The sequence below is a fragment of the Vipera berus genome, assembly GCF_964194415.1.
Source record: "Vipera berus genome assembly, chromosome: 16".
NCBI classification, from domain to species: domain Eukaryota; kingdom Metazoa; phylum Chordata; class Lepidosauria; order Squamata; family Viperidae; genus Vipera; species Vipera berus.
The window spans coordinates 3,894,781-4,036,014 of NC_138219.1; the positions used below are offsets into that span (position 1 = coordinate 3,894,781).

The 141,234-nt window shown below is 47.1% G+C and overlaps 6 protein-coding genes across 7 annotated transcripts; 4 read left to right on the plus strand and 2 right to left on the minus strand.

The window, feature by feature from the left end:
* The first annotated feature begins 11,639 nt into the window (after positions 1-11,639).
* Positions 11,640-19,899, plus strand: LOC308675589 (ras-related and estrogen-regulated growth inhibitor-like protein). Its single transcript, XM_081341029.1, has 4 exons — positions 11,640-12,353; positions 16,092-16,145; positions 16,261-16,337; positions 19,062-19,899. The coding sequence occupies exons 1-4, from the start codon at positions 12,239-12,241 to the stop codon at positions 19,479-19,481; spliced, it is 666 nt and encodes a 221-aa protein (XP_081197155.1). The 5' UTR covers positions 11,640-12,238; the 3' UTR covers positions 19,482-19,899.
* Positions 19,900-24,572: 4,673 nt separating this feature from the next.
* GLMP (glycosylated lysosomal membrane protein) lies at positions 24,573-39,287 on the minus strand (the record flags this gene model as incomplete). 2 transcript variants are annotated; one of them, XM_081340490.1, is made up of 6 exons in its annotated part: positions 24,573-27,264; positions 30,395-30,672; positions 32,058-32,276; positions 33,204-33,380; positions 35,493-35,750; positions 39,195-39,287. In XM_081340490.1, the coding sequence occupies 6 exons, from the start codon at positions 39,285-39,287 to the stop codon at positions 27,096-27,098; spliced, it is 1,194 nt and encodes a 397-aa protein (XP_081196616.1). In that variant the 3' UTR covers positions 24,573-27,095. The 2 variants fall into 2 exon arrangements, with proteins under 2 accessions (XP_081196616.1, XP_081196617.1); XM_081340491.1 differs by lacking the exon at positions 39,195-39,287 and adding an exon at positions 35,871-37,965.
* A 2,706-nt stretch (positions 39,288-41,993) lies between these two features.
* On the minus strand, positions 41,994-54,032 carry CCT3 (chaperonin containing TCP1 subunit 3). The gene is made up of 14 exons (XM_081340223.1): positions 53,795-54,032; positions 52,332-52,393; positions 51,931-51,981; positions 51,335-51,397; positions 50,354-50,450; positions 49,392-49,509; positions 48,036-48,222; positions 45,979-46,128; positions 45,233-45,365; positions 45,040-45,121; positions 44,616-44,796; positions 43,701-43,946; positions 43,042-43,173; positions 41,994-42,331 (listed from the first exon to the last, which is right to left on the minus strand). Exons 1-14 carry the CDS (start codon positions 53,823-53,825, stop codon positions 42,227-42,229), a joined length of 1,638 nt encoding a protein of 545 aa, XP_081196349.1. The 5' UTR covers positions 53,826-54,032; the 3' UTR covers positions 41,994-42,226.
* Positions 54,033-56,719: 2,687 nt separating this feature from the next.
* TSACC (TSSK6 activating cochaperone) lies at positions 56,720-62,836 on the plus strand. Its single transcript, XM_081340110.1, has 5 exons — positions 56,720-56,942; positions 57,154-57,222; positions 58,767-58,796; positions 60,217-60,375; positions 62,439-62,836. Exons 2-5 carry the CDS (start codon positions 57,156-57,158, stop codon positions 62,663-62,665), a joined length of 483 nt encoding a protein of 160 aa, XP_081196236.1. The 5' UTR covers positions 56,720-56,942; positions 57,154-57,155; the 3' UTR covers positions 62,666-62,836.
* A 1,007-nt stretch (positions 62,837-63,843) lies between these two features.
* On the plus strand, positions 63,844-72,457 carry SSR2 (signal sequence receptor subunit 2). The gene is made up of 6 exons (XM_081340242.1): positions 63,844-63,956; positions 65,796-65,953; positions 66,720-66,818; positions 68,047-68,155; positions 69,478-69,555; positions 71,981-72,457. Exons 2-6 carry the CDS (start codon positions 65,796-65,798, stop codon positions 72,089-72,091), a joined length of 555 nt encoding a protein of 184 aa, XP_081196368.1. The 5' UTR covers positions 63,844-63,956; the 3' UTR covers positions 72,092-72,457.
* A 3,414-nt stretch (positions 72,458-75,871) lies between these two features.
* LOC308675188 (cystatin-like) lies at positions 75,872-83,759 on the plus strand. The gene is made up of 3 exons (XM_081340243.1): positions 75,872-76,186; positions 77,943-78,071; positions 83,449-83,759. The coding sequence occupies exons 1-3, from the start codon at positions 75,971-75,973 to the stop codon at positions 83,524-83,526; spliced, it is 423 nt and encodes a 140-aa protein (XP_081196369.1). The 5' UTR covers positions 75,872-75,970; the 3' UTR covers positions 83,527-83,759.
* Positions 83,760-141,234: the final 57,475 nt, after the last annotated feature.

Genomic DNA, 141,234 nt, shown 5'->3' on the forward strand with positions numbered 1-141,234 from the left:
ATACTTCTCCAGATGTCAGCTCGGAGGAGAACCAGTTCTGGGGCACCTCAGGAGGGGAATTGGTCCGTGGCTCCGAGCAGCCATCTGGGAAGGCCTGAAGTGCAGCTGCAGCAGGACAGCCCTGAAGCTTCGTAGCTGCAGCCGCTCAGCGTTGAGGAACTGCCTTCTGCACCTGATCCAAGAGAAAAGGCAGGAGCAGAGGTGGTCAGCCAGGCCACTCATGAGAAGACAGCCTCACCACTCTTGATGGGCTGCACCAGAAAATGGCTTTTTAGCACAGCAGACTGATGGAGATGATGCTGGGAATAATGTGTTCACTTCCTAGCTGTGTGTGTTTCCTGCTCGTTGTGATTCCAGCCTTGTCTTGGATTGACACCGTTGCCTTGACTTTGGCTTGTGCCTTCTGAACGCTGGACTTTCCTTGCCTCATTCACCCTCTTGTGTTGTGGATTTAATTTCGCCTGGAGGGTTTATCTCGTTTGGGAAACTTTCAAGTGCCTTATGGACTCACTGGCCGTCGCTCTGTGGACTAGCATTAGTCTACTTTTGGCTGGACTTCATTGGGGCAGCTCTGGGTTTTTGCTAAAGGGCATTGCCGGGGAATATTAAGAAACCCACTAAACCACCGTTACGTGAGTGAGTGGGACAGCACGCTGTCAGCCATGGAGGGGGAAAGCATCTTTCTCCTAGGGGAATTTCACCCAGGCTTTCCTCTGCAAGCCTTCTAGGATGATTCAGAAGACCTGTCTGCCTTCATCAAATGGTGGTGGCTGTGCCTGGCTAACAGCTGTTTGCCAGAAGAACAGTTGATGGGACTGCTCTCCATCACACCCTTGTGCCCCTAGGATGCTCTAGCTTGGCTGGCTGAGGAATTCTGGGAGTTGAAGTCCACAAGTCTTAAAGTGGCCAAGGTTGGGGACCTCTGCTCTAGGTGAGCCCCACACTCATACCAAAGAATGACTGAGTCACTTTCTGAAAATGAATGAGAATTGTATTGCGGGCACGGCTTCCAGGGACTTTCCTTGCTTGCTAAAACCTTTTCAATCTTTGCTACCTGTTCTTCTGCTAGGAGCTATTAAAAAGAGATCGTCTCTGGATGGAGACACGGCTTTGCCCGTGTCTGTCACAGCCCCTCTCCTTCCTGCCTGGAAGGGACGAAATCAGTGCGTCTCTTAAAAAAAAAAAGGAGATCTTGTTTCTGAAAAATCACAGCAGGGACCCAAAAGCTACAAAGGCCTATTCAGAGATTAAAGGGCGAGTTGTGAAATAAACAAGATGGGAAAACCCGAGGCTGCTGTCCAATTTCAAAAAACGAGTTCCCCCTTTTTCCTGATAAAGGACCAGCTCAGTATAGAATTAGCTGTCAGTTAGGAACTAAAAGGCAAATCTAGACAGCACACTAAAAAGCAGAGATGTCACCCTGCCAACAAAAGTGCATATAGTCGAGGCTATGGTCTCCCCAGTTGCAATGTATGGCTGTGAAAGTTGGACCATAAGAAAGGCTGAGCGTCAAAGAATTGAGGCCTTTGAACTACGGTGCTGGAGAAGACTCCTGCGAATCCCTCGGACTGCAAGGCGATCAAACCAGTCAGTCCTAGAGGAGATCCACCCTGACTGCTCTTTAGAAGGCCAGATCCTGAAGTGGAAACTCAAATTCTTTGGCCACCTCAGGAGAAGGAAGGACTCACTGGAGAAGAGCCTCATGCTGGGAAAGATTGAGGGCGAGAAGAAGGGGACGACAGAGAAGGAGGTGGCTGGATGGAGTCCCTGAAGCGGGAGGCATGAGCCTAAATGGACTCCAGAAGATGGCAGAGGACAGGAAGGCCTGGAGGAACATCGTCCGTGGGGTCGCGATGGGTCGGACACGACTTCGCAACTAACAACAACAAGGAACAAAAAATGCTAACTTAGTAGGATCAGCTTGGCCCAGATGGCTGCGGATGGGTTATATATCTTGAATCACAGACTAACCAGATGGACACCAAGCTGGGGGAAATGGCCAAAGTTTGGAAGGCAGATTCAAGATCCAGAAGGAACTTAACCGATCTTCAGCACTGGACCTTATCCAACCAGCTGCAGTTCATTGGTGAGAAAAGTAAAGTCCTGCACTTGGGCAGGAAAAATCAAATGCATCACTAAAAACAGACGATGCCTGGCTCAAGGGTGAAAGGGATCCAGCTGTCCCAGTGGACAAACATTTAAATATGAGCCAGCCAACAGGAAGCTGTGGAGGCCAAAAAAGCCAATGCAATCCTAGACTATATCAACAGAGCATCAAGATCATGTAAAGTGATAGTACTGCTCTAAATTGCACTAGTTAGACCACACTTGGAATACTGTGTCCAAATCTGCTCACTAAGATCCAAAATAGATGCCTAGAGCAACAAAGATGATCAGGGGACTGGAGGCTAAAACATATGAGGAACAGTTGCTGGAACTGGGAGTGTCTAGTTTAATGAAGAGAAGGACGGGGAGGGGGGACATGATACCAGTGTTCCAATATCTCAAGGGCTGCCCCAAAGAAGAGGGACTCAAGCTATTCTCCAAAGCACCTGAAAGCAGGACAGGAAGCAACGGATGGAAACTCATCAAGGAGAGAAGCAACCTAGAACTAAGGAGAAACTTCCTGACAGTTAGAACAATTAACCAGTGGAACAACCTGCCTCCAGAAGCGGTGAATGCTCCAACACTGGAAGTTTTTAAGAAGAGACTGGACAGCCATTTATCTGAAATGGTATAGGGCTTCCTGGCTGAGCAAGGGGTTGGACTAGATGACCTCCAAGGTGGACTTCAACTCCCAGAATTCCTGAGCCAGGAGGCTCAGCTTGGAAACCTCTCCCTTTCCCCTCAGCGTGGCTGGCTCAGGAATTCTGGGAGTTGAAGTCCAGGAGTCATAAAAGAGCCAAGGTTGCCTAGCCCTGGTCCAGACAGTCATCAGGAGTCCACACCGACTGGAAGGCACGCAAACAATGTCCTCATGAAGGAAAGGAAGAATGTCGTTTAACTAAAAGAGCCGGGTCTTGAGAAGGTCAAGAAGTCCAGGCCAGGGCCACAAGACTCAACCAAGCAACCAGCCAGGTTCACGAGAGGGGAAACCTTTACTGTGGTTGCGTGGGCAGAGACGAGGAGGGCTGAGTTGGGCAGATTTGAGGCAACGCTCATATGTGACAGGAAACGGCTCAGTTTCCCGCTCAAAGTTCAACATGCAATCCAAACAACCCATCAGCCTCTTATTTATAGCTTGCTGATGTTAAGAGTTGATGAAGTGAGTCAGCCAGGCTCGTGAAGTGGATGATGATCTATGTTTTGCTTTCACTAAACCAAGCCGTCTGCAGAGACCGGGTTGAGGAGGACTTTGGTTTCTTTCAAGTAAAGCCTCCACAAAAGTGAGAGCGGCAGGGAGTTCCTGACTCAGCCCCTCCTGAGGGGTCCGCCAGGAGTTGGGCAATGCAGGTCAGAATAATGGAGTAACACAGTTGGAAAGGACCTTGGAGGTCTTCTAGTCCAACCCCCTGCTCAGGCAGGAGATCCTATACCATTTTAGATAAATGTTTGTCCAGCCTCTTCTTGAAAACTTCTAGTGTTGGAGCACCCACAACTATGGGAGGAAGGCAGATAGACATCTATCTATCTGTCTATCTATCTGCCTATCTATCTATCCATCCATCATCTATCTGTTTGTCTATCTACCTACTGTATCCATCCATCCATCATCTATCTGTCTATCTGCCTATCTATCCATCCATCCATCCATCATCTCTGTTTGTCTATCTATCTGCCTATCTGCCTATCTGCCTATCTATCTATCTATCTATCTATCTATCTATCTATCTATCTATCTATCTATCTATCTATCTATCTATCTATCTATCATCTATCATCTATCTATCTATCTATCTATCTATCTATCTATCTATCTATCTATCTATCTATCTATCTATCTATCTAATCTATCTATGTATCTATGTATCTATCTTATCTATCATCCATCTGTCTGTCTGCCTATTGATCTATTGATATATCTATCTACCTATCTCTCTCTCTATCTTATCTATGTATCTATCTTATCATCCGTCTGTCTGCCTATCGATCTATCGACTTATCTACCTCTCTCTCTCTCTCTCTTATCTATCTATGTATCTATCTTATCCATCTATCTGTCTGTCTGTCTATCTATCTAATCATCCATCCATCCATCCATCCATCCATCCTATCTATCTATCTATCTATCTATCTATCTATCTATCTATCTATCTATCATCTATCCATCCATCCATCTACCTACCTATCTCTCTATATATCTATCTATCTAATCTATGTATCTTATCTATCTATCATCCATCTATCTGTGTCTGTCTGTCTGTCTGTCTGTCTGTCTGTCTGTCTGCCTATCTATCTATCTATCTATCTATCTATCTATCTATCTATCTATCTATCTATCTATCTATCTATCTATCTAATCTTTATGTATTTCATCTATTTGATAGAAACATAGGTCTGGAAGGGACTTTGGAGGTCTTCTAGTCCAACCCCTTGCTCCATGAGTCATAAAAGGGCCAGGTTTGAAGATCCCTGCCCTATAACATTTCAGACAGGTGACTGGCAAGACTCTTCTTAAAAACCTCCAGTGATGGAGCAACCACAACTTCTGGTGGCAAGCTGTTCCACTGATTTAATTGTTCTAACTCTCAGGAAATTTCTCCTCAGTTCTAGGTTGCTTCTCTCTTTGATTAGTTTCCATCCGTTGTTTTTTGTCCCGCCTTCAGGTGCTTTGAGAAATAAGCTGACCCCTTCTTCTCTTTAGTTCTAGGTGAAGAGACTGGACAGCCTTTTGTCTGAAATGGTATAGGGTTTGCTGCCTGAGCAGGGGGTTGGACTAGATGACCTCCAAGGTCCCTTCCAACTTTACTATTATGACTATGATTAGGTGGCTTTTCTCCTTGATTAGTTAACTAATCAAGCTAATTAATTAATTAGCTCAAGTTGGGCCTCTCAACCTTTGTGATTCTGTGATCCTCAGAATCCTGTTCGTCAAGAGCCTACTACGGTCTCTTCATTCCAGGCTGGGGAGGTGTGTGTATATCACAACCCTACAGAGGAATCTGTTGAAGCCTCACTTCTAAAACTGCCCAGCCTCCTGAACGTGCCAAAGCAAACCAGTTTCCAAACCAGTTTGACTGCTAAGACTTTTCCCAAGGAATCCAGAGCATTCTGGCCTGGCGCCTACCCCTCTAATAATGCAGCCTAGGATCGCGTTGGCCTTTTGGGCTGCTGCCGCACAATGCTGGCTCATGTTTAAATGATTGTCCACTAGGGCTCCAAGGCCCCTCTCACAATTACTGGTGATTGGGAAGGCCACACGCCCAGGCCGCCTGTTTGATAGTATTCTGTTTGCAGCCACGATCTTCTAAGCTCCTTCTGTGCTAACTATAGACAGCAGAGTTACAGCAAGGATTCTCTGCCAATTTTCAGCTGGCGTGAGAGAGCTTTTTGGAAACAGCCATCTCCTGTGGACGCTTGAATCTAGATTCTTGCATGGAGCAAAAAGCTGGACTTGGTGATCAGAGGTCCCTCCGAGTTCTAGAATTGCAGAGCCCATCCCAAGGTCCTGAAGGTCTTGGAAGCTGATCAAAGAGAGAAGGAGCCTGGAATTGAGGAGAAACTTCCTGACAGGGAGGACAATCAACCAGTGGAACAGCTTGCCACCAGAAATCGTGGGCGCTCCATCACTGGAGTTTTTTAAGAGACTGGACATTGACCTGCCTGAGACGGTATATGTTCTCCTTCTTGAGCAGAGGGCTGGACTAGAAGACCTCCAAGGTCCCTTCCAGCTCTATTCTATTCTATTCTATTCTATTCTATTCTATTCTATTCTATTCTATTCTGTTCTGTTCTGTTCTGTTCTGTTCTGTTATATTCCTATTCTATTGTATATTTTACATTCTATTCTATTCTATTCTATTCTATTCTATTCTATTCTATTCTGTTCTGTTCTGTTCTGTTCTGTTCTGTTCTGTTCTGTTATATTCCTATTCTATTGAATATTTTACACATTCTATTCTATTCTATTCTATTCTATTCTATTCTATTCTATTCTATTCTACTCTGTTCTGTTATATTCCTATTCTATTGTATATTTCACATTCTATTCTATTCTATTCTATTCTATTCTATTCTATTCTATTCTATTCTATTCTATTCTATTCTATTCTATTCTATTCTATTCTATTATTATTCTATTCCTTTAGCCTGTTGGTTTTGCCCACCATAGAAGTGTCCACAGAGTTTCACAGAAATCCATTTTTAAAATCTATTATGCACAACTTTTAGGCTCAGCTTTACTTCCCCTTTAAATCAACAATTCCACCATTGCACAATCACTTTCTCCAATACTTTCCCGAGCCAAGATCATGTTGACCCCTTGTACTGTCTTCTACTTTTGGAAAGAGAAAGTTTCAGCAAGACGAATTGGGAATTTTCTAGAAGAACTGCAATTTTTTCTCCTCAAAGTCATAAGGTGGTCCTCTGTCTCTGTGACCTCTTGCCCCTTTGAACCGATCTGCACTTTGCTTTTGGAAACCATCGTCCACAGCTTCTCCCCCCACAACGTTTCTTCCTCCATTTATCTTTTTCAAAATGTAATACAGGCGGCCCTCGACTTACGATCACAACTGCGGCCCAAAATTCCTTTCTTAAGTGGGTTTTGCCCCATTTTACGACCTTTCTTGACTCTGTTGTTAAGTGGATCACTGCGGCTGATATGTTTAGCAACCCGGCTGTTAAATGAATCTGGCTTGCCCTCTGATTTTGCTTGTCCGAAGGTCACAAAAGGGGAACCACGTGACCCCGGGACGCTGCGACAGTCATAAATATGATTCAGTTGCCAAGCGTCTGAATTTTGATCATGTGACCCTGGGATGCTGCAAAGGTTGCAACTGTGAAAAACGGCCATAAGCCTTTTTTTCAGTGCCCTTGTAACTTTGAACAGTCACTAAATGAGCTGCTGTAAGTGGAGGACTATCTGTACCTTTCCAAGATGCAATCAGTGGCAAATTGGCCACAAGTGAGTTGGCCGTGGCTGATTGTCTGTGGTGAGTTGGCCGTGGCGAGTTGTCCTAGACCAGAGGTAGGCAACCTTGGCTCTTTTTATGACTCGTGGACTTCAACTCCCAGAATTCCTGAGCCAGCACGGCTCAGCTTGGAAACCTCTCCCTTTCCCCTCAGCATGGCTGGCTCAGGAATACTGGGAGTTGAAGTCCACGAGTCATAAAAGAGCCAAGGTTGCCTACCCCTGGCCCAGGGTGATGTTTCCTCCTAGAACAGGGGTAGGCAACCTCGGCTCTTTTATGACTGGTGGACTTCAACTCCCAGAATTCCTGAGCCAGCATGGGGGAACTATGGCTCCTTCATGACTTGGGGACTTCAACTCCCAGAATTCCTGAGCCACCATGGCTCAGCTTGGAAACCTCTCCCTTTCCCCTCAGCATGGCTGGGTCAGGAATTCTGGGAGTTGAAGTCCACGAGTCATAAAGGAGCCAAGGTTGCCTACCCCTGTGGACCTAGATCCCTTGCAGGGATCTCCAAGCGATGCCCTTTCCTCGGCCATGAACGGCCTTTCACGCAGACCGCCACTGTGCAGGCAGGGCCTCACTCCCCTCCCCCCCAGCTGACTTACCTGCCGCCAACCTGCCGATCGGTGGATGCAAAGGCCTGCCAGTAGAGTGGAAGAACTGGTCCTCTCGGAGAAGAGCCAGGCCTGCAAAAGCCAGAATCAGCTTTGCTCCGGAATCCTTGGAATTCCACAAGCCCAACAGCTCCAAGCCCGTCTGTCTTTAAAGCCAAGCTGAAGTCACGCCAAGCTGTGAGGATCTGAATAAATGTTTTCAAAGAGTCTTTGTTTAAAAGATCATCGGGAAGATGCTCTGCAAAACAAGGCACCCCAGCTGAACCCTAACCCTTTACGGGTAGTTCCTGACTTGTAAAAGTTCATTTAGTGACTATTCGAGGTTACAAAGTGACCGTTTCTCACGACCGTTGCGGCCTCCCCGGGGTCACGCGATCAAAATTCAGACACTTGGCAACCGACTCGCATTTATGACAGTCGCAGTGTCCTGGGATCACGTGATCCCCTTTTGTGACCTTTGGACAAGCAAAGTCAATGGGGAAGTTTCACTAAACAACCATGTTATTAATTTTAACCACGGCAACGATTCACTGAACAACGGTGACGAGAAAGGTCATAAAATGGGGCAAAACTCACTTAACTCTCACTTAGCAACATCAGTTTTGGGCTCAGCTGGGCTGCTAAGTTGAGGACTACCTGTATTCATACACATCATTCTTTGCTGTTTTTAAGAAAAGGAGCTCAGCGTTCTCTAATGCATTTAAAAAATAGACTGCCTTTAATTATGGTCTCGTACATAATGTTTTGGCTATATTATTACCAGCCCGAGTTACTGGCTGAGGATGATGGTAATTGAATCCAGAGAGTAGCAGGTTAGGGAAGAATGGGGCATTGTGTCAGTTTAAACCAGCGTGCCTGGCTTAGGAATTCTGGGGGTTGAAGTCCACAAGTCATCAAAGGGCCAAGTTTGAAGATCCCTGGTTTAAAACCATGAAAGTTTGCTCAGGAATGACAGCCAACGCACTGGGGGTTTAAACAATGCACTAAGCTATTATGTCCTTGTTTGATTTTGGATTAATGTGCTGGTTGAAGCAGTCACGCTAGCTCAGACATGTCAAACACAAGGCCCAGGGGCCAGATTCGGCCCGCGAAGTGGTTTCATGTGGCCTATGAAGCCATCCTGGAAACCGTGAGGGAACGGCCCCCACTGCCTTGGCCCTGGCCCAGAGACCCTCCTCCTGCCAGAGACCCCCAGATCTGTCCCACTCCTCCCCAGGCCTCCATAGGCACCCTTGATGCGAACCATGTAGAGCTGACCATGCCCACCCAGTAGGCCATACGCACTCTAGCCACGCCCACCCAGTAGGCCACGCCCACCCAGGCCACACCCACCCAGGCCATATCCACCAGGCCCCCTGAGGGCAACTGCAATGGGGGCCCTCAAATGAAATATTTGACACCCCTGTGCTAGCTTGTAAATTGTGGCGTGGTTTAAATACGAAACAGCAATAATATGCAAACCTAGTCAATTATAACATCTTCAGGAAGCCATGGTTAAATAAACCATGGCTACACAATCCATGCTTCTACTGTCAGACTTAACTGCAGTCTTGATTAATTAAATTTATTTGCCATCCATCTCACTGATAAAGCAACTCTGGGGCGGCTTACAAAATGGGTTTCAAACATGGTATTTGGGAAGTCTTACCTGAAGATGTTGAGAGCTGAACCTAAAGCCTCCTATGCATGTAGTCCTCAACTTACGACAGTTCATTTAGGGACCGTTCAGTTACAACGGCACTGGAAAAAAACAGCTTAGGACCATTTTTTAGAATTACAACCTTTTAGGCTCTGCAAAGGAAGGCAAATGAAGGCAAATGTCTGCAAGGAGTATAAATCTTTGCATTCCCTCCCACCATCCAGTCAGAGCTGAAGAAGCTTCTTGGAGGAGAAGGGAAAAGTCTTCAAAGGAAAAACAAAGGAAGTCCAGTTGCCTGGTGGAAAAAGCACCTTTGGGTCATTTCTCCATTTTGTCCACCAGAGGGCGCTCTTGCCCCTTCTTCCTTCTGGGACCGCTGTTAAAAAGCTGCTGAGCTTCAGCAGGGAACAAAGAGTCCTCAATTTACAGCACTTCGTTTAGTGACTGTCCGAAGTTACAACGGCCCTGAAAAAAAGTGACTGACGACCCTTTTTTCATTACAACTTTTGCAGCATCCCCAGGGCCACCTGGTCAAAATTCAGAAGCTTGGCAACTGGTTCCTATTTATGACGGCTGCGGCGTCTCCCGGGGTCCCGCGATCCCCCTTTTGCAACTTCTTCTCTGCGGCAGCCCTTCAAAGACTGGAATGCTGCTCTCGTGTCCACCCTGGTCCTTCTTTTCCCTAAACTGGCCATCCCCAATTCCTGCAAGCGTAGAACAACAGGCTTCTCTCCTTGATTAGTTTCCATCCGTTGTTTCTTGTCCTGCCTTCAGGTGCTTTGAGGAATAAGCTGACCCCTTCTTCTTCGTGGCAACCCCTCAAATATTGGAACTCAGCTATCATGTCAGGCCACCCCCCAAACCTAAGCATGCATCCATCCTTCAGTAGGGTTACAACACCCGTTCTTTCCTTACTCCAATATCTCCGTTGTCCCTCTCTGTAGATTTATTTTATTTTATTTTTATTTTAATTCCATTTATATCCCGCCCTTCTCTGAAGACTCAGGGCGGCTTACAAACTTAGCAAAGACAAGTTTCCCAACTGGCTCTTTCCTTGCAAGCCCCCAGGCTGACCCCGCCATTTTGCCCCCTGTCCAAGGTTTCTCTCGGTGAGCACAAAATGATAACGGCCTCCTCAAGTCTCTCACAGAACATTGCCGTTTGCTACGGTACAGAATAGCAGAGTTGGACGGGACCTCGGAGGTCTTCTAGTCCAACCCCCGACTCAAGCAAGAGACCATTTCAGACAAGTGGCTGTCCAGTCTCTTCTTCAAAGCCTCCAGTGATGGAGCACCCACAACTTCTGGAGGCAGATTGTTCCGCTGGTTAATTGTCCTCACTCTTAGGAAGTTTTTCCTTAATTCCAGGATGCTTCTCTCCTTGATTAGTTTCCATATATTGATTCTTGTCCTGCCTTCTGGTGCTTTGGAGAATAGGTTGACACCCCCCCCTCTTCTTTGTGGCAGCCCCCCAAATACTGGAATACTGTGATCATGTCACCCTTAGTCCTTCTTTTCTCTAAACTGGACTCTTCCCTTGCTTGGACTGAAGCTCCAGGGCTTCCGGTGTCAGCTACTGAGCAAACACTTCCCCCAAAGCCCCAGCTGCTCTTCCAGGGGTCTTCAAACTTGGCCCTTCATGACTCGTGGACTTCAACTCCCAGAATTCCTGAGCCGGCGTGGCTCAGCTTGGAAACCTCTCCCTTTCCCCTCAGCATGGTTAGCTCAGGAATTCTGGGAGTTGAAGTCCACAAGTCATAAAAGGGCCAAGTTTGAAGACCCCTGGTTTAGAGTATAGGCCAGGGGTAGGCAACCTTGGCTCTTTTATGACTCATGGACTTCAACTCCCAGAATTCCTCAGCCAGCGTGGGGGAAATATGGCCCCTTCATGACTTGTGAACTTCAACTCCTAGAATTCCTCAGCCAGCATGAGGGAAAATTGGCCCCTTCATGACTCGTGGACTTCAACTCCCAGAATTCCTGAGCCAGCATGAGGGAAATATGGCCCCTTCATGACTCATGGACTTCAACTCCCCCAATTCCTGAGCCAGCATGAGGGAAATATGGCCCCTTCATGACTCATGGACTTCAACTCCCAGAATTCCTGAGCCAGCGGGAGGGAAAATTGGCCCCTTCATGACTCGTGGACTTCAACTCCCAGAATTCCTGAGCCAGCATGAGGGAAATTTGTCCCCTTCATGACTCGTGGACTTCAACTCCCAGAATTCCTGAGCCAGCATGAGGGAAATATGGCCCCTTCATGACTCATGGACTTCAACTCCCAGAGTTCCTGAGCCAGCCTGGCTCAGCTCTCTCTTTCCCCTCAGCGTGGCTGGCCCAGGAATTCTGGGAGTTGAAGCCCACGAGTCCTAAAAGAGCCAAGGTGGCCCACCCCTGGGTCACTAGCCAAAGCCAAATCCTGCAGCCCTTCTTCCTATGTTTTAGTCTCCAGGCTTTGGATCATCTGAATTGCTCTTCTCTGCATATGCCTAATAAGCATATGCCTAATAAGCAGGCATATACATAGAATGAAGGCTACTGCTAAGCTTGTAAGCCGCCCTGAGTCTTCGGAGAAGGGCGGGATATAAATGGAATAAAAATAAAAATAAATAAATAAAAGGTCCCCCATCTTCTCCCCCCTCCCCCCCCCGGCGATGCCCATCTCAGCTTTCCCCCCCCTCCCGCCCTGCTGGGCTCACGTGCCCCGAGGCGGCTCCACCTGGGCTCTCGAGCCACGCGGGGCGGGGCCGGCTCCGCCCTCGCTGGCCGGAGGCTCCTCCCCCCGGCATAAAAAGGCCGGCCGGCTGCGCGCGGGCAGCCAGATGCGCCGGGCAGCAGGTGGCGCTTCCAGGTGAGTTTCTCCTCCGCTCCGCTCCGCTCCGCTCCGCTCGCCGGCCGCTCCATCTGATTTAGGCGATGCTGGTGCACCTCAAGACGGCTTTCCGACAAGCCGGGAAGATGCGCGAGGGGATCTTGCCCAAACTGAAAGCCAACGTCCTGGTCACCGGGGCGGAGAAAGTGGGGAAATCGGGTAAGTGTCGGCCGCCAAGGGCGCCGGAGCTGCCCCCGGGGGACGTTCAGGGGCAGCTGCTTTCCGCCGGGCGCTTCGAGACCTACAACCCCTATCATCCCCAGCCGGCGTGGAAATGCGACTGGACCGCATTTCTTGCATTGGCCGGGGATGGCCGTCCCGACCCTTCAGTCAGAGTAGAGCTGGCAAGGGACCTTGGAGGTCTTCTAGTCCACCCCACCCCACCCCCGCTCAAGCAGGAGAGAGAGCGTCCTAGAGACCATTTCGGACAAGTCCTTTCTTAAAATGGGACAGGGGACTTGCAACTCCTGGTGGCCAGCTGTTCCACTGGTTAATTGTCCTCACTGTTAGGAAGTTTCTCCTTCATTTCCAGGTTGCTTCTCTCCTGGATGAGTTTCCATCCGTTGCTTCTTCTTCTCCTGCCTTCTGGTGCTTTGGAGAAGAGCTTGACCCCCCCTTTCTTCTTTGGGGCAGCCCCTCAAATACTGGAAGAGTTGCTATCATGTCACCTACTGGTCCTTTTTTTTCTTCTTCTTCCTAGACTGGCCATACCTAATTCTTGCAACCGTTCTTCATATATAAAGGTAAAGGTTCTTTACCTTTATATATGAAGGTTCTTCATATATAAAGGTAAAGGTTCCCCCGCACATGCGTGCTAGTCGTTTTCGTCTCTAGGGGCCGGTGCTCATCTCCGTTTCAAAGCCAAAGAGCCAGCGCTTGTCCGAGGACGTCTCCGTGGTCATGTGGCTGGCATGACTAGATGCCAAAGGCGCACAGAACGCTGTTACCTTCCCACCGGAGTGGTCCCTATTTTTCTACTTGCATTTTTATGTGCTTTCGAACTGCTAGGTTGGCAGAAGCTGGGACGAGTAACAGGCGCTCACTCTGTTACGCGGCACTCGGGATTCGACCCGCCAAACTGCTGACCTTCTGATCGACAAGCTCAGTGTCCTAACCCACTGAGCCACCGCGTCCCTTTCTTCATATATAGTTTGCAATAAAGGCGACTATTTGTAGCTCGGGTGTAGGATGAGGATGTAAACAGAATAGCAGATCAGACACCCTCTAAACTGCTGAAGATGTTACCCAGCCTGGGAACGAAATGTTCAGAAAGCAGCCCACAAGCTCGGAGAACAAGCCTTCACCCTCATATATGTCTTTGTCTCTGGGCCATTAATCATCCTAGTTGCTCTTCTCTGCACTTTTTTTTTCAAAGCCTCAACATCTTTTTTTGTAATGTGACCAAACTGGGTGCAGGATTCCAGGTGTGGCCTTACTAAGGCTTTATAAAGCGGTACTTAACACTTCGGGCAATAGAAGAAGGGGACGACAGAGAATGAGGTGGCTGGATGGAGTCACTGAAGCAGTAGGCGTGAGCCTAAATGGACTCCAGAAGATGGTAGAGGACAGGAAGGCCTGGAGGAACGTCCATGGGGTCACGTGGGGTCGGACACGACTTCGCAACTAACAACAACAGGGTGGAATCGAGGCCTTTGAACTGTGGTGCTGGAGAAGACTCCTGCGAGTCCCTTGGACTGCAAGGCCATCAAACCGGTCAATACTAGAGGAGATCCACCCTGACTGCTCTTTAGAAGGCCAGATCCTGAAGTGGAAACTCAAAGACTTTGGCCATCTAACGAGAAGGAAGGACTCACTGGAGAAGAGCCTCATGCTGGGAAAGGTTGAGGGCAAGAGAAGAAGGGGACGACAGAGAAGGAGGTGGCTGGATGGAGTCACTGAAGCAGGAGGCGTGAGCCTAAATGGACTCCAGAAGATGGTAGAGGACAGGAAGGCCTAGAGAAAGGTTGTTCATGGAGTCGTGATGGGTCGGACATGACTTCGCAGCTAACAACAACAACAACTTAACACTTCACCTGATTTTGATTCTATCCCTCTGTTTATACAACCAAGGATTGGTTCTATAAACCCTGACTTGGGGGCCAGCGCTTGACCAGCCAGCCCCCCACCCAGATGGCTAACTCTGAGTCAGCTTTTGTCTCGCTTTCCTGCCTACCTTGCAAGGTTGTGGTATGTGGGGGCAAAACCAGAATAAAGGCTGTCCCAGATGCCTCATTCGAGTCCCTTGGAATAAAGCTGAGAGGGGAGAAACGAGCAAGAATTTTGCCCATTAGAATAAGTCCTCGACTTACAACAGTTCATTTAGTGACCGTTCAAAGTTACAACAGCGCTGCAAAAAAAGTGAGTTACGACCATTTTCACTTACAATGGTCACCCGATCAAAATTCCGACGCTTGGCAACCAACTCATATTTACGACGGGGGCCATATGATCACCTTTTGGGACCTTCTGACGAGCAAAGTCAGTGGGGAAGCCGGATTGATTTAACAATCATATTAACAACCGCAGTGATTCGCTTAACAACTGTGGCAAGCAAGGTCATAGAATGGGGCAAAATTCACTTAACAAATGTCTCACTGAACCACAGGAATTTGGGGCTCAGTTATAGCCGTAAGTCAAAAACTTAACTGTATTCCATGAATGGTCAGTTTTTTTAAAAAAAGCTGCTTTTTTCCACTACTGTGGTCATTTGTGCAAGTGCCTGGAGACAGGGAGGTTTTTGGTTTTTCAGGAAAGCACCAGTTCCCTGGAAAATTGGTTCCATGTCAAAATCGGCCGCCAGGCGAGAGACTTGAGCTACATATTAGATTTCTCAGTTCTGGTCTCTCACCTATTCAAGGGTTACCTGGGTGATTTGTTTTAGGCAAAGTTCCCTAAGGGTAAGAGGTACAGTTTGCCTTGTAAGAGACCTACGGGGAATCGAACTAAATTAGGCTATGAAAGCCTTTTGAACCCCATGGTGATTAAAATGCTGGTTATGAGTCATTCTGCTGGGGCGTCCATGAATGGATGCCTCACTGCACTAAGAAAAAAAAAGATAAGCCCTATTTTTTTCATAAGGGACGCGGTGGCTCAGTGGGTTAGGACGCTGAGCTTGTCAGTCAGAAGATCGGCAGTTTGGCAGGTCGAATCCCGGGTGCCGCGTAGCAGAGTGAGCGCCTGTTGCTCGTCCCAGCTTCTGCCAACCTAGCAGTTTGAAAGCACGACAAAATGCAAGTAGAAAAATAGGGACCACTATGGTGGGAAGGTAATAGTGTTCTGTGCGCCTTTGGCGTCTAGCCATGCCGGCCACGTGACCACGGAGACATGATAGCAGCGTTCCAGTATCTGAGGGGCTGCCCTAAAGAAGAGGGAGTCAAGCTATTCTCCAAAGCACCTGAAAGGCAGGACAAGAAGCAACGGATGGAAACTGATCAAGGAGAGAAGCAACCTGGAATTAAGGAGAACACAGGAGGTGTTTAAGAAGAGACTAGATAGCCATGGTGGCTCAGGAATTCTGGGAGTTGAAGTCCACGAGTCCACAAATCATAAATAGAGCCAAGGTTGCCTACCTAGCTGCTTTAAGACTTGTGGACTTCAACTCCCAGAATTCCTCCGTCAGCACGGCTCAGCATGGAAACTTCTCCCTTTCCCCTCAGCGTGGCTGGCTCAGGAATTCTGGGAGCTGAAGTCCACGAGTCCTAAAAAAGCCGAGGTTGCCTACCACTGGGCTAGGTGAAGCTTCTCACAAGGCTCAGCTGGGCTTCCATCCCCCCCCTTCTTCCTTACAGTCTAATTATTCCCTCCCCCCTGCCTCCCCGTTGCTAATGTCAGGCTGTCACTCATGAAGCTTGGCTAGGAGAAATGCAGCCATGACACCAGCTTTCTCTTTCGTTCCAGCTTTAACCGTCCGGTTTCTGACCCGGAGGTTCATTGGTGAATATGGGAATATCGGTAAGTGTGTCTCTTCTTTCCTGTGGCACCTCTCCATTCTTTCTCATTTTCTTCTCTTCTTCCTCTGCTGCCCTTCCTCCCTTCGTCACACGCTATTTTTGTTTCTTACCTCCAGAATCCATTTATAATCATAACACGAAGGTGGCCGGGCAGAGAGCTTCATTTAGTATCTGGGACTCGGCCTGCCCACAGGTAAGCGTCATTTCCCCATTTGCAGATGATGTGCACACACATGCGTGCAGACATACAAAACACAAACACGTCTGGCAATCCTGCGCACAATCCACAGGGCAGCCCCATTCTCGGTTATGTTAGATCCTGAACGCTCATAGTTGGGATGGGGCAATTGTGAGTCCCACCCCTTCACTCTTTAGAGGAATCCCGATCGAAGCATGGCAGATAGCTGGAGAACCTCTGTCAGCCAGACAAGCCAGGAAGTTTGTGGAGAGACCGTTTGGCAGAGTTTATTTCTCAGCAGATACATGAATAGCTAATATCACGTAGTTGAAATGGTCTCTGTGCCGCAGCCAAGTCCATTCACGGGCAATATTTTACCCTCTGGTGCAATTTATCTCCTTGCTTTGCTTCTGTTCACTCTGAACAAATTGTACCTTCAGTTCCTATACAGGTAGTCCTCGACATAGGTCAGTTCATTTAGTGCAGGGGTCTTCAAACTCGGCCCTTTTATGACTCATGGACTTCAACTCCCAGAATTTCTCAGCCAGGCATGACCGTTCAAAGTTGCGACATCACTGGAAAAAAGATGACACTGACCACCATCATCCCGGTCACATGACTGAAATTCGGATGCTCGGAAACTGACTCATATTTATGGGGTGGGGGTGGGGGTGTCACGTAATCACATTTGTGACCTCCTAACAAGCAAAGTCAGTGGGGAACCGAGGCTCACCTAAGATCTGTGTTACTAACTCAACAATTGCAACGATTCACTTAACAACTGTGGCAAAAAAGGTCGTAAAATGGGAGCAAAACTCACTCAACAAATGTCTCACTTAGCAACATGCATTTTGGGCTCAATTGTGGTTGTATGTTGAGGACTACCTGTATTCTCAAAAGCCCCTACAGTTAGTCCTTGACTTATCACCACAACGGGGCCCAACATTTATATTAAGCTCTCTCTAAGCAGTTTACAGAGTCAGCATATTGCCCCCACCCCCACCCCAAACAATCCGGCTCCTCATTTTATTGACCTTGGAAGGATGGAAGGCTGAGTCAACCTTGAGCTGGTCAGGATCGAACTCCTGGCAGAGGACAGAGTTTAGCCTGCAATGTTGTATTTCACCACCATGGCGATAGAATATGGAATATGGAATATAGAATATAGAACAGAATAGAGAATGGGAATACAATAGAACAGAATAGAATAGAAAAAAGGAATAGAATAGAAATAGAATAGAACAGAATAGAATAGAATAGAATAGAATAGAATAGAATAGAATAGAATAGAATAGAATAGAATAGAATAGAATAGAATAGAAGAAATATGGAACGGAACAGAACAGAACAGAACAGAATAGAATAGAACAGAACAGAATAGAATAGAATAGAATAGAATAGAATAGAATAGAATAGAATAGAATAGAATAGAATAGAAGAAATATGGAACGGAACAGAACAGAACAGAATAGAATAGAACAGAACAGAATAGAATAGAATAGAATAGAATAGAATAGAATAGAATAGAATAGAATAGATGGTTATGGGAATGGAATGGAATGGAACGGAATAAAATAGAATAGAAAAAAGGAATAGAATAGAACAGAACAGAATTGAACAGAACAATAGAATAGAATAGAATAGAATAGAATAGAATAGAATAGAATAGAATAGAATAGAATAGAATAGAATAGAATAGAATAGAATAGAATAGAATAGAATAGAAGAAATATGGAATGGAACAGAACAGAATAGAATAGATGGTGATGGGAATGGAATGGAATGGAATGGAATAGAATAGAATAAGAGAGAATGGAATAGAATAGAATAGAATAGAATAGAATAGAATAGAATAGAATAGAATAGAATAGAATGGAATGGAATAGAATAGAATAGAATAGAATAGAATAGAATAGAATAGAAGAAATATGGAACGGAACAGAACAGAATAGAATAGATGGTGATGGGAATGGAATGGAATGGAATGGAATAGAATAGAATAAGAGAGAATGGAATAGAATAGAATAGAATAGAATAGAATAGAATAGAATAGAATAGAATAGAATAGAATAGAATAGAATAGAAGAAATATGGAATGGAACAGAACAGAATAGAATAGATGGTGATGGGAATGGAATGGAATGGAATGGAATAGAATAGAATAAGAGAGAATGGAATAGAATAGAATAGAATAGAATAGAATAGAATAGAATAGAATAGAATAGAATGGAATGGAATAGAATAGAATAGAATAGAATAGAATAGAATAGAAGAAATATGGAACGGAACAGAACAGAATAGAATAGATGGTGATGGGAATGGGAATGGAATGGAATGGAATGGAATAGAATAGAATAAGAGAGAATGGAATGGAATGGAATGGAATAGAATAGAATAGAATAGAATAGAATAGAATAGAATAGAATAGAATAGAATAGAATGGAATGGAATGGAATGGAATATATGGGATGGGATGGGATGGAACAGAACAGAATGGAATATAGCAATAATAGCAGCAACAACAGCACTTAGACTTATACACCACTTCACAGTGCTTTACCGCCCTTCCTAAGCAGTTTACAGAGTCAGCTTCTCCCCCCCCACCCCCAACAATCCGGGTCCTCATTTTACTGACCTGCTGTGCTGCCTTCTAACCACTGTGCCGTCACAGCTGACGAAGGGCTGCTGCTTTGCTTATCTCTCCTCTCTTCTCATCAGTTCCTCTTTGACTCTCTGTAGGTGGCCAACCTCCAGAGCTGCCTGAACGAGAAGCAGCTGCACTGGGCCGATGGCTTCATTATAGTCTACAGCATTTGCGACCGGGCCAGTTTCGCTTTTGCCCGTCATCAGCTCCACTGGCTCCGACGTTCCAAGAGGAGGAACGGGACGCGGAGGGCACCCATCGTTCTGGTGGGCAACAAACGAGATTTGCAGCACCAGCGGGCCGTCTCCAGCGAGGAAGGTCGGCTTTTGGCCCTGTCCACCAACTCCGGCTTTTTCGAAATTTCGACGGCCGAGACCTACCATGGGTCCCTGGTGGTCTTCAATGAACTTCTTAACATGGTTCAGGACTCAAAGAGCTCCACTAAGAAGACGGTGGGCATCCGGGAGATTGTCCGCAGCGTGTCGGCCATCTTTGGGCGAAGAAGGGCCGACTGAAGCTTGGCTGGGGAAAGCTAAGAGCGGGTGTTGAAACAGATGCCATGATGGGGGCTCTTGACCCGAACAGAGATTCCTTCTGGCGGAACATCAGATTTAAAAAAAAATTTACAGAAGGAATCAAGGAAACATGTACGTGATGTACTGGTTCTCGGCACAGCTTGAAATGTTCTTCCTGATTACCATGGGAGACAGTGAGAAATAGTAAATCTTTCTATCCTAGCAGCAATTCACAGGCTTCCATTTCTAAGACAGAGTTATCAGCACATATTGGTCAGACTTTGAATATGGAACAGGAAGAAACCTAGATGTGCTGGAGGATCAAGCAAAGATCCTTGCGCTTTAATAACCTGGCATCTGTACAGAATACCAGAATTTGAAGGGATCTTAAAGGTCTTCTAGCCCAACCACCTGCTCAGGCAGGAAAAACTACTATACTATTGCAGACAATCTCTTCTTAAAAACTTCCAGTCTTGGAGCACCCACAACTTCTGGAGGCAAGTCGTCCCACTGATTAATTGTTCTAAACTGTCAGGAAATTTCTCCTTAGTTCTAGGTTGCTTCTCTCCTTGATGAGTTTCTGTCCGTTGCTTCTTGTCCTGCCTTCAGGGGCTTTGGAGAATAGCTTGACTGCCTCTTCTTTGGGGCAGCCCCTGAGATATTTTAAGACTGCTATCATGTCCCCCCTCGTCCTTCTCTTCATTAAACTAGACATACCCTATTCCTGCAACCGTTCTGCATATTTTAGCCTCCACTCCCCTGATCATCTTTGTTGCTCTTCTCCGCACTTTCCAGAGTCTCAACATCTTTTTTTATAACATGCTGACCAAAACAGGATCCGGTATCCCAAGTGTGACCTTACGAAGGCATTGTAAAGTGGTATTAACACTTCACGTGATCTTGATTCTGTCCCTCTGTTAATGCAGCCTAGAACTGTGTTGGCTTTTTTGGCAGCTGCAGCACACGGCTGGCTCGTATCTAAGTGATTGTCTACTAGGACTCCGAGATCCCTCTCACAGTCACTACTATTGAGCAAGGTACCACCTATACTATACCTGTGCATTTGGGTTTTCTTGCCTAAGTGTAGAACCTTACTTTTTTCACCGCTGAATTTCATTTTGTTAGATAGCACCCAATGTTCAAGTCTGTCAAGATCCTCCTGTATCTTAAGCCTGTAGCTTCTGGAGTGTTGTGTATTCTTGCCAGCTTGGTGTCGTCTGCAAATTTGATGCGTTTCCCCTCCATCGCCTCAACACAAGCCTAGATCTTGCAGATCCAAGAATGTGGAAGGAGAGGCCCAATATTTCTCATCATTTTTATACACACAGAAATACAGATATTTATACATAGCACTTCCACTTTGCAGGCAAATGATTTTTTTTTCTTTTGGTAAATGGAGCAATTCCGTCTTTTTTCCCCTCCCCTCTCCTAAGCATGAAATAAATTTCTGAAGTCTTTTGGAGACTCTGTGGGGACCGGAGAAATTATTAGGTTTGTTGGGAAGGAAATAAAAGAGGTCAGACTTCAGGGCAAAAAATGTACCGTACTTGCCGGCACGTGACTCAGTCTTCGCCCAGCATGCCTTCTTCAATTAAGTTCTCAGATGAGAAGGCAAGGGCCTTTTTCGTTCTTTGGGAAGCTATGCAACACACAAAGCTCATTTCTCCATCTCAGTGGTGCGCTGCATAATTCCCTTTTTAAAAGAGGCACAGTGTAGGAGGCAAGGCAGAACGGAGGGCGTGTTTTCTTCTGCCTTTACCATATGTTTGTTTAAAACTTTGGAATTTAGAGCGGAGCTGTAAATTATTTATTTATTTATTTTAATTCCATTTATATCCCGCCCTTCTCCGAAGACTCAGGGCGGCTTACAAGCTTAGCAGTAGCCTTCATTCTATGTATATGCCTGCTTATTAGGGCTTTCACACACACACACCCCAAGCGGCATTTTTACAAAGTCAGCTTAATTGCCCCCAACAATCTGGGTCCTCATTTTACCCACCTCAGAAGGATGGAAGGCTGAGTCAACCTTGAGCCTGGTGGGACGCGAACCTGCACTAATGGCAGGCAGCTGGTGTTACTTAAGGAGGCATTAGCCCACTGCTCCACCAAGGCTCATAATTTATATTTGCTGGATCCACTCAACAGATTTTGGTGACAGCTGAGAATCTAAGTATGACAAGTTTAAGTAAAGGTTAACCTTACAAATTTGCAGAAAGAGTAACTAGTTGTGGCCATCATTTTTATCCTGAGAAAAAGGCATTTTTTTTTCAAAAGTTGCAATATGATGATTTTTGTGAAGCATGGGAATGCTTCAACAATCGTAAGTGAAAAATGGTCACATGTCACTATTTTTCCTCTTTGTTTTCTAAACCTTCACTTTATCATGCAAATTAGGTCTGCTCACTAGATTTGGCGACCTAAGTATTTATTTATTTTTATTTTTTTAAATACATTTTTGTGGAGAGGATGCAAACGGCCGTGTACACGTGGGGATCGTTACTGGACTTTATTCCTTAAATTGCAGCCATCCCAATCGCTGTAACAAGCTGCTTTTTTTAAACATATAAAATGTGCCTGTATCATTGCCTTGATGTCTTTAGAAGCCGCTTCACATATTGTTCTATTACAGGTAGTCGCCAACTTACGGCCACAAAGGAGCCCGACCTTTCAGTCGTTAAGTGAGACATTTGTTAAAAGTGAGTTTTGCCCCGCTTTACAACCTTTCTTGTCACAGTTGTTAAGTGAATCACTGCAGCTCGTTAAGGGAATGTGGCTTCCCCATTGACTTTATTTCTCAGAAGCTCACAAAAGGGGACCACATGATCCCGGGACACACCGACCGTCATAAATGTGAGTCAGTTGCCAAGCATCCAAATTTTGATCACATGACCCTGGGGATGCTGCAAAGGTCGCAACTGTGAAAAAAGGTCGTCACTTCTTTCAGTGCCGCTGTAACCTTGAACAGTCACTAAATGAACCGTTTTAAGTCGAGGACTACCAGTACAGTATTTCCCTTTGCTGCTGGCCCAGGGTTGTGCAATTCCCAAACACTGTAGTGTGAAAATCATTGTTTGTTAACCAGTCTGAATGAGGCAAACTGGTTTCTTCAACAACGGCGATTAAAACAAATTATGGTTTTGTGTTGCCAGCTGATTTGAATGCCAGCTTTAATTATTTCTTGTTCAAGGGAATACAGCCAACCACACACCATCTGCAAGAAACATTCGAGATGGGCAAAGCTGGAATTTGCAAGATGAGATGACAGGTGATGCTGCCTACGCAGTTTCCTAATAACTTACATGTTAGAAGTCAGCCCAGAATTTGAAATATAGCATCCTAAGTAGCTCGTTTTTTTCCTGATTTGTCCTCTTTAGAATAGAATAGAATAGAATAGAACAGAGAATAGAATGGGAATAGAATTAGAATTAGAATAGAATAGAAATAGAGTAGAGTAGAATAGAATAGAAAAGAAATAGAATAGAATAGGGAATGGGAATAGAATAGAATAGAGAATAGAATGGGAATAGAATAGAATAGAATAGAATAGAATAGAATAGAATAGAATAGAATAGAATAGAATAGAATAGAATAAAACAGAGAATAGAATGGGAATAGAATTAGAATTAGAATAGAATAGAAATAGAGTAGAGTAGAATAGAAAAGAAATAGAATAGAATAGAATAGAATAGAATAGAATAGAATAGAATAGAATAGAATAGAATAGAATAGAATAGAATAGAATAGAATAATAGAATAACAGAGTTGGAAGGGACCTTGGAGGTCTTCTAGTCCAACCCCCTGCCCTTGCAAGATCTTAACACAAAACGCAGGGTGGGGTGCTCCGTCTTGAAGTGGCTGGCCCAGGATCCTAATTTAACGGAATAGGAATAGGAGTAAGGATGGAATGGAATAGAATAGAATAGAATTTGTTGTTAGTTGCGAAGTCGTGTCCGACACATTGCGACCCCATAGAATAGAATAGAATTAGAATAGAAATATAGAATAGAAATATAGAACAGAATAATTAGAATTAGGAATTAAAGTAGAATTAGAATAGACCTCAGAGGTCTTCTAGTCCAACCCCCTGCTCAAGCAGGAGAGTCTGTACTATTACAGACAGGTGGCTGTCCGGTCTCTTCTTTAAAAACCTCCAGTGACGGAGCACCCACAACCTCTGGTGGCAAGCCATTCCACTGGTTAATTGTCCTCAAGTGCTAGGAAGTTTCTCCTTAATTCCAGGTTGCTTCTCTCTTTGATTAGTTTCCATCCATCCGTTGTTTCTTTTTTTTTTTCTTTCAAATCCCATTTATATCCCGCCCTTCTCCGAAGACTCAGGGCGGCTTACAATTTAAGCACAAACCAATGTGCTTAGCAATTGTCCTGCCTTCTGGTGATTTAGAAAATAAATTAACTCCCCTCTTCTTTGTGGCAGCCCCTCAAATACTGGAACAGTTGCCATCATGTCCCCCCCCCTTGTTCTTCTTTTCTCTAGGCTAGCCGTACCCAAAAACGTTCTTCGTACGTTTTTGTCTCCAGGTCCTTAATCATCTTTGTTGCTCTTCTCTGCACTTTTTCCAAAGCCTCAACATCTTTTTTGTAAGGTGGTGACCAAAACCGGGTGCTGTATTCCAGGTGTGGCCTGGACAACCATTGGTCCGGAACGGTGTAAGAGGTTTCACACTTGAGCAAGGGGTTGGACTAGAAGACCTCCAAGGTCCCTTCCAACCCAATTCTTCTATATTCTCTATATTTATATGGTAAATATGCAAGTAGGTTAGAGGGCCTCAGTTGTCTCCCAGGGTAACTAGATAGGCATGGTTGCAAATTTTGCTGGCGCCAAACTGAACAAGGAAATTGGTGTGAAAAGCACACAGCGAAGGCTGGCCGAGGGGATTAGAAGGAACGGTGTGGGCTCCCACAGGGCTGCCGCACGCAAGGGGTGGGCATCTGAGACTGGTAAATTTCCATCTAGGAAAAGTACCCACAAGCTTCGTGCAGCTGCTGGAAACATTTGAAGAGCCTCAGGAATTCATTCAGGGCCAAAAAAAAACCCTGGGGGGGGGCACTGGGGTGGCTCCTGTCCCTGGAGGATTAAACACCAGCTGCCTGCAATTAGTGCAGGTTCGAGTCCCACCAGGCTCAAGGTTGACTCAGCCTTCCATCCTTCCGAGGTAGGTAAAATGAGGACCCAGATTGTTGGGGGAAATAAGCTGACTTTGTAATAATGCCGCTTGGGGTGTGTGTGAAAGCCCTAATAAGCAGGCATAGACATAGAATGAAGGCTACTGCTAAGCTTGTAAGGCGCCCTGAGTCTTCGGAGAAGGGCGGGATATAAATGGAATTAAAATAAAAAAAATAAAAAATAAATGGCTCCTGCAGTTTCGCAAGCCTAACAATCTCAGATTAAAGTCAGCGGAAGTGAGAGGCTGATCCTGTGGTGTCACCTCTTGTTATCCTAAGAAGAGGCCTCTCGGTGCATGGAAAAGTCAATTTGACATGTCTCACTGCACTGTACAGCACGTAGCACATCGTTCAGTTGGTGTCTGGGTGTTTTCTCCTTGGGGTGCACGAGCTTCTGCCTTTGGGGGGCTTAAAACAAGGGGGTAAAGCACCCTTGGGACAGCCGTGACCTGGATAACCAAGAATCTCCGTAGACATTTCTCTTTGATCCTGAAAAGCCAATCCAGAGCACTGCACAGCCTGTTAAGGAGACCGAAACTGGATTCGGACAGATGACCACCACAAACAAGCTACATTGCAAAAAGTCCCTTTTTAATTGGTCCCTGAAAGACAAAAGCAGCAGTGAATGGCCCGTAGGGCTCCCAGTCTGGAAGAAATCCCCCCCACAATGCAATGTTTCTCAACCTTGGCCACTTTTAAGAGATGTGGACTTCAACGCCCAGAATTCCCCAGGCAGTTTGATGGAAGACCACACCTCTTAAAGGGGTCAACGCTGAGAAACACTGGCCCTTTGTGGCACATGTTAGAACAGCTGCACCCTCACAGCTGCACGATGAAGCCAAAAGCTCTTCACTCCCAGCAAGGATGTTGGTCCCCCACCCCAAAGCAGAGAAGACCCCAGAGGAAAGGAAGGGGGCAGGCAGGTCCTAGAAGTGCTTCGCCAGCTCTGCAACCTTCCTGGCCTCCATTTTGATTTAGACTTGATCTCACCTAGGCTTTCCCCAACATGGAGAGCCCTTTGAGGCTGAAGACTTCAACTCCCAGCATTCCTAAGCCAACACGCTAAGAAGGCTGGGAGTTCCCATCCCAACATCTGGAATCCCAAAGCAGAGGCAGGCTTGCTCCAGAAACTTGCCAAGACTTGGCTTTGATAACTTTTCAAAGAGGTTTCTTTTTTCCCCAAAATAATACTAATTTTTCAGTCTCGGCCCAATCTCTGCAACGTACCAGGTAGACAGATTAATTCTGCAAGCCCAGGGCTCCAATTAGTATTCATGTTTCCAGATCCATTTTTCCAGAGTGCGTTTCACTCGAGAGTGCAATTTTGCCTGCTGCCGTTTTCTGAACAGCAGCGTGTAAACACAATTAGTGGCTGATCCAGACCCACACCTTTTTTTAAAACAGCTGCCAGCTGGGCTTCTGTGCCTTTAATAGGCATAATACTGAGAACCATCTAAAGGACATGGCTTTTACAGAAAATTAAAGGGAGGAACTACTATACGTCCCCTGCAGAGAGAAGGAAGGTAGGGAGGAAGGGAGGGAGGGAGGAAGGAGGGAGGGAGGGAGGGAGGAAGGAAGGGAATAAAGGCAGAGAAGAAGAAAGGAAAGAAATGGAGGGATAAAAATGGGGAAGGAAGGAGAAGGAAGGAAATGAAACAAGAAGAAAAGAAATGGAGGGAGAAAAAATAGGGAGGGAAGGAAGGAAGGAATAGGGGAAGGGAGGGAGGGAGGGAGGAAGGAAGGAATTTTCTTTGTAAGTGGAAAGGTCCGTGTGATGATTGAAAACAAGAGTTGAACTTTCTGGGTCTTTGGGGTTGGGAAGGAAAAACAGAATTAGCAAGGGAGGAAGGTAAAGCTGCCCAAACACACTAATTTCTCTCCAAAGGGGGTAAGATGGCCAACAAAGGCACACTTATCATTTTGGCAAAAACTTAGGACTTTGTGCAGAATCCGTAGCAGGAAGGCTGAAGAAAAGGATAGATAGATCATCCCCACCCTTCAATCAGTTCGTTTTAGGAAAATACAGCATCCTGGCGAACGTAGGTCCGTAAACCAAAATGTCCCCACGTTTGAGAATTGCGTTCCGGGTATTTGTGAGGGGCCTTGTGGGAAGAGACCCTTTGAGAGAGACCCTCACCATTAAAAGTCATCTCCTATTCCTGCTTAAAATTGCCGGGCCCGATGAGGTCGCCCTCCTAGCAACCCACAAAACCTTTTCAAAGCGGCAGAACCGTTTTAAAGAAGAACATGTCCTTTTTCAGCACCCTGATTTTCGAGATGAATTTTGCCCCCTTTAGGGCAAAGCCATAAATAAATGCTACCCCACAGGGGCAGCCGAGACAGGCATCTTTGCAATAGTCCCCAAGGAAGCTGGTCGGTCTGTCCGTAAATGGAGGCCTCAGAGAAGCGGCCATTTTGGGCTTCTCCTGCCCGTCAGTTGATCGGTTCGTACTCCGAACATGGTTTCCGCTTCCTTGTCAGCACCGTCAGGCTCCCCACGATCAGGAGCACCGCCGGCGTTCCCAGCGCCACGGCCAGGATCCCAATGACCAGCGGAGAGAATTCCTCTCTCGGGGGTTCCCCGAAACCAACCAGCGCAGACCTGAAAGGAAGAGCCAAAGCAATGGAAGCAAGTCATTATGGGCAGTCCTTGACTTATCACGGCCTGTTTAGTGACCGCTCAAAGTTACAACGGCACTGAAAAATGGGACTTATGACCCCTTTTTCAGAATTGCAACCTTTGCAGCATCCCGAAGGATCACGTGATCAAAATTCAAATGCTTGGCAACTGACTCATACTTATGACGGTTGCAGTGTCCCGCGGTCACGGGATCCCCTTTTGCGACCTATTTTTTTTAAATATGTTGTATTGATTTTTAACATACACCTTCATATTTGGTAAACAGCGTGTTGTCTGGGTTAGTGTTTAAAAAACAGTAACAATTAATTTCTATAATTCTACAGTCCATATAATTGCTTTACTTGCTTTCCTGTTCTTCCAATAATATTCTTTTGCCAACTTTAAATTAATACAGTTCTTATTTAAATAAATGACAATTAACTATAGACATTTTTCTCATGTTTCTGCAAATCATAACCACCTCGATATAAAGCTTCTTTTCATTGATCATCTTGATCCTGTTTACAAAATTCTTAAATTTGTTTTCCCCACAATATTCAAAGCATTCTTACTAGTTAAGATTTTCTCAAAATTTGGACGCTTGGCAACTGTCTCGTATTTATGACGGTTGCCGTGTCTCGGGAGGGTCACGTGACCCCCTTTTGCGACCTTCTGACAAGCAAAGTCAATGGGGGAAGCCAGATTCATTGAACAACCGGGTTATTAACTTACCAACTGCAGTGATTCGCTTAACAACTGTAGCAAGAAAGGTCATAAAACAGGGCAAACCTCACTTCATTAATAAGTGTCTCACTTAGCAAAAGAAATTTTGGCCTCAATTGTGGTGTTAAGTCAAGAACTACCTGTATTTCGTCTATTTACACACAGTTCTGACTGGACTGGATGCTTCGGAGTACAGTTACTCCTTGTTTTATGACAATTAGCACTATCGCTTCCGTTGCCAAGCAAGATGATTAATCGCGTCTAATTCGATGAACTTTTGTGTGGCACATTGTGAAGAGAATCGCTAAGTGATTGCTAAGTGAACTGTGTGGTCGTTAAGCGAATCTGGCTTCCCCCATTGACTTTGCTTGTTCAAGCCATCTGGGAAGGCCGTAAATGGGGATGTGGCAGCCATCTTAAATGCTGGCTGATAAGAGCCACCATTTTGACGGTGGGGATGCGGTGCCGGTTAGAAGTATGAGGAGCAGTTGCAAGTCCCTTTTTTGAGCACTGTTGTAACTTCAATCCCTAAATCCCTAACCTCGGCTCTTTTATTAAGCAGAAATCTGTAAAGCTTTTTGATCAGCTTTTCATCTATTTTTAACAACATAAGATCAAATTCTGTCTGTTCTTTATAGAGTCCCGTTGTTTTCACATCTTTTTCATATCTTGTAGGGCCACCATGCTAGATCAATACCTTGTTGTAAGTCTTGTCTAGATTTCAATCTTCCTTCATTGTCTAGTATATCTTCATAAGTTACAAGTTTGTCATAGTTAATTAAGTTTGGGGAAGCAAAGCCTTCCATTGTTGAAAACCATTCAGGTATTTTAATATAATTTTTTTCTTTTATTTTTTTCCCATTCTAAATGAAGCGCATTTCTTATATTTTTATTTTTTTTATTTTAATTCCATTTATATCCCGCCCTTCTCTGAAGACTCAGGGCGGCTTACAAGCTTAGCAGTAGCAGTAGCCTTCATTCTATGTCTATGCCTGCTTATTAGGGCTTTCACACACACCCCAAGCGGCATTATTACAAAGTCAGCTTAATTGCCCCCAACAATCTGGGTCCTCATTTTACCTACCTCGGAAGGATGGAAGGCTGAGTCAACCTTGAGCCTGGTGGGACTCGAACCTGCACTAATGGCAGGCAGCTGGTGTTACTTAAGAAGGCATTAGCCCACTGCTCCACCAAGGCACCAAGAGTGGTTCTGAAATTATCTGTGAATTTTATTCTTCCCATACCACAGAAAGGCATGCCAGCCAATCTGCAGATTATGCCCCTCTAGATATAATAGTCTTTTATCTCTGAGCATTAGCCATTCTTTAATCCATGTTAAAATAGCTGCTTGGTAGTATAACCTCTTGCCAGATAAATTTCAATATTGTTGTATTCAGTTCATCAAAGAAAGCTTTCCCGGAATTGTTTGGAATAGGAAAAGTATTTTCCGTAAGATTTTCATTTTGACTGTAGCTATTCTCCCCAGCATTGACTATTGAAGATTTTTCCACTTTTCTAAGTCCAATTTTATTTGTTTTAACAATTTTATATAATTATCCTCTGTTGTACATCTTGCTGTTAAGTAACCTTGGCTCTTTTATGACTCATGGACTTCAACTCCCAGAATTCCTGAGTCAGCTATGCTGACTCAGGAATTCTGGGAGTTGAAGTCCATGAGTCATAAAAGAGCCAAGGTTACCTTCCCCCTGCAATGAATACACCTAACCCTCGACTTATGACCACCACTGATCCCGATATTCATATTGCTAAGTGAGACATTTGTTAAGTGAGCTTTGCCCCATTTTACGACCTCTCCTGCCATAGTTATTAAGTGAATCACTGCAGTTGTTAAACTAGTAATAGGGCGAATCCGGCTCCCCCATTGACTTTGCTTGCTCAGAAGGTCGCAAAAGGGGATCACGTGACCTCGGGACACAGCAATGGTCATAAGTACGAGTCAGTTGCCGAGCGTCTGGATTCTGATCACGTGACTTCAGGGATGCCACAATGATTGTTGAGTGTGAAAAACGGTCATAAGTCGCATTTTTCAGTGCCATTGTTAACTTTGAACTGTTGTAAGTCGAGGATTACCTGTACTTGATGCCAGATCAGTAATTGGAAGCTTTATAACTTTGCAACTTCAAATGGTCACTAAATGAACTGCTGTAAATCGAGGACCACCTTTATTTATCATGAGCAGCAAAGAAGTGACTGGGAGAATGGGGCTGTCTGAAACACAGCGCTGACCCCCATTGCAGGAAGAGAACCCCAATTTGCGCAATGACGCCGCTCAACCCACAGGCAGGAGTTCTCTGTGGCCGGGGGGGGTGGAGACATCCCTCTCCTTGGCTTCTGGCCAAGCCCACCCCCCCCCAAAATGGATCCTCACCAGCTCAAGTATCTCTTTTCTTTGTAGGCTTCATTGTCCTCGCTACCAAAGGAGATATTGATGGCAGACAGGCTGCAGCATTGCTCGAGGTCCCCCCCAAAGTAGGCGCGGAGAATCCTGAACTCAGGACCGAGGTTGTGGACCATCTGGAGGGGGTAGTACTGACAATGGACGGTGTTTTCTCGATGGGGGGGCTCAGAGTTGTAGGCGGCCATCTTCCACTGCAGGAAGCTGGAGCCCAGGCTGTGGTTGTGGGGTTCAGAGATCAGCTGCACCATCTGGGAGGAAAGGAAAAAAGGAACATGGCGCCATTGTTAAGCCTCCATTCTGAATAGAATAGAATAACAGAACAGAACAGAACAGAATAGAATAATAGAAAATATGGAATGGAATGGAATAGAATAGAAAATATGGAATGGAATGGAATAGAATAGAATAGAAGAATAGAATAGAAAATATGGAATGGAATGGAATGGAATGGAATGGAATAGAATGGAATGGAATGGAATAGAATAGAATAGAATAGAATAGAATAGAATAGAATAGAATAGAATAGAATAGAATAGAATAGAATAGAATAGAATAGAATAGAATAGAATAGAAAATATGGAATGGAATGGAATAGAATAGAATAGAAAATATGGAATGGAATGAAATGGAATGGAATAGAATAGGAATAGAATAGAATAGAATAGAATAGAATAGAATAGAATAGAATAGAATAGAATAGAATAGAATAGAATAGAACAGAGAGAGGAAATTAGAATAGAATAGAATAGATGTCAGAATCCATTTATATCCCATTCATAAATGTATGTCTAAAATATTATACCCCTCCCTGGATTCTGCCATTTTCCCGAGGGGAGAAGAGAAGATGTTTATTCAGCCTGCCTGTAGGCTGTCTTCAAAGACCAGGAAAAACCTTTTGAACAGAGGACAACAAAGGGAGGGAAGGGAGAAGGAGATCTGGTTTGTATCTCCATTTGAATCTGAAATGAAGGAGGCAATAGTCATAAAGGCACGGGAAGATCCCTCTTTCCCAACAAAGGGTTTGACACCTAAGTTTAATTGATGTGGGTCTGACCAAATGGGGTTGAGGGGAGGGGGTTGAACCGGGAACTCTTTATAAAGTATCAAAGTGTAACACAATGCCAGATCCTGTCTTATATTTCCACAATCGATCATGTCCTAGTAAAAACTCCTTTTGGACAAGACCTGGCTCCAAGAGTTCTTTATTTTCCTAAGATGTGGATTGGGGTGGGTCCTGACAAATAAGAGAAGAGAAGAGAAGAGAAGAAAAGAAAGAGAAGAGAAGAGGAGAGGAGAGGAGAGGAGAGGAGAAGAGAAGAGAAGAGAAGAGAAGAGAAGAGAAGAGAAGAGAAGAGAAGAGAAGAGAAGAGAAGAGAAGAGAAGAGAAGAGAAGAGAAGAGAAGAGTTGGAGCTCTTCTAGGCAGGAAACCCGCTAACATTTCAGACAAATGGTTCTCCAGTCTCTTCTTTAAAACTTCTAGTCCAGTTGCCTTTTGGAAAAGCACCTCTGGGAGGCCCTCTGAGCCTGGAGCCCCGTGCAAATCCAGCCGGTGATGCCTCCGTTGCCCAAACGATAGCCGAGAACCCAAGAGGGGGCAGTCGACTGAACCCAAAGCTGCCTCCCTGGACGTACCTCGAAAATGGTCGGGGTGTATTCATCATCGATCGAGCGGACCGACTGCAGCTGCTTCCGCCGCCTCCCCTCCTCCACTGCCAGGATCTCCAGGGCAAAGCGGGAGTGGTTCCCCCTGGGGGCCACACCCTGGATGGCAAATTCCACCTTGGAGCTGTTGGCGCTGTGCAGAAGGCGCGGGAGGGGCCCGTCGCGGCTGCCCTCCTCATATGCCGTCACCTGGGGGGGGAGAGAGACTGACTATAGTCTCACCAGTCTTCCTTCCCTCCCTGCTAACCCGGTTAGAGTTAACCTTGGCTTATCAGGGTTTGGCTTAAGGATGTGCAAAACTGTCAGAGCGTGCACGGTCTTATTGCGCGAGATAACTCAGGAGTAAACACAGTAAACAGTGGTCTATATTAAATGGTGGTTTATCTTACACTATCTACAATATCATAGACCAGGAACGATATACACACACATGCTAATACAGCAGGATCCAACAAACCACAGTTACAGCAGGAAACGGAAGAGAGAGAACACATCAGCAGAGCCTTCCCTTTATACAAAGGCTCTTAAAGGGACACAGACCCTGCTGAGCCATTCCCATCATTACATCTTACATTACATAAGCTGGTTAGCTGTTAAATCAATACTTTGACACAAAAACCTGTGTCCCATGAAAGGTTCAATACGACCATTTCTGTTGTTAAGCGAGACCTTTGTAAAGGGAGTTTTGCCCCATTTTGCGACCTTTCTTGCCTCAGTTGTTAAGCGAACCACTGCACTTGATACTTATCAGTAACCCAGTTATTAGGTGAATCTGGCATCCCCACGGGCTTTGCTCGTCCGAAGGTTCGCAAAAGGGGATCCCGTGACCGTGGGACACTGCGACCGTCGTTAAGTATGAACCAGTTGCCAGGCATCTGAATTTTTGATCACGTGACCTCGGAGATGCTGCAACGGCCATAAGTGGGAAAAACGGTCATAAGTCCGTTTTTTTCAGTGCCGTTGTGACTTTGAACTGAATGAACTCCAGGATTATATGTAATTTTACCCACTGCCATTTTCAAAGGGAGACAACCACTCTCCCATACACAATCTCTCTCTCTCTCTCTCTCTCTCACACACACACACACACACACACACGCAACCAGCCCTATTTACCTTGAAAGAGATGCTTCCGTTCCCGAAGGTCCCGTCGCGGCCCTGGAAGTCGGCGCTAAGGGCCGTTTCATTCAGCCGCCCTTCCCAGCTGAAGTTGGCCATGTTGTAACTGGCATAGATCTGCTCGGTCTGGATTTTGGAGAAGTTGGACGTGTTGGTGCTGTCATATTCCCACAGCTGCAACATTCACAATCAAAGTTAGCAACTGCCTGTGGTTTATGAAGCAAGAAGCCAGAACTATCCGAACTGACAACGTCTACGGAGATTCTTAGTCCTCCAGGTCCTGGTTGTCCCCAAGATGCTTTTTTTTCAGGAGGCAACTGGACTTGTTCTTCCTTTGAAGGCGTTTCGCTCCTCATCCAAGAAGCTTCTTCAGCTCTGACTGGAGGGTGGGGAATGGGAGGATTTATACGCCTTGCAGACCGCTGCTCATTTGCCTTCTTTTTAGAGAGTCGTTGAGGCCACTTGGGGGTTTACGTGGGTCTTCAGGGTCGCCTGAGTGGTGCAAATGGGTTCCAAGAAGGCTTCACACTCATTTGCACCACTCAGGGGACCTTGAGAAGAACAGATAAACCTCCAAGTGGGTTCAACGACTCTCTAAAAGGATGCAACCCATCCAGTCAGAGCTGAAGTCTTATTACTATTCACCTTAGAAACCTTACCATACTGAGTTATAATTTCCATCAAATCGATAACCGACTGTAAACTGACACCTCTTAAGCCAGAAGCAAGCCACCATCCTCTTCCTTTGGCCATTTGGTGGAGCAGTGGGCTAATGCCTCCTTAAGTAACACCAGCTGCCTGCAAACCCGGGCTGTTTGCAAGTTTCTCGAGTGACGGAGAAGCTCAGAATTGCAAAACGGGGTTTATCTACCCCCAGCTCAGGGCTTGCGGTTGATTGGGAGTTTTGTTTTACGTTGTGATCAAAAGAGAAAAACGATAAATTTGTAGTAACCCCGTTGAGGCCAAACCGTTTTAGATATTCAGGGGGAGGCAACCCTGTCAAGTTCCCGTTTTTGGCCCATGTCGAGGCCTCAAAATAATTACAGGCCGACTTATGATCACCATGGGAACCAGAATATCCGTTGCTAAGCAAGGTGGGCGTTAAAGTGAGTGACAGCTTGTTTTGCCACAGCTGTTTAGCGAACCACTTGTGTTCCCTGACGAAGCAGTCGTTAAGCAAATCCAGCTTCCGCCATTGACCGTGCTCGGTTTCAACCCGGCTGGAAAGGATGTAAATGGGTGATCCCTGGACCCCAGGATGCTGCCGCCGTCATAAAGACAGGCAGTCCTCGTCTTGCAACAGTTCGTTTAGGGACCAAAGTTAAAACAGCATCAAAAAAGGCGATTTAGGACCGTTTTTCACACCTAGGACCGTTGTAGCATCCCCCATGGTCACGTGATCAAAATCGGGATGGCAACTGGTTTATATTTGATGATGATCACAGCGTCCCGGGGTCATGTGATCCCCTTTTACGACCTTCTGACAAGAAAGTCACTGGAGGGGGGGAGGGGAGAGAAGAAAAGCCAGAATCACTTAACAGCCGTGTTCCTAACTTATCAACTGCAGTGATTCCCTTAAAAACGGTGGAAAGGTCGTAAAGTGGGGCAAAACTCACTCAACAACCATCTTGCTTAGCAACATAAAATGTCGTGCTCAATTTTGGTCGTAAATCGAGGACTGCCTGTACAGGTTTAGATATCTGGGAGGACCAGTGGGGCCAGCCTACTGCAGGCATCCCCCCAGGAGACCTTCTGTGGCTTCCGATGTGATTCCCTTAGCAACTGAGGCAAGACAGGTCGTAAAGTAGGGGCAAATCTCACTTAACAAGCGTCTCACTTAACAACAGAAACTGTGGTGGTAGGCCAGGGAGTGGCTGTCCGTGCCAGCCGCCGAGTATCTGAATTCTCATCACGGGATGCTGCAACGGTCATAACTGCGAGGACAGGTGGTAAGTCGCTCTTTGGAGTGCCAGTGTGACTAAACGAAGAGTCGTAATTTATTTATTTAATTTAATTTGTATACCGCCCTTCTCCCGAAGGACTCAGGGCGGTGAACAGGGCCATAAATACCAAAATAACCAAAATACAAAATTAAAAACAAATTAAACCCTAGTGCCCAAATGTAAAAATAAATTATATTAAAACAATAATTAAAACCCAAACCCATCAGACCAGGCCGGCTTGTTCAAACAAATAGGTTTTTAGATCACGTCGGAAGGAGTGAAGGTCGGGGACTGCCTGGCTCCCCCCCATCCTTCAGCCCCACCCCCCTCGCCAAGGACCCACCCTGGGAAAGACCACGGCTGTGGAATACAGGACGCTCTCGGCCGGTTCGACCCGGATGGCTCCCGCCGGGGAAGAGGACAGCAGCTGGGTCCAGTTGACCCGAAGGGAACTCTTGTCGCTTGCGGTGTACACCAACAACACTGTGGGGGCCCCGATGGTGCTCCAGACATAGTGCAGTGTGTCGTTGAGGCCCACAGCCCGGCTGTGCAAGAGGTTCACAGCTGAGCTGGCCCATCCCGGGTTGTACTCCAAGGAGACCTGCAAAAAAGTGTCACACCGACAGCTCAGGCTGCTTCACAGACCGCTAAAAACTAAGCCACGAATCGTGGTTAGTAAAACCAGGAGGCTAAGCCAAATCCAAACATCTTCGTATCTTACCTTGGTGCAGCTCGTCCCCGAATTGCCATCGCAATTGAGGCAAACGTTTCGGTTTGTTAAGGGAGACATCTGTTGTAAAATCGGGCACAATTTACTTAACGACTGCCTGGCTTAACAGTGGAAAGTTTGGTCCTGGTTACGGCCTTAAGTCGAGAAATAAACCTGCCCTCACACATTTTGGCAATCTGCACATTTCTTGGACAATTCCAGTATTTGCCACAAAGAAGGGGAGGGGGGGGGGGTTCAACCTATCTTCCAAAGCCCCTGAAGGCAGGACAAGAAGCAAGGGATGGAGACTAATCAAGGAGAGAAGCGACCTGGAACTAAGGAGAAACTTCCTGACAGTGAGGACAGTTAACCCGTGGAACAGCTCGCCACCAGAAGTTCTGGTTGCTCCAATACTGGAGGTTTTTAAGAGGAGACTGGACAGCCATTTGTCAGAAATGGTATAAGGGTCTCCTGCTTGAGCAGGGGGTTGGACTAGATGACCTCCAAGGTGCCTCCCAATCCTGCTATTCTATGTTTAGAATAACCCTGTTATTCCACGGCTGCAGAACTGGGTTTGGCCAGTCTAGAGAAAAGAAGAAATAGGGGAGACATGATAGCAGTATTTCAGTATTTGAGGGGCTGCCACAAAGAAGAGGGGGGGGGGGTGTCAACTTATTTTCCAAAGCCCCAGAAGGCAGGACAAGAAACAATGGATGGAGGCTAATCAAGGAGAGGAGCAGCCTGGAATTAAGGAGAAACTTCCTGACTGTGAGAAATATTAATTAGTGGAACAGCTTGCCTCCAGATGTTGTGGATGCTTTATCACTGGACAGCCACCCATCTGGAATGGTAAGCAAGGGTCTCCTGCTTCAGCAGAGGGTTGGACTAGAAGACCTCTAAGGTCCCTTCCAGCTCTCGCCTTCTACTGTTCTAAAAAGAGTTGGAAATCAACTCTTAGACCCCGTATTTTCTCCCCCCCCCTTCCCCTAATTTCCTATTTTCTTTTATATTTTATACTTGGATGAAACGATAAAGGTCATCAAAAAAGAAAACATTAAAAAAAGAAGTAAGGGGAAGAAAAATGATTAGAAAATGGCCACAGAAGAAACGGCCAAGGGCAATATTTAATTCACGGGTGAATTTTTCTGCCGAAAGAGAAAATGTATGATTCATCAAAGGCGCGGTTTTTCCCTTCTGCTCTGAGTGAAAATGGAAAAGAGGAAACTGAACACAGCCAACTCTCGCCAACACTTTCCTTATCCTTCAAGGGCTGAAGACAGAAACGATTTCGGGGTTTGCTCTGCCGGTTCCAAATCAAATTGCATTTTACAGAGGAAACCTCTGCATTCCATCCCTCCAGAGCAGCCAAGGAAGATAGAAGGAAAGGAGGAAAAATGCCAAATTAAAATCTGGAGCTGAACTGCAAGCTAAGAAGTTCTATTCTAGAGGATAAAAAGGTCAAGGTAAAGGTTCCCCCGCACAGGCGTGCTAGTCGTTTCCGACTCTAGGGGCCGGTGCTCATCTCCGTTTCAAAGCCGAAGAGCCAGCGCTTGTCCGAGGACATCTCCGTGGTCACGTGGCCGGCATGACTAGACGCCAAAGGCGCATGGAACGCTGTTACCTTCCCACCGTAGTGGTTCCTATTTTTCCACTTGCGTTTTGACGTGCTTTCGAACTGCTAGGTTGGCAGAAGCTGGGACGAGTAACAGGCGCTCACTCTGTTACACGGCACTCGGGATTCGACCCGCCAAACTGCCGACCATCTGATCGACAGGCTCAGCATCCTAACCCACTGAGCCACCACGTCCCTTATTCTAGAGGATACCTATTATTTATTTTTATTTTTATTATTTACAAATGGAATGGAATGGAATAGAATTAGAATTAGAACAGAACAGAATAATGGAATGGAATAGAAATAAGAATGGAATGGAATGGAATGGAATGGAATGGAATGGAATGGAATAGAATAGAATAGAATAGAATAGAATAGAATAGAATAGAATAGAATAGAATAGAATAGAATAGAATAGAATAGAATAGAAAAACAGAGCAGAGCAGAATAGAATAGAATACTTTATTGTCAGTTTGAATGTATACATTCAAAGTGAATGTATACATTCAAAGCATACATTAAAATGAAATTTCATTGCATTTGCCTCTCAAAGGGTCACCACCAATCCAGCCTGGGGGAGTCAATTGTGGGGCTGGACATAGCTCAACACATGATTTGCCAAAGAAAGTGATCACAACACCACTATTCACAAGTTCCAAGAAACATAACAGGTGGTCAACATGTTGATTTTAGCCGGCTGTCGCATTGCCAAGAAATTCTGATCCAACACAATTTTGCAAAGCACATCACAAGTTGCAGATACTTTAAGGCCCGATCCCAACCTGGTTACATTATTGGGGGAAAAAAACCCACATATATTTTCTGGAGATCAGAGGTAGTCCTCGGCTTACAACCATTTATTTCACCACCGTTCAAGGTTACAACGGCGCTGTTGTCAAAAGGGGGGGAAAAAATCACCCGATCTTAGGAGAACAGCAACCCGTCGTAAGCGCGAACCAGTCGCCGAGCGCCCGAATTGGGGGGGGGAGAGAGCACGGGGGGAGGCTCAGCTAATCTCAATGTACACATTTAATTTAATTTAATTTTAATTTAATTTTATTGAATTTATATACCGCCCTTTCCCGAAGGACTCAGGGCGGTTTACAGGGTCTAATATTTAAAACATTAATACAAAAATGAAGACCAATTTAAAAAAAGATTAAACTAAGTCCCTGCAACATGGAAAACCCCAGTTTAAACCCCAATTAAAATGTTGTCCTTTTGACAATAAAGGTTTATTATTTTATTATGATTCTGGTCACGTGACCGCGGGCGAGGCCGCGACGGTCGCTTAAGCCAGCGTTTCCCAACCTTAGGAACTTGAAGATGCGTGGACTTCAACTCCCAGAATTCCCCAGCCAGCATAGCTGGCTGGGGAATTCTGGGAGTTGAAGTCCACCGCATCTTCAAGTTCCTAAGGTTGGGAAACGCTGGCTTAAGCGTGAGAAATCGTCCTGGGTCCCTTTTTTTTGTTTTTTGTTTACAGCGCCGCGTGACCGGTCGCTAAGCGAACTCTTTTGTAAGCCGAGGACCGCCTGTCTTTCCAATTTCCGTGGGGGGAGAGACCGAGCGCCGCGGCGATGTCCTCCTGCCGGCTTCCTCGGGCCAGCCTGGGCGCCAGGGCAGAGCGCCTCGGGGCATGGGCAGAGCGCCTTCCACCCGCTCCGCCTGCAGGCTCCACCCGGGCGAGCCTTCCGCGGGTCCCCCTTCCCCGCACCTACCCTCCTCCGGTAGCCCGCCGCGTCCCCCGCGCAGCCGCCCGCCGCCCAGAGCAGCGCCAAGCCGGCCCAAGCCGCCGCCGCCGCCGCCCGCATGTTTTTCCGACTGCCGGCTCGGCCAAAGCGCCCTCACGTGACCCGGCCGGCGCTCCTTCCGGGTTCCCTCCAGCTGGGCGGGGCCTCTCTTAAAGGGGCCGCCGAGCCAGCCTCGCCCTTGAGCTCCGGGGTGCGGGAAGGGGGTTCCCCCCCAGCCCGCCCAGCCCCCAAGCTCGGTTTGTGGCAGAGGAGCAGCGGCCTAGCCGGTGCTCTGGAGACCTTTCCCAGCCAAGCAGGAGGGCTCTTCCTTGCTTAGAATGTGGAACAAGGTCGGAAGGGACCTTGGGGGGTCATCTAGTCCAACCCCCTGCTCGGGCAGGAAACCTTTCTCTGCTCCTCCTCCTCCTCCTCCGAGAGATGGAAGGGACCTTGGAGGCCATCTAGTCCAACCGCCCGCTCAGGCAGGAAACCTTTCTCTGCTCCTCCTCCTCCGAGAGATGGAACTTGGAGGTCATCTAGTCCAACCCCCTGCTCAGGCAGGAAACCTTTCTCTGCTTCTCCTCCTCCTCCGAGAGATGGAAGGGACCTTGGAGGCCATCTAGTCCAACCCCCTGCTCAGGCAGGAAACCTTTCTCTGCTTCTCCTCCTCCAAGAGATGGAAGGGACCTTGGAGGTCATCTAGTCCAACCCCCTGCTCAGGCAGGAAACCTTTCTCTGCTCCTCCTCCTCCTCCTCCTCCTCCTCCTCCGAGAGATGGAAGGGACCTTGGAGGTCATCTAGTCCAACCCCCTGCTCAGGCAGGAAACCTTTCTCTGCTCCTCCTCCTCCTCCTCCGAGAGATGGAAGGGACCTTGGAGGTCATCTAGTCCAACCCCCTGCTCAGGCAGGAAACCTTTCTCTGCTCCTCCTCCTCCTCCTCCTCCTCCTCCTCCTCCTCCTCCTCCGAGAGATGGAAGGGACCTTGGAGGTCATCTAGTCCAACCCCCTGCTCAGGCAGGAAACCTTTCTCTGCTCCTCCTCCTCCTCCTCCGAGATGGAAGGGACCTTGGAGGTCATCTAGTCCAACCCCCTGCTCAGGCAGGAAACCTTTCTCTGCTCCTCCTCCTCCTCCGAGAGATGGAAGGGACCTTGGAGGTCATCTAGTCCAACCCCCTGCTCAGGCAGGAAACCTTTCTCTGCTTCTCCTCCTCCTAGAGATGGAAGGGACCTTGGAGGCCATCTAGTCCAACCCCCTGCTCAGGCAGGAAACCTTTCTCTGCTTCTCCTCCTCCTCCTCCCCAAAATAATAAGAGATGGAAGGGACCTTGGAGGTCATCTAGTGCAATAAAGTTTGGCCCTGGGTTCCAGATTCCTGATATGCGTGCTTGGGGGAACCCCGGGAAAGAGGCACTCCAGCTTCTTCCAACCTGTTCATCTTCCAGAACTGGACTACAAAGCCCATCTCTCCCAGTCAAAGCAGGGACATTCTCCTCCTGCCAAGAAAAGGGGGGATTTGAACGTGGTCTTTTTTAACAGCCGAGAGGAAGTTGTCATGTTGAGAATTTCGATCTGCAGGAGGGTAACCAAACCCTTTTGTGTTGCTAAATGGGGTCTTGGGCACCCCCCCACTTACAGGCAGACAAATGTGGGCTTCCAAAGCCCCAAATTGGCTTCCTAGGTCGGTAAATTTATTTATTTAATTCCATTTATATCCCGCCCTTCTCCGAAGACTCAGGGTGGCTTACAAGCTTAGCAGTAGCCTTCATTCTATGTATATGCCTGCTTATTAGGGCTTTCACACACACACCCCCAAGCGGCATTATTACAAAGTCAGCTTAATTGCCCCCAACAATCTGGGTCCTCATTTTACCTACCTGGGAAGGATGGAAGGCTGAGTCAACCTTGAGCCCGGTGGGACTCGAACCTGCACTAATTGCAGGCAGCTGGTGTTACCTAAGGAGGCATTAGCCCACTGCTCCACCAAGGCTCTGTTAACCTCAATTCCTTTTGCTGGATTAAAGACCGTAAGCTAATTTTCCCCAACATGGCAACTAGAATTCCAAAGAGAGCCGCAGTTCCGCAATAAACCGGGAGGGACGGGTTGGGGAAAACAATTACGAGCGCTTGCACAACTCCCCTCCACTACTCCTTAACACACACCCCCCACACCAAGGTGGACTCAGCAGGCCTTCAGCCAAGGGGCACGCAAGACCCCTGCATCTTCATATGTAAACATCTCCCCCTGGCAGAACAATAAGCCAACCCCTTCTCTTCCGTAACAATCCAGCATTTCTTTCTCTCTTTAACATTTAAACATTTCTGTTAAGTGAGAAATACGTTAAGTGAATTTGGCCCACTTTACGGGCCTCCATGCCAAAGTTCCTAAGTGAATCCCTGCAGCTGGTTAGTTAAGCAATCTGGTTGTTAAGTAAATCTAGTTCCCCCCATTGACTTTCACAAAAGGGATCGCATGAACTCCGGGACATAGCAACGGTCGTTAAGTATGAACCGGCTGCCAAGCACCTGAAATTTGATCAATTGATCGTGGGGAATGCTGCAAAGGTCGTAACGGTGAAAAACGGCCGTGATAAAAGTCACATTTTTCAGTGCCGCTGTAAACTTTGAACGGCCACTAACCAAACTTTTTGTTAAGTCGAGGACTGCCTGTACTTGAAGCCAGGTTGGTAACTGGGCTTTACTGGGGGCTGCTGGCGCTGCCCTCGCGACAACCCGCCTGCCCAGCCTGCCAAGTGGGAGAAAGGAGGAGAAAGGAAGCAGGAATTTATCCATGAAGGGGTCTTTTTATTAATCAAGCCACAACGCAGCTACAGAGTACGTTTAAATAGAGCGTGTCTCCGCGAGAGAAACAGGCTTAACGTGGTGCTGCCGGCCCTTCCTTGACCAACTAGAAACCAATTGGGGTTTGGGCTCCAACCGTCTTGAGGCGAAGAACCAGGTCTGTGGAAATGTTCGCTCGGGCGCCTTCCGCCTCCCACCAACCCGGGTTTGCCAAGGAGCTGTTATTCCTGGACCGCGTCTGGTGCTCCTGACGGCTTGCTCTGATCTTCGCCTTTCTTCTTGTGGCCTGAAACAATGCCGTCGATACGCAAGAGGAGGACGGCCGTCTGGGGGAGGGAGGGAGGGAGGAAGTGGGGTTAGGTCAGGAACCAGGAAATAACGCCCCCCCCAAGTTGCATCCTCACATTCAGAACTAGCTTGATTAAAGCAGACTGGTGGCGGAAAAGAAGCTGGGAGTTTATTCCCTTTCACCCTGGGGAAGTCTCGGACCGCCCCAGAGGGACTCCTTTGGGGCCACGGTGTTCTGTACCAGCCTGCTACCGGCCCTGCAGAAAAGGCAGGGACAACCCCTTTACAAACGGCAAGAGGCTGGAATTAAGCCTGCCAAATTTATTAACATAAAGCAGAGCAAAACAAGACACCAACCATGAAACAGGAGCTATTCAAACGGTTGCCTTCAGCAAACCAGCCCTCCCACGCATTCCCCTTTTATACAGTTCAGGGTGTGGCTTCTCTCTGCCTCCTTCCGAGGTGCCCCATTGCCTTCCTCTGTTTACTCCTGATTGACTGCCTCCTGCGTCGGGCGTCCTTGAACAGGGCCAGCTGTGGGTCATCTTCATCCACGCTGTCAGGCTCACACAGCTGGGTCTGCGTCGTGACCAGGTGGGAGGGGCATGGCTGAGGGCTCTCATCAGCAAGCTCTCCAATTCCCTCAGCAAGCTTTTCAAAAAACCCCCTCCTCCTCTGAGTCGTCCGACCCAACTGCCGAACCCACAGGCTGACCCTGAATCACAACACACGGATGCTTTCGCCTCACCTCAACAGCTGTCTTGTAGGTCTGCAACTTGACGGAGAGCGGCTCCCAGATGCCAAGGTCCTTCATGTCAGCCAAGGCTCCAGTCTCTCCATTGACACCCCAGGTCTGGCTGCCTTCTTGAGTGTGTTTTGCCTGCGAGCGACAGACCAAGTTAAGCAGCTCCAAAAGTCAAGAAGCTCACACCCCCCCTCCCGTGTTTCACCTCCGCGGCTTCAAAGGGATCGCAGGCCCTGTGCACCTCTTGCTCACTGGCAGAAATTTAAAATTTATTTTATGTTCGGGGGGGGGGGGGGGGGGGAACTGAGTACTTTCCACAACTGTTTGGAAAGATGTCAAGCACCGGGAAAATCAGATTATTCAGTTCGGTTCAAAGGAGTAGAAAGGTTTAAGCTCGCTACAAGAATCTGACCAAGAGATGGAGAGGGGCGTTCAAGGCAGGCCGGACTTAGATCTCTTGAGCGCAGAGACTCGTGACTTATGAAGTGTCTGACCCCTCCCTCATCTGCTACAGATAATCTGTCTTGCCCTTCTCTTCCATTATCCGTGCAATAGGCAGACCACTCCTCTCCACACCATGACCGCAAGGACCTTTCCAGCAAAAGCAGAGATAAAAGAGCGCCAGGCAATGAGCACTGCTGGCGATCAAAGGCGGTTCTCACCCGTAAGGAGGTGAGGACACGGATAGTGCTAGCGCCGCAGTTCTGAATGAGGGTCCTGGGAATAACTTCAAGGGCTTGGGCCACGGCACGATAGGGCCACTGTTCCACCCCGGTCATGACTTTGGATTTTTCAGTCAAGGCGTGGGCCACGGCCATCTCGGAAGCGCCACCCCCTGGCACCAGCTGGGGGTCAACGAGGACGTTGCGACAGACCTGCATGGCGTCCTGGAGGTTACGCTCCACCTCCTGCAAGAAACAGCCAGTGTCAAAGTTGAAGCCTCGCGTCAAAGCTGTTTGGCAAGTTGGGAGAGCAATTCAGTAGCGTTATCACTGAGGCTCTTGAAAAAATATTTTTTTGTGAGAAGTAGGCAGTAGAAGGAGCCATCCTGGGGGTGGTTGTGGGAATCACTGCCCCCCTCCGTTTCTAAATAAAAGCCCTACCCACCTCTAGTGATTCTGGCCCATCTCTGCCTCAGTAGCCAGCCAAGCACTCCGAATCTTCCAGAAACAGATTCCCCACTACAGATGGTCCTTGACTTACAACTGGTCGCTTAGGGACTGTTTCCAACTTACAACGGACGTATCTTGGGGAAGCTTATGAACGAACTTCCACCATCAAACCCCTCCCTCACCAGCAGCCATGTAAGCAAACTTTGGGCACTCAGCAACACAGCTGCATTTATGGCCAGTCACAGAATCTTACAGTCACTCCATGTTTTATGATGGTTTTGCCCAAAACTGGCCACTTGCTTCTGGCTTCGGGTAAAACTGGGCTTAATGACCACTTATCCCACCCCATTCTAGGAGACTTAAGAAATAAGGAGAAAGCCCAATTTAAATTCTGAGGGGGGGAAAAAAAACACGTCAGAAAAAGAAGGGGATGTACAAAGAGAGAAGCGGCTGGAAGTTACTCACCGCTAGAATCTCTTTGCTGGCGCCCCGGAGCAAAATGGTGCAGGCCTTTGGCTCCTTGCAGTCAGTGATAAAAGTAAAGTACTCGTCTCCAATTTTCTTCACTTCAAAGAGCCGTGCGCCGGTCCCCACATCCTCTTCGCGCAGCTCATCCGTGCGGCTGACGATACGCGCTCCGCAAGCCCTGCCAGGGAGGGGAAAAAAAAAAAGTTAAAGATTTCCCCAAATGCTGAGCTGACACTCTTGGGATGTTAGTAACGCTCCGTGAATTAGGTAGCTGGTTTTACACATCATTTTTTTTCCTGCTAGGGGCAGATTCAGACAGGAGGAGGTTGAGAGGAGCGTGAAATTACCTGCCACGCGAAGGTGGTTCTGTGATTTAATAACATTTGCAACCGTTTGCCTTTAGCGATTGAGGCATCCTCACCTTGCAATCCGGTTGTTGTCGGTTTTTCGCACCCGGCGGATTGCTGTGATGTTAGCTCTCATCAGGAAGTGCTGAGCCAGGTCTAAAGATTTGGGGGGGGGGGGGGAGAAAGAAGAAGTCTGGTTACACAACCTCCCTCCACGGGGAAATAAGCAGAGAATTGCCAAGCGCTTTCTCAATCAGAAAGCTTTACCGGAGATCCCTTTCTCTGTGATGATGAGGTCAGGTTTGACTTTGATCAGATGCTCGCACATATGCTGGATGAATTCCTCTTCCATCTGCAGGATGCGAGCAAAGTCTTCCTCACGGGTTATTTCGATGTCAGTCTGCGACAACAGGAGGCAAAAGCTTCTGGGTGAGTTCACGACAGCTGTGCAGTATCGGATCAATGCAGAAGTACCATAAACAGGTACCTTTTTCCCCCCCAATCTAGCTAGGGTTTACTCTCTTTGCAGGACTGAGTTCGAGTCCTGTGTTAGGCATGAACGCCGGCTGGGTGACTTTGGGCCAATCACCAGGAGACGGTGAGTTCTAGTCCCACTACTTTAGGTAGGAAAGCCCACGGGGTGACTTTGGGCCAATCACCCTGTGAATTCTAATCCCGCCTGAGGCGCGAAAGCCAGCTGGACTGACTGGACCCGTTGGCTCACTCTCGGTCCCAATCCACCAGACAAGAGGGTTGATTGTGCAAAAATAGAAGGAAGACGTATTAGATACAGTCGTCGCCTTGAGTTACTTACAAAAATCAAGGTGGGATATAAATAAAATTCATGATGAGGGTGGGATACGGAGTAGATCCGTTCAAGTTCAGGAATGAGCCGCAAAATTCACCAGTATGTGGGGAACGTGCTTGAAAACCTCGCTTCCCCCCCCCCACCCGACCCCCAGTAAGCATCGTCTTAGTACAGAAGAGGCGAGGGGCTTCAGCGGCCGACAGACCTGGCTCTCCCCCTTCTTGTACTCCAGAGAACAGTCCAGCAAAACGATCCGGGGGTTTTTGATGGTGCGGCGCATCCGGGAATGAGTGATATCTTTATTAATCATGACCCCAGGCAGGACACAGGAATCCTCAATGAAACCACCAGGAACCTGAAGGTAAGAGAATAACAAGAGTTGGAAGGGACCTTGGGAGATCTTCTAGTCCAACCCCTTGCTCAAGCAGGGGACCCTATGCCATTCCAGACAAGAAGTGGCTGTCCGGTCTCTTCTTTTAAAAGTCTCTAGTGATGGACCTCCCAAAACGTCTGGTGGCAAACTGTTCCACCGATTTAATTGTTCTCAGGGAATTTCTCCTTATTTCTAGGTTTGTTTGGTTTCCAACCAGTTTCTTGTCCTGCCTTCTGGGGCTTTGGAGAATAGCAGCCCCTCAAACACTGTCACCCTTAGTCCTTCTTTTCACTAGACTAAAAGGTAAAGGTAAAGGTTCCCCCGCACATGCACGCTAGTCGTTTCCGACTCTAGGGGCCGGTGCTCATCTCCGTTTCAAAGCCGAAGAGCCAGCGCTTGTCCGAGGACGTCTCCGTGGTCATGTGGCTGGCATGACTAGACGCCAAAGGCGCACGGAACGCTGTTACCTTCCCACCGTAGTGGTTCCTATTTTTCTACTTGCGTTTTTACGTGCTTTCGAACTGCTAGGTTGGCAGAAGCTGGGACGAGTAACAGGCGCTCACTCTGTTCCGCGGCACTCGGGATTCGACCCGCCAAACTGCCGACCTTCTGATCGACAAGCTCAGCGTCCTAACCTACTGAGCCACCGGGTCCCCATTTATAGACCCTTGTCTAAACCAAGGATGACCATCCAAGTCTTTCAAAGCACACACGCAGGCGCTCCTGAGCATTCTTTTTCAAGAGGCAACTTAAGTGAGCCAAGTTCCGTCTTGAGCATCAGAAAGGCATTTCTGAACCCAAGAAGAAACAAACAGCAATTATTTTTTTCTTCAGAAATACCCACCGATCAAAATGTTCACTTCGGGACAGACAAGCAATTACGGGCTCAAGTCGCAACGGGAGAGAAAAGCTTTTTCAGAGCTCTCCTTTCGCAAATGGGGCTGCCCTTGAGGACCACCCGGAAGCTCCAACTGGTACAGAATGCAGCCGCGAGAGTTGTGTTGGGAGTCTCCCGATACTCCCACGTTACACCTTTGCTCCGTGAGCTGCATTGGTTGCCAGTTGCCTTCCGGGTGAGATTCAAGGTACTGGTAATGGTGTTCAAAGCCCTTCATGGCATGGGGCCGGAGTACCTTAGGGAACATCTGCTGCCGGCATCAAGCTCCCTGCGCCCTGTGTGTTCCCACAGAGAGGGCCTCCTCAGGGTGCCACCGATCAGAGAATGTCGATTGGTGGCGCCCAGGGGGAGATCCTTCTCTGTGGGCGCTCCGGAGCTGTGGAATCAGTTGCCGGTAGAGCTCCGGATGGCGCCCGATCTTCGCTCCTTTCGTCGCGATCTCAAGACGTTTTTGTTTGTACAAGCCGGCCTAGCCTGATGGGGATTGGTGGGGTTTTTATTTTTTTTTTTGTACTCTTAATTTTATTTTTGGGGTTTTATTATTGTATTAATTGTTTTAACTTGGGCAATCATTTAATCTCTTTTTAATGTTTGTACTTTGTATTTGACTTTTGCCCTGTGAACCGCCCTGAGTCCTCAGGGAGAAGGGCGGTATATAAATATTATTAAATTAAATTAAATTAAAGAATGTCTCCAAATCAGAACACCCGAGCCTTCTCCAGCTTTTAAGATTGGGCACTGGGCTATTTGTTCCAATATTCTACTTGTGCCTTCTCTGAGTTACCAGACTTTTTCCTAACTTGCTGTGTGAATTTTGCAGAGGAAGATCCCGGGACTCGTGATGATAAAACTGGGATTGCTAAAAGACAACATACGTGGACATATGACCTTATTTCCACAATACAAGGCAGTAACAGTCTTGCTTCTCCCAATCTCTCTCCTCCTGCACTTGAGAATCCCAGCCCCAGCTGCAGAAATCCATCGTTTCTACCTTTTCCACTTTAGCATACTTCTTGATGTCAATTTCTTTCCTGCCATTCTCTTCCAGCTCCACAGTTCTGACCGCATCCAGCGCAATGTTGCAGGCCAGATCCGACCAGCGATTTATAGCTTTGGTGCTGATGGCGCTGTTGATGATCTTAAGCATGGCCTCACGGTTGCTGGTGTCAACCGCAGTGCTGCAAAAACCAAGCATGAGGCCCATTATCCAATGGGAAGCCAATCGGAGACCATCATCATCTTTTCCAATAGAACAAGACAAAGGAGCTCTCCGTGCGTTTGCTGACTTTTCAACTTTCAGGTCACTTCCCTCCTTATACACAGGCAGTCCCTTGATTTATGAATGTAATCGAGCCCAAAATTAAGGTTGTGAGTGGTTGCAGTCATTAAATGGGTTACCACAAGATCACACTTGGATTTTATGATCTTCTTTGCAGCAGCTGTTAAGCTAAGTGGTCATTAACCAAATCCATTTCTTCTCGTGGGTGGGGTTTTTTTGGCATGAAATTGGAAGTAAATGCTGGCAAAGAATGTCAAAAATCACGATCAAGTGACTGTGAGATGCTGCAGACAGCTGTAAAGGTGAGCTGGCTGTCAAGCATACAAAATGCAATCACACGGTCATGATGTGTGTACGACTGTGTGTAGTTATCAGAACTTCACAATTCCGTCATAAACATCTTTTGGAGGGAGACAACAACTAAGCTGAGCTACTGGCCATTAGAGGACCAATCTAGCTTCAAAGAAAATCTAGCTACCCTTGGTGCATACCAGGGTTGCTAACTCACCAACTCCACCTAATACAGGGTGTTCGGGAATAATGGTCAAGGTCAGGGGTAGACAACCTTGGCTCTTTTATGACCCGTGGACTTCAACTCCCAGAATTCCTCAGCCAACCATGCTGAGGGGAAAGGGAGAAGTTTCCAAGCTGAGCCATGCTGGCTAAGGAATTCTGGGAGTTGAAGTCCCCAAGTCATAAAGGAGCCACAGTTGCCTACCCCTGGTCAAGGTAGTTCATCCAATCCAAAGGAAACCAGGTTAAGGAAAGGCAAGCTAATTTGAAGACGAGCTAATCTGAATTTTGATCGCGTGACCACAGACAGGGATGCTGCAACGGTCGCAAGTGTGAAAAATGATCATAAGTCCCTTTTTTCAATGATGTTGTAACTTTGAACGGTCACTAAATGAGCGGTTCGTAAGTCAAGGACTACCTGTAGTCATAATACATCAACACGAGGCACTTTCTCCCTACCGCTGTTCCTTCAAAGGCTCAGAAATACATCCCCAATTTTTTTTGCATCCTCCACATTTCCTCCTCGTAGCTCCCCCCACCAAAAATTCTGCTCACCTAATTTTTTTCAGCGCACTGATCATGTCGTCCAGGGCCTTCCGATAGGCGCTAATGATCACCGTGGGGTGCATCTGCTGCTCTAGGAAATGTTCTGCCACTGATAACATTTCTCCAGCTAAGGGAGAAGAGGAGACCATGACTGGAAGCAACAGAAGCACTGCTGTTTCTCAGGCTCAGCTATGTTAAGACACGTGGACTTCAAACTCCCAGAATTCCCCAGCCAGTTCAATGGCAGGGAGTTGAAGTCCGCGTGCCTTAAAATGGTCAACCTTGAGAAACGCCGCACTAGAGCGTTTCACCCCAATGAAAATGTCTGTACTGATATCAACGCTTCAGAATTTCGTACACTAACAGAAGATGTACTTACTGTTGTGAGTAGGTTATGGGAACATACACAAAGTTGTTAGGGCCTTGCAGGGCCTTTAGGATACTATCTACCACTTCTCACTTATCTATCAGATGACTAAGAGGGAGGCACTCAACAAAGTTTTGACAGAGAACAGATGCCCTACACAAAGCTAACTGGTAATTATCCTTTCTTAATCTTTCCAATTCTAAGTGTATTAAAAGGATCAGTTTCCACTTAGGAATTTATTTCATTTTTATCCTATTTTCCATTTAGAAGCTCAAGATGGCTTAAATGGTGTTTTTTCTTTAAAAAAAACAAACAACTCTCCATAGCTGGGCTAAATGACTGGCCCGTAGGTGGGGTGGGAGGAAGGAAGACTAGTATTTAAGGATGCCAAACAGCAGCTTAACACAAATTAACATTTGAGACACTCCACTGGGAAGCAAATGGATTTTGCTCACTTCTCATGCTGAGATCTCCCCCTTTAGGTTCCTTAATAGTACTAAATATATCTCAACAAATTGACCTTAGGTGGCCTTATACAACACCCCAAATACCTCTTGTGATCTAATGTACTTGCGCATTTCTGATCCACAATCCCACATCCTACCAAGAATAATCACAGATGTGGTCCCATCCCCCACTTCTTCATCCTGAGTACGGCTGATTTCTATCATGGATTTAGCCGCTGGATGCTGTACTTGAATCTGGAAGAAAGGAAGGGAGGGAAGGAAGGATGGATGCAAATAGTTAACATTCTGGAGGCAAGGTTTCTCAACTGTGGCTACTTGAAGATAGGTGAACTTCAATTCTCAGCCAGCAACACAGAGTAGAGAGTAGAGTGCAAGGGAAATGAGAGAAACAGCACCTGGAGCTTACCATTTGTGTTTCACACATATTGCTGCATCTAGAAAGTATAATTAATAATGATAAATCTTTATTGATTAGCCCTTGGGCCATATCAAAGTGCAAAGTTCCAGCAACAAATTGTTACTAAAATTTGATAAAAGCAATTTAAAATGGAATTTGATAAAATACAAATTTAAAATGGAATGGGAATAAAATACAACTTAAAATGAAATTGTAGTAGGGTACAATAATTTAAGATACAGATAAAATATGATAAAATTATATTTTGGAGTCGTCCTTGCAATCTACCCCAATCAGTCCCACATACGCAGATCTCAACCGAACCATTTTGTTTAAGTACTGTGCTACGTTAAATGTTATTTTCAAGTTCTGGCCAGACATAAGGTAAGTTGTTTTGATATGGGGACCCCAATGGGTCATTCGTTTGGTATATAGACCAAGATACCTGTCTCTCACCCTCTTATACAGGCAACAGTCAAATAGGATGTGAGCCAAGTCTTCTACCTCTGCCGCTCCGCAAATGCAGAGACGCTCATTGTAGGGGAGAAAGTATAATCCGTTTTAGCCATTCAAGAAAAATGAACTTCTGGGACATCTTGGCAAGTTAAAATTCTCACCCTCATCTTTAGCTACAATTCCATAATGAACTATTGGAAAACCACATTTCAAATTATGCCTGCCTTGTGGACACGCACTGGATGTTGCTACTGAAGTGACTTACTTCTCTAAGAATAGCATTGCCATCATTTGTCATGACGATTCCACCCATTGGGTCCAACAACATCTGCACGGAAGATTCAGGAAACTCTCGTTAATATCCACAAAATGCAACACACGTTTATGCAGGTTATCCCTTGTAAATTACAGGTAGTCCTTGCCTTACAACCATTCATTGAGTGACCATTAAAAGTTACAAGAGCACTGAAAAAATAGTATGGCTGGTCCTCAAACCCTTGCAGCATCCCCAGTCACATGATCAAAATTCGGACAAATGCATTTACTAAGGCGGCAATGTCCCGGGATCACATGATTGCCATCTGCAACCTTCCCAGCTGGCTTCTGACAAGCAAGGTCAATAGGGGAAGCCAGACTTGCTTAGCAACAAGATACCCTTAACTGCACTGATCCACTTAACAAACAATGCAAATAAGGTTGTAGCTCACTTATGTCTTGGTTCCGACAGATGAATCTCTTCAAAAGAACTTCGATGTTCTTGCTTTGACAACTTAACTGTCTTGCTTAGCAATGGAAATTCTGGTCTTAAAAGATTCCCTGGACATGAAGCAAGGAGCAAATAATAATAATAGTAATCCTCACCTTCATCATTGCTCTTGGTCCTAAGCAGGTTCTGATAATATCAGCAATAGTCTAAAATGAGAAGAATATTGAGTTTATTTAACTGTGAACATGGAAGCTGCAAACTGCCCTCTGTTTTAAGGTCTGTACAATGCCTAGAAAAGTTAACACATTTTATTAAAGAGCCTCTCTTTAAACGTCTCAGTTGACAAAAGGTAGCAGTTTGGGTTTTTTTTTTGCCAAGCTCACCCTACATCTATTATACCAGAATATCCAAGATCTAGAGCTGGATTTTCTCTGTAGATACACAGTTTTAGAACACTAAAAAAATAAATATACCCTCAGCTCCCATACTCTGTGGAACCTTGATGGTAAATGAACACACTCTATTTCTCTCCCATACATTTTCCTGAAATCCATACCTTAGCAGCATTAATATTTCCAGCCTGGACTTTTCTTCCAGACTCACGTTTTGTGTTTTGACCTAAGATGAAAAGAGAAAAGAAAAACAGCCTCATGCTCAAATACTCAATTACTGCATCTCACCTGAAGAAATAGGCCATCATTTAGAAGCTGCACTTATCCAACATACTAAACTGGCTTACCTTTTATTCTGATTATTTTGGGAGTGTCTTAACCTTGTGGGCCATCACTGCTATTGGCTGGTTTAGGGGGTTCCCTATGTTGCATGAACCCAGGAAACCTAATAACATTCAATACATGTACGGGTAAATCCTCAACTTACAACCGCTCATTTAGTGACCAAAGTTACAACGGTACTGGGAAAAAAGTGACCAATGACCATTTTTCACACTTCCGACTTGCAGCATCCCCCCCCCCAATTACAGGATAAAAATTTGGATGCTTGGCAACTAGTTCATAATTTATGACGGTTGCAGTGTCCCAGGAACCACTCTTGCGACCTTTTGAACAAACCAAGTCAACGGGGAAGACAATGGCAAAGATATCGGCGTATTTAAAGGACCATTCGCTACGACGTTATATTACGGAATGGAAAAAAATGGATTGATTACATCCAGAATAAATATGGGACTAAAAAGTTTCATTTAGCATTTGAATAGGTATTGATATGATATTTGTATTGCTTGTAGTCATTTTATATGAGCTAGAGTGCTATAGACTTAATAGTTTATTGTTGTTAGCATTGGGTTGTTTATGATTGTTTTTACCTTTATACCAGGGGTCTTCAAACTTGGCCCTTTTATGACTTGTGGACTTCAACTCCCAGAATTCCTCAGCCAGCCATGCTGGCTGAGGAATTCTGGGAGTTGAAGTCCACAAGTCATAAAAGGGCCAAGTTTGAAGACCCCTGCTTTATACTTTGTATTTAGCTCTGGGAAGTCGGGGAGGGGGGAAGGGGTGGGGGGAGGGTTAGGGAGGGTTAGGAAGGGTTGGGTGGGGGGAGGGATTGTTAGAGATAAAATGTATTGAAAAACTTTTCAATTAAAAAAAAAGATTCGCTTTTATCATATAACTAATTTAACAACTGCAGTAGAATTCTGGGAGTTGAAGTCCACGAACGATGAAAGAGCCAAGGTTGCTTAGCTCTGGACTAGAAAAAAACAAGAGAATTTCTGTCACATTTTTTTGGGGGGGGGAGGGAGGGGTTCCCCAGAGAAACAAATCAGTTATTTGGGGGGGGCACTTTCTGGGTACATCTGGGGAAAGAGAGCAGAGACCCAGGATGAGAGAAAATCCATTTTCCCAGCATGCACTTGGGGGAAGTCGAAGGGAGGATGCAGAGAGGGGCGAAGGGACCGCCAAAAGAGGATCTCCTGAGGGGAAAGTTGAGGAGACCGATATGAGGGGTCGCTCGGGGCGGGCTCTGTTCCCCTCCCCAGCCCACCTCCCCCCTCAGACTCACTGAGAACGAGGACGGGGCGCTGGCCCAGCATCTTCCCGGCGAGGCGAGGCGAGGCGAGGCGAGGCAAGAAGCCGGCGAGGAACCTTCTGGAGGCGGACAAAAAAAAAAGAGCTCGGAGGGCGGGGAAAAAAAAAACGCCGTTTCACCGCGCTCGCACAACCTACCCTGCCTGTGGCGGAGGTTCCTCCAATCCGCAACGCCGTCGCCTTCGGGACGGCCAATGGCGGCGCGTCTGCTTTCCAGAGACTCCGCCCACTCGCCCTGACAGCAAGGTGCGTTGAGAGGACAACGGATTGTTTCTCCGCCTCTTCCTCCTCCCAAGGCGAGCATGCTCGGGGCCGGGCGCCAACGGGAGGAAGGCCGCACGCATGCGCGAGGTCGTCCGCGCGGGAGGTGGAACGTCGAAGGGCAGGGAAGGCGAGCGCGCATGCGCACGAGCCGCCGCCAGCGGTTAGGCGGATGAGGCCTGCTCGGCGGCGGTCGCTGCAGTTCCCGCAGCGCTTCGTTCCCGCCCGGCCGCAGCCCAGAGGCGAGTTTGGGGGGGAGACCTCCAAAAGAGGGGGGACCCTCTGCCTCGCCTAAGCCCAGGCGCGACATTTGTCTGTCTTTCACCGCAGGAACACCGCGCGAATTACGGCCTGGACATCGAGCCGAGTAACAGCGGCCCGGCCCCTCCCTTCGTGCCATGAGGCATGACGGGAATTGTAGTCCGCTCCCTGTTCTGACACGTGCTCTATGATCTGAAAGGGCAGAACAGATTTTATTTGTTATTAATGGGATTTATATCCCGCCCTATCTCCCGAAGGACTCAGATAGCGGGCGTCTGCGCGCTGGGGGAACAAAAAAAGCACCCAGATTAAGTTTATTTATTTATTTTGGTAGGTTAATGCAGCGTTTCCCAACCTTAGGAACTTGAAGATGCGTGGACTTCAACTCCCAGAATTCCCCAGCCAGCTATGCTGGCTGGGGAATTCTGGGAGTTGAAGTCCACGCATCTTCAAGTTCCTAAGGTTGGGAAACAATGGGTTAATGCGCGTGCAATTTATGATTGTACGGTGTTTCTCAACTTCAGCAACTTTTAACCTTGTGGACTTCGACTCCCAGATTTCCCCAGCCATTACAGCTAGTCCTCAAGTCCGCTTAGTGACTGTTCAAAGTTGCAACGGCACTGGGGGAAAAAAAATGACCGCTGATTTGTTGTTTTTTTTCACATTTAACGACCGTTGCAGCATCTCCGTGGTCACGTGGTCAAAATTCCAGGTTGCTTCTCTCGCCTTGGGTTTAGTTTCCATCCATGATTTCTTCGTCTTGCCTTCTGGTGCTCTGGAGATTTGGTTGACTCCCTTCTTCTTTGTGGCTGTGGGAACGGCCATTTTTTGGCTTCTCAACCTTCAGCTTTCCCAAACGTTTCTTATCGGCCTCTATGTGAATTACAGTGATGAGCGCACTCTCCTGGTTCGCACAGGACGGCATGTGGGAAGTTTGGGAAACGCTATGATAAAGCTTTCACATATTTTTATTTATTTTAATTCCATTTATATCCCGCCCTTCTCCGAAGACTCAGGGCGGCTTACAAGCTTAGCAGGAGCCTTCATTCTATGTCTATGCCTGCTTATTAGGGCTTTCACACACACACCCCAAGCGGCATTATTACAAAGTCAGCTTAATTGCCCCCAACAATCTGGGTCCTCATTTTACCTACCTGGGAAGGATGGAAGGCTGAGTCAACCTTGAGCCTGGTGGGATGCGAACCTGCACTGATTGCAGGCAGCTGGTGTTACTTTTAGTGTTACTTTTAGCTGGTGTTACTTTTATCTTTTAGTATCTTGTTTTTGTAATGATCTCATAGGCACCTGAGTAGTTCTCACTACGTATCCAATTGTCACTATGTATCCTATTTTTTGAGATTGATGGGGTTTATGTAATGATGTATTTGGTATTCTGAAAAGGGAGGTGAATAAAAGTTCAGCGGGTAGTTGCTCAGGGAGTTTTTTTTGTGAGACAAGGCTGCCTGGCTGGTTCAGAGCATCTCTATCGACCCGGGTCTGAAGTCTTTTCTCTACTGTGGCAGTCCCTCAAATGTTGGAAGACTGCTATCCTGTCGTTTCCTCACCCCTCCACCCCAGTCCTTTTCTCTAGCCCAGGGGTAGGCAACCTTGGCTCTTTTATGACTCGTGGACTTCAACTCCCAGAATTCCTGAGCCAGCCTGAGCCAGCTTGGCTGGCTCAGGAATTCTGGGAGTTGAAGTCCACCAGTCAGAGCCGAGGTTGCCTACCCCTGCTCTAGCCAAACCCAAATCCTGCAACCGTTCTTCAGGCCTTTAAACATAGTGCTGGTTCTGATTGGAACATAGTGCTGATTAGTGGGGTGACTTTGCCCTGATAGGGTGCAAATGCTGGAAGTGGGTCCTGGTGTGCAGATGTAAGGGAGGTCTCCGGAAGGTTTCACACTGAAGCTCCCCACCAATCTTTCCCCCCCCCCCCCGCTGTTCCATCGGGGAGAGAAACATACTTCTGAGGCTCTCTGTCAAATACCCCGGTTTTTCTTTTGTTTGCACTAAGAAGCACAGCCTTCCCTCAATGTTCATGGAATCCTACTATTTGGACGTCCCCCTGGCCCATCTCCCTATATCAGGGGTCTTCAAACTTGGCCCTTTTATGACTTGTGGACTTCAACTCCCAGAATTCTGGGAGTTGAAGTCCACAAGTCATAAAAGGGCTAGGTTTGAAGACCCCTGTCCCATATCATCAGAGGGGAAATTATTGTCTGAGTTACGGTTTTTTTTTTCTTATTTTCTCTCTCTCCTGCCCTCCCCACAAAGCCTGCTGCTGCTGTTTCTTGCCCCTTTATAGTATAGAGTATAAAAATAATATAAAAAAGGTGTTGAGACCGGAAAGAGTGCAGAGAAGAGCAACTAAGATGATTAAAGGCCTGGAGACTAAAACATACGAAGAAGGGTTGCAAAAATTGGGTTTGTCTAGTTTAGTGAAAAGAAGGACTAGGGGAGACATGATAGCATCTTCCTCCATTTGAGGGGCTCCTGCAGAGATGAGGAGGGGTCAACCTATTTTCCAAAGCATCAGAAGGCAAGACAAGAAACAATGGATGGAAACTAACCAAGGAGTGAAGCAACCTGGAACTAAGGAGGTATTTCTTGACAGCGAGAACAGTCGGTCGGTGGAACTGCTTGACTCCAGAAGTTGTGGGTGCTCCATCCTTGGAGGCTTTTAAAAAGAGACTGGGCAATCATTTATCTGAAATAGTATAGGGCCCCCTTCTTGAGCAGGGGGTTGGAGTAGAAGATCTCCAAGGCCCCTTCCAATGTTTATCTTCATTGGATGGCTCTCCCTTTTTCTAGGCATGAGTTCCAGTCCCATTCAGATGGAGCCAGACTTAAACCCCCAGGAAGAGAAGCAGCATCGGAAAAGTAGGTGCCCCCCCCCTTGACCCTGTTCCCTGTGAGCAAATGCTTAAACAAAGGAAGTTGTCCAGGTAAATGATGCACCCCAGCAGTGGATAGGTCAGCAGGTCACGTGGCTTATCCTCCATTCAAGCCACTCCCAGCCTGACCACCTCTGAAGGCCTCGGACTTCAATTCCCACGCTCCCCGACCAGGTCATCTTGAGTGGAGGTGGAGAAGAAGCAAAGTGCCACGTTGTTGTAGGTCACCAAGTTGGAGACGGAGAAAGCTGCAGATGAGAAGCTTTGCAGCTTTCTCTGTGGCTTAGCTCCCATATCACCCTAACCAGGTTTATTTTAGCCATGCACATTGTTGAGGAAGCCAGTGGCTAGATTACTATATCAGCTATGCCATAACGCTTGGCTTCCAAGCACACAGTGTCTGGGTTTAACATATTAGATCCAATGAATCTTCCTTGTGTTTTGAACTGAGTCTCTGGTTGGCATAATTTAACATTTCTGAATGTCCGTGGAGGTTCTCGGTCATCCAGGTCCTGGTTGTCCCAAAGGTGTTTCCCCCTCCACCCCCCAAAAGGCTTTGTTTTTCTTTGAAGACATTTGGTTTCTCATCCTGAGAAGCTTCTTCAGTTCTGACCCGAGGGTGGGGAATGGAAGGATTTATATTCTTTGCAGTCATCTGGTCGTTAGTACTCTTTCTGGGAGTCATTGAGGCCACTTGGAGGTTTATCTCTGCCCTCAGGGTCACCAGAATAGTGCAAATGGGTGTGGAAATCTTTTTGGAACTGCTGAAAGAAGTTTCAATGTGTTCATTGTGTTTACAACACAGCCCTTTCAGCATTTCCCCCCCAAAAAAGGTCCCACATCAATTTGCACTATTCAGTTAACCCTTGTGGGCGCAGAGGAACCTCCAAGTGGCTTCAGCGACGCTCAGAAAGAGTGCAGACGACCAGATGACTGCAAGGAAACACAAATCCTTCCATCCTCCACCATTCCGTCAGAACTGAAGAAGCTTCTCGGATGAGAAGCGAAACGTCTTCAAAGTCCAGTTGCCTTTTGAAAAAAGGACCTTTGGGACTAAGGTCTCTGATTATGGCGTAGCATGATGTCTACACTCAGCTGTGCATTGCGAACTCTGGTTTTTGGCTGTGGGGGGGGGAGGGAAAATATTGGAATGCAAGGGAGTTTTTTGGGAGGGAATTGAGGAGCGCAAGTGAGCCAACTGTAGCCTGGGATGGGCTTAACACCCCAAGGTCAAATGCTGGGAAAAGTCTGACCTGCTCAGAATATTCTCCAAACAAAATGAATTGCTGGACAATGAAACGTGGGGAGGTCTGGGCAAAAAAAAGGGGGATTTTACCTCTGCTGGTTTTTTCACAAAAACGTCGGAACTGGCTTTGCTTACTTCTGTGCCTGTGCGGAATTATCAGTAAAGTTACACCCTTGGTAAAATAATATCCTGGGAGTTTCTTTCGCTGCATTTACCGATGGGATGGTTGACTCTTAGTGAGAAGAGCCTTGCAGGCGCCAACAACAATTACTGTTCACTTCCAGGTACTCCGAAAAGATCTTCGCAAGCCCCACGTAAGCGTTTAAAACTTTTGTTCTGTGAGAGTCGATTTGCCACCGAAAGCCGCTTTGCCTATGGAGAATTTCAGCTTTTTCTCCAATTGTCCCAGCAGGAATTGGCAGTCAGGCTTCTCTTGTTTTATTCATTTATCCTAATGTTTGTTTAATTTGTATGCTGCCCATTTTGCCCGTAATGTGGCTCACGGCCCAGAGATGGCTTCTCCCTGTTGCAGATCCAGCCACTGTTAGAGGCACGGCAGCAAAGCGCAACTCAACACAGCGGGCCACTCTCCATGCCAGTGGAACTGTGGTGTGACACCCAAGAAACGGGGTGTGTGTGTTTGCCTGGGTATTTCTGCCAGGCAGTCCTCGACTTGCAACAGTTCATTTAGCGACCATTCAAAGTTGCAACAGCGCTGGAAAAAAGTAACTTAATGACCGTTTTTCACACTTAACAACCGTTGCGGTATCTCCACGGTCACGTGATCAGAATTCAGACGCTTGGCAACTGACTCATACTCATGACGGTCGCAGTGTCCCGTGGGGGGTGCCGTGATCCCCTTTTGGTGACCTTCTGACAAGCAAAGTCAGCAGGGAAAAAGCAGGTTTACTTAGCAACCATGTCACTAACTTAAAAGCTGCAGTGATTCTCTTAACAACGGTGGTAAGAAAGGTCATAAAATGGGGGCAAAAATCCATTTAGCAACTGTCTTGCTTAGCTCTATAAATTTTGGGCTCAGTCATGGTCATAAGTCAGGGACTGCCCATATATATATTGAAGTTCCAATAGCCACCCCCACCCCACAACCACCTAAGTGCATATTGGGGGCTCACCAACCAGCCCGCATTTTCCTTGGTGGAGCAGTGGGCTAATGCCTCCTTAAGTAACACCAGCTGCCTGCCATTAGTACAGGTTCGAGTCCCACCAGGCTCAAGGTTGACTCAGCCTTCCATCCTTCCGAGGTAGGTCAAATGAGGACCCAGATTGTTGGCAATTAAGCTGACTTTGTAATAATGCCGCTTGTGGGTGTGTGTGAAAGCCCTAATAAGCAGGCATATACATAGAATGAAGGCTACTGCTAAGCTTGTAAGCCGCCCTGAGTCTTCGGAGAAGGGCGGGATATAAATGGAATTAAAAATAAAAATAAATAAATAAATAAAGCTCTTTGCAAGCATCATCCAACTGTGGTTTGCAGTGGAATTTTTTTCGGCCCGCATTTACTTCTGGTTTCTGGCTACCTGTGTTGAACAGCATCGATTGACACCAGGTGTTTGCCGCAGAATTATAGCTCAGAAGTTTGAGTTGCTGGCTTTTGACCCAGCATATCCTGGTTTAGCCAGGGAATTCTGCCCCACATCTGGAAGGCGCCTGGCGCTTGGCAGGATCGTTCTTAAATCTGAACTCATTTCTCTCTCTCTCTCTCTCTCTCAACAGGAGAAGACCTTGACGGCTCTCCAGCCACATCGTTTAAGCCTTTGTGCCCTGCTAAGCCATCTCCCAGTTTTCTTGAGCTGCCCTCAACTCAGTGGAGGCCCAGTCCGGTCCTGCCACATCCCCAGGCCTCATGGACGGGGAAAGGAAAGCGACATTTTGGTAAGGATCATCTGGTGTCTGTCTGTCTGTGGGTAGCCGGAAGACGGAACACAGTGGTAGCCAGTCTCTTCAGGCCCAAAGTTTTATAAGAAACCTACAATTTACCACCTGTTCTGAACCAGCCCTCTTCTAGCAAACCCCTATTCAAAAGAAGAGACTGGAGAGCGTCCAAGGCTAAAAGGCTTCTGCCAAGATTTAATTACGCAGTTAACAAAAACACTAGAGCTTGTCTTCTCAAGCGGAAAAGTTGCTTTCAGCAACCAGCCCCTCCCCAAACACTCCTTTTATAGAGAGCTCAGGGCGTGGTCTCCCTGTGCCTCCTCCCGAGGAGTCCCACATTCTTTCTTTGTTTGTTCCTGCTCGACTGCCTCCTGCGTCGGGCGTCCTTGAACAGGGCCAGCTGTGGGTCATCATCTTCCGCACTATCGGGCTCACGCAGCTGAGAAGAGGGCCCCGGCTGGGAACTCTGCCAAGCCTCCACGACATCATCAACCGGTTCGTCTCCCACACGGTCCTCCTCCCCCTCATCTGAGTCCTCCGACACATCTGAGCCGGCTGCCGAAACCACAGGCTGGCCCTGAGTCACAACACCACCATCGGTTTAGTGATCGTTCAGAGTTACCACCTCACTGAAAAACAGGGACTTTACGACCATTTTTCACACACACGTCCGTTGCAGCATCGCCAGGGTCACGCGATCAAAATTCGGATGCTTGGCAATTGACTCATGTTTATGACGGGGACAATGTCCCGGGGTCACATTGATTCCCCCTGTTGTGACTTTGTGAGAAGCCAAGTCAGTGGGGAAGCCAGACTAACTTAACAACCGTGTGACTAAACAACTGCAGCGATTCACATAACGGAGGCGAGGAGGATCGTAAAGTGGGGCAAAATTCACCTAATCAATGTTTCACTTAGCGGCAAAAATTTTGGGCTCAGTTGTGGTCCTAATTCGAGGACTAACTGTATCCTGGCTGCCGGCAGTTGCTAGTTCATTTAGTTCACACTGTCGCACTAAGCCCGAGGAAGTGAACTAGCTTCTTCCCCCTAAGCTGAATGGTTAGATGGCCTAGGGCAGGGCTAGGCAACCTCGGCTCTTTGATGACTGGTGGACTTCAACTCCCAGAATTCCTGAGCCAGCCACGCTGAGGAGAAATGGAGAGGTTTCCATACTGAGCCATGCTGGCTCAGGAATTCTGGGAGTTGAAGTCCACGAGTCATCAAAGAGCCAAGGTGGCCTACCCCTGGTCTAGACATAGTTATTTGAACACAGATCTTTTTAACTTTTATATTTTACTCTGTGTATGTGTGTGTGAGCGTGCACGTGTCATCATATTTTAGTCATTGTCCATCCACTGCAGGATGAAGGCCTCTTCCGCATGTTTCCAATCTTCACGGTCCTGAGCTTTCCTTTGCCAATTGGGCCCGCCATTCTTGATGTTGTACACACATATATCTAGCAACGTATATTAAGCTTTCACCTAGAGTAGTAAAACAGAATCAAACAATATAGATCGTTTTATATACACACATACCCTCAATATATGTTGTTGTTGTTAGCTGCGAAGTCGTGTCCGAACCATCGCAACCCCACAGACAACGTTCCTCCAGGCCTTCCTGTCCTCTACCATCTTCTGGAGTCCATTTAGGCTCACGCCTACTGCTTCCGTGACTCCATCCAGCCACCTCATTCTCTGTCATCCCCTTCTTCTTCTCTTGCCCTCAATCTTTCCCAGCATGAGGCTCTTCTCCAGTGAGTCCTTCCTTCTCCTTAGGTGGCCAAAGTATTGGAGTTTCAACTTCAGGATCTGGCCTTCTAAAGAGCAGTCAGGGTGGATCTCCTCTAGGACTGACCAGTTTGATCGCCTTGCAGTCCGAGGGACTCGCAGGAGTCTTCTCCAGCACCGTAGTCCAAAGGCCTCAATATATAATAATGCACTTTTTGGAAAAGCTTTTCCTGAATTGGCTGCTGAGGCGGAGACCGAGGGGCTGCCTGCTTGTGGCTCTCTCTTCTCGGCAAGCCGGTCACCCTTCCCCTGCCGCCCCCCCCTTCTCTCTCCCAGCTGCGGACCACCAGCCGCAGGAATGCTTCGGCCTCCTTGAATGTCTACACAACAACATGCAGGTGCAGACCCAGATCGCGCAGGAGCAGCTGGCGCTGTTGCAGGACATCCGGGAGTCCATAAACCACCTCCTCGTCAAGCAGGAGCAGCAAAATGGAGAGCTCCGGGGCCAGCTAGAGCAGCAGCCCCCCAGGGACTCGGCCTCCTTGCCGCACCCCGGCAGCTAGCAGCAAGCTCCTGGGCCTCTCTCTTCAACGCAGGCCGTCTGCGGGCAGCTGCGGGCCTCCTGGGCAGACGCTGTCCAGCACGTGGCGGTGCCCACGACGCGGGATTTAGTGCCATGAGACTGACAGGCAGCGGAAGCTGCGCGATGCAAATAAAGTGCTTGTTATATTTTTGCCCTGTGGATGTTTTGCTTCACCAGAAATCCGCTTTTGATCCAAAAGGCACTGACTGCTGTTGGGTTAACCAGGCAAGTGAGTTCTAGTCCCACCTTAGGCATGAAAGCCAGTTGGGTGACTTTGGGCCAATCGCCAGGAGACGGTGAGTTCTAGTTGTGCCTTAGGTATGAAAGCTAATTGGGTGACTTTGGGCCAATCACCGGGAGACGGTGAGTTCTAGTCCTGAATTAGACAGGAAAGCCAATTGGGTGACTTTGGGCCAATCACCAGGAGACGGTGAGTTCTAGTCCTGAACTAGACAGGAAAGCCAATTGGGTGACTTTGGGCCAATCACCGGGAGACGGTGAGTTCTAGTCCCGCCTTAGGTATGAAAGCCAGTTGGGTGACTGGGTCAATCACCGGGAGACGGTGAGTTCTAGTTCTGCCTTAGGCATGAAGGCCAATTAGGTGACTTTGGGCCAATCACCAGGAGACGGTGCGTTCTAGTCCTGAATTAGACAGGAAAGCCAATTGGGTGACTGGGCCAATCACCGGGAGATGGTGAGTTCTAGTCCCGCCTTAGGCATGATCTCCTTTTGTGACCTGACAAGCAAAGTCAATGGGGAAGCAGGATTCACTTAGCAACTTAGCAATTGCAGCGATTCACTAAGCAACTGGCAGGAAAGGTCGTACAACGGGGCAAATTCTCTTCACAAATGTTTCACTTGGCAACAGAAATGTTGGGGTCATAACTTGAGGGCTCCCTCTTGATTTTCACTTTTTTTTTTCTTCGCAGTTTTGGGAGCGGGTTCTTTCAAATTTGGCTTTAGATTTCGAAAAAGGAACCTTTCTTTTAAAAAAAAACCAGACGCACCTACAAACGGGAGAAGCAGTTTTCCTTGACTTTATTGGGGGGGTGGGGGTGGCTGAGGGGGTGGGGGGTGGCAGAGAGGCGCCGTCCTGCACTGGCTTGCAAGCGAGAAGAAGGTTGCTGGGCCCGAAGACTGCAACTCCCAGGGAGCTCAGCGGCAAAGGCAGGAAGCACGTGAGGCCCAGGGGGCGGGGCCTCGGCCGGGCGTCCGAGGCAAGCCGAGCGCTGACGTCCTCTTCCGTTCTGCTGGCAGCTGCAGGAGCGAAGGTGGGAGGGTGGGGGGCTGCGCGGTCCAGCGGTTTGTTAATGGGGAGGGGGCTGTTGGGAGGGGAGGGGGCATTGCGGGGAGGGGAAAGATTCTAGCCAGGTCCTGTTTGGGGAGCGGGGCAACTTTCTGGGGTCCCTGCCAAAGAAGACCCCCGCCCCCTCCAAAGAAAGAGCCTTGAAAATTGGAAGGGGGGGTCCAAGCGGGGAAAATCGTGGTGGTGGTGGTGGGGGGCGCTGCATAAATTGCCCTTCCCGCGCTTCCACCTTTTCTCCTTGGTTCCCAGCCTCAGGGCAGGTTGGGTAAGGCTACAGTTCCCATCATCCCCAGCCAGACGCTACCCTCCTTTGATTCTCCCTCCCCCCGGCCTCGCACACCAGGCACCCTCTAGTTGGGTAGGACTACAGTTCCCATCATCCCCAGCCAGAAGCTAACCCCCCCCAACAGCTACCCTTCCCCCTCCCCACCTTGCACATCAGGTACCCTCTGGTTGGGTAGGACTACAGTTCCCATCAGAAGCTACCCCAAGAGCTACCCTCCTCCTGCCCCCCTTGCACACCAGGCACCCTCTGGTCGGGTAGGACTGCAGTTCCCATCATCCCCAGCCAGAAGCTACCCCAAGAGCTATCCTCCTTTCTCTCCCCCCCCCCCCCCGCCTTGCACACCAGGCACCGTCTGGTTGGGTAGGACTACAGTTCTCATCATCCCCAGCCAGAAGATACCCCAAGAGCTACCCTCCTTGCCCCCCCACCCCCACCCCCCGCCGCCTTGCACACCAGGCACCCTCTGGTTGGGTAGGACTAAAGATCCCATCATCCCCAACCAGAAGCTACCCTAAGAGCTTTTCAAGGTGGGGGGTGGGGGAAGAGAAGGAGGTGGGCCATTCCTTGATTTTTTTTTTCTTAATATTCTCCCTTCCAAAAGTCTCCAGCACATAATTGCGGTTAAGGCAGAAGCTGACAGCGTGATTTATTTTTATTTTTATTTTTTTTTTTAAAAATTAAAATTGGCAATGGCACTTCCCAAGCTTAGGCATTTTCCTTCTGTCTTTGTCCACTTTCATGTTACGCTTTCAAGTTAAACGCTGATGACCACTGGATTCTACCTGGAGTATGTAATAAAGAGCATGGGCTGACTTTTTCTAGGATTTTTTTCCCTTTCTTTTCAATTTCCAAGTCCAGTTAAGGCCCTGAGATCTTATGATTGTGTCTCATTCAAGCACTATCTGGACTTTCCGAGATCAGCCAAGAATGGTTTAAACCAACAATGGTTTAAGAATTGACGCTTGTATAGAAGTAAAATCTCTCTCCCCCCATTCAGTCTAATTCTTAGAGTCTACTTGGACAAATCTCCAAAGTTTCCTTGCCAGCTTTTTTCCGGAGGTAGTTTGCCATTGCCTATATCCTAGGGCTGAGAGAAAGTGACTGGCCCAAGGCCACCCCGCTGGCTTAGTGCCTAAGACTGGACTAGAACTCAGGGTTTCTAGCTTGATGCCTTAAATGCTGCCCCAAACTGACTTTCCAAAGGTCTCTCTTAAATTGAGCTTAATCCTATGGATAGATCCTGTAGTTTTCTGGCCGCTCATAGAGAAGTGGATTGCAGTTGTGTTCTTCCAGGATGTGTTTTGGATTTGCCAATGCACCCTCGACCCTGGGCTTTCCATGTGGTCTCCCATCTAAGTCCTAGCCAATTCTTGAACCTGCAGCCACCTGCTCTGGCTAAAAGGGACCAACGCGTTGCGGTTTCTCCATAAGATGTCTGACGTCTCAGTCCTGAAACTTTGACGGTGTTTTTCTGCTTTCTCCAAAAATAGACCCCCCTCGTGTTCTTCTTCTTTCCAGATGAAGCTACCGCTGCTGCTCGCTTTTCTGGGGGTCTTCTCTTCCATCCACTGTGAGGAAGGGGCCAGGCTTCTGGCCTCCAAGGCTCTGCTGAACAGATACGCAGTGGAGGGCCGAGACCTCACCTTGCAGTATAACATCTACAATGTGGGTTCCAGGTAATTAACTAACTAACTAACCAGTGGAACCACCTGCCTCCAGAAGTGGTGAATACTCCAACACTGGAAGTTTTTAAGAAGAGACTGGACAGCCATTTGTCTGAAATGGTATAGGGTTTCCTGCCTTAGCAGAGGGTTGGACTAGATGACCTCCAAGGTCCCTTCCAACTTATTATTATTATTATTATTATTATTATTATTATTATTATTATTATTATCATCATCATCATCATCATTATCATTATCATCATCATTATTATTATTATTATTATTATTATTATTATTATTATTATTATTATTATTATTATTATTATTAATTCTGGAGGAGTGAAATGGGTGTCGCCATTTGCTTTTCCCCGAGGGCTGCGGATAGTTCGGCCACACGTATGGGCTACTTTTAAGACGTAACTATATTTCACAATGCAGGTAGTCCTCGCCTTACGACTGTTCAAAATGACAACAAGCTCCCCCCCAAAAAAACCCAAAACCGTGGCAGTGTCCCAGGGCCACGTGATCCCCTTTTGCAACCATCCGACTAAGCAAAGTCCACGGGGGAAGCCAGATTCACTTAACGGCCGTGTGACTCACTTAGCAACTGAGTCACTTCACAATTGGTGGCCAGAAAGGTCGTAAAATGGGGCAAAATTCACCTAACAACTGTCTCACTTAGCCACAGAAATGTTTGAGTTCCATTGCGGTCGTAAGTCAAAGACTAGATGTAAGGCTTTGTTCCTGTTCTTCCCTCTTTCCCTGCTGGGGTGTGTAGCGCCGCCTTAGAAGTTGAATTGTCGGATGATTCCTTCCCTCCGGAAGATTTTGGCATCGTCTCCGGGATGCTCAACGTGAAGTGGGACAGGATTGCACCGTATCCTTTTTCGAAGGGTCTTGATCCGATTGAGGGATTTGCATTTATTTCAGTCTCTTTGGATGCCATCTGACTCTGGGCAGCTCGTAAAAACAGCCAAATATACGAGAGGCACTGCATAATTCAGGGAGGGTGTGCAGCGGCACAAGAGGTGCTGTGCAGGTTGGGGTGGGTGTGGCGATGTGCTGGGGGCGCAGTCAGGGTGGATGTAAGGGGGTGCTTGAGAGTCACCCCTCCCCCAAGACAGAAAGGTGCGTGACAGGTGTCACACAGGATGGGTAAGGTGTGCAAGTTGATTTATATTTCCTATTTCTAAACTACCCATCTCCCTCGAAGAGGAGCTCTGGGCGGTGTACAACATAATATAACCGATAAACAACATGTAGAAATTAACATTAGAAATTAAAAATTAAATTAGGGTTAAAAATGTCAAAAATGATAGAAGCGTGACAAAAACCACGTCGTAAAAACCACGTCATAAGAAGAGCCAAGGTTGCCTACCCCTGGCCTAGCTCTTGCTCACCTGGCAGTTTGGAAGCAGGCAAACGCGACTAGATAAATGGGTACCACTTCAGTGGGGAGGAAATAGTGCTCTGCTATATCTTGCTGGCCGCAAAAGACCGCGGAAATGTCTCGGGACAGCGCAGGCTCACGGCCTTGGAACGGAGATGAGCTTCAACCTCTCAAGTCAGCAACGACGAGCAGAGTAAAATCCACAGGGATGCCCCTCCTTTGCTTTCTGGGAAAGCTGGTAGGGATGGTTGCAAATAGCAAACGTGTCACTTGCAGAGCCTGTGCTGTTCTGTGTGTGGTATTTATAGTGCCTGTTGTATGAAGCTTTTTAGATGTTGATTAGGGTGTGCTGATGGCTGGCTTTTAAGTGGTTGGCCAGCCCTCACCTTCTAAATACTTGATAAGCTGGGGGTAAATCAGCACCCCTGTTGACTGACCAGAGGGCCCGTTTTCCCAAGCTTCAATCATTTCCCTGGCTGTTTTTGTCCCTGCTCGGCCAACAATCGTAGTAGCTGCAAAATTGTGTGTCCTTTCTCATTGCAGTGTGAGGCTCCCAATGAGTTCAAGTCTCCTCATCTGACCTCTCATTCAGAGAGTGCCTTCCGAATTTGGAATGCTCACTGATCAGGTGGTCATCTACCTGTATCTCAAAGTGTTTTTTTTCCCCTGCTGCTTTCACATCTGTGTTTGGCTTCCTTAGCGTTGACTTGCTCAGGGCCAGCAACGTGTCCCACACTGTGGTCCTCAGGCCGCTGAAGGCTGGTTACTTCAACTTCACATCAGCTACAATCACGTACCTGGTGCAGGAGGGGGGACAGGTGGTGGTAAGTCACAGGTGCCTTGGGGTCGGCTGGCGTGCGCTTATGAAATTAGTAGCTTTTTACGCAATATTTATCCGAATATTCCTGAAATTGGTTAAGACGCTGGGCTTCTCAGCTGGAACGCTGGCAGCCCTGGTTCAAGACCTGAGCGCCACGCGATGGGGTGAGCTCCTGTTTCTACTTCCACTCTTGCCAACCTAGCAGTTTGAAAGTATGTAAATGCGAGTAAATAAATTATTGTTGTTAGCTGTGAAGTCGTGTCCGACCCATCGCGACCCTATGGACAACGTTCCTCCAGGCCTTCCTGTCCTCTACCATCTTCTGGAGTCCATTTAAGCTCACGCCTAAAATCCACAAGGATTCCTTTACCGGTCCTAGCCTTTATTTCTGAAACTTGATGTTACAATATTATGATAGTGCAGTATTTGAAGTTACTAATGGCCATTTCTTACCCTCATTCTGTAATTGGTGCATGGAGCTTGGAAAGGGTTATATGCGTGCTCGGTCTTCACCCACAATGCTCTAGGCCAGGGGTCTCCAACCTTGGCGACTTTAAGACTTGTGGACTTCAACTCCCAGAATTCCTCAGCTAGCACGGCTGGCGAGGGAATTCTGGGAGCTGAAGTCCACAAGTCTTAAAAGTTGCCCAGCTTGGAGACCTCTGCTCTAGGAAGCTCATTGGGCTGTTAAGTAAATAGCTGGGTTGATGATTGTTAATCTTATTTTGGATTCCTCCAAAATTTGCATGCTGAATTCACAGAATTTGGGGATGGGTGGGGGTGGTTATTGAATGGGTTTTGCCTGTTCCTAGGCCAGGCATACTAGAATTTTTTGTGTGAAGAGTACACTCCAAAAGGTGCTAAGGTGCCAAACTACATTTCCCAGCAGCCCCAGCCATTGGGACTAAGAGTAAGCGATGCTGGAAGTTGTAGTCCTTCGGCACATATTCTCTGCCTCTCTTAAGCAGGATCTTTCCCAATTCCAGGAATAAGTTTTCCTTTAGCTCTTCTTTGTCCTTGCAAAGGAAAACAGGCTTAATTGGCCTTTCTTTTTTTCTTTTTTTTTCTTTTTTTTTCTTTTTCAAATTATGCCCCACTGTTATCCTAAATCAAGTTGGCAGTAAGCCAACTTATTGGAATTCAGGGTTGTTAACCCGTAGCGTGTTGATGAAGTAATACAAGGGAAGCGGGTCGGTGAGTTTGGGGCACAGGGATCTTGGCCTCTTTGGTCATCTGAGGACAGAGTTTTGGGCTCCTGGCCTCCGGTGTGCCCCACAAATCAAGACACCCCCTCTTATTTTATTTTATTTTATTTTTTTTGGCTAGGTCGGCTTCACCAGTGCCCCAGGGCAAGGAGGCATCTTGGCCCAGCGAGAATTCGACAGGAGGTTTTCCCCACATTTTGTAAGTAATCTCACTCCGACACTGCTAATTTCCGTAGTTGGGAATAACGTGAGTACAGGTAGTCCCCAACTTACGACTGATAAGTTGTCCTGCACTCGCGTGACTGTAGTTTACATTTTTTTGGGGGGGGGCTTTGGGGAAAAAGCTGGTTTCCAGCTAAAAATGCCCCTAGGGACAGTGGATTTTCTTAAACATCATGGTGTTCACCATTGCAGTGGTTCCTGCCCAGAGACGGTTGTAAAGTTGGGCGCAGTCTGTGCGGTGCCCCGTTTAACGACTGGCCTGGCAGACAAGTGCGATTCAGGCTCAATTCCGGTCATAAATCAAAGGATACCTGTAACGTGTGGATGCAGAATGTGGCATCCGCCAGAGAGCGGCTTTTCCCCCTGAGGGCCAAACCAGCCATCCCGGGAGTACCCCAGGATGGTCTGGCCCTGGAACGCACCACGTATTGGCCCAGGTCGTGTTGGCAGGCACCAATAAAGCCTTTTTTATTGCACCGCTACACCACGACAGGCAGCCCCGCAAGAGCTGCTAAAGCTTCAGCCCAAACTTTCCTGAAGGCGGCCGGTGCAACTCAGTCCCCGCAGACTGGATCGGATGGCCACCAGAGACGATGCGCAAGGCGAGGGGGAAGTCTGTGGTTTGTAAGCGAGGCTCCCGGTCCGCAGGGCAGAAGCACCATCCGAAGTCAAAGAAGCGGAGTTGACAAAGGCCAGAGAGGTGCCTGCTCAAAGCAACCCGTGGTTCCCGAGGAAGGCAGCCTCCCCCGGCCACTCATCGCTGCTGCCCCGGTGTTGAACCACTTTCCCCCAGGGCCAGAGGGGCCTGGGACAGCCTCGTCCTACCCCTGGACTCTCCAGCCATTCCAGGGGAGATCTGCCATCCCTGTCGGATGGCCCAGTTCTAATCTCCTCCTCCTCCTCCTCTTCTTCTTCTTCCCCTTCCCCCTCCTCCTCCTCCTCCTCTTCCTCTTCCTCCTCTTCTCCTCCTCCTCCTCTTCTTCTTCTTCCCCTTCCCCCTCCCATTCTCCTCCTCCTCCTCTTCTTCTCCTCCTCCTCCTCCTCCTCCTCCTCCTCCTCTTCTTCTTCCCCTCTTCCTCTTCCTCCTCTTCTCCTCCTCCTCTTCTTCTTCTTCTTCCCCTTCCCCTCCCCTTCTCCTCCTCCTCCTCCTCCTCCTCTTCTTCTCCTCCTCCTCCTCCTCCTCTTCTTCTCTCCTCCTCCTCCTCTTCTTCCCCTCTTCCTCTTCCTCCTCTCCTTCTCCTCCTCCTCCTCTTCTTCTTCTTCTCCCCTTCTCCTCCTCCTCCTCCTCCTCCTCTCCTCCTCCTCCTCCTCCTCCTCTTCTTTTCTTCTTCTTCTTCTTCTTCTCCTCCTCCTCCTCCTCCTCCTCTTCTTCTTCTCCCTCCTCCTCCTCTTCTTCCCCTCTTCCTCTTCCTCCTCTCCTTCTCCTCCTCCTCCTCTTCTTCTTCTTCCCCTTCCCCCTCCCCTTCTCCTCCTCCTCCCCTCCTCCTCTTCCCTCCTCCTCCTCCTCCTCCTCTTCTTCTCCTCCTCCTCCTCCTCCTCTTCTTCTTCTTCTTCTTCTTCTTCTCCTTCTCCTTCTCCTCCCTCCTCCTCCTCCTCTTCTTCTCCACCTCCTCCTCCTCCTCTTTCTTCTTCTTCTTCTTCTTCTTCTTCTTCTTCTCCTTCTCCTTCTCCTCCTCTTCTTCCCCTCTTCCTCTTCCTTCCTCTTCTCCTCCTCCTCTTCTTCTTCTTCTTCCCCTTCCCCCTCCCCTTCTCCTCCTCCTCCTCCTCCTCTTCTTCTTCTCCTCCTCCTCCTCCTCTTCTTCTTCTCCTCCTCCTCCTCCTCCTCCTCTTCTTCCCCTCTTCCTCTTCCTCCTCTTCTTCTCCTCCTCCTCTTCTTCTTCTTCTTCTTCTTCTTCTTCTCCTTCTCCTTCTCCTCTTCTCCTCCTCCTCTTCTTCTTCTTCTTCCCCTTCCCCCTCCCCTTCTCCTCCTCCTCCTCCTCCTCCTCTTCTTCTTCTCCTCCTCCTCCTCCTCCTCCTCTTCTTCTTCTCCTCCTCCTCTTCTTCTTCCCCTCTTCCTCTTCCTCCTCTCCTTCTCCTCCTCCTCCTTCTTCCCCTTCCCCCTCCCCTTCTCCTCCTCCTCCTCCTCCTCCTCCTCTTCTTCTCCTCCTCCTCCTCTTCTTCTTCTTCTTCTTCTTCTCCTTCTTCTCCTCCTCCTCCTCCTCCTCCTCTTCTTCTCCTCCTCCTCCTCTTTTTCTCCTTCTCCTTCTCCTTCTCCTTCTCCTTCTTCTTCTTCTTCTTCTTCTTCTTCTTCTTCTTCTTCTTCCCCTCCCCTTCCTCTGCTGATGCCAGGGTGGGTGGGTGGGTGGGCTGGCCTCCTCAACTTTCCCTCCCGCTGACTCTTTTGCTTCCATCTCTTTGTCAAGCTGGACTGGGCAGCCTTTGGCGTCATGACGCTGCCCTCCATCGGCATCCCGTTGCTGCTGTGGTACTCGAGTAAGCGGAAGTACGACACGGCCAAGAGCAAGAAGAACTGAGCGGCCTTCATGCAGCTGGAGAAGGAAAGGGGGACTCAGCTCATGGGGGGGGTCCTTCTTTGCCAACTGAGACCTTTTTCCGGTTTGAAAGGAGGCGCGGGGTGGGGGGGGGAGGTTGTTTCTCCTCCGAGGCCAGCTCCCACCCCGTTTCTTCTCCTTTTGGAGACCCGCTTTCCTCGATCAAAAAGGATCATGCAAGGAAGAAGCTCTCATCCCTGGTGGAGGAAACATCGGAGCCCTAAAGAGGTCAAAATCCGGAATTGCTTGCTATCTCCCGGAGGGATCCTTCCAGGCTGCCGTGGCAGATTTTTCTTTCTTTCTTTTCTTTTCTTTTTTTTTAAAAAAAAATATATATCTTAAACTCTCCATTGTGTGTTTCGTGGGGTTTCCCCCCCTCCTTCCCTTCCGTCTGCCTGGGATGAACAGCACCTTAAAGAGAAATACATTCTAGGCAAGTGAATATATTGGATATATATTGGATGTAGGTTTAAAATAGAATAAGAAGAATGGAATGGAATGGAATGGAATGGAATAGAATATGCAATGGGAATAAGAATAAGAATAGGAATGAATAGAATAGAATAGAATAGAATAGAATAGAATAGAATAGAATAGAATAGAATAGAATAGAACAGAATAATAGTAAAACAGAATATGAATAGAATAGAATAATAGAACAGAATTAGAATAGAATAGTAAAACAAGAATTAGAATAAAATACAATAGGAGAAAGAATAGAATAGAATTAGAATAGAGCAGAATAATAGTAAAACAGAATAGAATAGAATAATAGAACAGAATTAGAATGGAATAAGAATAGTAAAACAAGAATTAGAATAAAATAGGAGAAAAAGAATAGAATAGAATTAGAATAGAACATAATAGTAAAACAATAAGAATAGAATAATAGAACAGAATTAGACTAGAATAAGAACAGAATAGTAAAACAAGAAAAAGAATAGAATAGGAGAAAAAGAATAGAATAGAATAGAATTAGAATAGAGCAGAATAATAGTAGAACAGAAGTAGAATAGAATAAGAACAGAATAGTAAAACAATAAGAATTAGAATAGGATAGGATAAAAGGAATAGAATAGAATAGAATAGACAGCTGGAAGGGACCTTGGAGGTCATCTAGTCCAACCCCCTGCTCAAGCAGGAGACCCTACACCATTTCGGACATTTCCCACTGTCAAAAGATTTTATTTCTAGGTTGAATCAGTTTCCATCCATTATCCGTTTAAAATAAAAGGAAAAGAAATCTCTTTTCCATCAGTGAAGAATGACCTGGACGAGGGGATAGAAGGGGAACTCGTCAGATTTTCAGAAGACACCAAGTTGGTGGGAGTAAGGTCAAGGTAAGGTAAAGGTAGCACATGCGTGCTAGTCGTTTCCGACTCTAGGGGCCGGTGCTCGTCTCCGTTTCAAAGCCGAAGAGCCAGCGCTTGTCCGAGGACGTCTCCGTGGTCATGTGGCCGGCATGACTAGACGCCAAAGGCGCACGGAACGCTGTTACCTTCCCATCGTAGTGGTCCCTATTTTTCTACTCGCATTTTTACGTGCTTTCGAACTGCTAGGTTGGCAGAAGCTGGGACGAGTAACAGGCGCTCACTCTGTTACGCGGCACTCGGGATTCATCCCGCCAAACTGCCGACCTTCTGATTGACAAGCTCAGCGTCCTAACCCACTGAGCCACCACGTCCCTTTGGTGGGAGTAGCCAACACTTTAGAAAGACGGGTCTACAATCCAGGAGGATCTTGTCCGACTGGGGCCCTGGGCCCTATCTACCAAGATGCAGCTTATTGGTGAGAAAAGTAAGATTCTGCACTTGGGCAGGGAAAATCAAATGCATAAGTACAGCATAGGCCAGGGGTAGGCAACCTTGTCTCTTTTATGACTCGTGGACTTCAACTCCCAGAATTCCTGAGCCAGCATGGCTCAGCTTGAAAACCTCTCCCTTTCCCCTCAGTGTGGCTGGCTCAGGAATTCTGGGAGTTGAAGTCCACGAGTCATAAAAGAACCGAGGTTGCCTACCCCTGGCATAGGCGTTACCCGGCTCGGCAGGAGTAACTGGGAGGGATCCAGGGATCCTAGTGGACAACCACTTAGGTATGAGCCGGCCATGTGGGACAGCTGCCGAAAAAGCCAACACCATCCTAGGCTGCACTAACAGGGATAGTTTCAAGACCACGAGAAGTGCAAATGCCACTTTATATCACGCTGGTCAGATGAGATTTGAAATACCGTGTCCAGTTCTGGTGGCCATGATACAAAAAAAGATACGTGCGCAGAGTAGAGGAACAAAGATGATTAAAGATCTGGAGGCTAAATTGTAGGTTGAACAGTTGAAGGAACTACACACATTCAGTCTGTCATTAAAGAAGGACTAGGGGGGGATAACGATAGTATTTACAATGATGGGAATCAAATGTCAGCCATCAATTCCTTGCCCTACCTACAGGTAGTCCTCAACTTAGCAACAGCTCATTTAGTGACCGTTCAGAGTTGCGTCATTGAAAAAAAGCGACTCGTGACCCTTTTTCATACTTCATGACTGTTGCAGCATCCCCATGATCATGTGATAAAAAAATTCAGACGCTCGCTCGGCAACGGACTCCTATTTATGATGGTTGCAAGGCCCCGGGGTCACGTGACAAGCAAAGTCAGTGGGGGAAGCCAGATTCGCTTAACAACGGGGTTGCTAACTTAGCAACGGCGGTGATTCACGTAATAAACGGCACCATTTTGCCCTCTTCCTAATTGGACTTTCAGGCTATTCGTCACACCCCTACTAAGCTTTTTCAGAACACTGACAGAAAATAACAACAAGAATGGGAAGGGACCTTGGAGGTCATCTAGTCCAACCCCCTGCTCAGGCAGGAAAGAAACCCTATAGGGTTTCCTGCCTGAGCAGGGGGTTGGACTAGATGACCTCCAAGGTCCCTTCCAACTTTATATTATTATTATTATTACCATTTCAGACGAACTCAGAAAAATCTCGTTTTTTCTTTGTTACTTTTTAAAGCAGGGCTCTTCAAACTTGCCAACTTTAAGACTTGTGGACTTCAACTCCCGGAATTCCCCAGCCAGCAAACTTGGCAACTTTTAAGACTTGTGGACTTCAACTCCCAGAATTCCTCAGCCAGCCAGGGCTGACAGAGGAATTCTGGGAGTTGAAGTCCATAAGTCTCAAAGTTGCCAAGTTTGCCTGCTTTAAAGCCATCCGTGCAAAGAGAGTCTCTCTCTCTCTCTCTCTCTCTCTCTCTCTCTCTCTCTTTTTATTAAAGAGTTTTACAAAAACAAAATTTTACAATATATCCCCAAATCCCTCCCACCCCAAACCCACCCACTTCCCCCCCCACTTCCCAGAGCTAAATACAGGATTATAGCTACAATAATCATATTCTAAATAAAAATTATGCATAATATACAATTAACCAAATTCTTATATATCCTCTTTATATGTGCACAATTTGAATCTCTAATTTGCTTTACTAAATTTTGATCTGTAGTTGCGGTGCCAACCTTTTGATCTGACTTCCACCTAGCTTTCAATTGGGTACATTGAAACCAAGAGTAACTTATGTTTTCTTGTCTTCACTCCTCTACTGGTTTAAGTTGCCAATCATTCTTTTTTTTTTTTTAACCCAGCAAAATATCCCTTGCTTTTCTTCCGGGCTCTCTTCGGATTGCTTAAACTCCCACGCGGAAGCGGAGCAGCAGCCGCGGGGGCGGGGCTTCTCGGGAATGGGCGGGGCCTGGGGCAAGTGGGCGGCGCCCTCCGCTTAAGAACTGGGCTACCTGCGTCAAATCTGCTCCGGAGCGACGGTTGGCGTTGCTCGCTCTGCTTACCTGCCTGCCTGCCTGCCGGACCCATAATGCACTCCCGGCTGCCTGTGGCGGCCCCTCTCTGCCTCCTGCTGCTGCTGCTGCCCTGGGCGCTGCCGGCCATCATGCCCGGGGGTCTTTCCCCCCGAGACGTCGCGGATCCCGAAGTGCAGGAAGCCGCCGTCTTCGCCGTGGAGAGATACAACGCGCGCAGCGCAAACGGCCACTATTTCAAGGCGCTGCGCGTTGTGGAGGCGCAGTCCCAGGTGGGGGGGCGATTGGGGTGTGGGTGGGTGGGGGGAAACAGCCTCTTTTTGGAATAGAATAGAATAGGAATTAAAATATAGAGTACAGGTAGAATAGGAATTAGAATATAGAATATACAGTAGAATGAAATAGGAATTAGAATGTAGAATATAGACTACAGAATAGAATAGAATGCAGAATGGAATAGAATAGGAATTAGAATATAGAATACAGATAGAACAGAATAGGAATTAGAATATAGAATATACAGTAGAATGAAATAGGAATTAGAATATAGAATACAGATAGAATAGAATAGGAATTAGAATATAGAATATACAGTAGAATGAAATAGGAATTAGAATGTAGAATATAGACTACAGAATAGAATAGAATGCAGAATGGAATAGAATAGGAATTAGAATATAGAATACAGATAGAACAGAATAGGAATTAGAATATAGAATATACAGTAGAATGAAATAGGAATTAGAATATAGACTACAGATAGAATAGAATAGGAATTAGAATATAGAATATACAGTAGAATGAAATAGGAATTAGAATGTAGAATATAGACTACAGAATAGAATAGAATGCAGAATGGAATAGAATAGGAATTAGAATATAGAATACAGATAGAACAGAATAGGAATTAGAATATAGAATATACAGTAGAATGAAATAGGAATTAGAATATAGACTACAGATAGAATAGAATAGGAATTAGAATATAGAATATACAGTAGAATGAAATAGGAATTAGAATGTAGAATATAGACTACAGAATAGAATAGAATGCAGAATGGAATAGAATAGGAATTAGAATATAGAATACAGGTAGAACAGAATAGGAATTAGAATATAGAACATACAGTAGAATAAAATAGGAATTAGAATATAGACTACAGATAGAATAGGAATTAGAATATAGAATATACAGTAGAATGAAATAGGAATTAGAATATAGACTATAGAATACAGGATAGAATAGAATAGGAATTAGAATATAGAATAGAATAAAATAGGAATTAGAATATAGAATACAGAATAGAATAAAATAGGAATTAGAATGTAGAATATAGAATAGAATAAAATAGGAATTAGAATATAGAATACAGACAGAATAGAATAGGAATTAGAATATGGAATATAGACTACAGAATAGAATAGGAATTAGAATATAGAATACAGAATAGAATAAAATAGGAATTAGAATGTAGAATATAGAATAGAATAAAATAGGAATTAGAATATAGAATACAGACAGAATAGAATAGGAATTAGAATATGGAATATAGACTACAGAATAGAATAGAATACAGAATGGAATACAATTGGAATTAGAATATAGAAGACAGAATAGAATACAATAGGCAGAAAGTTCGTAAAGTGGGACAAAGTTTCCCTTAACCAAGGTCTGACTTAGCAACAGAAATTTTGGGCTCCCTTGTGGTCGTAAGTCGAGGACTACCTGTACTGCAAGTGTGGGTCTGGGGTGGGGCAGTATCGAGGGGGTGGGCAGCCTTGTTGGGTCCTCTGGAATAGCCAATAGTTTAGGAGGTGTTCTATGGAGGGACTGTTATCCTGGATCAAAAGGATTTCTGCTGTTTCTCTCTGAAACAGAAATATTTCCTTTTAAACTGATTTTCCTGTTCCTCTCTCGCCATAAACTGCTATCAATGAAGCTGAACAGGTTCTGGGTTTTTCCCCTGTAATTTATTTAAAGTCACATTACTGTTTGTTTGTTTTGTTTTTTTGTTTTTTTAAATCCAGGTCGTTTCCGGGGTGAAGTATTATCTTAAGATGAAGTTGGTGAAAACAACGTGCAGAAAGACCGTCGGCAAGCCAAAGCTGTACCAAGAGATCCAGAACTGCAGTCTCCCGCCAGAGAATCAGCAGGAGGTGAGATTAGATGCCAAAATATGCATTTAACATGGGACAAAAGCTACCTTGTTTGTAGGTCAGCCGCCCCAACCCCCCACCCTCTGTAAAAACAGATTTAAATTCTTTTCATGGATGGTTTCACTTCAAAACAAACGGGAAGCTGAGCTGTACGAATGAGAATTAACCTAATTGTGTTAAGGATTTTTTTTCCCCTAGAGCCTGAGTAGCTTAAGGGGTCAGTTGTGGGCCAAGAGTGTTGTATGAAGGCAGAGAATTGTGGAGAGCAGCCCCACACACACAGAGTTGTTGGGGCAGCAGGAATTTTGAACTGATCCAGCCCCCACGGGACCTGACTGATCAGGGCCCCCCCAAATCCACTTATGACTTTATACTCTGGCAAAAGTCCAGTATTTGCCATGGTGGTGGGATTGGATTAACCTGGATGGATATTCCAGGGGGTGGGTGGGAATTGTGACTTGGATAAATCAGAAGGTGAATTAAAGCTGTCTCCAGATTTATTATGCCACGTGAATACAACAAGTGGGCATCCTTGGCTCTATATGGTTTTCTGGCAAATTGGTCTACTGTGATTCTTGTACCTTTGGCAGGAAAAACCGAAGGTACAAGTACAGATTGGGCAAAACCTGACTCAAAAACAGTCACGGTGAGGAATCGTAGTGGACGATCGCTTAAACGTGAGCCAGCCGTGTGCGGCAGCAGCCCCCCAAAGCTAATACAATCCTTGGCTGTATAAACAAAGGCATGGAATCAAAATCACGTGGACTATTAGTACCGCTTTATAAAGCCTTAGTAAGGCCACACCTGGAGTACGGCATCCAGTTTTGCTCACCACATTATAAAAAAGATGTTGAGACTCTGGAAAGAGTGCAGAGAAGAGCAACAAAGATGATTAGGGGACTGGAGGCTAAAACATATAAGGAACGGATGCTGGAATTGGGAAGGTCTAGTTTAATGAAGAAAAGGACAAGGGGGGGGGACGTGATAGCAGTCTTCGAATATTTGAGGGGCTGCCCCAAAGAAGAGGGAGTCAAGCTATTCTCCAAAGTGCCTGAAGGCAGAACAGGGAGGAACAGATCGAAACTAATCAAGGAGAGAAGCAACCTGGAACTAAGGAGAAACGTCCTGGCAGTGAGAATAATTAGCCGGTGGAACAACCTGCTTCCAGAAGTTGTGGGTGCTTCATCACTGGAGAATGTTTTTAAGAAGAGATTGGGCAATCATTTGTCTCAAACGGTGTAGGGTTTCCTGCCTGAGCAGAGGGCTGGATTAGAACACAGGTCCCCAACCTTTTAGGCACCAGGCACCGGTTCCAGGGAGGGAGGTTTTTCCGCAGACCGGAGGGTGCGTGGTTTCGTGTGCTGCCTGCATCCGGCGGATGGGGCTTTGCTTCTTTGTGTGGACCGGTTGCCAACATGCCGTGGCCCGGTACTGGTCCACGGACCGGGGGTTGGGGATGCCTGGACTAGAAGACTTCAAAGGTCCCGTCCAGTTTTATTCTGATTAATGACTTCCGGTGGCAGCCAGGCAATCATCCCAGAGCAGCTATTTGGGAAAGGTCTGTGGTTTCTCAATGGGCCAATTGCACAAATATTTTGGCTACTGAGGAATGAGCTTACACTATGAGGCCTAGGGTGGAGCTGAACAATCCCGGATGGATCTCTGTCATCGGTTGATTGACAGACAAAACAAGGCTGGGTGTGGGCACTCAAAGGCAAAGAACGTCGCAAGTTGATCCTTCCTTCGTTTAAAAGATTGCTCATCTTCCATCTGATGACTAGCCTGGTGTCTCATCTCAAAACAATTTTAAACAGGTCACCTGAGACCCAGTAGATTCCCCTTCTTCCCTTTTAGGCCTGCAATGAATTCTAAAAACCTGGCCTGCCTTGGCACCGAAAGGGAGCAGAGGGGGTGAAAAAGGGATTTTGTGTCTCACCTTTCCTTTCGTAACCCTTCTTAAGTTATATTTTATCTAGTTTACATAGCTGCCCATTATGCAAACGACTCTGGGGTTTTTTTGGATTGTTTTTGTTTTGCTACGATTTGTTAGGATTAGGGGTAGGCCTTGGCTTATTCACTGACCGTTCATCCAGGTCGTTATAAAACTATTAAGATGCGCCCTGCAATCTCGAAGCAAATCTAGACGGCACACTAAAGAGCAGAGACATCACTCTGTCAACAAAAGTGCGTATAGTCAAGGCCATGGTCTTCCCAGTTGCAATGTATGGCTGTGAAAGCTGGACCGTAAGAAAGGCTGAGCGCCAAAGAATGGAGGCCTTTGAACTCTGGTGTTGGAGAAGACTCCTGCGAGTCCCTCGGACTGCAAGGCGATCAAACCGGTCAGTCCTAGAGGAGATCCACCCTGACTGCTCTTTAGAAGGCCAGATCCTGAAGTTGAAACTCAGATCCTTTGGCCACCTCATGAGAAGGAAGGACTCACTGGAGAAGAGCCTCATGCTGGGAAAGATTGAGGGCAATAGAAGAAGGGGACGACAGAGAAGGAGGTGGCTGGATGGAGTCACTGAAGCAGGAGGCGTGAGCCTAAAGGGACTCCAGAAGATGGCAGAGGACAGGAAGGCCTGGAGGAACGTGGTCCGTGGGGTTGCGAGGGGTCAGACACGACTTTGCGGCTAACAACAACAACAACAGCAATCTCGCCTTTGCTCAGTTGTGGAGGCTGGCTGCGTTAGGCAATTGTCAAATGTTTTGCTGAAATGCACAGGCTGGCGCTGGCTAATGACCACATTCCTACCAAGTTCTCTGGATTAGGTTGCTTAATAACAATTATCTGTTTGAGGATCTTGCCCAATAAAGCATCAAGCTGACAGGCCTGCAATTTCCTGAGTTTTACTCCAGTTCCTTTTTTGGATGGCAGACAGTCCCCAGTCATTGGGGCTACAGCTTCCTTCACGCTTAATATAGAATAACGGAGTTGGAAGGGACCTCGGGAGGTCATTTAATCCAGCCCCCTGCTCAAGCAGCAGACTCTTTTATGTCATTTCAAATGATTGCCCAGTCTCTTCTTAAAAACAACCTCGGTTGATGAAGCACCCAGAACTTCAGGAGGGGAAGCTGTTGCACTGATTAATTGCTGGCGCTGTCAGGAAATTTCTGCTTAATTCTAGGTTAGATAGGCAGCTCTTCGGATGCTGCCTTCCCAAGAGCTGGAAGGGACCTTGGAGGTCATCTAGTCCAACCCCCTGCTTGAGCGGGAGAGTCTATACCAGTGATGGCGAACCTTTTAGAGACCGAGTGTCCAAACTGCGACCCAAAATCCAATTATGTATCGTCGGGTGCCAGGTGGGCGTGGCCCATTGGGTGGCGTGGCCCATTGGGTGGTTGTGGTTGTGGTGGTAATGGCAGATTGGGTGGGACTAAAAAGTTCAATTCCAACTTTGCGAGATCTTTTTTTCCCCCCGAGAGAAGTTGAAATTGATTGATTGAACCTTTTTTTTCCCCGCACACTGTGGCGGAGGCCTAAAGCGAAAAGTTTTTATAAAAGCCAGCTGAAGGCCTAGGACTGGGGCAACGGCGCGTGTGCCCACCTGTGGCACACGTGCTATAGGTTCGCCATCATGGACTTAGGGTTACCTGTGTTTCCTAGTAAAATACATGGGAAAATCCCATTGGAGGAAAATTCCACTTAGGCTTAGGGTTAGGTCACCATGAACTCATAGAGCAAAATGGACATCGCCAACAAACTCGGAGTTCTTGGGTATGGTTAGGAGGGCACTGACTTTTCTAGGCTGCCCTATCTATGTTTCCTGGTAAAATAGATGGGAAAATCCCATTGGAGGAAAATTCCACTTAGGGTTATATTTATATTTATATTATATATTAATATTTATTAAATTTTTATACCGTCCTTCTCCCGAAGGACTCAGGGCGGTGTACAGGGCAATAAATATTAAATACAAAGTACAAAAGTTAAAAAAGATTAAATAATTATGCCTGATATAATACAATAGTTAAAAGCTATGTTAAAACCCAAACCCAAACTCCGAACCCATCAGACCAGGCTGGCTTGTTCAAATAAATTGGTTTTTAGATCCCGTCGGAAGGAGCGAAGGTCGGGGGCCATCCGGAGCTCAACCGGCAAGCGGTTCCATAGGTCTGGCGCGCCCACAGAGAACGCCCTCCCCCTGGGGGCCACCAATCGACATTCTCTGATCGTAGGCACCCTGAGGAGGCCCACTCTGTGGGAGCGCACTGGACGGAGGGACGTTGATGCTGGCAGCAGGTGCTGCCGTAGGTAATCCGGACCCATGCCTTTATAGGTCATCACCAGCACCTTGAATCTCACCCGGAGGGCAACTGGAAGCCAATGCAGCTCGCGGAGCAGAGGTGTAACATGGGAGTATCGGGAGACCCCCAACACAATTCGCGCGGCTGCATTCTGCACCAGTTGAAGCCTCCGAGTGGTCCTCAACGGCAGCCCCATGTAGAGAGCATTGCAGTAGTCCAAACGAGAGGTCACGAGCGCATGAGTGACCGTACGCAAGGCATCCCGGTCCAGATAGGGCCGCAACTGGCGCACCAGGCGAACCTGGGCAAAGCCCCCCCCTAGTCACAGCTCCTATATGATCTAAGGAGAGCTGTGAATCTAGGAGGACCCCCCAAGTTGCGAGCCCTATCTACGGGGGGTAATAACTCACCCCCCATAGTAAGAGATGGAATAATCTGAATTTCCCGAGATGCCGGCACGTACAGCCACTCAGTCTTGTCAGGGTTGAGCTGAAGCCTGTTCCTCCCCATCCAGACCCGGACTGCCTCCAGGCAACGGGACATCACGTCGAGGGCATCACTGGGGTGGTTTGGGGTTGAAATGAAAAGCTGGTTAGGGTTAGGTCACCATGAACTCATACAGGAAAATGGACTTTGCCAAGAAACTCGGAGCTTTTGGGTATGGTTAGGAGGGCACGTACTTTTCTAGGTTGCCCAATCTATGTTTCCTGGTATGGGAAAATCCCATTGGAGGAAATAGAATAGCCAGCCGACAAACCCAATGTCATAACTGCTAAGCCACGCGGTGGCCTCATTCTATATAAATAGAGAACAAACCCCACTCCCTTCTAGCACTGATGATTTTACCTAGTTGGGTCATGAAACGTCTGCAAGAAAACCAAGCTCAGAGAGTACCAAGGACCCCACAGTTATTCATCCTCCTCCTCCCGACACCATTCCCTTCTAGCACTGATGATGTTACCTAGTTGGGTCATGAAACGTCTGCAAGAAAACCACCAGGCTCTGAGCGCACCAAGGACCCCTCCCTTCAACCCTGAGCTACAAGTAGTCTTTCCATTGAGAGTTGAGATGCCCCCAACCATCGCAAGCACTGATGATCTGGGTTTTTCCTTCTTTTTTCCTTCTCTTTTAGGAACTAACTTGCCAGTTTGAAGTCTGGTCCCGTCCTTGGCTGCAGTCGACATTGTTGACTAAGATGAGCTGTAACTAGTCTGGAAAAGCTGGGATGGACTTACGAGACGACCCCGATACTGGCAAACGGTTCTGTGTGCGTCCAGCCGCCGTTTGAGCTGAATTTACAGCAAGCTTTGCTTTTTCCGTCATGATCCAAATATATATATATATATATATATATATATATATATACCGGTATATATATATATATATATATATATATATATATATATATATATATATATATATATATATATATATATATATATATATATATATATATATATATATATATATATATATATATATATATATATATATATATATATATATATATATACATATACATATACATATACATATACATATACATATACATATACATATACATATACATATATACACGGCCCTTCGCAAATCATGAATAAAATGATTTGCTTAAACCCCAGTTCACGTTTCCCACGAGATACAGCATATGGGGGGGGGTCTTCTGTTCTCTATTTTTCTTTGCTATTGTTTTAGTTATAGGGAAGGCAGATCCATATTTTACTCAATTGGTTGTTAATTAGTCTTAAATAAAGCTGTCAGCGTGATGCTCTGGCTTGTGTTCCTTTCTTATCCAAATCCCATCCGACCTTAATAATTTGACACCCACAACACAGTGGAGGGAGGGAGTAAGGGAAGGGAGGGAGGGAGGGAGAAAAGGAAGGAAGGAGAGATGGGTTGGAAGGGAGGGATGGAGGAAGGAAGGAAGGAAGGAAGATAGTTTGAAAAAAGGAGGGAAGGGAAGAAAGGAAAAAAGAAGGGAGAGGAAGGAAGGAAAATTGGAGGGAAGGGAATGAAGGAAGCAAGGAAAGAAGGAGAGGGAGAAAGAAGAATCGGAGGGGAAGGAAGGAAGGAAGTTGAAAGGGATGGAGGGAGGGAGGGAGGAAGGAAGGAAGGAAAGAGACAGGTTGGAAAGAAAGGAAGGTGGGTGACGTGCAGACAACACATACCTGCCCTTTGCACTCCCATCTGTGTACAGTTCAGGACCTCAGAGACAGAACACAGAACAGAACACAGTGTTCTGGGCAAGATCTGCTTTAATTCCTACATATTTTAATCTTGTGCTTTACATTTTAAATTTTACGTCGCATCGTATGCCTTATTTTAATTCTGACACTTCTGACATGAACAAACAATCTCGTGTGGTCAGAGAACCCGATAAAAAAAGACGAGCTGTTCGGCTTTTGTGAACAATATGGGAGTCTTCAATTTCATTTATTTATTAAATTTATAGGTTGCCCATCTTACTGTCGAGCCTCGTTGGTAGATGTGTCCACATACAAGTAATCCTTGTTTTACAGCCATAATAATCCCCAAATGGCAAAGAATCTTTCTTTCTTTCTTTCTTTCTTTCTTTCTTTCTTTCTTTCTTTCTTTCTTTCTTTCTTTCTTTCTTTCTTTCTTTCTTTCTTTCTTTCTTTCTTTCTTTCTTTCTTTCTTTCTTTCTTTCTTTCTTTCTTTCTTTCTTTTTCTTCCTTCCTTCCTTCCTTCCTTCCTTCCTTCCTTCCTTCCTTCCTTCCTTCCTTCCTTCCTTCCTTCCTTCCTTTCTTTCTTTCTTTCTTTCTTTCTTCCCTCCCTCCCTCCCTCCCTCCCTCCCTCCCTCCCTCCCTCCCTCCCTCCTATATCTCTGAATTTCTTCTAGTAATTATGCCCAACGGCCAAGGCATATTCACTGGCGTAATATGCCAATTGGAGTAGAGTATGGGGGGGGGGGAATCAGTGTTAGTTCTGTAAAAATCTTACTTGTGGTTCTTGAAAACTCTCAAACAGATCAAAGTTTCCAGAAGTTTGGAAAATACCCAATTTGGGTTCTGGATGGTGACGTTCCAGCCAAGGATGCTTCCGGGATCTCTGATGGCGTCTCCTCCTTGGAGGTGGGACAGTCCTGGGTCAAAAGGACCCCCTGGGAGGGCCAAGGAAAAGCCCAGGGCAGACCCTTCTTTCCTCCAGTGGGGCAGAGCAAAGTCTTTTAGCCAGAGGCTTTCTTGAACAAGCCACGGTGTCTTTGTGCTCTGGCTGTGAAACCACGAAGGCTGGGTGGGATTTGGACAAGACAAGACAGAACGTCATGATGATAGCTTTATTAAGACTAATGAACTGAATGAGCAAAATGTCGATTCCTCTCAAAGATGAAAATGATAGGAAACAGAAGCGCAAGAAAAGGCCTCCCGTGTGTGTCAAGGAACAATTTCAGAAACTCAGAAAATGTGAATTTTGGGCTTAAGCGAACCATTCCATTCCCCATTTGTGTCAGAAGAAGCAAAGCTTGCCGTGAACACAGCTCGCACACCAGACCTCGCTCGGCTGCTGGACACCCGCAGAATCCTTCGCCTGGCCATTACGGGGTCCTTCGGAGGTCCAGATTAGACACAGGTGGTGATTTCCAACTGCATGTCATTCAGCTGACGACAGGATGTGACTTTAAAGTAGCAGGTTATCTGGAAGGGATTGAAGAGAAAACAAGAGTTGGAAAGGGCCTTAAGAGGTCTTCTAGTCCAGCCCCCTTCCTCAAGCGGGAGATCCTGTATCGTTTCAGACAAGTGGCTATCTCTGGTCTCTTCTTAAAAGCCTCCAGTGACGGAGCACCCACAACTTCTGGTGGCAAGCCGTTCCACTGGTTAATTGTCCTCACTGTCAGGAAGTTTCTCCTTAGTTCCAGGTTGCTTCTCTCCTTGATGAGTTTCCATCCGTTGTTTCTTCTCCTGCCTGCAGGTGTTTGGAGAAGAAGTGAAAACCTCCCCCCCATCTTCTTTGGGGCAGCCTCTCACAGAGCAAACAATATCATCAGCTCACTTCTAGTCTTTGGAATTGAATGCATCCATGAAAATCATTGAAATCTGCTTTACAGGGGTGGCTGCCGAGCTCAGAGCAGGCAGGTTTTTATCAATTGAACCCCAAATATAGGATCAGAACGTGGCATCGCAACTCACCTGCGGATTCCCCGGAAGCCTCTTACATTGCTGGATCTTCTGATATGTCTTTTTCTCACCGGTCGTTTTTTTACACCCGGTTTTCACCAACACGACGGTAAGGTGGTATTCAAACCGAGTGAGCACCTGGATTGAAAAATAAGTACGCGAACCTTTTTAATGAATTGGAAAAACACGTTCAGCCTCGTCGGTCGCAACGCGGAAAGGACGCTATGCCTATAGAGCAGCGAAAAACATCGTTTCGAGAGAAAATGTCTCCGTAGCAGATACCAAGAGCAGAAAACCGTGTCCTTTGCGTCCACGATAACAGCCCCTCCCTTACAGCACCCCCTCAGCTCCCTCCAGGCCCCCCAAACCCTTCTATTGTTTACAGAGCAATCCTGAGTCCTTTGGCTGTTTCAAGGACCCAACAAAGCTGCCCCCCCCAATCTCCCCCCCCCGGACACACTTCTGCAATAACTTTTCAGATATAAACAGGCCTGTTCTATCCACAATCCACAGTGCCATCCTGGGAAGGCCCCCCCCCAAAAAAAACCCTGCCTTCCGTCCCTCAATTCTCTTTCCATTTTGCACCTTCGAGTAATTCCCAATTGTTTGCCTACTTCAGGGAGCCCACGAGGCTGCCCACCCCCACCCCCACCCCCGCAAAAACCTCCTCCCACCCCCCCCAGACACACACCTGTGACTGCGCCTTCCTAAGGCGCAGCAGCTTAAAATAGTTGGCGCTGTCATGTTGCTCCCAGTTGTATTGCTGCACGGCAAAGGCCAAGGCCGTCTGCACCCCCGCATCTGTGACGGGCACGTGGGAAAGACCTGCGGGCATCCCCAGAGGCAACAGCATCAGGAGGGCACAGAGAAGGGGTGGGACTTGCAGCTGGGAGTGCACCATGGGGCCAGAGAGAGAGAGGGGGGCTAGCAGGCACAGAAGCAACGCGAATGTCACCCTGGACCGACCTCAATGCTCTCTGCAGGAGCCTCAGGTGGAAGGGGAACCTTACCTGTGCAGAGGCCACGCCCATTCTCCAGAAGCCCCACCCCTGCGGCTGGCCGATCTCATCCACCCAGGTGCTAGCCGCTTGCCCCCCCCCCGTCCGTCTGGGATTCCCCCTTTCCCCAGCTGAAGTTAGGCTGAAGTCCTGGGTGGGGTTGGGTGGGGGGAATGAGGAGTTACTGCTCAAGAGAAGAGCGACAAGGATGATTGAGGGGCTTCTGGAGAATACCGCGTCCAGTTTTGGTCACCCCATGACAAGAAAGACGTCGAGACTTTGGGAAAAGTGCAGAGAAGAGGATGAAAGGCCTGGCGGCAAAAGTGTGAAGAACGGTTGCAGGATTTGGGTTTGGCCAGTCTAGGGAAAAGAAGGACGAAGGGGGACGTGATGTAGCAGTATTCTGGTAATTGGGGGGGGGGGCTGCCACAAAGAAGAGGGGCTGTTCCCCAAAGGATCAGAGGGCAGGACAAGAAATAGTGAATGGAAAATAATCCAGGAAAAAAAAAGCAAGCTGGGATTAAGGAGAAACTTCCTCAGAGTGGGGAAAATTAACCAGTGGAACAGCTGGCCACCAGAAGTTGTGGATGCTCCATTACTGGAGGCTTTGGAAAAAAGACTGGAGACAGCCACCTATCTGAAAGGGTATAGGATCTCCTGCTTGAGCAGGGGGCTGGACTAGAAGACCTCCAAGGTCCCTTCCCGCTCTACTACTCTATTGACCCCCAAAGGGAAATCAGATTGGACCATTGATAGCGTCGCCCAGTCAGCGCTTCCCACGCTCCATAAATGACACAGGAAGCATGCAAAGCATCTTTGCGGAAAGAACGGAGTGGACCGCCGTTCCCTGATGCGAACGAGGAGATGGGGAAACTGCAGAAGACATGGATGAACGCCTTCTCAAAGGTTTTGACCTGGCACTGGACAGCCACTGAGACCCCCCCCAAATCTCTCTTAATGCAGCCTACGATTAGAAACACGGGAAAGTCCAGGTGCGTCCCGAAAAAGCACCGGTGGGACAATCCCGCTCTGAAGGACAGGGAATCACCACAGACATGCGGCCTTGGATCGCCTTGGCCTTTTTTGGCCGCTGCGGCACCCTGCTGGCTCCTATTCAAGCGATACGAGGGTGTGGGTGGTCTTCGTTTTTCTAATCGTTTTTGAGAAGTTTTTAAAGGGATTTTAAGAAGTGGTTGGACAGCCATTTATGTTCGGAATAATTCTCCGCCTTGAAGAGTGGGTTGGGCTAGAAGACCTCCAAGGTCCCTTCCAGCTCTTTTCTTCAGTTCTTAAAATGCATCAATGGCGGGAGAGAATCAAGAAGTGCTAAGACCGCTTTATAACGCCTCGATAAGTCCACACTTTGAATACAGGCAGCCCTCGACTTACGACCACAATAGAGCCCAAACTTTACGTTGTTGGTCCTGACGACGAACAGGAAACTTCTGCCATTGGTAGCCTGCTGGCAGGAATGGGGCTTATAGCTTATCTATGTCTTCTGGTTTCCTGTATTTTTTTTATCAAGCAAAAACTCAGAACCTGCCCAGCACTGTTAACAATCTTAATTGTGGTTCTTGAAAACTCTCAAATGGATCAAACAACCACAGAGAAAAGTTTCCAGAAGCTTGGAAAATACCCAGTTTGGGTTCTGGATGGCGACGTTCCAGCCAAGGATGCTTCCGGGATCTCTGATGGCGTCTCCTCCTTGGAGGTGGGACAGTCCTGGGTCAAAAAGACCCCCTGGGAGGGCCAAGGAATACCCCAGGGCAGACCCCTCTTTCCCCCAGTGGGGCAGAGCAATGTCTTTTAGCCAGAAGCCTTCTTGAACAAGCCACGGTGTCTTTGTGCTCTGGCTGTGAAACCACGAAGGCTGGGTGGGATTTGGGCAAGAAAGGAAGACAAGACGGAACATCACGATGATAGTTTTATTAAGACTAATGAACTGAATGAGCAAAATGTGGATTCTTCTCAAAGATGAAAATGATAGGAAACAGAAGCGCAAGAAAAGGCCTTCCGTGTGTGTCAAGGAACAATTTCAGAAACTCAGGAAATGTGAATTTTGGGCTTAAGCGAACCACCCCATTCCCCATTTGTGTCAGAAGAAGCAAAGCTTGCCGTGAACACAGCTCGCACACCAGAACTCGCTCGGCTGCTGGACACCCTCAGATTCCTTCGCCTGGCCATAAGTGATCCTTCGGAATTTAATTGTTCTCACAGTCTGTGTCCGCCAACTTCATTTCTTTTGACACAGGACGGACTATGACTTTAAAGTAGCACATTGTTTCCTGGAGGGGAACGAAAGAGAAATACAGAGTTGGAAGGGACCTTTGAGGTCTTCTAAACCAACCAACCCCTCCCCCCATCCCCACCCCGCTCAAAAGACCCTGAACCATTCCAGACAAACGTTTGTCCACTCTCTTCTAACGTAAACCTTCATTGACGGAGCACCCACAACTTCTGGAGGCAAGCAGTTCCACTGGTTTAATAATTCTCCCGGTTAGGAAATTTCTCCTTAATTCTGGGTTGCTTTTTCCCCTTGTTCAACGTCCATCCATCATTTCTGGTCCTGCCCTCTGGTGCTTTGGAGAGTTGGTGGACCCCCATCTTTTTTTGTGGCAGCCTCTCAAACAACAAACACTTTTGTCGTGTCACCTCTAGGGTTTAGAATTGAAATCCTCCATGAAAACAAAGTCTGCTTTAGAGAGTTGGCGGCTGAGGTCAGACCAGTCAGGTTTGATCCGTTTTGAAACCGCAAATATATCATTGGAACGTGGCATGTAAACTCACCTTCATATCCCCTATAAACTCCTTACATTGCTGGATCTTCCTATATGTCATTGTCTCACCAATCTTCTTTTTACATACTGTTATCACCATCCCGACAGTAAGATGGTATTCGATCCCATTAGCCACCTGGATTTTAAAATAATAAGTACATGAGATTTTAATTACTTAGAAAACATGGTCAGCTTTGTGGGTTGCGACCCGGAAAGGACGCTATGCCTCCAGAGCAGCAAGAACGAAAGTTCAAGAGGAAATATTTCTCTTAAAAGATGCAAACAGTGGAAAATCACGTCTTTTGGGTCCACAAGAACAGCCCCTTTCTCTAGAACACCCCTTAAAGATCCCTCAGCCCCCCCCAATTCTTGTATTGTTTCCAGAGCAATTCCACCTCCTTTGCCTCCTCCAAGGACCCAACAAGGCTGCCCCCCCCGAAAAATATTCCCCTCCCCACCCAGACACATACGTGCAATAGCTTTCCAAATACAAACAGTCGGAACTTTTGTGTTTACAACACCTCCATGCACGTTCGAGCAATTTCGAGTCCTTTGGCGCTAACTCCAAAGAGCCAATGAGGCTGCCCCCCCAGCCCCCCAACCCCCCCCAAACCCCAGATACACACCTCTTTGCGAGCCTGCTGACGGCCCACATGCTTGAAATAGTTGGAACTTTTGCCCTGGTTGTATTGCTCCACGGCGAAGGCCAGGGCTTTCTGCACCCCCGGATCCATGCTGGGCGCCTTGGACAAAACCCCGGGCATCGGGAGTGCCCAGAGGAGGCAGAGAAGGGGCAGGACGGGTAGCTTGGAGTGCACCATGGGCCTGGCGAGAGAGGAAGTAGAGCGTGCAAGCCCAACTGTCTCCCTGGACTGACTTCGACTCTTTGCCTTAGTTCTGCAGTAGCCCCAGGTGGCAGGGGAGCTTACCTGTGGGGAGGCCACGCCCACTCTCCAGAAGCCCCGCCCCGACGGCTGGCACTGGGCAGCCACTCAGACAGCCCCGCCAATCTCTGTTAATGCAGCCTATGATTAGAAAAAGGGGAAAGTCCAGTTGCCTCCCACAAAATCAGGCGCTGGAGGACGGAGAATCGCCACAGACATGCAGCCTCGGATTGCCTTGGCGTTTTTGGCCGCTGCAGCACCCTGCTGGCTCATATTCAAGCAATACAGGGCATTGCGAGATCTTCTTTTTTTCTAATCGGGGGGCCCAACATCAGCCCCACTTTCCAGGCAGTCCTCAGCTTGCGAAAGCAATGCAGCCCAGCATGCATTTAGCGAAGTGGGACATTGGATAAGTGACTTTTTGTCCCGTTTGGCGACCGTTCTTGCCACAGTTGTTAGGGGAATGGCTGCATTTCTTCAGTTAGCCCCATGGTTGTTACGTGAATCCTGGCTTCCCCCATTGACTTGGCTTGCCAGAAGGACACACTGATCCTGGGACACTGTGACCGTCATAAATATGAGACAGTGGTCAAGCATCATGTGACCATGGGGAGGCTGCAACAGCCCTAAGGGTGAAAGATGGTCATAAGGATTGAAATATCTACAAATTCCTGCCCAGGCCAAGGATATCTATGTGTTCTTGTCAACATATCATCCCCTTCCTTCCTTCCTTCCTTCCTTCCTTCCTTCCTTCCTTCCTTCCTTCCTTCCTTTCTCCCTTATTCCATATCCCTGATGGTCTCACAGTAACTATGCCCAACTGGCAAGACACATTCAATGGCGCAATATGCCAATTGGAGTAGAGTATGGCAAAGAAGCAGTGTTAATTCTGTTAACAATCTTAATTGTGGTTCTTGAAAAATGTCAAACAGATCAAACAACCCCAGAGAAAAGTTTCCAGAAGTTTGGAAAATACCCAATTTGGGTTCTGGATGGCGACGTTCCAGCCAAGGATGCTTCCGGGATCTCTGATGGCGTCTCCTCCTTGGAGGTGGGACAGTCCTGGGTCAAATGGACCCCCTGGGAGGGCCAAGGAAAAGCCCAGGGCAGACCCCTCTTTCCCCCAGTGGGGCAGAGCAAAGTCTTTTAGCCAGAAGCTTTCTTGAACAAGCCACGGTGTCTTTGTGCTCTGGCTGTGAAACCACGAAGGCTGGGTGGGATTTGGGCAAGAAAGGAAGACAAGACGGAACGTCATGATGATAGCTTTATTAAGACTAATGAACTGAATGAGCAAAATGTCGATTCCTCTCAAAGATGAAAATGATAGGAAACAGAAGCGCAAGAAAAGGCCTTCCGTGTGTGTCAAGGAACAATTTCAGAAACTCAGAAAATGTGAATTTTGGGCTTAAGCGAACCACTCCCTTCCTCATTTGTGTCAGAAGAAGCAAAGCTTGCCGTGAACACAGCTCGCACACCAGAACTCGCTCGGCTGCTGGACACCCGCAGAATCCTTCGCCTGGCCATTAAGGGGTCCTTCGGAATTTAATTGTTCTCACAGTCTGTGTCCGCCAACTCCATTTCATTTGAAACAGGACGGACTCTGACTTTGAAGTAGCAGATTTTTTTCTGGAGGGGAATGAAAGAGAAATACAGAGTTGGTAGGGACCTTTGAGGTCTTCTAAACCAACCAACCCCTCCCCCCATCCCCACCCCGCTCAAAAGACCCTGAACCATTCCAGACAAACGTTTGTCCACTCTCTTCTAACGTAAACCTTCATTGACGGAGCACCCACAACTTCTGGATGCAAGCAGTTCCACTGGTTTAATAATTCTCCCGGTTAGGAAATTTCTCCTTAATTCTGGGTTGCTTTCTCCCCTTGTTCAACGTCCATCCATCGTTTTTGGTCCTGCCCTCTGGTGCTTTGGAGAATAGGTTGACCACCATCTTTTTTTGTGGCAGCCTCTCAAACAACAAACACTGTCGTGTCACCTCTAGGGTTTAGAATTGAAATCCTCCATGAAAACAATCAAAGTCTGCTTTACAGAGGTGGCGGCCGAGGTCAGACCAGTCAGGTTTGATCTGTTTTAAAACTGCAAATATATCATTGGAACGTGGCATGTAAACTCACCTTCTTATTCCCCAGAAACTCCTTACATTGCTGGATCTTCCTATATGTCATTGTCTCACCGATCTTCTTTTTACATGCTGTTATCACCATCTTGACAGTAAGATGGTATTCGATCCCATTAACCGCCTGGATTTTAAAATAATAAGCACATGAGATTTTAATTACTTAGAAAACATGATCAGCTTTGTGGGTTGCGACCCGGAAAGGACGCTATGCCTCCAGAGCAGCAAGAACGAAAGTTCAAGAGGAAATATTTCTCTTAAAAGACGCAAACAGCGGAAAATCACATCTTTTGGGTCCACGAGAACAGCCCCTTTCTCTAGAACACCCCTTAAAGATCCCTCAGCCCCCCCAATTCTTTTTTTAAAATTAAATAGTTTTACAAAAACAAGATTTTACAATATATCCCCAAATCCCCCCCACCCCAAACCCGCCCACTTCCCCCCCCACTTCCCAGAGCTAAATATAGGATTATAGTTATAATAATCATATTCTAAATAAAAATTATGCATAATATACAATTAACCAAATTCATAATGTGCTTTAACTCCCCTTTAACATAACTACATATAAAGTACCAATACCAATATCCCTCTAAAATCTACTCATAAGCTAAATGGAACTTTTTAGTCCCATATTTATTCTGAATATAATATATCCATTTCCTCCAAACTGAAATATATCTTTCCTGTGAATGATTTTTCAAGTAAGCAGAAATCTTAGACATTTCTGCAAGATTCGAAACTTTAAACACCCATTCTTCTATAGTAGGCAAACTATCCTTCTTCCAATATTGTCCCACCAGTAACCGTGCTGCTGTTATCATATTCAACATCAAGATAAAGTTTTCTCCGCAATTGTTTTTATTGGGTATTGTTGTAGACTGTGATGTTAAAGAAACCAATTTGAAGCCCCCCCAATTCTTGTATTGTTTCCAGAGCAATTCCACCTCCTTTGCCTCCTCCAAGGACCCAACAAGGCTGCCCCCCCAATAATATCCTCCCCCCCAGACACATACATACAATAACTGTCCAGATACAAACAGTCAGAACTTTTGTGTTCACAACACCTCCAGGTAGACACTTTCTGTCGGTGAGAACAATCCACCCACAGAACGGGAAGTCGCCTTCAGATGTTGTGGGAGTTTCATCCCTGGAGGCTTTCAACAAGGCACCGGACTGCCGTCGGTCAGAAACGGTGTAGGTTAGGGTCTCCTGTTTGGACGGGGGTGGGGGGGTGGGACTAGATGACCTCCAAGGACACTTCCAACTCCGTTATTCTAAATTGCCTCCTGTCCTTCCAATTCCCTTCTGTTGCACCTTGGAGCAATTTCGAGTCTTTTGGCGCTAACTCCAAGGAGCCAACGAGGCTGCCCCCCCAAGCCCCCTAAGCCCCCCAAGCCCCCCCAATGCCCCCCAACCCCAGGTACACACCTCTTTGCGCGCCTGCTGAAGGCCCAGATGCTTGAAATAGTTGGAACTTTTGCCCTGGTTGTATTGCTCCACGGCGAAGGCCAGGGCTTTCTGCACCCCCGGATCCGTGCGGGGCGTCTTGGACAAAACCCTGGGCATCGGGAGTGCCCAGAGGAGGCAGAGAAGGGGCAGGACGGGTAGCTTGGAGTGCACCATGGGCCTGGCGAGAGAGGAAGTAGAGCGCGCAAGCCCAACTGTCTCCCTGGACCGACTTTCACTCTTTGCCTTAGTTCTGCAGTAGCCCCAGGTGGCAGGGGAGCTTACCTGTGGGGAGGCCACGCCCACTCTCCAGAAGCCCCGCCCCCACGGCTGGCACTGGGCAGCCACTCAGACAGCCCCGCCAATCTCTGTTAATGCAGCCTATGATTAGAAAAAGGGGAAAGTCCAGTTGCCTCCCACAAAATCAGGCGCTGGAGGACGGAGAATCACCACAGACATGCAGCCTCGGATTGCCTTGGCGTTTTTGGCCGCTGCAGCACCCTGCTGGCTCATATTCAAGCAATACAGGGCATTGCGAGATCTTCTTTTTTTCTAATCGGGGGGCCCAACATCAGCCCCACTTTCCAGGCAGTCCTCAGCTTGCGAAAGCAATGCAGCCCAGCATGCATTTAGCGAAGTGGGACATTGGATAAGTGACTTTTTGTCCCGTTTGGCGACCGTTCTTGCCACAGTTGTTAGGGGAAATGGCTGCATTTGTTCAGTTAGCCCCATGGTTGTTACGTGAATCCTGGCTTCCCCCATTGACTTGGCTTGCCAGAAGGACACACTGATCCTGGGACACTGTGACCGTCATAAATATGAGTCAGTGGTCAAGCATGGGGAGGCTGCAACAGCCCTAAGGGTGAAAGATGGTCATAAGGATTGAAATATCTACAAATTCCTGCCCAGGCCAAGGATACCTATGTGTTCTTGTCAACATGTCATCCCCTCCCTCCCTCCCTCCCTCCCTCCCTCCCTCCCTTCCTTCCTTCCTTCCTTCCTTCCTTCCTTCCTTCCTTCCTTCCTTCCTTCCTTCCTTCCTTCCTCCGTCAGTCTATATCCCTGATGGACTCACAGTAACTATGCCCAACTGGCAAGGCATGTTCACTGGCGTAATATGCCAATTGGAGTAGAGTATGGCAAAGAAGCAGTGTTAATTGCTACTTTGGTTGGGTGGGATTTGGGCAAGAAAGGAAGACAAGTCGGAACGTCATGATTATAGCTTTATTAAGACTAATGAACTGAATGAGCAAAATGTTGATTCCTCTCAAAGATGAAAATGATAGGAAACAGAAGCGCAAGAAAAGGCTTCCCGTGTGTGTCAAGGAACAATTTCAGAAACTCAGAAAATGTGAATTTTGGGCTTAAGCGAACCACTCCCTTCCTCATTTGTGTCAGAAGAAGCAAAGCTTGCCGTGAACACAGCTCGCACACCAGAAATCGCTCGGCTGCTGGACACCCGCAGAATCCTTTGGCTGGCCATTAAGGGTTCCTTCGGTCTTACAGTCTTACAGTTTATGACCACCAACTTCATTTCTTTCGACGGACGCCGGACTGTGACTTTGAAGTAGCAGATTTTTTTCTGGAAGGGAATGAAAGAGAAATACAGAGTTGGTAGGGACCTTTGAGGTCTTCTAAACCAACCAACCCCTCCTCCCATCCCCACCCCGCTCAAAAGACCCTGAGCCGTTCCAGACAAATGTTTCTCCACTCTCTTCTAATGTAAACCTTCATTGACGGAGCACCCACAACTTCTGGAGGCAAGCAGTTCCACTGGTTTAATAATTCTCCCTGTTAGGAAATTTCTCCTTAATTCTGGGTTGCTTTCTCCCCTTGTTCAACGTCCATCCATCGTTTCTGGTCCTGCCCTCTGGTGCTTTGGAGAATAGGTTGACCCCCATCTTTTCTTGTGGCAGCCTCTCAAACAACAAGCACTGTTGTGTCACCTCTAGGGTTTAGAATTGAAATCCTCCATGAAAACAATCAGAGTCGGCTTTACAGAGGTGGCGGCTGAGGTCAGACTAGGCAGGTTTGATCCGTTTTGAAACCGCAACTATATCATCGGAACGTGGCATGTAAACTCACCTTCTTATTCCCTAGAAGCTCCGTACCTTGTTGGATCTTCTCATATGTCAATGTCTCACCGATCTTCTTTTTACATCTTGTTATCACCATCCTGACAGTAAGATGGTAGTCGATCCCATTAACCGCCTGGATTTTAAAATAATAAGTACATGAGATTTTAATTACTTACAAAACATGATCAGCTTTGTGCGTTGCGACCCGGAAAGGACGCTATGCCTCCAGAGCAGCAAGAACAAAAGTTCAAGAGGAAATATTTCTCTTAAAAGATGCAAACAGCAGAAAATCCCCTCTTTTGGGTCCACGAGAACAGCCCCTTTCCCTAGAACATCCCTTAAAGTTCCCCCAGCCCCCCCAATTCATCTACTCTTTCCAGAGCAATTCTACGTCCTTTGCCTCCTCCAAGGACCCAACAAGGCTGCCCCCCGACAATAATATTCCCCCCAGACACATACATACAATAACTGTCCAGATAGAAACAGTCAGAACTTTTGTGTTCACAAGACCTCCAGGTAGACACTTTCTGACGGTGAGAACAATCCACCCACAGAACGGGAAGTCGCCTTCAGATGTTGTGGGAGTTTCATTCCTGGAGGCTTTCAACAAGGCACCGGACTGCCGTCGGTCAGAAACGATGTAGATTAGGGTCTCCTGCTTGGATGGGGGTGGGGGGTAGGACTAGATGACCTCCAAGGATACTTCCAACTCCGTTATTCTAAATTGCCTCCTGTCCTTCCAATTCCCTTCTGTTGCACCTTGGAGCAATTTCGAGTCCTTTGGCGCTAACTCCAAGGAGCCAACGAGGCTGCCCCCCCAAGCCCCCCAACCCCCCCAAACCCCAGATACACACCTCTTTGTGCGCCTGCAGAAGGCCCAGATGCTTGAAATAGTTGGAACTTTTGCCCTGGTTGTATTGCTCCACGGCGAAGGCCAGGGCTTTCTGCACCCCCGGATCCGTGCGGGGCGCCTTGGACAAAACCCCGGGCATCGGGAGTGCCCAGAGGAGGCAGAGAAGGGGCAGGATGGATAGCTTGGAGTGCACCATGGGCCTGGCGAGAGAGGAAGTAGAGCGCGCAAGCCCAACTGTCTCCCTGGACCGACTTCGACTCTTTGCCTTAGTTCTGCAGTAGCCCCAGGTGGCAGGGGAGCTTACCTGTGGGGAGGCCACGCCCACTCTCCAGAAGCCCCGCCCCCATGGCTGGCACTGGGCAGCCACTCAGACAGCCCCCCAATCTCTGTTAATGCAGCCTATGATTAGAAAAAGGGGAAAGTCCAGTTGCCTCCCACAAAATCAGGCGCTGGAAGACGGACAATCGCCACAGACATGCAGCCTCGGATCGCCTTGGCGTTTTTGGCCGCTGCAGCACCCTGCTGGCTCATATTCAAGCAATACAGGGGTTTGGGACATCTTCTTTTTTCTAATCGCGGGGCCCAAGCTCAGCCCCACTTTCCAGCAGTCCTCAGCTTGCAAACGCAATGCAGCCCGGCATGCATTTTGCGAAGTGGGACACTGGATAAGTGACTTTTTGTCCCGTTTTGCGACCGTTCTTTTTTTTATTGCTTTTATGAAAACATATATTTAAACAAAAAAATGCATATAAAAAACAAGACATAACATAAACAATACAATCAACAAAAATGCAAAAAGAATACTTAACTTCCGTCATTCCTAATCTTTCTAATCATTTTCAGGTGACTTCCTCAAGTCCCCTCTATCTGCGTTTCATCGTAAATCATCATTAGCAATTTCTATTTCATAATTTTAAATTTTAATATCTATCTATATTTAATTTCTTATCATTTAACAATCGTTATTTCCTGTTATCCTTAATACTAAACATTAAACTCTAAAACTACAACCTATAAACCCTTCCAAGTCCATTTCAAACTAGTTAATATGACAATATGTCTTCAAATAGTCCTTGAATTTCTTCCAATATTCTTCCACTGATTCATCTGCCATTCTTCCACCGTTGGTATTTCTTGTGTCTTCCAATTCTTGGCTATCAAAATTCTCGCCGCTGTTGTGGCATACAGAAAGAGAGTAACATCTTTTTTGGGAATTTCTTTTCCGACTATACCCAATAAGAAGGCTTCTGGTTTCTTAATACATGTATTTTTCAAAACTTTCTTTAATTCATTATAGATCTTTTCCCAGAAGTCTTTTACTATGGGGCAAGTCCACCACATGTGGTAAAAGGTTCCTTCTACAGCTTTACATTTCCAGCATTTATTATCAGGTGTATGATAAATTTTTGCAAGCTTAACCGGTGTTAAATACCACCTATACATCATCTTCATCATATTTTCTTTCAAAACATTGCATGCTGTAAACTTAATGCCCTTTTTCCACATCCTCTCCCAGTCCTCCATCATAATTTATTTTTATTTTATTTATTTTAATTCCATTTATATCCCGCCCTTCTCCGAAGACTCAGGGCGGCTTACAAGCTTAGCAGTAGCCTTCATTCTATGTATATGCCTGCTTATTAGGGCTTTCACCCCCACTCCCCCAAGCGGCATTATAACAACGTCAGCTTAATTGCCCCCAACAATCTGATGTTTTGCCCCACATCATTAGCCCAATCGATCATCTCTGATTTCACTTGTTCATCTTCCGTGTGCCACTCCAGCAATAAATTATACATCTTGGAAAGATTCTTTGATTTTGTATCGAACAGTAACGTTTCCAATTTGGATTTCCCTATTAGAAAACCTCTTTTTTTATCCATTTTATACGCTTCATTCATTTGGTAATATTGAAACCAATCATCCACATTATCTTTCAGCTGCTCATATGTTTTTATCTTAAATTGGACTCCTTCTTGTACCTATATGTCCTTATATTTCAGCCACTTGGTTTCCATATTTGACCTTTTCTGGGTCTTAGCCTCTAGCGGCGAAATCCACCTGGGTGTTTTACTTTGTAACAGATCTTTATATCTCATCCACACATTAATCAATGACTTTCTAATTATATGATTTTTAAAGCCTTTGTGGACCTTTATCTTGTCATACCATAAATATGCATGCCATCCGAATACAACGTCAGCCCTACTTTCCAGGCAGTCCTCAGCTTGCGAACGCAATGCAGCCCAGCATGCATTTTGCGAAGTGGGACATTGGATAAGTGACATTTTGTCCCGTTTTGCGACCGTTCTTGCCACAGTTGTTAGGGGAAATGGCTGCATTTGTTCAGTTAGCCCCATGGTTGTTACGTGAATCCTGGCTTCCCCCATTGACTTGGCTTGCCAGAAGGACACACTGATCCGGGGACACTGTGACCGTCATAAATATGAGTCAGTGGTCAAGCATCATGTGACCATGGGGAGGCTGCAACAGCACTAAGGGTGAAAGATGGTCATAAGGATTAAAATATCTACAAATTCCTACTCAGGCCAAGGATACCTATGTGTTCTTGGTGACATATCATCCCCTTCCTTCCTTCCTTCTTTCCTTCCTTCCTTCCTCCCTATCTCCCTCCCTCCCTCCCTCCCTCATTCTATATCCCTGAAGGTTTCCCAGCAATTATGCCCACCTGGCAAGGCACCTTCACTGGCGTACTATGCCAATTGGAGTAGAGTATGGGAAAGAAATAGGGACGCGGTGGCTCAGTGGGTTAGGACGCTGAGCTTGTCGATCAGAAGGTCGGCAGTTTGGCGGGTCGAATCCCAAGTGCCACGTAACAGAGTGAGCGCCTGTTACTCGTCCCAGCTTCTGCCAACCTAGCAGTTCGAATCCCAAGTGCCACGTAACAGAGTGAGCGCCTGTTACTCGTCCCAGCTTCTGCCAACCTAGCAGTTCGAAAGCACGTAAAAATGCAAGTAGAAAAATAGGGACCGCTACGGTGGGAAGGTAACAGCGTTCCGTGCGCCTTTGGCGTCTAGTCATGCCGGCCACATGACCATGGAGTCGTCCACGGACAAGCGCTGGCTCTTTGGCTTTGAAACGGAGATGAGCACCGGTCCCTAGAGTCGGGAACGACTAGCGAACCTTTACCTTTACCTATAAGAAAGAAGCATTGTTAATTCTTTTAATAATCTTAATTGTGGTTCGTGAACACGGTCAAATGGATCAAACAACCCCAGAGAAAGTTTCCAGATGTTTGGAAAATATCCAATTTGAGTTCTGGATGTTCTTTGTCCTCTGGCTGTGAAAACACGAAGGCTGGGTGGGATTTGGACAAGAAAGGAAGACAAGACGGAACGTCATGATTATAGCTTTATTAAGACTAATGAACTGAATGAGCAAAATGTCGATTATTCTCAAAAATGAAAATGATAGAAAACAGAAGCGCAAGAAAAGGCCTCCCGTGTGTGTCCAGGAACAATTTCAGAAACTCAGAAAATGTGAATTTTGGGCTTAAGCGAACCATTCCATTCCCCATTTGTGTCAGAAGAAGCAAAGCTTGCCGTGAACACAGCTCGCACACCAGACCTCGCTCGGCTGCTGGACACCCGCAGATTCCTTCGCCTGGCCATTAAGGGGTCCTTCGGAATTTAACTGTTCTCACAGTCTATGACTGCCAAATTCATTTCTTCCGACGGAGGCTGGGCTGTGACTTTAAAGTAGCAGATTTTTTTCTGGAGGGGAATGAAAGAGAAATACAGTTGGAAGGGACCTTTGAGGTCTTCTAAACCAACCAACCCCTCCCCCCACCCACCCACCCCCGCTCAAAAGACCCTGAACCATTCCAGACAAACGTTTCTCCAATCTCTTCTAATGAAAACTTTCATTGACGGAGGACCCACAACTTCTGGAGGCAAGCAGTTCCACTGGTTTAATATTCTCCCGGTTAGGAAATTTCTCCTTAATTCTGGGTTGCCTTTTCCCCTTGTTCAACATCCATCCGTCTTTATTGGTCCTGCCCTCTGGTGCTTTGGAGAGTAGGTTGACCACCATCTTTTTTTGTGGCAGCCTCTCAAAGAACAAACACTGTTGTCGTGTCACCTCTAGGGTTTAGAATTGAAATCCTCCATGAAAACAATCAAAGTCTGCTTTACAGAGGTGGTGGCTGAGGTCAGACCAGTCAGGTTTGATCTGTTTTAAAACCGCAAATATATCATTGGAACGTGGCATGTAAACTCACCTTCTTATTCCCCAGAAACTCCTTACATAGCTGGATCTTCTTATATGTCATTGTCTCACCAATCCTCTTTTTACATGCTGTTATCACCATCCCGACAATAAGATGGTATTCGATCCCATTAACTGTCTGGATTTTAAAATAATAAGTACATGACATTTTAATTACCGTATATACTTGAGTATAAGCCGACTCGAGTATAAGCCGAGACCCCTAATTTTACCCCCAAAAACTGGAAAAAGTTCTTGACTCAAGTATAAGCCGAGGCTGGGATCCGCCGAGTGGCTTTCAACACTGGAGAAAATGCAAAATCGCTCGAGACCAAACTCGAAGGAATCAGCTGCCGGTGGGAGCGAGGCGATCCGTGCGGTCCCGTGACAGCCAGTCAGGCAAGCAACGCGAAGAGCGGCAGGGCTTTATTTTTGCACCGTGGAGCTCCCCCTCCCCCTCCTCTCAAACTCCCCCTCTCTCCCCCTTCCCCCCACTTCCCAGAGCTGAATACAGGGTATTAACTGGCGGCGGAGGCTTGCAGAACGGCGGATCGAGCCTCTGTCGCTGGCGGCTGGATCCGCGCTCCGCAAGCCTCTGCCGCCGGCGGAGGCTGGATCCACGCTCCACAAGCCTCTGCCGCCGGCTGGATCCGCGCCCCGCAAGCCTCTGCCACCGGCGGAGGCTGGATCCGTGCTCCACAAGCCTCTGCCGCCGGCTGGATCCGCGCTCCGCAAGCCTCTGCCGCCGGCGGAGGCTGGATCCGTGCTCCACAAGCCTCTGCCGCCGGCTGGATCCGCGCCCCGCAAGCCTCTGCCGCCGGCAGAGGCTTGCGGAGCGCGGATCCAGCCTCCGCCGGCGGCAGAGGCTTGCGGAGCGCGGATCCAGTGGGGGGGGGAAAGCCCTTTAGCAGGATTTGCCTGCATGCCGGCGGAGGCTGGATCCGCGCTCCGCAAGCCTCTGCCGCCGGCTGGATCCGCGCCCTGCCGCCAGCAGAGGCTTGCGGAGCGCGGATCCAGCCTCCGCCGGCGGCAGAGGCTTGCGGAGCGCAGATCCAGTGGGGGGGAAAAGCCCTTTAGCAGGATTTGCCTGCATGCCAGCGGAGGCTGGATCCGCGCTCCGCAAGCCTCTGCCGCCGGCTGGATCCGCGCCCTGCCGCCGGCAGAGGCTTGCGGAGCGCGGATCCAGTGGGGGGGAAAAGCCCTTTAGCAGGATTTGCCAGCATGTCTCAAGTGCTACCTAATGTGCTTTCAGCCTCAGTCGGCCACTCCACATTGTAATCACGAAGGTAGCTCTCTAACGGAAAGGGAAGGGAAGGGAAGGGAAGGAAAGGAAAGGAAAGGAAAGGAAAGGAAAGGAAAGGAAAGGAAAGGAAAGGGAAGGGAAGGGAAGGGAAGGGAAGGGAAGGGAAGGGAAGGAAAGGAAAGGAAAGGAAAGGCCACCATCTCTCCTCTGCCGCTCGCTCTCCCCGCTCCAGCCCTGGCGAGCCAAAGAGACGAAAGGCCCCGAGCGATAGGAAGGGGATCTCTGCCCTAGAGCGGGAGGGGGGAGGGAAAGGGGGGGGAGGAAAGGCCCGATCGCTTTGTGTTGAGCTGGTTCAGCTCAGCCGGACTAGGCGAGGCTGCGGCTCCCAGCTGATGCCGCTGCCGCCATCCAAGTCCGGCCGGCAAGAACTTTTTTTCTCCCCGCCCCGCAGTGACGAGTAAAGCGCGACTTACTTCCTCCTCCATGCCCACGTCGCCTTCTCGCCCAACAATCCCAAGTAAGGGGCGGCCTCAGAAAGGGGCTCTAACTTTCCCCTACCGCTCGAACTTATCTTGGAGAGGAAGGCAAAATCGGGAGAGGGAAGAAGAGCGAGGACTGGAGCAGCGCTTGCCCGGCTTCTCTCCCCTGCAGGGAGCGGCGGGGTCGGTTCCGCCTCCACCATGTTCTCTCGAGAGAGCCTTGTCCCACCCGCAAAACGCCAGCGCCGCCGCCCCCTTCCTAGCCAGCCCTCAGCCGCTTCACAAGCACCCGTTGCCGGCCCAGTTCTATCAGACCCGCGCGGCGCCGCACGTACTCCGTTTACACGGCCCCCGTACTTCCCCCACACGTCCCTTCTCCCGCCTCCTTCCCATAACGGCCTCTACCTACCGGACGGCGCCTCAGCTCCCCGTGTCCGCCGCCGCCGCCGCCACCCTGACCAAACCCTCTCTGCCTGCGCGCGCCCTCCCTCCCTCCCTCCCTCCCTCCTTCCTCTCTGTCTCTAGCTGGGCGAGGCTTCCAGCCGTCGCCGTGACGCTGCACGCCCAGCTTCTCTCTGATTTCCCTGGCCCAGTCCAGTGATGCTTGAGAGGAAAAAAAAAAGCGAGCGGGCGGGCGAGGGGGGGAGGGAAAGGCGAGAATGACCGCTTTGTGTTACCTGCCATGAAACCAGTCCTTGCAGGCGTCGCACTCTATCATGAAGCGGGTTACATCGTAGGGCAGCCAGGCAGCGGAAAGAAGCAGGCAGGCAGGGCGCGGAGGTCCGGAGATCTGCCGACGTTTGGGGAGGTTTGGGGAGGTGCGCGCGCACCTCCCCAAACCTCCCCAAACTTCGGCAGGTCTCTGGACGGCGGCGGCTTGGGAGAGGTGCGCGCGATCCCGGAAGCACCGAAGCCTCGGCCGCGCACAAGTCCTCGGTAAGTTCTCTCTTTTTTGTTCACTGGAGTATAAGCCGAAGTGGATTTTTTCAGCCCAAAAAGTGGGCTGAAAAATTCGGCTTATACTCAAGTATATACGGTACTTAGAAAACTTGATCAGCTTTGTGGGTTGCGACCCGGAAAGGACGCTATGCCTCCAGAGCAGCAAGAACGAAAGTTCAAGAGGAAATATTTCTCTTAAAAGACGCAAACAGCGGAAAATCACATCCTTTGGGTCCACGAGAACAGCCCCTTTCTCTAGAACACCCCTTAAAGTTCCCCCAGCCCCCCAATTCCTCTACTGTTTCCAGAGCAATTCCACCTCCTTTGCCTCCTCCAAGGACCCAACAAGGCTGCCCCCCCCAAATATTTCCCCCCCCACCCAGACACATACATGCAATAGCTTTCCAGATACAGTCAGAACTTTTGTGTTCACAAGACCTCCAGGTAGACACTTTCTGACGGTGAGAACAATCCACCCACAGAACGGGAAGTCGCCTTCAGATGTTGTGGGAGTTTCATCCCTGGAGGCTTTCAACAAGGCACCAGACTGCCGTCGGTCAGAAACGATGTAGATTAGGGTCTCCTGCTTGGACGGGGGTGGGGGTGGGACTAGATGACCTCCAAGGACCCTTCCAACTCCGTTATTCTAAATTGCCTCCTTTCCTTCCAATTCCCTTCTGTTGCACCTTGGAGCAATCGAGTCCTTTGGCGCTAACTCCAAGGAGCCAACAAGGCTACCCCCCAATTCCCAACAATCCCCCCAAACCCCAGATACACACCTCTTTGCGTTCTTTCAGAAGGCGCACAAGCTTGAAATAGTTGGAACTTTTGTTTTCCTCCTGGTTGTATTGCACCAAGGCGAAGGCCAGGACTTTCTGCACCCCCGGATCTATGCAGGGTGCCTTGGACAAAACCCCGGGCATCGGGAGTGCCCAGAGGAGGCAGAGAAGGGGCAGGATGGATAGCTTGGAGTGCACCATGGGGCTGGCGAGAGAGAGGAAGTAGAGCGCGCAAGGCCAACTGTCTCCCTGGACCGACTTCGACTCTTTGCCTTAGTTCTGCAGTAGCCCCAGGTGGCAGGGGAGCTTACCTGTGGGGAGGCCACGCCCACTCTCCAGAAGCCCCGCCCCCACGGCTGGCACTGGGCAGCCACTCAGACAGCCCCGCCAATCTCTGTTAATGCAGCCAATGATTAGAAAAAGGGGAAAGTCCAGTTGCCTCCCGCAAAATCAGGCGCTGGAGGACGGACAATCGCCACAGACACTGTGACCGTCATAAATATGAGTCAGTGGTCAAGCATCATGTGACCATGGGGATGCTGCAACAGCCCTAAGGGTGAAAGATGGTCATAAGGATTAAAATATCTACAAATTCCTGCTCAGGCCAAGGATACCTATTTGTTCTTGTCAACATATCATTCCCTTCCTCCCTCCCTCCCTCCCTCCCTCCCTCCCTTCCTTCCTTCCTTCCTTCCTTCCCTCCTTCCTTCCTTCCTTCCTTCCTCCCTCCCTCCCTCCCTCCCTCCTTCCTTCCTTCCTTCCTTCCTTCCTTCCTTCCTTCCTTCCTTCCTTCCTCGCTCCCTCCTTCTATATCTCTGAAGGACTCCCAGTAATTATGCCCAACTGGCAAGTCATGTTCACTGGCGTAATATGCCAATTGGAGTAGAGTATGGCAAAGAAATAGCGTTAACTCTGTTAACAATCTTAATTGTGGTTCGTGAACACGGTCAAATGGATCAAACAACCCCAGAGAAAGTTTCCAGAAGTTTGGAAAATACCCAATTTGGGTTCTGGATGGTCTTTGTCCTCTGGCTGTGAAAACACGAAGGCTGGATGGGATTTGGACAAGAAAGGAAGACAAGACGGAACGTCATGATGATAGCTTTATTAAGACTAATCAACTGAATCAGCACAATTTAATTTTTAATTTAATTTAATTAAAACAATAGTGAATCTTCAAAAAGATGAAATGATAGAAAACAGAAGGGCCAGAAAAGGCCTCCCGTGTGTGAATTTGGGGCTTAAGCGAACCACTCCATTCCTGATTTGTGTCAGAAGAAGCAAAGATTGCCGTGAACACAGCTCGCACACCAGACCTCGCTCGGCTGCTGGACACCCTCAGAATCCTTCGCCTGGCCATTAAGGGGTCCTTCGGAGGTCCAGATTAGGTACAGCGTATGGTTTCCATGGTCATTTTATTTTGCACAGGACGGGATGTGAGTTTAAGGTAGCAAGATCGTTTCTGGAAGGGAATGAAAGAGAAAAACAGATTTGGAAGGGACCTTAGCGGTCTTCTAATCCAGCCCCCTGCCCCCCCCCTTCGCCCAGGCAGGAGACCCTGAACCATTCCAGACAAACATTTGTCCAATTTCCTCTTAAAACCTCCAGTGATGGAGCACCCTAAACGTCTGGAGGCAAGGAGTTCCACTGGTTAATTCTTCTCACTGTCAGGGAATTTCTCCTTAATTCTAGGTTGCTTCTCTCCTTGTTTAGTTTCCCTCCGTTGCTTCTCGTCCTGCTCTGAGGTGCTTTGGAGAATTGGGTGACCCCCGTCTTCTTTGGGGCAGCCCCTCAAATAGCGAGCACTAATATTCCCCTCTTGTCTTTTGCATTGAAACCATCCCTGAAAATCATTGAAATCTGCTTTACAGGGGTGGCTGCCGAGCTCAGAGCAGGCAGGTTTTTATCAATTGAACCCCAAATATACGATGGGAATGTGGCCTCTCAACTCACCTGCGGATTCCCCGGAAGCTCCTGACATTGTTGGATCTCCTGATATGTCTTTGTATTACCGGTCGTCTTTTTACATGACGTTTTCACTACCTCGATTTTAATCCGGTATTTGATATGCGTTTTGACCCCAGTATAAACCTGGATGTTAAAATAAGCACATGACCTTTTAGTCACTTTAGAAAACACGATCAGCTTCATCGGTTGCAACCAGGAAAGCACGTTATGCCTCAGGAACGGCAGAAAGATGGGTTCAAGAGGAAATGTTTCTGGAACAGATACGAACACTGGAAAATCACGTCTTTTGGGTCCACGGTCACAGTCCCTCCCCTAGGGCACCCCCTCAGCTCCCTCCAGCCATCCCCCCCAAAAGACCCGTCTATTGTTCCTAGAGTAATTCCGAGTCCTTTCCCTACTCCAAGGATCCAACGAGGCTTCTCCCCCCCCCCTAAAACACCTCCCATCTTCAGACCCACAGACCTTTGAGCGCGCCGTCACTCTCTGCAGCTTGAAGTAGTTGGCATCGTCTGTTCTGTTCTGGTTGTATTGCGGCAGGGTGAAGGCCATGGCTTTCTGCAACCCCTCATCTTTGAGGGTCACCTGGGAGAATCTCTCGGGGATCCCCAGGGTCAGATGCGAGCCCAGAAACAGGAGTCCGCCGAGGAGGCAGAGAAGAGACAGGAGAGGCAGCTGGGAGTGCAACATGGGGCTGGCGAGAGAAGTAGAGCAGGCTCAGAAGTACAGCGCGCAATCCCAACAACCGCCCCAGACCGACCTCGACGCCCTTCCTTAGCTCTGCAGGAGCCTCAGGTGGCAGGGCAGCTTACCTGTGCAGAGGCCACACCCATTATCTGGAAGCCCCGCCCCTTTGGCTGGCCCAACTCTGTTGCCCAGCTGCTCGTTGCTTCCCCCAGCTGGGATTGGATTGAAGGGTGTGTGGTGGGTGGGGAATGAGGAGCTACTGTTCAAGAGAAGAGCAACAGGGATGATTGCGGGGCTGGAGGCAAAAAACCTAGGAAGAACGACTACCCAGAACATTAACTGTGCCCAGTCGCCTGCCCTGCGGTCCACAAGTGTACACTGATGGGGGCACAAAGGGTGGATATAGCTATGTGTTGTTGCTTGCATATCATCCCCTTCCTTCCTTCCTTCCTTCCTTCCTTCCTTCCTTCCTTCCTTCCTTCCTTCCTTCCTTCCTTCCTTCCTTCCTCCCTCCCTCCCTCCCTCCCTCCCTCCTTGGTAATGATCCCCAATTGGCAAGGCATATTCCCTTCCTTCCTTCCTCCCTCCCACCTTCCCCATTTCCTTTCAACCTTTCCTTTCCTTCCTTCCTTCCTCCCTCCCTCCTTTTCATCCTATATCTCCTTCCTTCTTTCCTCCTAGTAATTATGCCCAACTGACAAGACACGTTTACTGGCGTAATATGCCAATTGGAGTAGAGTATGGCAAAGAAGCAGTGTTAATTCTGTTAACAATCTTAATTGTGGTTCGTGAACATGGTCAAATGGATCAAACAACCTCAGAGAAAGTTTCCAGAAGTTTGGAAAATACCCAATTTGGGTTCTGGATGGTCTTTGTGCTCTGGCTGTGAAACCATGAAGGCTGGGTGGGATTTGGGCAAGAAAGGAAGACAAGACGGAACGTCACGATGATAGTTTTATTAAGACTAATGAACTGAATGAGCAAAATGTCGATTATTCTCAAAGATGAAAATGATAGGAAACAGAAGCACAAGAAAAGGCCTCCCGTGTGTGTCAAGGAACAATTTCAGAAACTCAGAAAATGTGAATTTTGGGCTTAAGCGAACCACTCCATTCCCCATTTGTGTGAGAAGAAGCAAAGCTTGCCGTGAACACAGCTCGCACACCAGAACTCGCTCGGCTGCTGGACATCCTCAGAATCTTTCGCCTGGCCATAAGGGGTCCTTCGGAATTTAACTGTTCTCACAGTCTTTGACCGCCAACTTCATTTCATATGACGGACGCCGGACTGTGACTTTGAAGTAGCAGATTTTTTTCTGGAGGGAAATGAAAGAGAAATACAGAGTTGGAAGGGAGCTTTGAGGTCTTCTAAACCAACCAACCCCTCCCCCCCACCCCCGTTCAAAAGACCCTGAACCATTCCAGACAAACGTTTGTCCACTCTCTTCTAACGTAAACCTTCATTGACGGAGCACCCACAACTTCTGGAGGCAAGCAGTTCCACTGGTTTAATAATTCTCCCGGTTAGGAAATTTCTCCTTAATTCTGGGTTGCTTTCTCCCCTTGTTCAACGTCCATCCATCGTTTCTGGTCCTGCCCTCTGGTGCTTTGGAGAATAGGTTGACCACCATCTTTTTTTGTGGCAGCCTCTCAAACAACAAACACTGTTGTCGTGTCACCTCTGGGGTTTAGAATTGAAATCCTCCATGAAAGCAATCAAAGTCGGCTTTACAGAGCTGGCGGCTGAGGTCAGACTAGTCAGGTTTGATCCGTTTTGAAACCTCAAATATATCATTGGAACGTGTCATATAAACTCACCTTCTTATTGCATAGAAGCTCCTTACATAGCTGGATCTTCTTATATGTCATTGTCTCACCAATCTTCTTTTTACATGCTGTTATCACCATCCTGACAGTAAGATAGTATTCGATCCCATTAAAGGCCTGGATTTTAAAATAATAAGTACATGAGATTTTAATTACTTAGAAAACATGATCAGCTTTGTGGGTTGCGACCTGGAAAGGACGCTATGCCTCCAGAGCAGCAAGAACGAAAGTTCAAGAGGAAATATTTCTCTTAAAAGATGCAAACAGCATTAAATCACCTCTTTTGGGTCCACGAGAACAGCCCCTTTCTCCAGAACACCCCTTAAAGTTCCCTCAGCCCCCCCCAATTCTTGTATTGTTTCCAGAGCAATTCCACGTCCTTTGCCTCCTCCAAGGACCCAACAATGTTACCCCCCCGACAATAATATCCCCCCCAGACACATACATACAATAACTGTCCAGATACAAACAGTCAGAACTTTTGTGTTCACAACACCTCCAGGTAGACACTTTCTTTCGGTGAGAACAATCCACCCATGGAACAGGAAGTCGCCTGCAGATGTTGTGGGAGTTTCATCCCTGGAGGCTTTCAACAAGGCACCGGACTGCCGTCGGTCAGAAACGGTGTAGGTTAGGGTCTCCTGCTTGGACGGGGGTGGGGGGTGGGACTAGATGAGCTCCAAGGACCCTTCCAACTCCGTTATTCTAAATTGCCTCCTGTCCTTCCAATTCCCTTCTGTTGCACCTTGGAGCAATTTCGAGTCCTTTGGCGCTAACTCCAAGGAGCCAACGAGGCTGCCCCCCCAAACCCCCAACCCCCCCAAACCCTAGATACACACCTGTTTGCACGCCTGCTGAAAGCCAAGATGCTTGAAATAGTTGGAACTTTTTTTTTCCTCATGGTTGTATTGCACCACGGCGAAGGCCAGGGCTTCCTGCAGCCCCGGATGCATGCAGGGCGCCTTGGACAAAACCCCGGGCATCGGGAGTGCCCAGAGGAGGCAGAGAAGGGGCAGGACGGGTAGCCTGGAGTGCACCATGGGGCTGTTGTGAGAGAGGAAGTAGAGTGTGCACGCCCAACTGTCTCCCTGGACTGACTTCGACTCTTTGCCTTAGTTCTGCAGTAGCCCCAGGTGCCAGGGGAGCTTACCTGTGGGGAGGCCACGCCCACTCTCCAGAAGCCCCGCCCCCACGGCTGGCACTGGGCAGCCACTCAGACAGCCCCGCCAATCTCTGTTAATGCAGCCTATGATTAGAAAAAGGGGAAAGTCCAGTTGCCTCCCGCAAAATCAGGCGCTGGAGGACGGAGAATCGCCACAGACACTGTGACCGTCATAAATACGAGTCAGTGGTCAAGCATCATGTGACCATGGGGAGGCTGCAATAGCCCTAAGGGTGAAAGATGGTCATAAGGATTAAAATACAGTATGTACAAATTCCTACTCAGGCAAAGGATACCTACGTGTTCTTGCTGACATATCATCCCCTCCCTCCCTCCCTCCCTCCCTCCCTCCCTCCCTCCCTTCCTTCCTTCCTTCCTTCCTCCCTCATTCTATATCCGTGATGGTCTCCCAGTAATTATGCCCAACTGGCAAGACACGTTCACTGGCGTAATATGCCAATTGGAGTAGAGTATGGCAAAGAAGCAGCGTTAATTCTGTTAACAATCTTAATTGTGGTTCTTGAAAACTCTCAAACAGATCAAACAACCCCAGAGAAAAGTTTCCAGAAGTTTGGAAAATACCCAGTTCGGGTTCTGGATGGTGACGTTCCAGCCAAGGATGCTTCCGGGATCTCTGATGGCGTCTCCTCCTTGGAGGTGGGACAGTCCTGGGTCAAAAAGACCCCCTGGGAGGGCCAAGGAATAGCCCAGGGCAGACCCCTCTTTCCCCCAGTGGGGCAGAGCAAAGTCTTTCTTGAACAAGCCACGGTGTCTTTGTGCTCTGGCTGTGAAAACACGAAGGCTGGGTGGGATTTGGACAAGACAAGACGGAACATCATGATTATAGCTTTATTAAGACTAATGAACTGAATGAGCAAAATGTCGATTCCTCTCAAAGATGAAAATGATAGAAAACAGAAGCGCAAGAAAAGGCCTCCCATGTGTGTCAAGGAACAATGTCAGAAACTCAGAAAATGTGAATTTTGGGCTTAAGCGAAGCACTCCATTCCCCATTTGTGTCAGAAGAAGCAAAGCTTGCCGTGAACACAGCTCGCACACCAGACCTTGCTCGGCTGCTGGACACCCTCAGAATCCTTCGCCTGGCCATTAAGGGGTCCTTCGGAGGTCCAGATTAGGTACAGCGTGTGGTTTTCATGGACCGTTGAACTTGCACAGGACGCAGTACTACTATAAATTGGCAGAACTGTACCTGGAAGGGATTGAAAGAGAAAAACAGATTTGGAAGGGACCTTAGAGGTCTTCTAATCCAGCCCCCCCATCCCCCTCCGCCGCCCAGGCAGGAGACCCTGAACCATTCCAGACAAACATTTTTCCAGCCTCTTTTTAAAACCTCCAGTGATGGAGCATTCACAGCTTCTGGAGGCGGGCAGTTCCACTGGTTAATTGTTCTCACTGTTAGGAAATTTCTCCTTAATTCCAGGTTGCTTCTCTCCTTCTTTAATTTCCCTCCATTGCTCCTCGTCCTGCTCTGAGGTGCTTTGTGGGTGCGCCAGACCTATGGAACCGCTTGCCGGTTGAGCTCCGGACGGCCCCCGACCTTCGCTCCTTCCGGCGCGATCTAAAAACGTATCTATTTGAGCAGTCTGACCTGGTCTGATGGGTTACGGTTGGGGTTTTAAATACATCTTAATTATTGTTTTAACCTTGGGCATTTATTTAATCGCTTTTAACTTTTGTATCCTGTTTTTGTATTTATTGCCCTGTACACCGCCCTGAGTCCTTCGGGAGAAGGGCGGTATAAAAATATAATTAAATAAATAAATAAATAAATAAATAAATTGGGTGACCCCCGTCTTCTTTGGGGCAGCCCCTCAAATAGCAAGCACTAATATTCCCCTCTTGTCTTTTGCATTGAAACCATCCCTGAAAATCAACCCGCCAAACTGCCGATCTTCTGATCGACAAGCTCAGCGTCCTAACCCACTGAGCCACCAGGTCCCTGCGGCCTATAATATAGTAAGTTTTAAATTGCAAGCGAAGGGCCTCCTCTCGTGGCCATGTAGTGGAAATACAGGAAAACAAGGATACGAGCTACTCCTTGCACATGTCGGATCCATTGGAACCTAGAAACCTGGCATCCTAAAGTGGCTGGGAAAACTTAAAAAGAGAAAGAAATGAGAAGGAGAACAGAAGTGAATCTTACTAACACAAAATCGTTAACTGGGGGTGGAGGAGGGGGAGGGGGCTCCCATGTCTCGCTGGATAAATCAGGACCACCAGCAGACCGAAACAAAGAACATTATTAGATCTGCGCCGATCCAGTCGCCCTGAGTTTGCCTTCCTACAGAACGGTCCAGCCAGATTCAACCATTTGGTCGGAGCTTTAAGGAAAAGCCTGGTTTTGCACAGGCTGGGTTTGTTTTTCCAAAGCACCCGAAGGCGGGACGAGGTGCAAGAGGTGGAAGCGTAGCAGATCCAGCCTGGAAGGAAGGGAGAAATTTCCTGAGAACAATTAACCCGTGGAACGGCTTGCCACCAGAAGTCGTGGGTGCTCCATGCCTGGAGGTCTTCAAGAGGAGATTGGACAGCCTTGTTGTGATTCAGGGTCAGCCTGTGGGTTCGGCAGTTGGGTCGGACGACTCAGAGGAGGAGGAGGGGGTGTTGAAGAGCTTGCTGATGATGGCCTTGAGGCTCCGCAGAGCCCTCAGCCAGGCCCCTCCCACCTGGTCACGACGGAGACCCCGCTGTGTGAGCCTGACAGCATGGATGAAGATGACCCACAGCTGGCCCTGTTCAAGGACTCCCGGCGCAGGAGGCAGTCAATCAGGAGTAAACAGAGGAAGGCAATGGGGCACCTCGGAAGGAGGCAGAGAGAAGCCACGCCCTGAACTCTATATAAGGGGAATGTGTGGGAGGGCTGGTTTGCTGAAGGCAACCGTTTGAATAGCTCCTGTTTCATAGCTCCTGTTTCATGGTTGGTGTCTTGTTTTGCTCTGTTTTATGTTAATAAATTTGGCAGGCTTTATTCCAGCCTCTTGCCGTTTGTAAAGGGGTTGTCCCTGCTTTTTCTGCAGGGCCGGTAGCAGGCTGGTACAGAACAAGCCTGGGACAAAAAAGGTCTTCTTCTCGAGCAGGGGGGCTGGACTAGAAGACCTTCTAGATCCCTTCCGGCTCTGTTATTCTAATGTTTAGAATAACCCTGTTATTGTACGGTTGCAGGAACTGGTCTACAGAAGAGAAGGACTTGGGGGGGGGACATGATAGCAGTCTTCCAGTATTTGAGGGGCTGCCACAAAGAAGAGGTGGGGTCAACCTATTCTCCAAAGCACCTCAGAGCAGGACAAGAAGCAACGGACGGAAACGAATCAAGGAGAGGAGCAACCTGGAATTAAGGAGAAACTTCCTAAGAGTGAGGACAATTAACCAGTGGAACGGCTCGCCACCAGAAGTTGCGGGTGCTCCATTTCCTGGAGGCTTTTAAGAAGAGACTGGACAGCCACTTGTCTGGGATGTCATAGGGTTGCACTAGATTCTAGAAGTTTCCTTCCAACCCTGTTTGTTCTTTTGTTATTCAGTCTGGGCCCTATCTAAGAAGATGCAACTCGTCTTCCTACGCTGGCTGAGGAATTTTGGCAGCTGAAGTCCACAAGTCTGAAAGTTCTCAAGGTTGCAGACCTCTGCTGTAAACAGTTGTTTAATGTGGTCCAATGGCTGAGTACGAAGTGCGGTTACGTCACCCTGTTAGTGTGTGTGTCCGTGTGTGTGTGATGATCAGTACTTCAAATCCGGGTCATTAGTACCCTACATAAATCTGCAGGTACTTGAAACGGTTGCTAAGTGACTGGTAAGTAATTCAAAGGCTAGAATAGAGTAACAGGATCGGTGTTGTCATTCAGGGTCAGCCTGTGGGTTCGGCAGTTGGGTCGGACGACTCAGAGGAGGAGGGGGGTGTTGAAGAGCTTGCTGAGAGGGTTGAAGATCTTGCTGATGAGAGCCCTCAGCCAGGCCCCTCCCACCTGGTCACGACGGAGACCCAGCTGTGTGAGCCTGACAGCGTGGATGAAGATGACCCACAGCTGGCCCTGTTCAAGGACGCCCGAGGCAGGAGGCAGTCAATCAGGAGTAAACAGAGGAAGGCAATGGGGCACCTCGGAAGGAGGCAGAGAGAAGCCATGCCCTGAACTGTTTAAAAGGGGAATGCGTGGGAGGGCTGGTTTGCTGAAGGCAACTGTTTGAATAGCTCCTGTTTCATGGTTCGTGTCTTGTTTTTGCTCTGTTTGCTTTTGTGTTCATAAATTTGGCAGGTTTAGTTCCAGCCTCTTGCCTTCTTGTAAAGGGGTTGTCCCTGCCTTATCTGCAGGGCCGGTAGCAGGCTGGTACAGAACAATCGGAAGGGACCTTGGAGGTCTTCTAGTCCAACTTCTTACTCAGGCAGGAGACCTTACCAGCCTGGACAAATGGCTGTCTGGTCTCTTCTTGAAAACCTCCAGTGATGGAGCACCCACAACGTCTGGTGGCAAGCTGTTCCACTGGTTAATTGTCCTCACTTGTTAGGAAATCCTTCCTTAGTTCTAGGCTGCTTTGATCTCTTTGATAAGTTTCCGTCTCTTGCTTGTCATCCTGCTTTCAGGTGTTTGGAGATTAGGCTGAACCCCTCTTCTCTGTGACACCCCCTCAAATGTTGGAAGACGGCTATCCTATCGCCCTATAAAAGCCTTCTCTTCATTAGGCGTGGAGCCCTCCCACCACTTCATAGGATAACAGGAAGGGACCGCGGAGGTCATCTAGTCCAGCCTCCTGCTTAAGCAGAAAACCCTCTACCAGTCTGAATAGCTGGCTGTCCAATCTCTTCTGAAAGAGATTGAGCACTCGCCACTTCTGGTGGCCAGCTGTTCCACTGGTTAATCGTCCTCGCTGTTAGGAAACCTCGTTCCAGGTTGCTTCTTTCCTTGACTAGTTTCCATCCGTTGCTTCTTGTCCTGCCTTCGGGCGCTTTGGAGGCTACCTGTATAATCTTTGGACGTAAGAGGTTTGCAGTGCCGTCACAGGGTCGGACAAACGTGTGTGGCCAGCTGGACGGACGGCAGCCCTGCCTTACCTCAATGCTTTGAGCTGCCTCCACAGAACAGCTGGTGTTTCTCTGCTGCTTATTAGAGCAGAGAAACCACAATCCCGGGGTGGTGGGGGTGGTGGAGGAAGATTTTGGCTGTCAATCACCCGCCGTCTTTTTTTTTTTTAAGATTGCCCTGTTATGTATGGGTTTAAATAACAATATCAAGCGGCAGCTCCCCCGATACCACCAGGTGGCGCTGTACCAAACTGCTGTGGTATGGGTCAGTTTTCGGCGGGAAAACCAGGTTTAAAATTGATTGGCTGGGAACACACCTGGCCAGGTATAAAAGGGGACAGGTAACCCCTATTCCCCCAGTACAGTTCTACCGCCAATAAAGAGCTGCATGCTGTACTCCCCTGCCTGGCGTCTTTCCTGCCTTCCAGAACCCACTACACAAAAGCCCTCCACCACTTGAGGGGCTGCCCCAAAGAAGACGGGGTCAACCTACGTTTCCAAAGCCCCAGAAGGCAGGAGAAGCAGAAAAGGATGGAAACTAATCAAGGGGAGAAGCAAACCTGGAATGAAGGAGAAGCTTCCTAACAGTGAGAAACAATTAACCAATGGAACAGCTTGCCACCAGAAGTTGAGGGCTGCTCCATCACTGGAGGTGTTTAAGAAATGTTGGAAATGGTTGAGGGTCTTCTGCTTGAGTAGGGACTAGAAGACCTCCGAGGGCCCTTCCAACTCGGTTATTCTGTTTAATAATCACGCAAAGTTACGACGACACCGGGAAAAGGGACTTATGACCATTTTTCACACTAAGTGACCATGGCAGCATCCCCCCCCCATGGTCACATGATCAAATTTCAGACGCTTGGCAACTGACTCGTATTTTCCGACGTTTGCAGCGTCCCGGGGTCACGCGATCCCCTTTTGCGGCCTTCCGACAAGCAAAGTGAATGGGGGGGGAAGCCAAATTCACTTAATAACCATCTTATCCCCCCAAAAAATCACCTGCAGTGATTTACTTAACGATGGGGACAAGAAAGGTCGTAAAGTGGAGCAAAAGTCACATAAACCACCGTCTTGCTTAGCCAAGGAGCTCAATTGTGGTCCTAAACGAAGGACGCACTGAATAATAATAATAATAATAATAATAATAATAATAATAATAATAATAATAATAATAATAATAATAATGATGATGATGATGATGATGATGATGATGATGATGATGATGATAGCTAGGATGCTGGCAGCAACCCGTGTCAACCATTAGTGCCAGTCAATTTGAATGTTCAGTTAACTGAGGTTCATGTTTAACGAATAAAAGTAATAATAATAATAATAATAATAATAATAATAATAATAATAATAATAATAATAATAATAATAATAATAATAATAATAATAATAATAATAATAATAAAGTTGGAAGGGACCTTGGAGGTCATCTAGTCCAAACCCCTGCCCAGGCAGGAGACCTACCATTTCAGACAAATGGCTGTCCAGTCTCTTCTTAAAAACCTCTAGTGTTGGAGCATTCACAGCTTCTGGAGGCAGGTTGTTCCGCTGGTTAATCGTTCTAGCCATCAGGAGGTTTCTATTGCCTCCCCCAGAATAGTGAGGTTAGCACACAATGACACAAAAAATGCTTCAGGAAGCATTTGAAAGGGGCATGGCTGAAGCGTTCCTTTCCACCTCCGCATAATTCTCATCTGGGTCCTTCCCGGGCCCACCCAGGACACCCCCATTTTCCCTGGCATCTTACTTTTGTGGTGCTGCAACCAGAGTGGCTTATGGGGGTCAGTGTTCCTTCTCACCCCCTGCGATATTTCCTGGAGTGGTGTTTCAGGCAGAAAAGAACATTGATTTTTTTTTTTAGACATTATCTCATAGGATCACAGCTTTGAAAAAGACCCCCGTCTCCTGCTGAGTCTGCCGCATCGAACATAACAAAGAATCGTGTGACACTTTTAAAGGCTAATAAATGCACTGGGGCATCAGCTCCTGTGAACCCGTTTCCTAATTAAGGTGCCAGTCATTAAGGTGACTCGAGAGTCTTTCATCTCCCATCTTTGATGTTTTATTAATCTCCCGACTTCTTCCTGAGAATACTGTGCAGTTGATAAAAGATTCATGGTGCGCCGCAGTACGCTTAGCCAACCTTAGCTGATCTTGGGGAAAAAGCTAAGCAGGCTTGGATCAGGTTTGAATCTGGAGGGGAGACCACCAGGAGATCAGACTTGTGGGTCAGTCAATGAGCTCAGTGGAGTATAGTTCTGGATTTATGGCACCATCGGAGGATCGGATTGGAGTGGGAAAGTAAGCATTCAACTTAATAATAATAGAGTAGAGCTGGAAGGGACCTTGGAGGTCTTCTAGTCCAGCCCCCTGCTCAAGTAGGAGAACCTATACCGTCTCAGACAGGTGAATGTCCAGTCTCTTCTTGAAAACCTCCAGGGATGGAGCACCCACGATTTCTGGTGGCAAGCAGTTCCACTGGTTAATTGTCCTCACTGTCAAGAAGTTTCTCCTTAATTCTAGGTTGCTTCTCTCTCTGTTCAGTTTCTAACCATGGCTTGTGTGTCCTTGTCTAACAACCTCACAAGGTTGTTGTGCCGATGAAGGAGCTGGGGAAGAGTTTGGGAAAGGCAACCCACTGAAGATTAATACAGGTAGTACTCGGCTTACAGCAGTTCATTTAGTGACCCTTCAAAGTTACGACAGCGCTGAAAAAAAGCGGGCTTAGGACCAATTTTGACACTTACGGCCGTTGCAGCCTCCCCGTGTGGTTTATATTCGGATACTTCGAACCCAAGACCAAAGCCCCGTATTCCATTCTTAATCCCGAGTTCCCAGCTGGCTAAAGCTTGGAAGACATGTCAAGTCCGTCAAGTTCTCGGAGTTCTCGTGCAAAATTGGCTCAGAGTTTGACCGAATTTGCCAGAATCTCATGAGATTTGACAAGACTGGGTAGATTTGGGCTCGTTTGTTCTTTTTCAAAAGAATCTTAATTGGGGTGGGGGGGGAGAGGGACTGACGCATGCTTTGAGGTCTTCCGATGAGGCCTTCCCAGCTCCAAGCACAGATACAATGACAGAACAGGAATAACAGAGCTGGAAGGGACCTTGGAGGTCATCTAGTCCAACCCACTGTTGGAGCAGGAGAGTCTATACCAGGGGGTCTTCAAACATGGCCCTTTTATGACTTGTGGACTTCAACTCCCAGAATTCCTCAGCCAGCAGGTACCACATAAGCCAGGGGTCTTCCAACTTGGCCCTTTTATGGCTTGTGGACTTCAACTCCCAGAATTCCTCAGCCAGCCAGGGAATTCACAAGTCTTAAAGTACCTGCTTTACGCTGTCAGTAGTTACTCATGTCGTGCAATTTCCCACAATCTGGGATGAAGAAGTGCACCTTTTGAAAGACGGTATTGTGCCGGAGAGATTAGAACATTTTGCACAAAGTGTGCCCTCCGACGTTTGGAATTACTGGACTATGATTTACTGTATATATCAATTGGTTTGCAATCTAGATTAGAGTAGCACCATCAACAAAATAGAACTCAATGTAGAGAAAAGGAAAGTAGACAGTCTGAAATAGTATGGGTTCTCCTGCTCGAGCAGAGGGCTGGACTAGAAGACCTCCAAGGTCCCTTCCGGCTCTATTATTCTATTCTATTCTATTCTATTCTATTCTATTCTATTCTATTCTATTCTATTCTATTCTATTCTATTCTATTCTATTCTATTCTATTCTTCTATTCTATTCTATTCTATTCTATTCTATTCTATTCTATTCTATTCTATTCTATTCTATTCTATTCTATTCTATTCTATTCTATTCTATTCTATTTTCCATTATTCTATTCTATTCTATTCTATTCTATTCTATTCTATTCTATTCTATTCTATTCTATTCTATTCTATTCTATTCTATTCTATTCTATTCTATTCTATTCTATTCTATTCTATTCTATTCTATTCTATTCTATTCTATTCTATATTCTATTATTTATTCTATTCTCTTCTATTCTCACAGGGACGCGGTGGCTCAGTGGGTTAGGACGCTGAGCTTGTCGATCAGAAGGTCGGCAGTTTGGCGGGTCGAATCCCGAGTGCCGCGTAACAGAGTGAGCGCCTGTTACTCGTCCCAGCTTCTGCCAACCTAGCAGTTCAAAAGCACGTAAAAATGCAAGTAGAAAAATAGGGACCACTATGGTGGGAAGGTAACAGCGTTCCGTGCGCCTTTGGCGTCTAGTCATGCCGGCCACACTACCACGGAGACGTCCTCGGACAAGCGCTGGCTCTTCGGCTTTGAAACAAAGATGAGCACCGGCCCCTAGAGTCGGAAATGACTAGCACACATGTGCGGGGGAACCTTTACCTTTACCTATACCTATTCTATTCTATTCTATTCTATTCTATTCTATTCTATTCTATTCTATTCTATTCTATTCTATTCTATTCTATTCTATTCTATTCTATTCTATTCTATTCTATTCTATTCTATTCTATTCTTATTTCTATCCTATTCTATAGGATTTGCACACAGGCAAGAAAAACCAAATGCAGAGGTACAGTATAGGTGGTCTCTTGCTCAATAGTAGTAACTATGAGAGGGATCTCGGAGTCCTAGTATGAGACAGCTGTGTGTGGCAGTTGCCAAAAAAGCCAACGCAGTGCTAGGCTGCATTAACAGAGGGATAGAATCGAGATCACGTGAAGTGTTAATACCACTTTATAATGCCTTGGCATTATAAAGGCAGGAGACAGTGAGTTCTAGTCCCACCTTAGGCATGAATGGCAGTTGAGTGAACTTTAGGCCACTGCTCCTCTCTCGGCCCACCTCACAAGGCTGTTGCTGTGAGGAAAAACAGGAAGAGAAAGGAGCATGAGATATGTTTACTGCCTTGAGTTCTTTATACAAATAATAAAGGCGGGGTAAACTTCTAATGAATGCATAAATAAAATATCCTGCTAATCTTTTCCCCTGCGATGACGTGCAGTGAATACCGAAGCATCACCAAGAATGTCAGAAACTCTTTTAGCATTTCTTCGAAGAAAATCATACATAGGTATCCCTGGCGTTGAGCTCGATCAAATAAGCTTTGGGGGGCGTTTCATTATTTTTTTATGACTCAGCCTTGCAAGAAATTTTTGTACCTGTTTCACGCCTCCATTCCAGCCCAGACTGCAACGGATGCAGCCATCCATTCAGTTTTCCCCGACCGTCAATTTAAAAGGAACAAAGCAGATATCCAGGACCAAGTCACCTTAATTTTAAAGAATCTATGATTTAATTAGCTGGTGCCAAACACTTATTAATTTAAATGCAAGCGCCTGGTTCCTGTCTAAGAGAGGCTAAACAAAAAAGATTTAAGGTTTGTTTTGGATGGGCGAGGGTAGTTCATAAGTGTTTAATTAGCTGGGACAGAAAGCCCTCTTTGTCAAAATGCTTTGATTGGAAAGGCTATTGTTTCTGCTAAATTGGTGTTACAAGCTCAGTAACATTCTTTGGTTTAAAGGCAATTTCCTTAATTTTTAAGGGTTTGTTGTTGTTGCTGTTGTTGTCTTTTAAGAGAGCCATCCGGAAAAGCACATTAGCCCTCTTACAAGATTGCTTCTGAAAAACCATCAAGATCCTAAAACACAACTCAGTACAAAGGTCAATCAATCAATCAGAATAGAAGCTGGAAGGGACCTTGGAGGTCTTCTAGTCTAGCCCCCTGCTCAAGCAGGAGACCCTATACCATTTCAGACAAGTGTCTGTCCAGTGTCTTCCTAAAAACCTCCAGTGATGAAGCACCCACAACTTCTGGAGGCAAGGAGTTCCACTGGCTAACTGGCCTCTCCTGGAGTTTGTGTTTTGCTCTTGGGGACGTCTGCAGGACATGGCCCCAAAAGGTGGAATAGAATAGAATAGAATAGAATAGAATAGAATAGAATAGAATAGAATAGAATAGAATAGAATAGAATAGAATAGAATAGAATTAGAATTAGAATATAGAATATAGAATATTGAATATAGAATATAGAATAGAATAGAATAGAATAGAATAGAATAGAATAGAATAGGACAGGACAGGACAGGACAGGACAGGACAGGACAGGACAGGACAGAACAGAACAGAACAGAACAGAAGAATGGAATAGAATAGAACAGAAATTCAGAATAGAATAGAATAGAAATTCAGAATAGAATAGAATAGAATAGAATAGAATAGAATAGAAATTCAGAATAGAATAGAATAGAAATTCAGAATAGAATAGAATAGAAATTCAGAATAGAATAGAATAGAAATTCAGAATAGAATAGAATAGAATAGAATAGAAATTCAGAATAGAATAGAATAGAATAGAATAGAATAGAATAGAATAGAATAGCAATAGCAGTCGCACTTAGACTTATATGCTGCTTCACAGTGCCTTACAGCCCTCTCTAAGCAGTTTACAGACTCAGCCTGTTGCCCCCAACAATCTGGGCCCTCATTTTACCAACCTTGCAAGGACGGAAGCCTGAGTGAGCTGGTGGGTATCACATTGTCGAACTGCTGGCAGTCAGCAGAATTAGCCTGCAATATTGTATTCTAACCACTGCGCCACCACAGCTCAGTGGGCAGCAGATAAATTCAAACAGGCGAACGAACAAATATAAATACAGACAATAAGCAGACCCCCCAGGCGCATCCGGCAAAGGTGGTGTGTGTGTATGTTTGTGTTGCATTGGTACAACGCGCTCAGCATCCTCAGGATTAAATCTAATCCGGTGATTGAGGATGCTGTCTTCAGAGTTGGGTGGATCAATTTTGAGGGCTGTCTGGGGATGGCAAGCACCCCAAAATGGAGACAGCAGCCACCCCTGTGCAACTGAGCCCCCCCCTCTTTTCATACACGTATCACGATATCCTTAACCGCTTCAAAAGCACCAACACGCCTAATCTCTTACCAGAGGGCAGGACAAGAAGCAACGGATGGAAACTAACCAAAGAGAGAAGTAACCTAGAACTAAGGAGAAAATTCCTGACCGCACAATTAATCAGTGGAACAGCTTGCCACTAGAAGTTGTGGGTGCTTCATCACTGGAGGTTTTTAAGAAGAGGCTGGACAGCCACTTGTCTGAAAGGGTATAGGGCAGCGGTAGGCAACCTTGGCTCTTTTATGACTCGTGGACTTCAACTCCCAGAATTCCTGAGCCAGCATGGCTCAGCCTAGAAACCTCTCCCTTTCCCCTCAGCGTGGCTGGCTCAGGAATTCTGGGAGTTGAAGTCCACAAGTCATGAAGGCACCATAGATCCCTTGCTGGCTCAGGAATTCTGGGAGTTGAAGTCCACGAGTCATAAAAGAGCCAAGGTTACCTATCCCTGGTATAGGGTTTCATGCCTGAGCAGGGGGTCGTTGTTGTTGTTGTTGTTGTTGTTGTTGTTATTATTATTATTATTATTATTATTATTATTATTATTATTATTATTATTATTATTATTATCATTATTATTATCATTATTATTATTATTATTATTATTATTATTATTATTATTATTATTATTATTTATTAAATTTGTATACCGCCTTCTCCCGAGGCACATATAAATAGAAAATATAAAAATTAAAAAAGAATTAAATAATCGCCCAGATAAAACAGTAACAATATAAAAACCCATTAAAAACCCTAACATCCCTAACATTATTATTATCATCATCATCATCATCCTACTCTGCCACGTATCTCCTGTAGAACAAAAAGCTTCACCATTTCATGAGCTGAGTCTCCAAAGGGCTGAATTTAAAGGATTCATAATGTAGCCAGAGGCCACAACCTATGCAGAGGCCCTCAATTTGGCACACACCGGCTGACAACAACGCAACCCGGGCACACACCAACGCTCAGCAGGAGCTGCTCTTTAAAATGAGCATGGATGTGACTCCTCGCCCAGCAGATGGCGCTGGAGGACTAATATTACTGGGCTGTTTCCATGACCGACTCTCCTTTCCCCCATTCAGCCAGATCAGGGGCGATCCTGGTTAAGGATGTGAACCTTCTCAAGCGCTCCATCCCTGAATTCTCCCCCCCCCACACACACACACCCGGTTTCCTTGGCTGGGCTTCCTCTGGCTATCAAATTTATTTGTTTCCTGGGTTCACCGTAAGAGAAGGGATGGCAGAACCTGGGGGGGGAGATAAAAGAGTGATCAGCCTAGAATCCCTGCATAGTCACAAGTGAACAAAGCCCAGCCTCCCTTGAGTGCCCTTATCTAACTCTTACTCCAACTGTATGCCGACTTTGAGTGCCCTTATCTAACTCTTACTCCAACTGTATGCCAACTGTTAGTTGAGAAGATTCCTACTCAATGCCTTTTAGCCATCAATCGTGTTGAAGGAAAAGTCTTCATCGTGGTTTAGTCCAAGCCGGGAATAGACAACATGGCGACTGCTTTAGAAAGAAGGTTGCAGTTTATTGAAGAGGAGAGCCAGACAGAAAGATGGCTCTGGAAGACAAAAGATAGTGAGCACGTGTAGGGAGTGGGTTTTTATACCCTCTGGAGCCTTTTGTTTGGAGTCGTTTCCTGTTCCTGTTTGAGGCTCTGTATTTCCTGTGTCAGGTATTTTGACCTGTGTCCCTTTGGCATCTGTGGGTTAATCCTATTATGTCCTGTCTTAGAGTTTGGGTGGGGTATGTGGATTTTTGGTGTCTTTGTCTTCTTAATCTTCTAGCTGGGGGCCTCCAACCTTCCTGAATGGATGATCACCTCTGCATTTCTACAGAGCTGGTTTCTGCTTGGGGGAGAGAGACTTGGGGCTATTAAAAAAACTGGGCATGCTTTTCTGCCTCTTTAAGATCCTTTGAGGAAATATATTTTTCTGCCCTTTTAATATTTCCTTCTCTGGGGGTGGGGGCTAACTTCCCACAATCAGTTTACAGATAACCGAGTTGGGAGGTACCTTGGAGATCTTCTAGTCCAACCCCCCTGCCCAAGCAGGAAAAGCTGTGTCCGATCTCTTCTGAAAAACCTCCAGTGATGGAGCACCCACAACTTCTGGAGGCAAGTCGTTCCACTGGTGAATTGTTCTCACTGTTAGGGAATTTCTCCTTAGTTCCAGGTTGCTTCTCTTCTTGATGAGTTTCCATCCGTTGCTTAACAATTGAACTGATGGACTTGGTCTTTCAAGACGTTAACTCTCTTGCAAATGAATTCACGCCTTACGCTTTCTTACCCAAGGAGGAAAGTCAGCTGATTGACCCCAAGACACCCACTCATTTATCAAGTAGATTTGGATCTATTTTCTGCTCAAACCAGAACGAAGATCGTTAAAGATCTTCCTCTTCTGCTCATCCCAAACCCAGTCACACCTTCGCTGCACTTCCTTGTACCGTCACTTGTGATGGATGGCCACATAAATTGAATAAACAAAAACATACGGATAGACCTAAAAAGGCGGAGTCATCATCTATGCCTCTTGGCCACCTCCTTTAAGAATCTAAGAATCCTTCCATCTTTCCCTCTCCCTTCTGGAGGAAGATTACAGTTGCTAAGGTAATATTTGTCAAATGTAAGATCCAAAAAGATCTTGACGGACTGGAACACTGGGGCCCACCTAACAAAATGAAATTCAGTATAGATAAAAGGAAGAAGAAGAAGAAGATGATTAATAATAATAATAATAATAATAATAATAATAATAATAATAATAATAATAATAATAATAATAATAATAATAAAAGTTGGATGGGACCTTGGAGGTCATCTAGTCCAACCCCCTGCTCAGGCAGGAAACCCTATACCATTTCGGACAAATGGCTGTCCAGTCTCTTCTTAAAAACTTCCAGTGTTGGAGCATTCACAGCTTCTGGAGGCAGGTTGTTCCACTGGTTAATTGTTCTAACTGTCTGGAAGTTTCTCCTTAGTTCTAGGTTGCTTCTCTCCTTGATGAGTTTCCATCCGTTGCTTCTTGTCCTGTCTTTGGGCGCTCTGGAGAATAGCTTGACTCCCTCCTCTTTGGGGCAGCCCTTGAGATACTGGAAGACTGCTATCCTGTCCCCCCTTGTCCTTCTCTTCATTAAATTAGACATATCCAATTCCAGCAGCCGTTCCTTATATGTTTTAGTCTCCAGTCCCCTGATCATTTATATTTTGCTCTTCTCTGTACTCTTTCTAGATTTTACACTTAGGCAAGGAAAACCAACTTTAGAAGTGCAAACTGGGGAAAACCTGGTTTAATACACGTTACTGGGCATAGGATCTTGGAGTCCTAGTCAGCAGTCGCTTAAATATGAGCCTGCAGCGTGTGGCAGCAGCCAACGAAGCCAATGCGATGCAGTTCACTAAATGAATTGTCGTACGTCAAGGACTACCTGAAAATTGTAATTTTCTCTCTTGCTTTTGTTTTGGGCCCTCCCATGGGGTGCTGGGTGGACGCAGAGAGGTGGGATCCGAACCCGGGACTGGTCTTGCCAGACCCACCACTCCTCCCCCGCAGTCTCCCTTCTTAAAGCCCCCCCCCCCCAGCCTGACCTACCCACTCACTTTTGCACAGTGTGGGCTGCCTCACCCTGCAAGATCAATGGAGAATTTGCTTTACAAAAGACCTGCCCGTACACAGACACACAGACACACACGTCTCCATTGCAGCTAAAGGTAGTCTTGTTCTGAAACGTATATATAATCTTCAGTGACTTTCTCCTTCTAGAAATCATCTAGAGGAATCTTTCCCTCCCTGACAGACTACGGTGAGAAGTTTTACATCGGAATATATTTCATCCTTTAGATTGTTTCCATCTTCCCTGAAAACATTAACAGAATCCGCAATGGCCTGAGAATCAGTGTCTCCACTAGATAATCGACAGTCAGGCTGAAACTAAGTGAATCAACTAATATTAGTAAGCTTCCTCAAAGCCCCCAAGTAAGTTACCCAGACCTAATCCACATATCAAAGGATAAGGTCTGCAAACACCAACAGAGTTAATTAAATTAGGTCTCGCAGAGGAACTGCATGTTCACAAGAATAAACATATCTACACACACACACACACACACACACACACACAGTCCTCAAGTGTCGCCCGGAACACTTCCACACTCCGTACAAGGTCCCGTTATAAAAATCTGCTGCTGTACCCCATTTTTTCTGCAGCCTGCCCCTAAAGTTTTCCTTTTAGGAATAAATATTTCTTCTTTCCTCACAGCTGTCTGGATCTCATTTTTATTCATTCTTGCGCAGCTCCGGCTCAAGTTGGAAGCCCAAATTGTTCTTCTGACCCCACTGACAATGATCTGCGTGCCCGGTTGCCTTCAGACGACACCCGAGCCGCCATCTGGGTGAAGGATTCCTAAGGCCTTCGTTCCACATTTCACATTTCCTTTTGATTTCTTTCCCTTGCTTCTTTTTGTGGCTTAAGGAGCCTTTTTCTTCAATGGGGATTCCATGCTCTTTGGGGAGCAATGCAACATGGGTTAAACCGGCGTCCCGGTTACGTGCGTGGTGTGAACACAACTGGAGGGATGTCAAGGCAGGCTTGGGGAATTCTCTGAAATTCCAGACCCTGAATTTAGATTCACACGGACCAGAGATGGGAGAAAAGAACCAATCCCAATTTGGTGGAGCAGTGGGCTAATGCCTCCTTAAGTAACACCAGCTGCCTGCAATTAGTGCAGGTTCAAGTCCCACCAGGCTCAAGGTTGACTCAGCCTTCCATCCTTCCGAGGTAGGTAAAATGAGGACCCAGATTGTTGGGGGCAATAAGCTGACTTTGTAATAATGCCGCTTGGGGTGTGTGTGAAAGCCCTAACAAGCAGGCATATACATAGAATGAAGGCTATTGCTAAGCATATTGATTTGTGCTTCTTAGATTGTAAGCCGCCGAGTCTTCGGAGAAGGGCGGGATATAAATGGGATTAAAAAAAATGCCCCCTCCTCCCTCTTTTCCATCTTTGGGGGTCAGGTGGACTTGATGACAACCCCCCCTCCCCCTTTCTTGGGTGTGAAGGAAATTACCGGAGATATTTTGACAGTCGACATCACTCTTTGTCTTGATTGACAGCTCCTGGTTCATCGCCAAGTCAGGCGTGTTTACACTCTGGGCCTGTTTTGGGCGAAGGAACCAAGCGGATTTCGTGCAACGCAGAACAACCAGGCAGGAGCAGAACAGGTGAGTTGATGGTGCAAACCCCCCGAGGGCTGCCTTTCCCGGGAAGATTTTTATACTGGGGCTTCTGCGTCACTCGAAGCAGTGAGCCCGTCTGCTTCTCCTCAGCTGCAGCACCACAAAACATCTGCCTGGAAGGCAAAGCGTATTTATAATATTATATATTATATTAATTATGTTATGTTATGTTATGTTATGTTATGTTATGTTATGTTATGTTATGTTATGTTATGTTATGTTATGTTATGTTATGTTATGTTATGTTATGTTATGTTATGTTATGTTATGTTATGTTATGTTATGTTATGTTAAGTTATGTTATGTTATAGCATAGCATAGCATAGCATAGCATAGCATAGCATAGCATAGCATAGCATAGCATAGCATAGCATAGCATAGTAAGTAAAAGTAAAGGTTCCCCCGCACGTGCGTGCTAGTCGTTTCCGACTCTAGGGGCCAGTGCTCATCTCCGTTTCAAAGCCGAAGAGCCAGCGCTTGTCCGAGGACGTCTCCGTGGTCATGTGGCCGGCACGACTAGACGCCAAAGGCGCACGGAACGCCGTTACCTTCCCACCGGAGTGGTCCCTATTTTTCTACTTGCATTTTTACGTGCTTTCGAACTGCTAGGTTGGTAGAAGCTGGGACGAGTAACAGGCGCTCACTCTGCTACGCGGCACTCGGGATTCGAACCGCCAAACTGCCGACCTTCTGATCGACAAGCTCAGCGTCCTAACCCACTGAGCCACCACGTCCCTTTAAGTATAGTATAATATAGTATAGTAAGCCTTGGTGGAGCAGTGGGCTAATGCCTCCTTAAGTAACACCAGCTGCCTGCAATTAGTGCAGGTTCGCATCCCACCAGGCTCAAGGTTGACTCAGCCTTCCATCCTTCCGAGGTAGGTAAAATGAGGACCCAGATTGTTGGGGGCAATTAAGCTGACTTTGTAATAATGCCGCTTGGGGGGGTGTGAAAGCCCTAATAAGCAGGCATATACATAGAATGAAGGCTACTGCTAAGCTTGTAAGCCGCCCTGAGTCTTCAGAGAAGGGCGGGATATAAATGGAATTAAAATAAAAATAAAAAATAATTAATTATATTGCATTATACTATATTATTATATTGGTGGGAAGGCCGAGAAAAGTCTAGCTGATCTCACATTGCCTCAAGCCAAGCACGATTAGTGGGCTGGAGGCCAAATCATCTGAAGAACAGTTGCTGGAATTGGGTATGTCTAGTCTGATGAAAAGAAGGACCAGGGGAGACACGAGAGCAGTGTTCCAATATCTGAAGGAAGACAAAGGGGTTAAACTATTTTCCAAAGCATCAAAAGGCGAGATGAGAAACAACGGATGGAAACTAACCAAGGAGAGAAGCAACCTGGAACTAAGGAGAAACTTCCTAATGGTGAGGACAATTAACCAGAGGAACAACCTGCCTCCAAAAGCTGCGAATGCTCCAACACTGGAAGTTTTTAAGAAGAGACTGGACAGTCACTTGTCTGAAATGGTATAGGGTTTCCTGCTTGAGCAGAGGGTTGGACTAGATGACCTCCAAGGTCCCTTCCCACTGTGTTATTCTATGTTCTACCCATTTTCTGCCTGCTCACTCCTCTGTCTGCCACGGATGATCCTCCATCGTGGTTTCTCTGATGGATGACCAGCTTCCAGCTAGTCGCAAATTATCAATGTTCTCACCCAACTACACTAAACCCTATTCACCATTTATCAGACCCTCCCCCCTTAAAGCAGAGATGCAATAATGGCTACTCGTTTCCCATCCTTTGACAAGAAAGGCTGTTTTTTTGGTTTTTTCACGTTTGAGCACATTATCCGGCATCCACACACCCCCATCCACCCTACATAACTGTCCATCAATGCAGCACCATCTAATTTTTCCAGGCTTTTTCATGCTAAAAACACGCATCTCTGCAGAATTACATGAGTGCATGCTCGGGCTTCACGGCGAAGGTCCATTGCGACGCGCGACTCCGTCCCAGGGTCAGGGCCTATCGCAGGACAGGTGCAAAGGCGACTGTTTCTCTCCCCTAGAAATTGGCAGACTGCACCTGGAGGGGGAGGCTCCATCTCCTGCCGCTGTCGCTCCTGACTCATGGGTTTGCTGACGGCTAAGAGGGGAAAAAATCCTTCCTTGGGTGCTTTCCTTTGAGCCAAGTTAGTATTATCCGTTTTTCCTTTTGTACAAATTTAAAAGCAGGGAGGAGGAGGAGGAGGAGGAGGAGGAGGAACGGAGAGGGAAGCTGCCTTGATGCTTCTCCTCCTCTGGGGAAGCAGTCAGAGGTAGCAGCCCCGCCGCATAATCACTTCATTACAATGTCAGATGTTTGCAGTAATTCAAGTTCTTCTTAAAGAAAAGAATTAATGCATTTCAAAACAATCAAATTACTCCCATTAGGAACGTAAAACGCAGCGACTGGAGAGAGAGGGAGGGAGGGAGGGAGAGAAAGGGAGGAGAACACGAGAGAGAAAGGGAGGAAAACTCATCCACCGGATTTGAAAAGCTGGAAGCTTAGCTTAGCCCGGGCACTTCATCCCTGCCAGCCGACTGATCCTTGGTTGCCTTTGAGGTGGGAATTACCGTCAAGGGTGAGATTCTGCTACAGGGCCAGAGATACTCCTTGGCATCCTCTTAATTGGAAAAGTTTTAACCCTTCCAGAATCATTCCGGCATATTTGGCTGTGTCCAGATATTTGAGGGGCTGCCACAAGGAAGAAGGGCGGCGTGTGTGTGTGTGTGTGTGTGTGTGTGTGTCAGCCTATTCTCCAAAGCGCCCGAAGGCAGGACGAGAAGCAACGGATGGAAACTAATCAAGGAGAGAAGCAACCTGGAATTAAGGAGAAGCTTCCTAAGAGTGAGGACAATTAACCAGTGGAACAGCTTGCCACCAGAAGTTGTGGATGCTCCATCACTGGAAGCTTTTAAGAAGACACTGGACAGCCACCTGTCTGAAATGGTATGGGGTCTCCTGCTTGAGGAGGGGGCTGGACTAGAAGACCTCCAAGGCCCCTTCCAGCTCTATTCTGATTCAATTCAATATCGTTCCATTGTTCTGATTGCTAGCACAGCCAGCCAGATGTTTCGACCGGATTTGGTGTATTTTGTCCACCGATCGAGTCCTTCTCAAGGACCGGGGAGAAGCAGATGCGGCTGTTTAATCCTATGAAGTCCCTTTGGCTGGCTATGCGCAGGTCTTCAGACGGTGCACATTTTATTTTGACTTTTAAAACGGGCTGTGTTCTTCTCGTGGCGAACAGGCTGTTTTTAAAGCGTCAAAATAACACCAGCCTCTGTAAACCGCCCTTGTGACAGGACATACGGAACAACAGCATTTTTAGAAAGAGAAGGGTGGAATGGAAGAGCTGTTTTTCAAATTGGGAGATGATGTTGAGCTGCAGGACATCAGTGCAAAACAACCCTGAGGAGGCCTTGAATTTTGGGTTAATTTTGGCAGGAGTACATTCAAGAGGGGGGGGGGGTCCTTGATGCTCTCTAAGCCTGGTGGTTTTCTTGCAGACGTTTCATGACCCAACTAGGTGACATCATCAGTGCTAGAAGGGAGGGGGCTTGGAGGAGGAGGAGGAGGAGGAGGAGGAGGAGGAGGAGGAGGAGGAGGGGGAGGAAGGACTGTGGGGTCCTTGGTGCTCTCTGAGCTTGGTGGTTTTCTTGCAGACGTTTCATGACCCAACTAGGGAACATCATCAGTGCTAGAAGGGAGGGGGCATGGAGGAGGAGGAGGAGGAGGAGGAGGAGGAGGAGAAGGAGGAGGAAGGACCGTGGGTCCTTGGTGCTCTCTGAGCTTGGTGGTTTTCTGGCAGACGTTTCATGACCCAACATTTTTCTAAACATGGAAAAATTTGGCACTGCCCGCAACGGAGGAAAGTTCGTGAAAATGCTGCGATGGCTGAATTGGGTGCTCGGATTGGAGAAAAGATAATATCTGCACTTTTTGCTGACTGGAAACTCCTGATAGGCATTTTTGCATGAAACGGGGGAAAAGTGAACTTTTGATTTATGATTTTGATGATTGGACAGGATGGGCCGTAGAAAGAAGAGGGTTCTGCTGCAACGATTGAGCAAGAGGCAAATCTGCAGTTGTATTTATCACGGATGTAAAGAAAATCATCAGCTACTTCTTTGTGAATTTCTTTTGTTTCTTTTCTACTTTTCTTTTACCTTTTGTTTTTCGCTTTCTTGCAGTTCTCTTTGATTTTCTTTCTTTCTTTTTACTTCATACTGATATTAGTTTTATATTCTGTTTAAAAAAAAATCACACACAAACATACATACACACAAACACATATACCGTACATATCTGGAAGAGTTGCTAAGAAATGAATTCATTTGTCTCAACCAGGGGTCTTCCAAGTTGGTAACTTTAAGACTTGTGGACTTCATTTATGGTGGCTGGGGAATTCTGGGAGCTGAAGTCCACAAGTCTTAAAGTTGCCAAGTTTGCTGGGTGGGGAATTCTGGGAGCTGAAGTCCACGAGTCTTAAAGTTGCCAAGTTTGGCTGATTGAGGAATTCTGGGAGTTGAAGTCCACAAGTCTTAAAGTTGCCAAGTTTGGCTGATTGAGGAATTCTGGGAGTTGAAGTCCACAAGTCTTAAAGTTGCCAAGTTTGCGGGGTGGGGAATTCTGGGAGCTGAAGTCCATGAGTCTTAAAGTTGCCAAGTTTGGCTGATTGAGGAATTCTGGGAGTTGAAGTCCACAAGTCTTAAAGTTGCCAAGTTTGGCTGATTGAGGAATTCTGGGAGTTGAAGTCCACAAGTCTTAAAGTTGCCAAGTTTGCTGACTTGGGGAACTATCTGCCTACCCAGTGAGGTACATTTAGTGAATATTTGCATTTCGCAAGAGCTTGGACTAGATGACCACTAAGGTCTCTTCAAACTTATATGTTCTTGGATTCTATATGGGTGTCTAATCAACGAGTGGGAAATATTTCTCCTGAGTTCAAAATACTTCATTTGGAGTTTGAAAACCCCCATTTTTAATGGGTTGTTTACCTTCTTCCATCCTTTCTTGCCGGAACAACTTCCAAATCTGAACATTTTAAATTCAAACTTTTTGGCGTATTTCACATGTTTAAAATGCATGTGTGTCAAAGACAATCAAGCCTGGAATCCTAAATTATCTAACATTATCCAGTTGCCTGACTGAAGCTAGCAGATGTTGCAAAGTAGAGCAAACAATGAAAATGAGAAACATTTGGCATTCAGCCTTGGCATTGTTTTCATCACTGGAGCTCGGCTTGGAAATGCCAAACGTGCCTCTGAGCGAATGCAAAGTCCCTTTTGATCTACAACCGGGGGTCCCCAACCTTGAGGCTCTGGCCCGCTACTGGGCCTTGAGCCCTTCAGAACCAGGCCGCAGAAGTGGCGGGCGAGTGCGTACGGGCGTGCATCTCCATATGTGCAAGCAGCGGGCAAGCGCGTGGGAGCATGCTCCATTTGTGCAAGTGGAGGGCATGCATGCATGCATGCATGCATGCATGCATGCTTACCCGCTGCTTGCACAGAACCACACACTCTTCCCCACAAGCTGGTCCACAAAGCAGGAATGTTTGGGGACCACTGAACTACACTATACCAGCTCCATCTGAGACTGTCCTGGTTCCTCAACCTCTGATGCTAATCTTGTTAATCCAGGTGACATCCGAGCCGGCCTGACTGGGATGGATAAGGGATAGTCGGACATGGTGGATAGGGGAAAACTTTATCACTTTACATCTCTCTATCTCTCTATCCGTCATCTATCGCTATCTCTCATCTATCTATCTATCTATCATCTATCTCTATCGTCATCTCTGTATCTATTATCTATTAGCCTTGGTGGAGCAGTGGGCTAATGCCTCCTTAAGTAACACCAGCTGCCTGCAATTAGTGCAGGTTCGAGTCCCACCAGGCTCAAGGTTGACTCAGCCTTCCATCCTTCCGAGGTAGGTAAAATGAGGACCCAGATTGTTGGGGGCAATTAAGCTGACTTTGTAATAATGCCGCTTGGGGGGGGCAAAAGCCCTAATAAGCAGGCATGTACATAGAATGAAGGCTACTGCTAAGCTTGTAAGCCACCCTGAGTCTTCGGAGAAGGGCGGGATATAAATGGAATTAAAAAAAATAAAAAAATAAAAATATCTCTATCTACCTACCATCTACAGTATCTTTCTATCTACCTATCAACTACCTTTTATCTCTCTCTCTCTCTCTCTCTCTCTCTCTCTCTCTCTCTCTCTCTCTCTCTCCCTCTCTCTCTCTCTCTATTATCTATCAACTTGTATCTATCTATCCATCCATCCATCATCTATCATCTATTATCAACTTCTATCTATCTATCTATCTATCTATCTATCTATCTATCTATCTATCTATCTATCTATCATGTTATCTATCAACATCTATCTATCTATCTATCCATCCATCCATTCATCCATCCTCTCTCTATCATCTGTTATCAATTTCTATCTATCTATCTATCTATCTATCTATCTATCTATCTATCTATCTATCTATCATCTATCTATCTATCTATCTATCTATCTATCTATCATCTATCTATCATGTTATCTATCAACATCTATCTATCTATCTATCTATCTATCTATCTATCTATCTATCTATCCATCCATTCATCCATCCTCTCTCTATCATCTATTATCAACTTCTATCTATCTATCTATCTATCTATCTATCTATCTATCTATCTATCTATCTATCTATCTATCTATCTATCTATCGCCTCAGTGGGGGTAGGAAGACTCGGGGCTGTGACTCTAAGCTGCAAGAGGGGCTACAACAGACCCCAGAATCAAGCCCAGACCTCCAGGTGTGGTCCCACCAGAGCTGAGGAGAGAGAGGGGAAAAGATTTTCTGCATCTGGCACAAGGCTTTTCCTGAATGGCGTCGGCCCTTTTAGCATCTGCCTCCCACTGCCGGCTGAAATTCAGCGTGTGGCGGGAACACACCTGAGTCCTTCCGCACTGCTCTGCTTCGGAGCCATGAATTCCCCTCCCTTGCACGTGCGCAGGTGCCTGGCTTGATCATTCCATCCTTCTGGCGCATTTCACACAGGCTTCCCCAAAGGCCCAAATTTTCTTCTGCATAAATCTCCTGGAAAGCCACCTACCCCCCCTCCTTTGCGGTTATTTCCTCTGCTCCCTTTCAAAGGGGGCTACGGCAATTTGCCCCAGCCAGCTGGCCACGGGACAAGAATTACGCTAATATCAAAGAAATAATCAAATAGAATCTTTAAAGAAATGGTGCCAGAGGAGGGGCAAAATAAAATGGGAATGACAGAAATGAAAATGGTTCTCCTGTTATTAATTTTTGCCCAGTTTTTAGTTTCTCATCAATATTCCAATTTAACCTTTGATATTTATAATGTTCAGGCTTTGGGTAACCAAGATTTCCCTTGTCTCAATTCATGACAAAATATCATATCCAAAATACACATTTTATCCTTTTGGATGTAATCTTGTTCTATTTCCTAAAAGTTATCTATTTCCCGCCATATTAAATCATCTACTAAATAATACAATATCCCCCTTTAATAAATCAAAACCATTATGTATATTGCCTGGGTTAATCAATAAATCAAACATATTGTTCACGAAGGTTGAATGTAATTAAGATATGTATAAGCTAAAATTTTATTGATAAATGCAATAAGGATGTTTTTATTGAGTTGACATAACTAGAACTGCACTAGCTTGAAATAGGAGACAGTAAAAATGTTAAGGGAAAAAGAGAAGAAATATCTGAAGTTGTAACTTGAGATTCGCACTAAAGATTTTGTTATCGAACTGTTGATTAACCCCGTCACCCCATTGCTTTTTAAAATACTTAAATGGGAAATCGGAAAAATAAATAAAACATCCTAAGAAATTAACATGATTCTTGAATTATTTTAAATAATTAAATTGTTGAATTGTCCCCGCAGTGAGTTGTCCATGGCGAGTTGGCTGTGGCAAGACATCCCATTCCTCTTGGCAGAGATCTAAAGTGATCACTTTCAGAGGTTTGGCTTGATCCTTCCTACAGAACGTATCAGAACATTCATCTTCACTCCCCTTGGCCACGTCCCATCATTGGCCAAAGACGGATGGTTTTTACATCTCTTATTTTGATTTCCTTTTGTGCGCAAACCCATTTTATCTGTTTATGACCTAAATGTCTTTTTTCAACCCCTCCCCTCCGCAAAATCAAATGTGGTGGGTTCTCACATTGTACCAGACCAACCAACCAAATGCATGTGGTTAAAACTAACCAAATCTGTTAGGTGGTGTGAATGCAACCACGAGTTTGTTAACTAGTTAAACCCCACAGCAATTGTGTTTTGGGCACCCTCTGTTAGTGATATCTGTGGCTCTTTCACAGGTTTAAGGCGTGCTCGAAAAGATGTGTTTTTATCATTCTTTCAAAAATTGCCCTTGCATTCTCCAGAACTTTTCCTTCTTTTTTTTAAAAAAAAAATCTGTTTCTTTTTAAAAAGAAAAAGCAAAGTACACAACTGTAATCGTAAGCCTTTGCTTTCTAACAAAATTGCATTTTACCTCTCCTTTAAGAAGCCAACCTTTTAATTCATGCTAAAATAATTCTGTGGATATGCTGCACACATACACACACACAAACACACACACAGCTGAAACGTTGGCTTGACAGCACTTGAATAAAAGGCTGTTACAGCACTAATTGAATAATTGATTTTTAAAACTCACCTTCTATCTTTCCATCCATCACCACGGGGGAAAATAAAATGTGCTTTCCTCATCAGCAATTAAAAAGGCTCACTGGCAATGCTCTTGATTTAAAATAAATATGAAATACATTGGGCTGTAAGACAACAATTAGACAAATGCACCTGAACAGCATCATATTAAACCCTTGATGGCAAAAATGGGCATGGGTCTTTTAAAAACATAATTGCGCTGGGGAATTTTTGCCCAGGGTTAATGCGACGTGTTGTGTAACCGGCTTAAGTTGATGGGTCAGTGTGCAAAGCCAGAGTTTAAGCAAGCAGGAATTAAGCTTGCCAACCAGCTTATTCTTTATTTTCATGCCGTATCGGAGCTAAAACCCGCTTGCCTTTTAATGTTTTTCAAAGCCGGGAGCAAATCCCATTTTCGTGTCTCCGAATGGCTGGTGGGATCCATCACAGACGAAATTACTGGCTCCCAATTCAACCCACTCGTCAACCTATCTTTCCGGCCTGAGTTGCATCTTGTTTGCTGCAAGATTTTGTCGGTGTAAAAAAAAAATTATAAATCCCAAGGAACTTGAAAGCTTGGGCTCTCTCCCTTTGGTCAATCCCAAGCGCTGATCCTGACGGGGCCAAAAATCTTTGGGTACATTCTGGAAGGACTTTAGGGAGATTCGGCAGCACATTCGCACAAAACTTTCTACTTTGCTACCTAGTTTATCTAAGGGCATTGTGTGTTGCACAAACACATACCCCCGTTGGCAGTTTAGTTTACGATTGGCAAGCAGAGGCGTTGCCTGGAAGAGCCGGGCCAATGAAGTCCAAATGGCAGCTGTGAGTCCAACTGAAACCCAGATCCTCCTGCCATGCAGTGCAAGAAAAAAAAAGATCAGGTTTTGGGTTCAATCAGAATTGAGCCGGAAGGGACCTTGGAGGTCTTCTAGTCCAGCCCCCTGCTTCAGTAGGAGACCCTATACCACTCCAGACAAGTCCGGTCTCTTCTTAAAAGCCTCAGAGGGATGGGGCACCCACAACTTCTGGTGGCAAGCTGTCCCATTGATTAATTTTTCTCACTGTTGGGAAATTTCTCTTTCATTCCAGGTTGCTTCTCTCCTTGATTAGTTTACATCCGTTGCTTCTTGTCCTGCTTTTCAGGGGCTTTGGAGAACAGAACCGAAGAAAGTAGGAAGGGACCTTGGAGGTCTTCTAGTCCAACCTCTGCTCAACCTGGAGACCCTATCCCATTCTGGACAAATGGCCTTCCAGCCTCTCCTTGAAAGCCTCCAAGGTTGGAGCACCCACAACTTCTGGAGGCAAGTAGTTCCACTGGTTAATTGCTCTCAGATTTCTCTTTAATTCCAGGTTGCTTCTCTCCTTGATTAGTTTCCACCCATTTCTTCTTTGCCTGCCCGCTGGTGCTTTGGAGAATAGGTTGACCCCTCCTCTCTTCTCTGTGGCAGCCCCTCAAATACTGGAAGGCTGCTATCCTGTCTCTCTCCCCCCCCCCACCATCTTTCTTTTCACTAGATTAGACATCTCCAATTCCTGCAACCGTTCTTCAAATGATTCAGCAAATTGCATGGGTCTTGAATTCAAACGTTTTGCTTGACCTCAAGACAACTTCACCTGCCCCCCCTTCATAGGTTAATATAAAGGTAAAGGTTCCCCCGCACAGGCGTGCTAGTCGTTTCCGACTCTAGGGGCCGGTACTCATCTCCGTTTCAAAGCCGAAGAGCCAGCGCTTGTCCGAGGACGTCTCCGTGGTCATGTGGCCGGCATGACTAGACGCCAAAGGCGCACGGAACGCTGTTACCTTCCCACCGGAGTGGTCCCTATTTTTCTACTTGCATTTTTATGTGCTTTCGAACTGCTAGGTTGGCAGAAGCTGGGATGAGTAACAGGCGCTCACTCTGCTACGCGGCACTCGGGATTCGACCCGCCAAACTGCCGACCTTCTGATCGACAAGCTCAGCGTCCCAACCCACTGAGCCACCGTGTCCCTTTATGTTAATATGTTTGCTGTCTAAATTTGCAGTTGGGCTCTTATTGTTCACGACATCTGACTTCCTTGACTTCCAACAGTTCATGGCCTGAGGGTGCAAAGTTGCAACGGCGCCGGGGGAAAAAAAGTGACCTAGGACCATTTTTCACACGTACGACCGTTTGCAGCATCCCCCTGGTCATGTGATCAAAATTCGGAGGCTTGGCAACCGACTCGTCTTTTATGACAGCTGCGGGGGTCTCCCGGGGTCGCCCGATTCCCTTTCGCAAACTTCTGATGAGCACGGTCAACGGGGGATTCGCTTAACGGCCGGGTGACTGACTTAAGCAACCGCAGCGGTCCGCTTAATGACGGTGGCGGAAAAAAGGCCGTAAAACAGGGCAAAATTCACTTAGCAAAGGTTTCACTTTGCAACAGAAATTTCGGCCTCGGAATTTTGGTCGTAAGTCGAGGTCTACCTGACGAAAGGCAGGAAGGATCCAAGCTTTCCTTTCCTGGGAAAATCAGAGCAGTTATTTCCCTTCCGCTGATGGCGGCACAAATCTATTGTTCTTTGAAAGGTTTATGCATAAGCTGTTTTCTGTTTCCCCCCCCCCCGTCCCCACCCCCACTAGCACTTAAGCGTTGTCATATGACTGTGACTTTTTTAAAATTTAAATTTAAATTCGGGTTGAAGTTTACCCTCTCTTTCTAACTGTATTTCCCCATAGCAAGGGTAGGCAACCTTGGCTCTTTTATGGCTCATGGACTTCAACTCCCAGAATTCCTGAGTCAGCATAGCTGACTCAGGAATTCTGGGAGTTGAAGTCCATGAGCCACAAAAGAGCCAAGGTTGCCTACCCCTGCCCCATAGCTTTAGGGGGTCTCTAGGGAAGGAGGCTAATGGATGCGCCGATTCCCTCACGCGTGGAACACACAGCTCCATGCACCAACCTGATCTTGCCATGCTGTGGTTTTTTTTCCCTAACCCCCCCGCCACCCCCCACCCTTCCCTTTTTATGTCGTTCTCAGCCGCTGTGAGCCATTCTGTTCATTTGCACTAATATCAAATATCCTCCTGAGGAAATGAACGTTGTTCAGGGAAGTTGAGCTCCGTTTGCAAAAAAATAATAAAATAAAAAAAAATTGGCATTCCTGCCAGCCTTGTGAAACTGACTAGATGAGAGCTGGTGAAATTGATTCACCCAATTATCTTATGAAAATCAGATTGTGATCGCGGGCTGTGAAATGGGCGAAGTAACAAGGGAAGGGATTCCGTTGGGCACCTCTCCGTTTCCCTGCAGGCCTTTTGCCCTTCCGTCTCTGGTTTTCCTTCCCTCCTCCCTCTTGCCCTTCCTCCCATTGCTCAATCCTTCCTTCCTTCCTTCCTTCCTTCCTTCCTTCCTTCCTTCCTCCCTCCCTCTTGCCCTTCCTCCCATCGCTCAATCCTTCCTTCCTTCCTTCCTTCCTTCCTTCCTTCCTTCCCACCCTCCCTCATTCTTTCCCTCCCTTCCCTTCATCCTTCTTCCCTTCCTCCCTTCATCCTTCCTTCTTCCCTTATTCCTTCCCTTCCCCTTCCTCCCTCCCTCCCTCCCTCCCTCTCTTTCTTTCCTTTCTGTTCCCTCCCCGCCTTTCTTCCTCCCTCGTTCCTTCCCTTCTGTTCCCTCCCCTCCTTCCTCCCTTCTTCCCTCCTTCCTCCCCTTCCCCTTCCTCCCTCATTCCTTCCCTTCTGTTCCCTCCCCTCCTTCCTCCCTTCTTCCCTCCTTCCTTCCCTTCCCCTCCTCCCTCCCTCCCTCTCATTCTTTCCTTTCTGTTCCCTCCCCGCCTTTCTTCCTCCCTCATTCCTTCCCTTGTTCCCTCCCCTCCTTCCTCCCTTCCTCCCTTCTTCCTTCCCTTCCCCTCCCTCCCTCTCTCATTCTTTCCTTTCTGTTCCCTCCCCGCCTTTCTCCCTCCCTCCCTCCTTCCCTTCTCCTTCCCTCCCTCTCCCAACTATTTTGGAGAAGGGCAAGAGCTGAGAAGTTTCCCCGCCCAATGAAGCCGTTCAAAGAACTGTGTGGCCTTAATTTCAGTTGCTGGATGAGTGCAGAAACGTGGTCTCCGTTCACACAACAGGCTAAACTTTGAGCAAGCAAGACGGAAGCAGGAAGCAGCTATGGCAAACCCACTTTGGCATCTGTAGGCCACATTTCCATAGCTGCAAAATTATTATCATTCACACGGATAGCTACCCGTCAATTTCAAGAAAGAATTGCTGCCTTGGGTTAATGGCTTCTTTCGGGAGGCAGAAGCAACTTTTGTGTTTTGTGTTTTGTTGTTGTTTTTTTTAACTGGAAGACTCATTGATTTTTTGCAGATGCTTCCCTGCTTTTAAATTATCTACAGGTGGTTTGGAAGCACGCAGGAAGATGGGCAGAAACGGAGACGGTGTTTTTCTGGCTGCCTCTCCTCCTTCCG

What these genes read in the sequence shown, in the direction of transcription:
- SSR2 (XM_081340242.1), top strand. Translation starts at nt 65,796, where the DNA reads ATGAAGCTACCGCTGCTGCTCGCTTTTCTGGGGGTCTTCTCTTCCATC. An exon ending in AAGTGGGACAGGATTGCACC is followed by an intron (nt 66,819 to 68,046) that starts GTATCCTTTTTC and finishes TGACTTGCTCAG; the next exon opens with GGCCAGCAACGTGTCCCACA. An exon ending in AGGAGGGGGGACAGGTGGTG is followed by an intron (nt 68,156 to 69,477) that starts GTAAGTCACAGG and finishes TTTTTTGGCTAG; the next exon opens with GTCGGCTTCACCAGTGCCCC.
- LOC308675589 (XM_081341029.1), top strand. Translation starts at nt 12,239, where the DNA reads ATGCTGGTGCACCTCAAGACGGCTTTCCGACAAGCCGGGAAGATGCGC. An exon ending in TGGTGAATATGGGAATATCG is followed by an intron (nt 16,146 to 16,260) that starts GTAAGTGTGTCT and finishes TCTTACCTCCAG; the next exon opens with AATCCATTTATAATCATAAC. An exon ending in GGGACTCGGCCTGCCCACAG is followed by an intron (nt 16,338 to 19,061) that starts GTAAGCGTCATT and finishes GACTCTCTGTAG; the next exon opens with GTGGCCAACCTCCAGAGCTG.
- TSACC (XM_081340110.1), top strand. Translation starts at nt 57,156, where the DNA reads ATGAGTTCCAGTCCCATTCAGATGGAGCCAGACTTAAACCCCCAGGAA. An exon ending in AAGATCTTCGCAAGCCCCAC is followed by an intron (nt 58,797 to 60,216) that starts GTAAGCGTTTAA and finishes CTCTCTCAACAG; the next exon opens with GAGAAGACCTTGACGGCTCT. An exon ending in GAAAGGAAAGCGACATTTTG is followed by an intron (nt 60,376 to 62,438) that starts GTAAGGATCATC and finishes TCTCTCTCCCAG; the next exon opens with CTGCGGACCACCAGCCGCAG.
- CCT3 (XM_081340223.1), bottom strand. Translation starts at nt 53,825, where the DNA reads ATGCTGGGCCAGCGCCCCGTCCTCGTTCTCA. An exon ending in GAAATATTAATGCTGCTAAG is followed by an intron (nt 51,982 to 52,331) that starts GTATGGATTTCA and finishes TTCTCATTTTAG; the next exon opens with ACTATTGCTGATATTATCAG. An exon ending in GACAACAACCGGATTGCAAG is followed by an intron (nt 44,797 to 45,039) that starts GTGAGGATGCCT and finishes CCTCCCTGGCAG; the next exon opens with GGCTTGCGGAGCGCGTATCG.
- LOC308675188 (XM_081340243.1), top strand. Translation starts at nt 75,971, where the DNA reads ATGCACTCCCGGCTGCCTGTGGCGGCCCCTCTCTGCCTCCTGCTGCTG. An exon ending in TTGTGGAGGCGCAGTCCCAG is followed by an intron (nt 76,187 to 77,942) that starts GTGGGGGGGCGA and finishes TTTTAAATCCAG; the next exon opens with GTCGTTTCCGGGGTGAAGTA. An exon ending in CGCCAGAGAATCAGCAGGAG is followed by an intron (nt 78,072 to 83,448) that starts GTGAGATTAGAT and finishes CTTCTCTTTTAG; the next exon opens with GAACTAACTTGCCAGTTTGA.